Source organism: Macaca thibetana, chromosome 5, assembly GCF_024542745.1.
Source record: "Macaca thibetana thibetana isolate TM-01 chromosome 5, ASM2454274v1, whole genome shotgun sequence".
NCBI lineage: Eukaryota > Metazoa > Chordata > Mammalia > Primates > Cercopithecidae > Macaca > Macaca thibetana.
This window is the reverse complement of record NC_065582.1, coordinates 129944648-130066543: the sequence shown is the minus strand read 5'-3', so window position 1 is coordinate 130066543 and position 121896 is coordinate 129944648. Positions and strand designations below refer to the sequence as shown.

Below are 121896 nucleotides of genomic sequence, written 5' to 3'. Positions count from 1 at the left end.
ACATGAGATAATATCTCATTGTAGTTTTGATTTGCATTTCTCTAATGACCAGTGATGATGAGCTTTTTTTCATCTGTTTCTTGGCCACATAAATGTCTTGTTTTGGGAAGTGTCTGTTCATATCCTTTGCCCACTTTTTGATGGTTTGTTTTTCTTCTACATTTGTTTAGGTTTCTTGTAGATTCTGGATATTAGTCCTTTGTCAGATGGATAGATTGCAAAAACGTTCTCCCGTTCTGTAGGTTGCCTGTTCACTCTGACAATCGTTTCTTTTGTTGTGCAGAAGCTCTTTGTTTAATTACATCTCTTCTGTCAATTTTGGCTTTTGTTGCCATTGCTTTTGATGTTTTAGTCATGATATCTCTGCCCATGCCTATGTCCTGAATGGTATTGCCTAGGTTTTCTTCTAAGGTTTTTATAATTTTAAGTCTTACATTTAAGCCTTTAATCCATCTTGAGTTAATTTTTGTATAAGGTGTAAGGAAGGGGTCCAGTTTCAGTTTTCTGCATATGGCTAGCCAGTTTTCCCAACACCATTTATTAAATAAGGAATCCTTTCCCCATTGCTTGTGTATGTCAGATTTGTCAAAGATCATATGGTTGCAGATGTGTGGCATTATTTCTGCAGCCTCTCTTCTGTTCCATTGATCTATATATCTGTTTGGGTACCAGTACCATGCTGTTTTGATTACTGTAGCCTTGTAGTACAGTTTGGAGTCAGGTAGCATGATGTCTCCAGCTTTGTTCTTTTTGCTTAGGATTGTCTTGACTATGCGGTCTCTTTTTTAGTTCCATATGAAATTTAAAGTAGTTTTTTTCTAATCCAGTGAAGAAAGTCAGTGGTAGTTTGATGGGGATAGCATTGAATCTGTGAATTACCTTTATGATATTGATTCTTCTTATCCATGAGAATGGAATTTTTTCCATTTGTTTGTATCCTCTGTTACATCCTTGAGCAGTGGTTTGTAGTTCTCCTTGAAGAGGTCCTTCACATCCCTTGTAAGTTGTATTCCTAGGTATTTTATTCTCTTTGTAGCAATTGTGAATGGGAGTTCACTCATGATTTGGCTCTCTGTTTGTCTACTATTGATGTATAGGAATGCTTGTGATTTTTGCACTTTGATTTTATATGCTGAGACTTTGCTGAAGTTGCTTATCAGCTTAAGGAGATTTTGGGCTGAGACAATGGGGTTTTCTAAATATACAATCATGGTCGTCTGCAAACAGAGACAATTTGACTTCCTCTCTTTCTATTTGAATACCTTTTATTTCTTTCTCTTGCCTGATGGACCTGGCCGGAACTTACAATATTATATTGAATAGGAGTGGTGAGAAGGGGCATCCTTGTCTTTTGCCGGTTTTCAAAGGGAATGTTTCCAGCTTTTTCCCATTCAGTATGATATTGGCTGTGGGTTTGTCATAAATAGCTCTTATTATTTTAAGATACTATTATTTTAAGATATAATATTATTTAAGATATAATATTAAGATAATATTATATTAAGATACTATTATTTTAAGATATTATTTTAAGATCAATTCCTAGTTTATTGAGAGTTTTTAGCATGAAGTGGTGTTGAATTTTATCAAAGGCCTTTTCTGCATCTATGAGATAATCATGTGGTTTTTGTCATTGGTTTTGTTTATGTGATGGATTATGTTTATTGATTTGCATACATTGAACCAGCCCTGCATCCCAGGGATGGAGCTGGCTTGATTGTGGTGGATAAGCTTTTTGATGTGCTGCTGGATTCAGTTTGCCAGCACTTTATTGAGGATTTTCGCATCATTGTTCATCAGGGATATTGGCCTGAAATTTTCTTTTTTGTTGTTGTTGTGTCTCTGCCAGGTTTTGGTATCAGGATGATGCTGCCTTCATCAAATGAGCTAGGGAGGAGTCCCTCTTTTTCTATTCTTTGAAATAGTTTCAGAAGACATGGTACTAGCTCCTCTTTGTACCTCTGGTAGAATTCGGCTGTGAATCCGTCTGGTCCTGGGCTTTTTTTGGTTGGTAGGCTACTAATTACTGCCTCAATTTCAGAACCTGTTATTGGACTATTCAGGGGTTCAACTTCTTCCTGGTTTAGTCTTGGGAGGGTGTGTGTGTCCAGGAATTTATCCATTTCTTCTAGATTTTCTAGTTTATTTGCAGAGAGGTGTTTATAATATTCTCTAAATGGATTTTTATTTTTAAGTCATTCTTTCTTTTTTTAATTTTATTTTTAAGTTCCAGGGTACATGTGCAGGATGAGAAGCTTTGTGTGTTATGGTGGTTTGCTCCACCTATCAACCCATCACCTAAGAATTAAACCCAGCATGTATTAACTATTTTTCCAGATGCCGCCCCTCCCTCTTGCCCCCCACCCCCAGACAGGCCCCAAGTGAGTGTTGTTTCCCTTTCTGTGTCCATGTGTTCTCATTGTTCACTCCCACTATAAGTGAGAACATGTGGTATTTGGCCATCTGTTCCTGCGTTAGGAAAACCCAGTTTTCAATAAGGGAGAAGGATTTGAATAGACACTTTACAAAAGGAGATAAAAGAATAGCTATTATGCCTGAAAAAAATGTTCAACATCATTAGTCATCAGGGAAATGCAAATTAAAACCACAATAATATACCACTATATACCCACCAGAATAGCTAAAATAAAAAAGATGAAAAATTCCAACTGTTCCTGAAGATCTGGAGCAATTTCAACTTTTATATGTTGTCGGTAGGAGTATAAAATGGTATGACCACTTTTGAAACCTATTTGGTTGTTTCTTATGAAATTGAACATATACCTACCCAGTGGTTCCACTCATATTTAAGAAAAATGAAAGCAAATGTCCACAAAAAGGTTAGTACATGTTCACAGAAGTTTTATTTATAATAGCTGAAAGCTGGAAATAACACAAATACCCATCAACAGGTGAATGGATAAATATGTTTGGTATATCCATACAATGAAATATTTCTCAGCAATAAAGAACAAATGACCTATTGAAACAATCAAAAACATAGATGAATTTCAAAAACATTACTCTAAACAAAAGAAGCCAGACATAAAACATATGCATTACACTATATATGATCCATTTGTATGAAATTATAGAGCAGGAAGAAGCACAGTAACAGGAAGAAAACCTATTGTTGCCTTAGGCTGAGGGCAAGAATCACTGCAAAGTACACAAGTGAACTTCTCGGGGTGATGGAAATGTTCTGCATCTTGATTTCATGGTTCACATGGACATAAACTTTTGCCTTACTCTGAACTATATAGTCAGTTCTACTATAAAACTTGTTTTTGAGAATGCAAATTTGTTACAACATGATAGGTAACAATTTTAACACAGCCTGAATTTTAATCTTGTTTATGCATGATTTTGTCCACTAAAAACACTAGATGAATGCAGAAAACTGCACTCACCTGAACCAAGCCATAAACATATACCCTGCCATTCTTTGTCCTGCTGTTGTCATACATTATAATTCAAACTCTTATAAACCCCACCATACACTGTTAGTACATTTGCTCTTCAAAGGTTTTTTGTTGTTGTTGTTTTTGTTTTTTGTTTGTTTGTTTGTTTGTTTTAGAAATGGTAAAAATGAGAAAAACACATTTTGTGTTTTCCCACATATTACCATTTCTGGCACTCTTCATTCATGTGCATAGAAATGAGTTTGTACCTGGTATAATTTTTCTCTTCTAGAGTAACTTTAACATTTCTTGTACTTCAGGTCTGTTTAACTTATAGTCCGTATTTTCTTTTGTTCAAAAGGCTTTATTTTGCTCTCATTTTTAAAGGAGATTTTCACTCAACAAAGAATCCTAAATTAGCTTTTGTAAAAGCACGTTAAAGTTTTCATCCTATTGCTTTCTTTAGACTTAGGCTTGCATTATTTCAAACACAAAGTTCTTGCATCGTGGCTTGCATTATATCTAACACAAAATCAGTATGAATTCTTATCATGGTACCCTTGTATTTAATGTTTGTTTTCTCTGGCTGCTTTTAAGAATTTCACTTTGTCACTGGTTCTCAATAATTTCAATATGATGTGCCTTAGAATGCATTTCCTTTCAGTTATTCTGCTTGGAGTCTGTTGAGTTTCTTTGATTTAAGAATCAGTTTTCATCTTATTTGAAAAATATAAGTCATTATTCCTTCAAATACATATTCCAGCTCCTCTCCTCTGATCTTTTCAGGAACTCCAATTACACATATGTTGGATCACTTGGAATGTTCCTCAGGTTACTGAGGATGTGTTCTTCTTCTTCTTATTTTCTTTCTGTAACTCAGTTTGGATAGTTTCTATTACAGTATCTTCAAGTTTGCTCTTCTTTTCATCTGCCATACCTAATCAGCTGATAATTTTATCAGGTGAATTTTCATGCAGATATGACATCTTTCAGCTCTAGAAGTTTCCTTGTTTGTTTTTAATACCATCGATTTCTGTCCTCATTATGCTCAAGTTTTCCTTTAAATATTTGGACACATTTATAATTGTTCTGATGCATCTATTTCATTCATCTCTGTAATTTGACTCACTTTCTGCTGATGGATTTTCTTATTTGCATTTTCCTGCTTCTTCGCATGTCTTACTTGTATTAGATGCCATACACTATAAACACTACGTTCTTAAGATTTTTGAATTTTGTTTTCTTCACTTAGATAGGTGAATTTGGCTAGCAGGTAAGTTTTTTGCCAATCATCTTGATCCTTTTGGGGTTGTTTTTGAACTTTGTTAGTAGTATTCTAAGGAGTTTTACTCTACAACTTGTTAAGCTTATTTTAAGGCACAACCCTGGGGTACATACTGGATTCCCAGGATTTTCAGTGAGGTCCTGTGACTCTGGTGATTGAAACTCAAATGTCTCTCAGCTACATTTAAGCTGTAGGAGTTGTTCAACTTACCATCCTCCAGTAATTGCCATTTGTCTGGCCTTGTGGCATTTCACGGTTTGCGCGTGCACCTTAGTATACAGCAAAACACTCAATGAAACTCCTGTGCAGATTCCTAGAGCTTCTCTGAATGGCTCCTCCAACCCTGGAGCTGTGCCCCATAAACTGAAGCAGCTACAGCTTTCCCAAAGTCTGCTCTCAGTCTCTTCCATAAAGAGACTGCCATGCTTTCCTTGGTTTCTGATTCCTGTGCTGTTCTGGAAAGGGACTCCAGGCAGAATACTAGGGCTTTTGTGGAACTCACCTCATTTGTTTCTATTCATTGAGACTGCACTCCTGCACTGCATGTTTTCCAATATCAGAAAATAGTTGTTTCACATGCATTGTCCAGTTTTCTACTTGTTCACAGGTAAAGGACAAGTTCGGTATAAGTTACTCCATTACAGACAGAAGTAGAAGCCAGAATATTTTTTAAAATCTAATTTGAGCTTATTATGTGTTGAGGCTCTTATAATTGCCATAGTATTTATGATACTACATTCATTTAATTAATATAAAGCTATTTCATTTACATTACCTGATTTAGTCCTTAAAACACAGTGAGCCAAAGGTGACCTTTCTTATGATCATTTTATAGTCAAAAAGATTGAGGTTCACAGAGGCAAGTGAATGCTCAAGTGAGGCTCAGAGAGGCAAGTGAATGCCTTACACACCTTGTAAGGCTTGGAGTTAGGAGTATGACGTTCAGCATAAACTACTAATGCTAAAACTTGTCTCCTGGCTTCCTTTTCCTTAGATCTCTGGTTTCGTCCACTACTGCCAAACTCTTATCTATCCATCCTTCCTTTCTGTTTCTCCCTCAGGTTTTAATTATCTTTTGCCTTAGATTTTAATAATCATCTTTGTTGTCTTAGCATGGCCAAACATTTTTAAAGAAGTAACTCATTCTTTAACTTTATTCTTTGAAAACCCCTATCTTTAATTCACTGACATATTTTTTAATATGAATTTCAAGCAACATGCTATTATCAATCTATATCATACCATAACCAACACATTCCAGAACCTTATAGACCTCTAAAGCTACACACTCTCCAGCCAGCCCCTACATTGTCAGGATTCATGCTTTTTTTTTTTTTTTTTTTTTGGAAACACAGTCTCACCCTGTCGTCCAGGCTGGAGTGTAACAGCATGATCTTGGCTCACTGCAACCTCCACCTTCCGTGTTCAAACAATTCTCCTGCCTCAGCCTCCAGAGTAGCTGGGATTACAGGTGCCTGCCACCATGCCCAATTATTTTTTGTATTTTTAGTAAAGATGGGGTTTCACCATGTTGGCCAGGCTGGTCTCGAACTCCTGACCTCAAGTGATCTGCCTGCCTTGGCCTCCCAAAGTGCTGGGATTACAGGCGTGAGCCACTGCACCTGGCCTGGTTATGCTTAATCCATTTGTATCATCTTTCCTCCTTTGTCACCCACTTCCCCTAAATTACTTTGACCTATGAAGCTACAGCAATCTTCTCAGAATTTTCCCTAGTCCAAATGAAAATTAAAGATTAAAAAATTAAAATATAAAGGAAGAGGAAAATTTTAAAACTAAACAGAATTAAACTTAAACTGAAAGTAAACCAGCTCCTCAGTTAGTATGACAACATAATAGATTTAAATTATAGCTTTTTTTTTTTTTTTTTTTTTTTTTTTTTGAGATGGAGTTTCACTCTTGTTGCCCAGGCTAGAGTAAAATGGTGTGATCTCGGCTCACTGCAACCTCTGCCTCCCAGGTTCAAGCAATTCTGCCTCCGCCTCCCAAGTAGCTGTGATTACAGGCATGCGCCATCATGTCTGGCTAATTTTGTATTTTTAGTAGAGATGGGGTTTCTCCATGTTGATCAGGCTGTTCTTGAACTCCCGACCTCAGGTGACCCGCCCGCCTTGGCCTCCCAAATTTCAATCAGTCTCATACAGGGACAACCAACAATAACTTGGGAAGATTGTAAGATTCAGCAAATTACCTTGTACCTTAAGGTACAGGAGGCAAAAGTGTTTGAATCTTCCATGACACTTCTGACCAACAGTGTGATTGTGTGGAGCATTATACTGAGGAAAAAACAACCCTGAGACCTCATAGAAATCAGTGGGAAAGGCTTCTGTGATTCACATCGTCTGTCATGTGCCTGATGGAGATGGGGAATGGTAAGAATCTGTGCCATAAATTTGCAGACTGTATTCTAGCTAAGAGCAGTAATATTTAAATTGCATAATGTGTCAGAAATAACATATTAAAACCTTATAGACTGGACTTTACCAAATACTGGGATTTAAATATAAAGAGGAGGTAGGGTAAAAATCAGCTGAGTATCCTAACCAACCTGACGGGATTCTTCATTACATTGGATAATGCAAACGGAATTAATCCCTCCCCCGGGAAGACAGTAACTTGTTGGGAGTCAGAAAGCAACAGATTTCTTTCATCTCTAAGTCTTTTTATTTTTAAGAAGTTATTTTATGAATCTCATAAAACTCTAGATCACCATATTACAACTTTAATCAATGTAGAGTGATATTCTAACTTCTGTCTCCTCCTCTCACAGGATTTTTAAATTCCTCAAAAATTACTGGACAATGTCACATTTAGCAAAATGATTAAAGTGAAAAAAATAATGAACCAAGTATTGGCAAGAATATGGAGCAGCTGAAAATCTTCCACACTTTTGGGAATGTATATTGGTACAACTACTTAGGAAAAGTGTTGAGCATTGTAATGGAGCATGTTACCATCCCGCAAGTTCATGCTTAGGTATATATACAACAGGAATGTTTATGTATATATCTTGTGCACTTCTTTTGGTGAATATATATATATGTTCGCCAAACTATATATGTACTCATCTTCCTCATGTATATATGTTCATCTTATTTATATATATGATCATCCCCCTTGTATATATATATATGCTCACCAAAAGTGAACAAGATATAAATATGTGTGCATAAACTTGATGCAAAAGTAATTGCTGTTTTTAACGGCAAAAACAGCAATTACTTTTGTACCAACCTCATACATACATATATGTGTATATATAAGCATTTCTGTTAATAAGTAGGGTTATTGTAATAGCCCTAAAACTTCACCAGAAGAAATGTACAAAAATGTTCATAATAATATTATTTGTAATACCCCAAACTGTAAAACTCCACATGTCCATCAACAGTAGAATGGATATTTGTGATACATTTAAGCAATGGAATATTATATAACAATGAGAACGAACAAACTACAAATACATACTGGATGAATGTCATAAATATAATGTTGAATGAATGAACCCAGACCTCCCCCAAAATCACATATGATAATTATTCAATTTAAGGTAATTTTCAAAATCAGGCAAAACAAATATATGGCCATGGAAGTCATAATAGTGATTACCTTGAGTGAAAGTGCTTTCTAAGTGGTTTCTAGGGTGCTGAAATTACCCTCTTTCTTGATCTGTGTGCTAGGTACACGTTTATTTTGAGACAGTTCATCAAGTTATACCCCCATACTGTACGAAGCAAGGTTAGTTCCTACTGAAATTACCACCAGAACAGGGCTATCGAAAGACACATTTAGTAGTGTGTTAACTGTACAAAAAAAGACACTGTACAGTTTAAAAACAAATCTTACACAAACATACATTTCAATTTTTTTCTTTAAAAGGAGTGAATTGTGCACAGAGGTTAAATGCTTTATAGACAAGAAAAACAAACCTGTGCTAACATTAACTTATTCATCATCATCTTCTTCATCATCTTCTTGTCCTCCTCTTTCTCCTTTTCCTGCTTTTCTCAGCCTTGACAGCTCCCTTTTGGCTGCATCTGGCTTTCCTTTAGCTTGGTACGCAGCAGTATCCTTTTCACATTTTTCCTTGAGCTTCGCAGCATTCTGTTTATAGGGCTGCTAGTCATCTGCAGCAGCGCCATTCCACATCTCTCCCAGCATCCTGGCAACATCACCAATGTTTAGGCCAGGATGTTCTCCTTTGATTTTTGGATGATACTCAGAACAGAACAAGAAAAAGGCTGAAGAAGTCCTCTTGGGTGTATTGGGATCCTTGAACTTTTTTGTCTCCCTTTTAGGAGAGATGTAAGTTTTCATTTCTCTTTCATAATGGGCTTTACCCACCTTTGTCATGTCTTCCAATTTTCCTTTTGCTTTAGCAGAAGTAGTCTTTCACCTCTTTGAGCACTTCTCAGAAAACTCTGAGGAGCTGACTGAGGCTTCTGGGTGCTCCTTCTTGTGCTCCTCCTGACAAGTTGGCACAAAGAACACATATGATGACATTTTGCCTCTTGGCTTCTTAGGATCTACTTTGCCCATGTTAGTTATCTTTCTTCAACAAGGCACAGAGTTGCCCAGTGCCCATATGGCTCTCACTTGCCCCAGCACTCTCTCTATGGAGCTCAGTGTACTGCAATCAATTGAATATTTTTACCATAGAAATCTGTTCATATGTAATTATATATGTGTTTGTATTTATATTTAATAAAATGAAATTGCCATCTCTCCCCTCTAAAAAACCAATTAGTAATTTTTTTGCAAAGAATATTTGCTATGTATGTAAAAACACTTTCAGGGTAATGAAGTTAGTATTTTGAATTCAATACAATGTAGTTATTGATTTCATAGAACTGTAGGAGTAGACATTTAATAAAAATTCAAGTAATGAATGGGTCTTAAGAGAGTTTTGGTGCCTCCTCCTATCACTGCTACTAATTCCTCCTAAATACCCATCAAAAGTAGTGACCTAGTGTAGTGGCATCTGTTTATTTTGCCTGCCCAGCACCCAGTAGCCCATTTTTTTGGTAAAGTCACTTCAATATTTCTTTGGGGAATTTCTTCTACCCTACCACATGCGCTTTGGTGAGATTATCAATTCTGCCTTCTTCTGACCAAGAAGTGGGCATGTAAACTAAACTAGGCCAAGCAGATTCTCTCCCCTTAGAATTTAAATCTTGAGTGACACAAGGTCAGAAAACGGAACTAATTCACCTTGACAGTAGCTCTCTGAGGAGGCTGTTCATTGGCTTCTGTGACATAGATCTCTTACGCTGCCCTGTTGCTTCCTATCCTTTCCAAGTGCCAGTTGCGTGGCTTTTCCTTTGATTCCGTGACCCACTCTATATCCTTAAAATACATGACTTTCATTAAGTTGGTCAATTTCTGTTGACTGTAGTTGACGAACACTGATACAGCTGGATATAAATACATTCACTACTATTACGCAAGAGAGTCCATGCATTTAAGTTTTGCCTTACTTTGTGCCAGAATTTGCTTCTTTATAAAGTCTATGTTAGTCCTGCCTAGCTCTACTTCTGAAGCTTCATTGTATACATATACTCTATCCTTTAAATGGCACATGTTTGAAAACTACTATCATTTTTCCCCATATGCTTTCTCAGCAAAATAACTCATTTTCTCAATTAAAACATATATGACTACTACACACCCACTAAAATAGCTAAAAGAACACACAGTTCCAAGTGTCAACAAGGATGTGGAGAATCTGGAACACTCACGCTTTGCTGGAGGGAATATAAATGACATAGCCGCTTTGGAAAATAGTTTGACAGTTTATATAATTTATAAACTTAATATTTTTAATGGGTTTTAAAAATAAATGTAATTACCTATTGTAATGTCATCTTAGGAAACAATTTCATGAAATCATGGTCTTTATGTTAGTTATCTTATCCTACAATGCATTAAATATATACTTAATTATTAATTTAAAATGTGATTTACTTATAAGCTAAATTAATTCCTTGTACCATGACTGGTACAACTCCTCAGAGTTTTCTGAATACAGGTATTGATTGCCCTTTGGGAAACACCAGGTTGTTGTCTTTAACTTAGAATTTTGAATAAAATAATTTTCATTAAAGCAATAATCAACGGCCGGGCGCGGTGGCTCATGCCTGTAATCCCAGCACTTTGGGAGGCTGAGACGGGCGGATCAAGAGGTCAGGAGATCGACACCATCCTGGCTAACACGGTGAAACCCCGTCTCTACTAAAAATACATTTAAAAAAATTAGCCGGGCGCAGTGGCGGACGCCTGTAGTCCCAGCTACACGGGAGGCTGAGGCAGGAGAATGGTGTGAACCCAGGAAGAGGAGCTTGCAGTGAGTGGAGATCACGCCACTGCACTCCAGCCTGGGTGACAGAGCAAGACTCCGTCTCAAAAAAAAAAAAAAAAAAAAAAAAAAAAAGCAATAATCAACTTTGGAAGCAGTATTAAAAAGTTTTATAGGCCAAGCCATCAGAGAAATGCAAATCAAAACCACAATGAGATACCATCTCACACCAGTTAGAATGGTGATCATTAAAAAGTCAGAAAAAACAGGTGCTGGAGAGGATGTGGAGAAATAGGAACACTTTTACACTGTTAGTAGGAGTGTAAACTACTTCAACCATTGTGGAAGACAGTGTGACGATTCCTCAAGGATCTAGAACTAGAAATACCATTTGACCCAGTGATCCCATTACTGGGTATATACACAAAGGATTATAAATCATGCTGCTGTAAAGACACGTGCGCACGTATGTTTATTGCAGCGCTATTCACAATAGCAAAGACTTGGAACCAACCCAAATGCCCATCAATGACAGACTGGATTAAGAAAATGTGGCACATATACACCATGGAATACTATGCAGCCATAAAAAGGATGAGTTCATATCCTTTGCAGGGACATGGATGAAGCTGGAAACCATCATTCTGAGCAAACTATCGCAAGGACAGAAAATCAAACACCACATGTTCTCCCTCATAGGTGGGAATTGAACAATGAGAACACTTGGACACAGGATGGGCAACATCACACACTGGGGCCTGTCGTAGGGTTGGGGGAGGGAGAAGGGATAGCATCAGGAGATACACCTAAAGTAAATGACGAGTTAATGGGTGCAGCACACCAACATGGCACATGTATACGTATGTAACAAATCTGCATGTTGTGCACACGTACCCTAAAGCTTAAAGTATAATAAAAAAATAAAAAAGTTTTACAGGCCAAGTACAGTGTTTCACATCTGCAATCCCAGTACTTTGGGAGGCCAAGGCAGGAGGATTGCCTGAGGCCAGGAATTTTAGACCAGCCTGGACAACATAGCGAGACCCTACCTCTACAAAAAAAAAAAAAAAAAATTAATTGGCCAATCATGGTGGCATGCTCCTGTAGTCCCAGCTACTCAGGAGGCTGAGGTGGAATGATTGCTAGAGCCCAGGAGTTCGAGGCTGCAGTGAACTGTGATCATACTACCACATTCCAGCCTAAGCAACAGAGTAAAACTCTATCCCTAAAAAAAAAAAAAAAAAAAAAAAAAAAAAAAAGAAGAAGAAGAAGAAAAGAAAAAAGAAAGTTTTAGATAGCACATAATGAGATATAGAAAGTGTTAGGCCTTTTATTCATTTAGCAAATACTTCGAATTTTTTTTTTTTTTTTGGTTGGCTTTTTATCAGTGGAAAGTGACTGAAGAGTCAGAGATGTGGAAAACCTCCAGAGCCAGGATGTCCCCCTTCTACTCTATGTCCAACATAAGCATGCAATTTCAGGGAAGAGGGAGACCTCCACATAGGAAGGAGAAAAAAGAAATATAACAAAATGTTAAGGGGTTGTTTTAGGAATTATGGGTCATTGAGTTCTTTCTTTAAATTCTTAATTATGTTCATTTCTCTACTTGCCAAAATTTAATATGCTTCCATTTTTTTAGATAAAAACCATACAGTAAAACTTTTTGTTCTTTTGGATACCTTGGATAAAAAGATATACATATATACCTTCTATTATTGATAAGAATAAATTTCTAATTGTATATTTTTATTCAAAAATAAAAATTCAACCAAGCACCAGAGTGTGTGCCTGTAATTCCAGCACTTTGGGAGGTTGATGTGGGCAGTTTGCTTGAGCCTAGGAATTCGAGACCAGCCTGGGCAACATAGTGAGACCCCATCTGTACAAAAAATAAAACAGTTAGCCAGGCATGGTGAGAACCATGGCATGTACCTGTGGTCTCAGCTACTCAGAAGGCTGAGGTGAGAGGATCACTTGAGCCCAGGAGGCCAAGGCTGCAGGGAGCTGTGATTGCACCACTGCACTCCAGCCTGGGTGACAGCGAGACCTTGTCTCAAAAAAATAATAAAATTTTAAAAGTAAAAAACAAAAATTTAATTGAAGATATCAATTTTTTATTTTAAAAATATTGATATTTACACACAACCTTTTGTGGCTAATCATGCTGCCACCTACTTCCAGTTCTCAAAGCACTAGTAGTAGGTGTTTGGTTCATTATTATGTGAAAAATATAATCCAAACAAAACAAACAAACAGAAACTAATGGTACTCAATTGGTAGAGTAAAACAAACAATGGGTTCTGAAATAATGCACCTAAAATCTAGTAATTATAGCTTGACAATTTTTAAAGCTCTATAGGTTCAGTGATGTGATATGTGGGATTTGCTTGTAAGTGCTGTAGAAGGGATGACGACAAGCTGGGGGCTGGGAAGATGGAAGGGACAGGTAAAATGGGAACAATAGCAGAATATTGATCATTGCTGACGCTGGGTGGGTAATCATTATTGTATTTTCTTCATATTTGAAAAATTCTATAATAAAAGTTTAAAAAATAATTTTTACAAACCTCTAAATATGCATGATCACAGAAACCTAAAGCAACCTCTGTTATATTCCCAAAATAGAATAAAATAAACAAACAAAAAACTTACTCAGAAATAAAGCTCCAGGTGGCCTATAAAGTGTTTTGTGCTTTCTATTTGTACAGGCAAGTGAGAAAACAATTACTGACCAGTAAGTACACAACTATTTTCAAGTTGTATGAAAGGCTATTATCGCCACCTACTGGACACTGTTATTGACTACTTGCTGTAAAAAATTAAGATATTTTTAAAACCAACAATCATTATTTAATAGGTCCCCCATCCCATCTTAAGCATCTAGTTAACAAAACAGTACAAATAAAATCATCAAATTTATATCTTTATTTGTTTTTATATTAGTAATGCTAATTAATGTTACATTTCATCACTTCTTAGTGTGAAATGCTCCCTGCTAAAAAGGTATATATAAAATTTTGGTTTGCAAGTACGTTCATGATCATCCTATGATGTTCTTGTTTTACAGAAAATCACAGAACTTGAGTTGTTTGCTCATAGGGTAAGAACCCAGAATTTAAATTATTTACACATAGCGATAGTCCAGAAAATTATAAACTAGTCCTGGCTCTTAAGTTCAGTGCATTATCTTTTTAAAATCTTGACTTATATTGCAAATTTTCTATCTTTCATAACTTGGCTAATTTCACACACCAGTGATTCTCCACTCTGGTGCATCAGAATGACTTGTGAAATTTTGAAAATAAAGCTGGCACCAAAGCCAGAGATTTTTACATCCAGCCAGGGTTAAAATAACTATTAATAGATACCAGTGGTTCTCGAAGTGTGGTCCCTAGACAAGCATCATCATCATCATCATCATCGCCATCACCTGGATAGAAATGCAAATGTTCAAGGTCCATCCCAGAGTACTGGGTTGGGTGCTGTAATTTGTGTTTTGCAAGCCTTCAAGTGATTTGGATACAAGCTAAAGTTTGAGAATCACTATTATTTACAACAAAACCAGTAAATTCCTACTCTTTTACATAAAAGAATTAATTTAGCTGTAGTAGCCATTTAATTTGGCTGTGCGTGTCTGAGGATCAGCCGCTGGGGGCTGGACAGTTTGCTGAGTCCCTTATTATCCCCTGGTGCCTGGTGCTGAGACTCACACAGCGGTCATATCCAGCTACCTGTGTCCCCCAAGGTGCCTCTGTTTATCAGGAATGGAGCCAATAACAGCAGGTTCAAAGATTTATGGCATGAATTTGGTCGTTATGATCCTATAGTTGATGTGTATGTTCCACTTGATTTCTACACTCACTGTCCAAGAGGAGTTGCTTATGTTCAACTGGAGGATGTTCGTGATGCTGAAGATGCTTTACCTAATTTGGACAGAAAGTGGATTTGTGGATGTCAAATGGAAATAGTTTGCACAGGAGGATTGGAAGACCCCCAAATCAGATGAAAGCAAAGGAAGGTAGGAGTGTGTACAGTTCTTCACGCTATGATTCTAGAAGCCAACGTTATGAAAGAAGATCAAGAAGTCGAACTTTTATTTACATCTATAGAAGATCTAATAGTCCTAGAAAGGGTGGATGGACTGGAAGACCATCATGTAGCAGAAGCCATTCCAACAATGACAGAGTTAAACACCGAAATCGCTCTTTTGCAAGATCTAAATCCAATTCAAGATCAAGGTCCAAGTCCCAGCCCAAGAAATAAATGAAGGCTAAAATCATGTTCTAGGCCTGCATTGCATGTCAAAACTAGAGGCACCTCTTAAACAGATTCCAAAACACATTACAAGTCTTGCTCAAGACATAAAAAGGAATCAAGGAAGAAAGAACTGCCTTGCTCCAAATCCCAGTCAAGGTCACAGTCTAGGTCTAGGTCAAAATCTAGATCAAGATCTTGGACTAGTCCTAAATCCAGTGGCCACTGATAGTATAAACCATGATCATTTTTAGGCACATATCATTCATTTGTTCATAGATTCGTTGACTTAAATTATCAGGAATACAATGTTGCAATGATGTTTAACAAACACTTGTTAGTTTTCCCTGTACCAGGCAATGGTTATATTAAAATGACATGCTGTTGAGAAGCCACTCTTAAAGAGTCCAGTTTGTTTAATGATATGGGCAGCTACCAATTTGTTATGTCTGTGTATATTTTTGTAAAGATTCTCATTTTTATGCTTGAAGTATTTGGTGAAAGATGTTGGTTGACCATAATTTGCAACATTCTTACTAAAAATAAACTTTCGTATTCATATTTCATAGAACTGTTAACCTAGAAAGGAGTAAGATAGAATGTTACAAAAGTGAAGTTGTAGCCACAGTACAACACTGATTGCTCAGACACATTTAGGTTCAGCGTGGACCTTTCTGTCTTATCAAGATGTCTAGGCTCTTGATAATAGTTTATTTATGATGCAATGTGGATTAGTTCTTTTGTTAACTCCACTGTCTTGGGGAATAATGCCAACTGAGTCATGTAGTATTTTCAGGGAGATTAAGTTTTTGACTGAAACATGGAGCCTTTACTTTTTTCTGGTTTCTACAGATTTGGAACAAGAAAACATCAGAAAAACTCACCTTAAAATTTGTGGAGGTCAATAATGGTAGAAACAATTTTAAGGGGAAAAGAGTGTTCTTATGTAGTTTTTCTAAAATTTAAGGAGTACTGTTGACCATAATATTGCTTAGTTTTCTTACTGTCCTTAGAAGCAAGTGAATTGTTTCAAAGTAGGCTGTGTGTGTGTGTTGGGGGGGTGGTGTATAGTGTAAAAGAACTGAAATGTTGACGCTTACAGCATTTGGCCTATACATTTGCATCAAAATTTGCCTGTTTCTTTATGTAGGAGGCTTGCATTTCACACCTCAGTTTATTTAACGTGAGGCAAGTTCAAAAACAGCACGCTCATTCTAGGTGATTCTGTGGTGCCATGAAATTTAAAATGATTTTGGAAAAAAAGATTAGTCAGTTTTAAGAAAGAGTCACATCTTTTGAATTTTTGACTACCAGTGTAGTACTTGACTAAAAATAAAGAAATAATACCCTTTACCATTTAATTTCTAGTATTTCTCTGAAAGATTGTTTTGGGGACAAAACTGACTTGACATATCCAATCTCATTTTGGATAAAAAGCTAGCATCTTTTAAAATCTCAGATTGCTTGCTTACAGATATAAGTAAGAATTATGGAGAAGCAACCCTTTAAGAGGATTACTTATTTCAATTGTTTTTAGTAACCTAGGCTTTGTCTGTAGAGAACAAAACAATGGCAGTAAGCTGAGATAGCTCTATTGGGAGAGCATTAGACTGAGAACAAAACGATGGTTTTTAAATACTATTTGTGGGAAGTGCTTAAGGGGTTGATTGTAGGACCTTTGTATATTTGATAGTATTTCTTTCATTTCTCTAGTGTTTGCAGTCATATTCTGTTCTGCTATGCAATCATTTATATGCATGTTTCTTTACTTTTTTAAGACTTTCCTGGATATATAAACAACAAAAAGTGTATTTAAAACTGTAGCAGTAGTTTGCAGTTCTAGCGGAGAGGAAAGCTGTAGGGCTAAACTTTCTACTTTTCTTATAGAAGCTTCTAAAAAGGCATTTCATAGTTCTCTTTAACAAATATTGTGTACCGCTTTTAAAACATCAATACTGGATCAAAGCAAGACCCAGCTTATTTTCTGCTTGTTGTAAGTTAAGCAAACAGAAATAAACTTTATTTTATGAAGGAAAATTTTTCCCTTCATTTTGCTATAATAAAAACAAAATGAAGAAAAAAAATTTGATTTACTGTTCTCTAAGAAAAAAAATATAAAGATTTAAATTGAGTAATATAGTGTAATTTTACTCTTTTTCCAGAAGCATACATTCAACAAAGCTCTAGTTAGCCAACAGGAAAAGCACTCTAATGGAAGAGTGGAGAGTAATTTATTCAGACCCTGGAATGTTCCTGCCTAGAGCAAATTTTCGAATCATATTTCCTTATTCTGGCTTGTTCTGCTCAATAAGTTACCTTTCTAAGACACAATAAGGCCTTTTAGTCACATCAGACCTTTTGACCCAGGAATGCCACTTCTAAAACTTAGAAAATAAATTGCACTCCAATGATTTCTCCAAAGCACTGCAAATAATGGGGGGAAGGGGATCCTGGAGTTAGTTAAATGTACAACAATTGAGGAATGATTCCATAAAATAAAACATCAACAGGATGGACTATTGTTCAACCATTAAAATGATGCTTTTCATATGGCTTTTTTGTTTGTTTGAGACGGAGTCTCGCTCTGTCGCCCAAGCTGGAGTGCAGTGGCACGATCTTGACTCACCGCAAGCTCTGCCTCCCGGGTTCACGCCATTCTCCTGCCTCAGCCTCCCAAGTAGCTGGGACTACAGGCGCCCGCCACCACGCCTGGCTAATTTTTTGTATTTTTAGTAGAGATGGTGTTTCACTGTGTTAGCCAGGATGGTCTCAATCTCCTGACCTTGTGATCCGCCCGCCTTGGCCTCCCAAAGTGCTGGGATTACAGGCGTGAGCCACCACACGCAGCCTCATATGGCATTTTAAATATACGAAATGCTTACTTTATAACATGTGCACACACGGATACATACACACTCACAACTGAAGACAACAAAGTACTAAAATATTAATGCTGGTTATCCTTCAGTAGCAGATTATGAATTTTAAAATATCTAATCAGTATTTTTAATTTTTTCAATAACGACTATACTTATCCATTAATTAAAAGAAAATCTACAAATAGCAGAGCTTCTACTTTGTAAATTGAGATCTTCAAATAATGATTAATCTGTAAGCTTTCAAAAGATGGTAACTGTGGAAAACAGGTAGGTATCTTTTCCTCTCCATCCTGTGTTACTCTTTCCTCATCCCACTCTAACTCTTCTACTTCTACTTTCTTCACATCAGCCCTGCCATAATTCATTAACTAGAAATACCAAGAAACCGAAGGCAATTATTCAATATTTTAAAATTTTAAAGCTGCTCAATTAAATGGTTTATCTTAGAATATATATTTAAAAAGAGGTAAAATAGCCCAATGGCTAAAAGAGACTAAGGTCTTTAAAATTAAACAGATCTGGGTTTAAATCTTAGTTTGCCACTTACGACACGTCACAGAAGTTTCATTTTCCTTACCTGTGAAATGGGAGTACCACTCTGCTTAGTGAATTGCTGTGAGGATGAAATGAGAGGATGCATCTAAAGTATAAGAAGGCAGTACGCATTTGTTAGTCTGTTTTGTGTTGTTATAGCAGAATACCTGAGAAGGTAATTTATAAAGCATAGAGATTAATTTCTTGCAGTCTGCAGGCTGGAAGACCATGATGAAGGAGCTGGCTTCTAGTGGTAACCTTCTTGCTGTAGTCATACCATGGCAGAAGGCAGAAGGGCAAGAAAGGGCAAGAGGAAGCGAGCCAGGGAGGAAGAGAGAGCAAGCAAGCATGCAAGGTATGCCCCAGAGTTCCTTGCAGTCTTAAACCCTTTTATTATTATTTTTACAATTTGTATAAATTTAAGAGGTACAAGTATAGTTGTGTTACAGGATATATTGCTTAGTGGTGGCCTGGGCCTTTTAATGTAACTATCACCCAAATAGTGTACATTGTACTTATTCATTTCTCAACCCTCACCATCCTCCTCCCACCCTCCCTCTCTTCGGAATCTCCAATGACTATACTCAGCATTAATTCATTCATGAGGGCAGAGCTGTCACGACTTGTACCTCCCATGAGGCTTCATCTCCCAACACTGTTGCATTGGGGATTAAGTTTCCAACACATACTTTTTGAGGGACACATTCAAACCATAGCAGCACTCAATAAAAGGTAACTGCCATTATTGTTTTCTAGTAATGTTATTGCTGTTTTGGGTAAGCAAACCCTAAGTTTTAATTTTCCTGTGGGGAAAAAAAAGCTTAGTGGGGTACTGTGGCTATTCAGTCATTTGGAATTCTCAGATCACTAACATCTCAAAAAGAATTTGGGAGACCTATATGGAGCTGTCAAAATTTTCTTTACAAAGTAGGTATTAATCCATTTTCCCTCAAATGTCTTGTATAGCTGATGTTTTCAAACTACACTCTAATCACTAACCCACATTAATTGTTACGTCTGAATTCTCTTTAATGGTTTCTCCTTCTGCTTGTTTCTATGAGGCTGGGAGGGTTGAACTGCATCACATCCCACATTCTGAATTGGCCTAATTATTCCCACTTGAGGTCAGTTGATTTGTACCTCCATCTCTTGTATCTTCTGTAAACTAAGATGTAGGTCTATAAGCTTGATTAGATTTAAGCAGAACAGCCTTGGCAAGAATAAATACTTCATTGGTAGTGATGAATTTCATCTTGAAACATGTCTATTCCTTGGCCAAGTTGAGTGTGCTAATTCTCTGTGCTCTAGGCAGATTTATGGTTCCCAAGTAGATCAATGCAAAATGAATCAAAATAATTTGTGTTATTAGAAATCTAATTGTTTTAAAATAATACATTTTGTAATTGTGAGAATTGTGTTACCCAGCTCTTCTTCAAAAAAGATTTTACCTTGAAAAGCTAGAGCTGGTGAGTCAACACCAAAACTAAAATAAAATGAGACTCATTAATGAGAAAAAAATAATAACAAAACAAAAACAAACTAGGTATTTAAACCCCACCAACAAATTCACCATCACTATTATTTCATAAAAGAAAATTCATTCAAATAACCCCTAAAAAGGTGGAAGATACTTCAAGTAATCATTCCCAAGAAAGGACAGCTGGCAATTGCATGCCAAAATAATCCTTATTTTTTTTTCATTTTGTCATAAATCAGTAAGCACTTAAGGATTAATATCGGTCTGCAAACTGGTACCTGATGCAAGATGCTTTACTTCTTGTCCTGATTTTTAATCCATGAATGAAGTTGTTCTAGCTACTTCATGGGAATGTTCATTCGACAAACACTAACCAAACACTTGTTATACTATTAAGCAGAGAAATTCAGGAGCAAATGAGGTCACGTATATGAAAACACTGTATACAGTGCCTTGTAGATTGCAAAGCATCATAAAAATATGTGGTATTTTACAAATGTATATATTATCATATATAATTATATAATATATATTACATATACTACATAATTACATAATATATAACTATATATTACATATACATATTATATATATAATTACAAACCGATTCCTAAAAAGAGATAACCCAACACACGTTTTAGTGACTTAGCAATTTTCTATATTCATGCTATCAAAAATAGTACTCAGAATTCTTTGGAATGCATATTTTCCTTACTTTTTTTTTTTTTAAAGAAAATAGTTATATTTGTGATGTACCTCATGATTCTGCCATTTTCTGCTTTATGGGAACTGAGGATGATACCATTCCCTCAGATGGTTATGACTCCCAAGGGAAAGTTATCAAGCTAGAAACTGCTGCTATAATTACCAATATGTAGACTCTGGATTCTAAAAAAGAAAATGTCACAGGGTCTAAAAGGCAGGTTCAGACAAAGAGAAAATTTTATTTTCTTATTCTTGAAATGACTAAGATTTTTCAGTGTTAAAGTTCACTTTCAAGTATGATCAATAACGAGACATCAAATGTAAAAATTATGCAGTTTTATAATTTTCTCCATTGCTTCTTAAACCACTTAATTTCACAATTCAACACATTTAGATGTCTTTTTTACTTTCTTCATTTTTTACTTCTTTAGGCAACAATGGATCAATCTTCAGTAATAAACCTTCACTTGTTGAACTACGAAGGAAAGCACGTATCACAAAGGGACCTGGAAACAAAAACGAGAATCAACTTTGATTTTATATCACAATACCACCTCATGAGCAAATACAGTAAACCCTCACTAAATACTGTCACTAGGTTCTTGGAAACTGCAACTTTAAGCAAAACAACTTATAGAGAAATCAATTGTACCATAGGCTAATTAATAAGAGTTAAGTTTCGAAGACAAATTTCTAGTCACAAAAATATCACCAAGCTTCTAAATAAAGAGCTCAAACACTTCTAATATTAACCACTGAAATAAATTTGAACTATAAATACATTTAAGATTAATAAAAGCAATAATTATTTACCCAACTGTTGGTAAATCACAGTGACAGGAGTCATAGTGGTGGTGACTTAAATCAAAGACTAAGTGTTTGCAAAATGAAAACCGTAAGAAGCGCCATCTGCCACCATGCAGTTCAAAAACAAACTAACAAATATGATTGGCTCCCTGAGTGCTTTCATACCACATCATTTATTGTCCTGCATTTGTATGATCATCATATACTTTGCACATTTTTATTTTACAATAGTTTGCATTCATTCATTCATCTTCCAACTCCCTTATTCCAGTCCAGGGTTGCGGGAGGCCAAAGCCTATCCCGGCAGGTCAGAGCATAGGTGGGAATGATCTCCAGATAAGCAGCATCTCATTGCAGGGCACACGTACACACCCCCCACACTCATTCACACCAGGACCACGTAGACATACCAATTAACCTAATATGCCCATCTTTGGGATGTGGGAGAAAACCGAAGTACCCAGAGAACCCATGCAGACATGAGAACATGCGAACTCCACACAGACAGTGGCTCTGGCCAGGAATCTATTTTTTTCTTATGAATGTTATAATGAAATAACATTGGACAAAAGGATATTATTCAAGGACATGCTGTACAAATATGCAACAAGGAAACTTACAGAACTCATGTCATATTTTCACATGAAGAGTACTGTATTACTAAACTTTTTGTATTACTGTATAACATTTTGAATTATAAGAAGAGGAAGATAGTTTCATTTCTAGAATATAAGACAAACTAGTTGTACTCTAGAATATTAGAGATTTATCCTTGAAACTACATATACTCACTAATAATTCATTTCTCTCTTCCAGAAGATGATCACCTACAATTTATTTTATTGCAAAGTCAACAGTGAAGGGAACAGGTGGTGATATTTACATTTGATGGAAATATTATAAATATTTATTTAAAACAGTCAGCACAGATGCTACCTTTGTGTTACCACACAGTTGGTAAAGTTCCCTAAAAACTAAAATGCTTTTCATAAGAACAATGTTAAGGGGCTTCATTTAAAATAGCAAAAAGACAGCCAGACACCATGGCTCACACCTGTAATCCCAGCACTTTGGGAGGCCAAGGTGGGTGGATCACCTGAGGTCAGGAGTTCGAGACCAGCCTGGCCAACATGATGAAACCCCATCTCTACTAAAAATACAAAAATTAGCTGACATGGTGGCAGGCGCCTATAATCCCAGCTACTTGGGAGGCTGAGGCAGGAGAATTGCTTGAACCTGGGAGGCAGAGGTTGCAGTGAGCTGACATCAAGCCACTGCACTCTAGCATGGGCAACAGAGTGAGACCCTGTCTCAAAAAATAAAATAAAGTTGCAAAAAGAGAATCACAACATTTAAACATGCTAAGGGGGCTTCATATGAAATAGCAAAAAGAGAATAACAACATTTTGAGGATTTGCTGTCCATCATCTACTCCTACTATGGTCTCAGAGGATCCTGTACTGAAATCAAAGTTCTCTGTGGACTATAAGAATCCATACACATCCAATTACTTAGTAGTATGGCCATATTTAGGACAAGAGAATTAACAAGGGTGATATTTATTCACCAGTATGGTTAACTCCCAAAGAAGGTGAAAAATAGCTTAAGATTGTGTTTTAATTATAAACTTGGTTATAAAAGTAAACCTGACAAATTCTTATCATGGTAAGCCTACAAATGAATAATCAATCGAGTATAATGGACCCTTGCTTGGCTTCAACCATCCACAAGTGAAATTTGTCTGAGGAAGGAATTTGAACAGCACACAACACGATGATAAAGAAACTGGACACCTGTGTTCCAGCCTACAACACTGTTTTCGCATCTCAACTGAGTTGAGTGATTCTCTATGAATCACCTCATTTATAAATGACTCTCATGACACAATAAAATGATCTTCTTTCTTTCCTGTAATAAATAAATAAGATTAAGAAAACCAACTGCTAGTGCCAATGACAAAGTTAATGATCTGGCTTCAAAATGTCATTTTAGAAATAATTTTAGTCCCTAACATCACTGTAAGTTTAAAGCAATCAGTTACGGTTTTCTTTCAAACTTTGCTACATTTATTAGTAGTCATAATGTGGGAATCTACAAAGGTTTCAGGATGCATTCCTCATTAATGCTAGAGAAATCCTTTGGAGAATTAAATTTATTTATCTAATCCCTGGAAATATAATATTTGCATGTTAACTTGATATTTTATTTAATATTTTACATTTTGCTATTATACTTGCATGTTAACTTGACTTTTTTCTTCATATTTTACATTTTAAAGTATCGCGGGGTCATAGGGGAGTCTACCCTCAGCAAACCACTTACCCAAATTCAGTGGTCTGTGCCTACAAACTTCATTAATAACTGCTTGTAGATTGGCAGCTATCTGGTCACTTGACATATCCAACTGAAAGAAAGTAATATATACAACATTAATGATGAGAAAGTAAGAAGATAATACAATTATTCTAGACTATTTTTCAAATATTCAATCAATGCAAATTATCTAGTAAGTGACCCTACTGTGAAAGGGGAAAACCTCTACAGCTCTTTGTTTCGAATGCCACATTTACATGTCTTCACTTGTCAAGATTTAATAGATTTATAGAACATGTTATAACAAATTGAAGTTGAAGTTTTTCTACTTGAGAGTCCTTGACTTCCAAGTAATTTCCCCAAAGCATATCTTGGAGCAGAATACATCATTTCCTACACCCACCCTGCAAGGAAACAGTGATATTTTCTCATGAAGTTTGTTGATTTAAAGGAAACTAAGAAAATGTTTAGAAATTAATGTTTTCATGAGTCCAAAATAAAACTGCTTGCCACATGCATTCAGACAATACATATCTACACAGAGACAATTTCAGGATGTTGTGCTAACATTCTAATTTTTCAAACGCTCTATGCAATAACAATTATCTTGTCATTTAGCAGTGAGTAAACATACAGTGAATGAGTCCTATTCATAAAACTCCTAAACTCAAATTACACCCTTGAAAAGTCTTTGTGTTTATTATTCAAATTCAATGACTCTTATTCTTCCTAAATATTCTAGTTAAAATCCGCTATATTACATTCAAATGTTTACAGGATTTTGCACCGTGCCAAATAAACCAATTTTTAAAAAATTCATGGTTGGGCACGGTGGCTCACGCCTGTAATACCAGAACTTTGGGAGGCCAAGGCAGGCGGATCACCTGAGGTCAGGAGTTTGAGACCTGCCTGGCCAACACGGTGAAACCTCGTCTCTACTAAAAATACAAAAATTAGTCAGGTGTGGTGGCAGATGCCTGTAATCCCAGCTATTCAGGAGGCTGAGGCAGGAGAATTGCTTGATCCCAGGAGGTGGACGTTGCAGTCAGCTAAGATTGCATCATTGCACTCCAGCCTGGGTGACGAGAGTGAAACTCTGTCTCAAAAAAAAAAAAAAGAAGATTCATATAAAATTATAGTAGCTTAACAGGCAAAATTTATACAGTACAACAGTTGAAGTTCAAACAAGATTTCTGTTTTCCAAAGACTCTGAGAGCCCTGTGAGAACTGTGCCCCACATAAACATAAAGAGAATTCATCCTAAAAAAATTATTTTATCTTCATCAAACAGCATTTATTCAACACCCACTTGGGCACGATGCAGTACCAAATCCTAAGTGAGAAAGGTTGGACAATACTGGAGGAATTCTCACTTTATGCCAATCCTTAAGTAGAAGTTCTGAGAGGATAAAAAAGCAATGTTTAGTTCACCTTATTAAGTCCATACACCATACAGACTTTAATTTGCATTGAAGCAGGTAGCTCACTGGCAGAGAAGGCACCTTACATATTTATGTTGAAAAATAAAAAAGAAAAGGCTAAAGGCATCAGCATGTGTCCCTGCCTTCAATTCCTCTCTTAACTCTGCACAATATATGTTTCAAAAATATAAAACAATTATGTCCCCTGCAACTTTCATTATTAGGATACCTTCAATGATTTTATCAATTTAAGTTTAAAAAAAACACAAAAATGTTTTAAAACATAGTTTACACTTTTATTCAAATTTTAGCATATTTAATATATGGTACTGTGCCCTCTACTGAATTTTAAAATATATGTATAGCTATACTTTTTATTTTAGATATTGTGCAAAATTATGGAAATGTTACATATCTCATAGGCATTACTGTGATTATTGGCTAATGACAAGACCGATAGTTGTGTACAAAAACAAAATATAAATGTGGATGAGTTTTATCAAAACTTGCTAAGGAAATTCATTTGGGGTGACAATGACCTAAAGAGAACTCAGAAAAGCAAACTTACAAGGTTTTCTGCCTACTTCTCAGTTAGTCTGCACTCCAATAGTGCTTTCCCATGTGATAACATTTTGTGGTCTTAAGGAGGCAGGATGACTATTTTGAGGAGAGAATATTATCTATTATATTAACAAAAGCACAGTATATGACTTGGTACAGCAAGGGAAAAACAAACAGGGATGGGGTTGATCTTGAAGGGGATATAGGACTATGTTAAGCACCATATTTGTATGTGTGCATATGTGTGTATTTGAATATATAACAGTCACAACACTATATATGTTTAACTAAAGTGATTATCCACTGCAAGACAAAACAGTTATTCCTTATTCTGGAGCATACATGTTTTCAAAAAAAAAAAAAAGGCCACTTTACTTTCTGCTTAGCATCCCTTATTATGTCAGAAACCATTCCCTAAGCAGACAGAAGGCTTCTACAAAAGATGTCAGGGCAGTGGCTCAGTGGACACAAGTGAACTTTATGTCTCTATCTGTGTTTTAACTCTCAGATTTCCCCCTTTTTGTGTAATTCCTAACCATTTTATTCAATAACTTTCTTATCATTATGATAAAACTAAAAATCAGTGGTTCTTAACCCTTTTTTTTTTTTGTCCCGTTGAGATGCATATGTCATAATTCATCTCAGGGCAAAATGTAATCACAAGCATGTCCAAGCCAGTAATCCTTAAACATTTTTAGGTCATTGAGTCTTGCTACAGAAAAATTCACAAAAAGAACTTAGTCTACACGACCAGGGTCTTCATAGATTCTCTGATTTAAAAGAAAGGGGATAAAAGAAGAAAGATTCCTGGGGAAAGTGTCTGAGTTAAAAAGGATCCCTGGGCCACATTTTGAGAACCACTACTACAGAGGTTAGTCTGTCCAGATATTTTGAAGAACTAAGGATTACAGTGTGAATAAAGGATTTTTACAATCTTACAGAAGACAGACCAAAAAAAGAAGAAAAAAAAAAGCACCCCATACATGATTTTTAAACAATCACATGTTCCTTCTAAAGTGGCAACTTATATTACTATAAATGCTCTGACAGTCTCTAGATGACTAATCACCTTTGACTGAAAACTGCAGAGAGGACTGCTGCTTTGGATAAGCACCTGTTAGATCACTTGGCCTCCAAAATCCCTTCCAAATGTAATATTCTAAGACTATATAAAGTGTGGACTGGCAGACGGCTTTTAAAGATGGGCCAAAACTCTTAATTTCCATGACTCCTAACAGTCTAAACTAAGAAAAGAAAGGTTATCCGTATGTCTCCTACATAACATAAAGTAGTAATAATAATTGATGGTGCAGCTCTGTTTATTGGGTACTTACTTTGGGCCAAGCTCTAAGTGTTCACATAGATATTCTTATTCATTTCTCCCAAGAACCCTATGAGGTAGGTGCTATTATTATCCTTTATTTACACTTATAAACAGACTCAGAAAACTCTGTAACTTATTCATGGGGACACACATGGTAAGGAGTGGCCAAGTAGCTACGTGTCTGAGCACTTAAGGCAGACAAACCTCACTTCCACCACCTTACTAGCTTATGACTCTGGACACAGCTATGTCAAGTTGGTGATCTTTATATAAGGAAAATGAAGTATCAGTTGTCTGAGAAACACAAATGAGTGTGTTGTATACTAAGGGGAGAAAAAAGAGAAACTAAGTGAAACACCAAAAGAATATACATTTAAGATGGAAAAATAAGAATTTTTCTCTTTGCCCAATGAATCCTTTACTACCTTCCTACTTTTTAGATGTTAACACCATACAACTTAGCAACATTTACTTAACCCCCACTCTGTCAAGCAACACACAGAACCAGGAACAGAAAGATGAATAAGATACAAACCTTGCCCTTGAGATTACAATATAGACACTAAAACACACCATAAGAAATACCACTTTAACTATATGAACAAAGTGCCACAAGGGCACAGAGGAAGAAGTAATTGACACGGAGGCTTTACTCATCACCAAAGAAGGTGATATCTAAGCTGAATCTTAAAGGATGACGAATTTTGAAGGACAAAGAGGATCTTCTAGGCAGAGGCACCAGCATAAGGTAATGTGAGACAAAGGTGGATCAGGAGAACCCACAGACCCTTGAAGGAAGCAGATTGCTCCGGCAGGCCCCAGAGACAGCAGAAAACTGTGCTGCTATCCATGGCTGAGAGACCTGAAGACAGTTTGCATCACAGTACTCTGTGCAGACATGCCCCACTACCAGTCTGGAGCCTGGTAACTCTGCTGGGTGGCCAGATCCAGAAGAGAAATAACAATCATTACAGTTTGGCTCTCAGGAAGCCCCATCCCTAGGGGAAGAAGGGGAGCACTACATCAAGGGAACAACTGGTGGGACAAAAGAATCTGAACAGCAGCCCTTGAGCCTCAGAACTTCCCTCTGACATTGTCTGCCCAAATAAGGAACCAGAAAAACAATTGTGGTAATATGACAAAACCAAAGTTCTTAAATACCCCCCTCCCCCAAAAGATAACACTAGCTTATCAGCAATGGATCGCAATGGATTGAAACCAAGAAGAAATCCCTGAATTGCCAGGAAAAGAATTCAGAAGGTTGATTATTAAGCTAATCAAGGAGGCAGCAGAGAAAGGTGAAGTCCAACTTAATGAAATAAAAAAAGTGATACAAGATATGAAGGGAAAAATCTTCAGTGAACTAGATAGCATAAATAAAAAATAATCACAACTTCTGGAAATGAAGGACACACTTACAGAAATGCAAAATGCACTGGAAAGTCTCAGCAATAGAATCCAATAAGCAGAATAAAGAATTTCAGAGCTCAAAGACAAGTTTTTGAATTAACTCAATCCACAAAGAGAAAGAAAAGACAATCAAAATAAATAAACAAACAAAGCCTCCAAGAAGTTGGGATTATGTTAAATGATCAAAACTATGAATATGGTGTTCCTGAGGAAGAAATCAACAAGTTTGAAAAACATATTTGAGGGAATAATCAAGGAAAACTTCCCAACCTTGCTAGAGATCTAAATACAAAGCAGCTCAAAGAACACCTGGGAAATTTATCGCAAAAAGATCATTGCCTAGGCACATAGTCATCAGGTTATCTAAAGTCAAGATGAAGGAAAGAATCTTAAAAGCTGTCAGGAAAAAGCACCAGGTAACCTAAAAAGGAAAACCTATCAGGTTAACAGCAAATTTCTCCGCAGAAACCCTACAAGCTAGAAGGGATTAGGGCTCCATCTTCAGCCTCCTTAAAAAAAAAAAAAAAAATTATTGGCCAAGATTTTCATATCCCGTGAAACTAAACTTCATAAATGAAGGAAAGATACAGTCTTTTTCAGACAAATGCTGAGAGAATTTGCCACTACCAAACCAGCACCACATTTAGCAGTTCTGTTAGAACTGCTAACAGAAGCTCTAAATCTTAAAACACATCCTTGAAATACACCAAAATAGGACCTCGTTAAAACATAAATCTCACAGGACCTATAAAACAAAGATATAATAAATTTAAGAAAAAAAAAGGTATCAGGCAACAAATAGCACAATGAATAGAACAGTACCTCACATCTCAATACTAATGTTGAATGTAAGTGGCCTAAATGCTCTACTTAAAAGATACAGAATAGCAGAATGGATAAGAATTAACCAACCAAGTATCTGCTGTCTTCAAGAGACTGCCTAACACATAAGGACTCAAATCGACTTAAGGTAAAGAGGTGGGAAAAAATTTAATCCATACAAATGGACACCAAAAGTGAGCAGGAGTAGCTATTCTTAGACAAAACAAACATTAAAGCAACAGCAGTTAAAAAAGACAAAGACATTATATTTTGACATTATATAATGATAAAAGAACTTGTCCAACAGGAAAATATCACAATCCTAAATATATATGCACTAACACTGGAACTCCCAAATTTATAAAACAACTACTACTAGACCTAAGAAATGAGATAGATAGCAACACAATAATAGTGGGAGATTTCAATACTCCACTGACAGCACTAGACAGGTCATCAAGACAGAAAGTCAACAAAGAAACAATGGATTTAAAATATACCCTAGATCAAATGAGCGTTAAGAGATATTTACACAACATTCTACCCAACAACTGCAGAATATACATTCCTTTCATCAGCACATGGAACATTCTCCAAGATAGACCATATGATAGACCACAAAACAAGTCTCAATAAATTTAAGAAAACTGAAATTATATCAAGTACTCTCTCAGACCACAGTAGAATAAAAGTGGAAATTAACTCCAAAAGGAACCCTCAAAAACCATAGAAATTAAACAACCTGCTCTTGAACGATCACAGGGTTAACAATAAAATCAAGATGGAAATTAAAAAATTCTTTGAACTGAATGATAATAGTGACACAATCTATTAAAACCTTTGGGATTCAGTAAAGGGAGTGCTAAGAGGAAAGTTCATAGACTTAAATGCCACATCAAAAAATCTGAAAGAGCAAAAATAGACAATCTAAAGTAACACCTCAGAGAACTAGAGAAACAAGAACAAACCAAACCCAAACCCAGCAGAAGAAAAGAAATAGCCAAGATCAGAGCAGAACTAAATGCAATGGAAACAAACAAACAAACAAACACAAAACAATACAAAAAATAAATGAAACAAATGGCTGGTTCTTTGAAAAGATAAATTAAATCGATAGATGATTAGCGAGATTAAGGAAGAAAAAGAGAAAATCCAAATATGCTCAATTAGAAGTGAAACAGGAGATATTACAACTGATACCACAGAAATACAAAAGATCATTAAAGGCTACTCTGACACCTTTATGCGCATAGAAAACCTCTATGCACACAGAAAACCTAGAAGAGATGGATAAATTCCTCGAAATAGACAACCATCCTAGATTAAACCAGGAAGAAATAGAAACTCTGAACAGACCAATAACAAGCAGTGAGATTGAAGTGGTAATTAAAAACAAAACAAAACAAAAAAACTGCCAACAAAAAAATTCCAGGACCACAGAATCACAGCTGAATTCTATCAGACATTCAAAGAAGAATTGGTACCGATCCTACTGACCCTATTCCACAAGATATAGAAATAGGGAATCTTCCCTAAATTGTTCTATGAAGCCAATAGCACTCTAATACCAAAACCAGGAAAGAACATAACAAAAAAAGAAAACTACAGATCAATATCTCTGACAAATATAGATGCAAAACTCCTTTTTTTTTTTTTTTTTTTTTTTTTTGAGACAGAGTTTTGCTCTTTTTGCCCAGGCTGGAGTGCAATGGCATGATCTCGGCTCACAGCAACCTCTGCCTCCCAGATTCAAGTGATTCTCCTGTTAACCTCCCAAGTAGCCAGGATTACAGGCATATGCCACCACGCCCGGCTAATTTTGTATTTTTAGTAGACATGGGGTTTCACAATGCTGTCCAGGGTGGTCTTGAACTCCTGACTTCAGGTGATCCAACCACCTCAGCCTCCTAAAGTGCTGGGATTACAAGCATGAGCCACCGCACGCAGCCTATAGATGCAAAAATCCTTAACAAAATGCTAGCTAACCAAATCCAACAGCATATCAAAAAGATAACCCACTATGACCTGGGTTTCATACCAGGATGCAGGGATGGTTTAACATATGCAAGTCAATAAATGTGATACATCACATAAGCAGAATTAAAAACAAAAATCACATGATCATTTCAATAGATGCAGAAAAAAGCATTTGACAAAAGTCAGCATCCCTTAAAGATTAAAACCCTCAGCAAAATCAGCAGAAATGGGACATACCTTAATGTAATAAAAGCCATGATTACAAACCCACAGCCAACATAATACTGAATGGGGAAAAGTTGAAAACTTGAACCCTGAGAACTGAAACAAGACAAGGAGGATGCCCACTCTCACCACTTCTATTCAACATTGTACTAGAAGTCCTAGCCAGAGCAATCAGACAAGAGAAAGAAATAAAGGGCATCCAAATCAATAAAGAGGAGTCAAATTGTCGCTGTTTGCTGACGACATGATCATATACCTAGAAAAGCCTAAAGACTCCTTCAAAAAGCTCCTATAACTGATAAATGAATTCAGCAAAGTTTCAAGATACAAAATTAACAGAAACAAATCAGTAGCTCTGTTATACACCAACAGCAACCAAGTTGAGAATCAAGTCAAGAACTCAACCCCCTTTACAATAGCTACAAAAAGTAAAATAAAATACTTAGGAGTATACCTAACCAAAGAGGCAAAAGACCTCTATACAAAGAAAACTACAAAACACTGCTGAAAGAAATCATAGACAACACACACAAATGGAAACATACCCCATGCTCATGGATGGGCAGAATCAATATTGTGAAAATGACCATACTGTCAAAAGCAATATACAAATTCAGTGGAATTCCTATCAAAATACCAACATCATTCTTCACAGAACTAGAAAAAAAAAATCCTAAAATGTATATGGAACCAAAATGATCCCACACAGCCAAAGCAAGACTAAGCAAAAAGAAAAACTCTGGAGGCATCATATTACCTGACTTCAAACTATACTATAAGGCCATAGTCACTAAAATAGCATGGTACTGGTATAGAAATAGACACAGAGACCAATGGAACAGAACAGAGAACCCAGAAATAAACCCAGGTACTTACAGACCATCTTTGACAAAGCAAACAAAAACATAAAGTGGGGAAAGGGCACCCTATTCAACAAATAGTGCTGGGATAATTGCCAAGCCACATGTAGAAGAATTAAACTGGATCCTCATCTTTCACCTTATACAAAAATCAACTCAAGATGGATCAAGGACTTAAATGTAAGACCTGAAACTGTAAAAATTCTAGAAGATAACATCAGAAAAACCCTTTAAGACATTGGCTTAGGCAATGACTTCATGTCCAAAAACCCAAAGCAAATGCAACAAAAACAAAGATAAGTAGATGGGACTTCATAAAACTAAAAAGCTTCTGCACAGCAAAAGAAACAATCAGCAGAGTAAAGAGACAACCCAAAGAGTGGGAGAAAATCTTTACAATCTATACATTAGACAAAGGACTAATATCCAGAATCTACAAGAAACACAAAGAAATCAGGAAGAAAAAAAACAATCCCATCGAAAAGTGGGCTAAGGACATGGGGAGACGATCTCAAAAGAAGATACACAAATGCCCAACAAATATATGAAAAATGCTCCACATCACTAATGATCAGGGAAACGCACATCAAAACCACAATGCGATAGATACCACCTTACCCCTGCAAGAATGGCCATAATCAAAAAATAAAAAAATAATAGATGTTGGCGTGGATGTGGTGAAAAAGGGACTCTTACACTGCTGGTGGGAATGTAAACTATTAGTAGTACAATCACTGTGGAAAACAGTGTGGAGATTCCTAAAAGAATTAAAGTAGAACTATCATTTGATCTAGCAATCCCAGTACTGGGTATCTACTCAGAGGAAAAGCAGTCATACGAAAAAGATACTTGCACACGCGTGTCTTTAGCAGCACAATTCACAATTGCAAAAATATGGAACCAGTCCAAATGCCCATCAATCAATGAATGGATAAAGAAATTGTGGTATATATATACAGCATGGAATACAACTCAGCCATAAAAAGGATTGAAATAATGGCATGCACAGCAACCTGGATGGAATTGGAGACCATTATTCTAAGTGAAGTAACTCAGGAATGGAAAACCAAACATTGTATGTTCTCACTCATAAGAGGGAGCTAAGCTATAGGAGGCAAAGGCATAAGAATGATATAGTGGACTTTGGGGAATCAGGGGAAAGGGTGGCAGGGGAGTGAGGGAGAAAAGACTACGCTTTGGGTACAGTGTACACTGCTTGGATGATGGGTGTACCAAAATCTCAGAAATCACCACTAAAGAACTTACTCATGTAACCAAACACTACCTGTTCCCCAAAAACTTATTGAAATAAAAAAATAAATTTTTTTAAAAACGTGGATCAGGGGACCATGAGGTAGTTCATTATATCTAGCTCCAGGGTTACAAACTCAAATGTCTACAGTGGCCAAAGTGGGAAACATGTATAAGTGAGGAGGACTGGGTTTACATGCATATGCTTATACCATGTGTGTGATACAGGTTGTGCTGAGGTGGACGGCAACCACTAGGGATGGAGGCGGCAGAGTTGTTACACTAAGGGTTAACAGACTGAGGGCTGTGGGGCCAATGTCATCAGAACTCCTGATTTGTCAAGAACAGCTAAAAATCTGGATTTCTATGTGATACTCTCCAGTTTTTAAATCCTGATTCAATAGACAAACCGCCACCACTATTTGGGACCAACAAAGTAAGACTAGAGGCCAAATTCGGCCTGCAAGCTGCTATTTGTAACTTTGGTCTTCCAGTTGCACAACTGAAAACAGCGGGAAAGACTGAATTTGAACCTGAGGTAGTGATCTGCAACTAGGTCGCAAAGCGATTTAAAGGTAAAGATCTTAGAAAATACCCTGTCAGCAGTGAGAGGCCATTTAATGTTTCTAAGCATATAAATGGTATATCTGATCTATGGTTTAGAAAGAATTCTAGAAGAGTATGAAACAGGAGTTGGCGTACTTTCTTTGTAAATGGTAAGGCAGTAAATATTTTAGGCTCTGCGGGCCAAATGGCCTCTGTCAGAATTCTTCCATTTCTGCCGTTCTGGTGCAAAACAAATCATACACAATACATAAATGAGCACAGTTGTATTCTAACAAAGCTTTATCTACAAAAACAGGTGGAGAGCTGGATTTGGTTTGCTGACTCCTGGTACAGAAGACAGACTGAAGGATGTCTGAGGAAATGAATGAGTAAAAGTCACCATTTTTGTTTTGTAAGTTTTTGCTATAGCAGAAGCATTTTTTGTTTTGTTTTGTTTTAAAAGAAAGCTTTGTTGGGTCCTGATAGGCTTCTGGTTTCCTACTATGTATCTACTATGCAGTTGTCTGGCTAAGAAATGCATTGTTATTTAAAATTTAAAAAATGCTTAGCAATGGTTTCAGTAGCTGATAAAAACTTTATATATGCATTTGAAACAAATTTCTTCAAGATTCACAATGAAGACTCAAATTTGAAAGGAAAAAAGGCATTTAGTACCCTATATTCTAAAGAAAGATGCCAACAATTAAGGCCACCAAAAAGGTCCTACCATAATCAACACCCAACCCAAGAAGCAGCAGAAGCCAAGTGAGGAGGCAAGACTCCAAGACGTTCATCTGGAAAGACTGGACGGTACCTGCAGGAAGGAGAGACTGACTGAACATGAGAAGCAGCAGAAGCCAAGTGAGAAGGAAAGACTCCAAGACGTTCCTCTGGAAAGACCGGGCGGTACCTGCAGGAAGGAGACTGACTGAACATGCACTAAATGGAAGCAGTCAAACCACCCAAAACGGGGACCACATATACGGATGAGGAAGTAGAGGCATTTGGGTTTTCCCCCTTAATCTCCTCTTCAGGCATCTACCCCAGAGCAGTTAGGCCTGGAAAAGGCACTGGGAGCCACGTACTTAGAACTGAGTATTCTAAGATCAAACCTGGGAGGCTGAAATCGTAATAAGCACACCCCACTTCAGGTCACACAAGTCATCAAAGCCTGGCTCCAAATTAGGCAAGGGAAATCTTTGGATATGAGATTAGAGTTTTGAACTGGAACACAGTCACTTGAACTATGAGATCTGTCTAGTATGTGTGCATCTAACAGAGAAGGGAAGTAGTACAGGGCACAGTTGAAAGAGAATGAAGAAAACGATGTCATGTTTATACTCCACTAAATTCACTTTTCTTCTTTTTTTTTTTGAGACAGCATTTTGCTTTGTCACCCAGACTGGAATGCAATGACACAAACACACCTCGTGACAGCCTTGGCCTCCTGGCCTCAAGCAATCTTCCCATCTCAGCCTCTCAAGTAGCCAGGACCACAGGCATGCACCATCATGCTTGGCTAATTTTTAAAATTTTTGTAGAGATGGGGTCTCACCTTGCTGCCCAGGCCACTCTTGAACTCCTTGGCTCAGACGATTCTCCCACCTTGGCCTCCCAAAGTGCTGGGATTACAGGCATGAGTCATCATGCCTGGTCTAAATTCAGATTTCTTAATAAACAACTACATATTTATACATAGACACAGAATGTATTCTGTGTGTATGAGAGCCTTGAATTTATGTTCATTAGAATTATATTTATAATAATGAGATATTAAAAACAATCTAAATGCTCCAAAAAAAGAAATAAAGTTGAATAAATAATTATGTGTCTACATAATAGGCTATGAAACAGCTAATAAAATGATACTTTGCAAGGATTTTAATGACATGGGAAAGTAAGATACAGCGTTAAAGGGAAAAGAATACAAAACTCAATATAAAATAGCAATTACTTAAAGAAAAAATATGTGCATACAGAAAGAGCAGTAATAAAAAGTACTAAAATGGTGAAAGATTACAGGAATTTGGAAAGATTTCTGCATTCTTACCTAGGTGATTCAGTATTTTCTAAATATTTCATTATGTGCATTTATTACCTCTTAATAAAAAATTAGTTTTAGTTTAGCATTTAAAGTTATTAAAACCAGCCCTTTAAGATGCTATAAAATGCAAGACATAGTTTACTTTTTTTTTTTTTTAATGAGACGGAGTCTTGCTCTGTCGCCCAGGCTGGAGTGCAGTGGCACAATCTCGGCTCACTGCAACCTCTGCCTCCTAGATTCAAACGATTCTCCTGCCTCAGCCTCCTGAGTAGCTGGCACTACAGGTGTGTACCACCATGTCTGGCTAATTTTTTGTATTTTTACTAGAGACGGGTTTCACCATATTGGTCAGGCTGGTCTTGAACTCCTGACCTTGTGATCTGCCTGCCTTGGCCTCCCAAAGTGCTGGGATTACAGGTGTGAGCCACTGTGCCCGGCCCATAGTTTACTTCTTAATGAAGATATAAAGCAATATAAGAATTATTCTTGGCCGGGCACGGTGGCTCACGCCTGTAATTCCAGCACTTTCGGAGGCCGGGGCGGGTGGATAAGCTGAGGTAAGGAGTTTGAGACAAGCCTGCCCAACATGGCAAAACCCATCTCTACTAAAAATACAAAAAGTTAGCCAGGCATGGTGGCGGGCACCTGTAATCCCAGCTACTCATGAGGCCAAGGACAGGAGAATCGCTTGAACCCAGGAGGCAGAAACTGCAGTGAGCCAAGATGCGCCACTGCACTCCAGCCTGGGCAACAAGAGCGAAACTCCATCTCAAAAAGGGGAGGAAAAAAAAGAATTATTCTCACTGTTGATACAGGGGCATAGACCCAAAGCCTGCCCGACCACCACTACAGCTCCTATCAAGCTAATTATGTTGTTATATGTTTATATATTTTTAAATTACATTTTTAAAATTGAAAGGTAGTAAAATTAACTTTTTGTGGGGTGTATCTTTTGAAACTCATGTATACATTCAAGTAATGACCACTCCAATATAGGATACAGAATCCAAAAAATTCCCTCATGTGATTTCTCTCAGGCACAAACACCATCCACTCCTGACTCCTGGTAACCACTGATTTACTAGTGTTCTTTTTAAAAATGTCACTTAAACAAAACAACAGTATATAACTCATTAAACAATAACTCCCCACTGCCCCCTTCCTCCAGCCCCTGGTAACCACCATTCTACTTTCTATCTCTACGAATTTCACTGTTATAGGTACCTTATACAAGTGGCAGGATAAAATATTTGTCCTTTTGTGACTGGCTTATTTCACATAACAAAATGTTCTCAAGGTTCATGCATGTTGTAGGATGTGTCAATTTCCTTCCTTTTAAAGGCTGATAATATTGCAGTCAATGTGTGTGCTGCACTTTATCCATTCATCTGTTAATTGTTACATGGGTTGCTTGTACCTTCTGTCTCCTTTGAATAATGCTACTGTGAACATGGGTATGCCATCATCTATTCAAGTTCCTGCTTTGAATTCTTTTGAGTATGTATCTAGAAGTGGATTTGGTGGATCACGTAATTCTATGTTTAATTTTTTGAGGAAGTGCCATATTGTTTTTCATAACGGCTATAGTATTTTACATTCCCACCAGCAATAAATAAGAGTTCCAATTCCCCTATATCCTTGCCAACACTTCTTATTTTTTTAAATAATAGCCATCCTACAGAGTATGAAGGGGTATCTCATTGTGATTTTAATTTGCATTTTCCTGATAGCTATTAATGTTATGTGTTTATTGTCCATTTGTATTTCATCTTTGGAGAGATATGTATTCAGGCTCTGTGATGATTTTAAAATTGGGTTATCTTTTTATCATTGAATTGTAAAAGTTCTTTATGTACTCTCGATTCAAGTCTCATATCATATATATGATTTCCAGATATTTTCTCCCATTCAGTGGGTTGCCTTTGTGCTCTAATGATACCGTCATTTAATGCGCAAAAGTTTTAAATTTGGATGAAGTCCAATTTATCTAGTTCTTTTGTTGTCTGTGCTTTTGGTGTCAGTATGTAACCACTTCAGATTGGCTTTTTTCACTTAGGTTACAGTACAAAACCTTTTGAGATTCTAAGTTGCTGTGTCTACACAACAGCTCATACCTTTTTTATTGTTGAGTGACATTCCACTGTGTGATGCACCAGAGATTTTTTCACACGTAGGAAAACATCCATGTACACAACTGGGTTTTTTTCAGCTTTTGATAATTATCAATAGAGTTACTGTAAACATTTGTGTTCAGATATCTCTGTGAATGTAGGTTTCCATTTCACTTTAAATTTTTCATTGTGTGGAGTTAAAAACCCACAGAATTGCTAGGACATACGGTAAATGTATGATGAGCTTTATAAAATACAACTGTTTTCCACAGTAGCTGCACCATTCTGCATTCCTACTTGAAACGTATGAGAGGTGCAATTTCTCTGCAATCCTGCCATTATTTCTTTAAGTAATTTTCTGTACCACGCTTCTCCTTTCCTTCTGGAACTCCACTGACATGAAAGTTAGATCTTTTGTTACTGTCCCACAGGACCCTCAGGCTCTCTTCATTTTTTTCCAGTCTTTTGACTCTCTGCTTTTCAGATTGAAAAATTTCTATGATCTTAGAGTTCCCTGACTCTCCTCTGTCATCTCCATTTATTTCATCTCCAAGAGTTTATAGTTTTATGAGGTCATTTTTCCAAGTTCCACACGCTGCTTGATCTCCCCAGTACTTCCGGGTTCCCTGGGGCTCACCTTTTCAGCTCTGCAATGAAAGATGGGGCTTTATTTACCCAGTTCTGACACATTTTGCAACCAACTGTTTCTCCACTGAGGGCCAACTAGCCCTCAAAGGACAAAGGCAGAGAAAAAAAGCAAGGGTGGTATGTCCCACCGTAACTACAGCTCCTCTAAACAGAAAGAAAGGTTCTAGCTGGGTGTGGTGGCTCACACCTGTTATCCCAGCATGCTGGACAGCTGAGGCTGGAGGATCACTTGAGAACAGGAGTTCGAGGCCAGTCCGAGCAACATAGCAAGACCCCATCTCTTAAAAAAAAATTAAAAATTAGCCACGTGTGGTGGAGCACATGTAGTCCTAGCTACCTGAGAGGCTGAAACAGGAGGATCCCTAGACTCCAAGTTTGAAGTTACAGTGAGCTATGCTTACATCACTGCACTCCAACCTTGGCAACATACAGCAACGCCTGTCTCAAAAAAAAATTCTTTTTTTTTTTTTTTTTTTTAAAAAGGAAAGTTCCCTTCTCTTACAGTTTTAGATACCTGTGTCTTACCCTACACAAGTGGTCCCAACCTTTTTAGTACCAGGGACCGGTTTTGTAGAAAAGTTTTTCCAATGGGGTGGGGGTGGGAGGTTCAGGATGATTTAAGCACATACTTATTGTGTATTCTATTTCTATTATTATTACACTGTAATATATAATGAAATAATTATACAACTCACCATGATGTAGAATCAGTGGGGGCCCTGAGTTTGTTTCCCTGAAACTAGATGTCCCATCTGGGGAGGATGGGAGACAGTGACACCCGAAGTGTGTTGCTTATGTGCAGTCTACTCTGTAATTTCGTTTTGGTTGCTGTCACTGAGGAAAACCCTGCTTCACAAAGAGGATGATGGAAATGGAAGCAGGCTTTCCAGAGCTTTTGTGGCAATCTCAGGATATTCCACACTGACTTTAATACAGAACATATGGAGATTTGAAGCTGTCTCAAACATACTTTCAAGGCCACTGTCATTTGTGATCTCACAAATGGGCCAAGGATCCATTCCTTCCTAATTCAGGGGCCTTTTGTGGTTGGGAAGTAATGCCCAAACTCTGAAAGCTGAGAGAAGTGATCGTGCACCAGCTGGGAGAAAGGAGGCCCTGGCTCAGTCTCTTTCAAAACCTCTGCTAATGTTTAAAAAGTGTTAGAAATCCCAATGTTCACTCGTCACCCCCATAATTCCAGTTTGACTTTGAATGCAGCCCCTTTATCTGCCAATTTGAACACAGTTATTGTTTTCCCCAGAAGTGGCAGATTGAGTTTGTTGAGGAGGCTGAATATGTCAAACAAGTAAGCAAGTTTTGTGACCCATTCTGTATCACTGAATGTGCTGCCAGTGATGACTGTTTTTCCAAAAGAAATCTCTGGAGCAGCTCTTGGAACTGAAAAACTCTGGCCAGTGACCTATCTTTATAAAGTCATCTCACTTCTGTGTATAAGAGAAGATGTGTGTGCTCTGTGTCCATCTCCTTGCAGAACTGCATGAACAGACAAGAGTTAAGAGCATGTACTTTAATGTAGCTGATAATTTTAATCATGTCCTACAAAACGTTTTTAAGTTTGGGTGACATTTTTCAGCTAGCCAGCACCTCTTTATGGATGACACAGAGCGCAGACTCTCATTCAGAAGTGACCTCTCTCACCCAAGTAGTGAAAGCAGAAAGCCGTCCAGTCACGGTAGCCACTCTGTCCATGTATATACCAACACGAGACGAATAATTCAGTTTTCCTGACATGTAATCATTCAAAGACTTGAAGAGTTCTGCAGCTGTGGTGTTGGTTGGCAACAAAAGTACACATAACATATCCTCATATATATCCTCCTGAAAAATATATCGCACAAAAACAAGCACTGTTGCCTTGTTAACATCAGTAGAATCGTCAACCTGGATTGTGTGTCACAGTGATTCGTTAATCCTAACAATTGTGCTTCAATATCCTCTGTTATTTCATTAATTCATCTAGTTACAGTGCTAGCTAAAAGAAGAAGACGTGCCACCTTTAGAATGCAGCTTCTCCTAAAAGTTCACAACAAATGTCCTTAGCAGGAGGCAGGATCAACCCCTCGCCAGTAAAGGACTTTTTAGCTTTAGCAATGTGGTTAGCCACTAAGAATGATGCTGTCAGTGCAGACACATTTGATGAAGTGGTGGCCTTCAATTGCTTCTGTTCTTCGTGTTCACGCTCTTTTCTTTTGAAATACTCCAAAGGCTTGTCTTTTAATGGAGGGTACGTGGTCTCCATGTGACAAAGCAGTTTTAAAGGTTTCATGGCTTCATTGGATAGCCACTTGCCACACATTATACAAAGTGGGCTTGGAGAATGTGAATCATCCGTTTCAACAAACCCATAATTTCAGAAGGAATCTTGCTCTTGGTATTTCTTTTAAATGCAGCTTTCTTTTTGCTGGCAGTCTCAGAGTCTTCTGTTGTCTCGTCATTGAGTCTTTCCCCCTTTTCAAAGAAGCTCTCCAGTGGCATTTGTTTTTTCCTCATTTTGGCTAGGGTTAGCCTGCGGGCTTACCAAAACTGTGACTGAGACAATTGCGCAGTGCGGGAAAGAGGTGCAGATGCAAGTGGTAAATCAAATAATGGGCAGGCCATACACAGACTAAAATAAGGGTTGGATTCTGACTTAAAGCCTGCCACCAAATGCAGCTGCACAATTGAAGTATATCAGCTTACCTGCCACTATAAAGCCTGCCACCAGATGCAGCTTAATTGTCACCTGCCACTCACTGATAGGGTTCTGATATGAGACTGCAGCAATTGATTAATTATGGCCTCTGTGTAGTCAAACATCTTTGCTAATGTTAATCTGTATTTGCAGTGGCTCCCCAGCACTAGTATCACTATCTCGGCTCCACCTCAGATCCTGAGGCATTAGATTCCCATAAGGAGCATGCAACCTAGACAGAGCTTGGACGGTAATGTGAGCCATGGGGAGCCGCTGTAAATACAGATGAAGCTTTGCTTGCTCACCCACCGCTCACCTCCTGCTGAGAGGCCCAGTTCATAATAGGACCCAGACCATTACCAGTCCATAGCCCAGGGATTGGGGACCCCTGCCCTATACCTACTGTTGCTACAAGGAGATATGATTTCCACTTCTCAAGCCTGTAACTGGAAGGTTTCTCCTGCAGCTCTTTCTGCCTACACTTAGGTCTGCTGCCTGGTTTCAGGCTGTATTGAGACCAGGCCAGGTGACAACAGAAGGGGACAAATGGCAAACTTGCCACCAGTTTGATGGTACTTCAAAATCTGGTCTTCTTTCCCAACCTGCTATTATTTACTTTTCAGAATCCTCAAGTAGCTATTCCACGTATTCTGTCCAGGGTTTTTAACAGCTGCATTCAGTGAGAGAGAGAGGGTTTCATGTGATTATGCCGTCTCACCTGGAACTGAAACCTCCCACGTTTATACATTATGTATTTATATTTTAAGCTTGGTAAACATTTTCTGTAAAGAGACAGATGGTAAACATTTTAGACTTTAAGGGCTACTTATGATTTCTGTTTCATATTATTCTTGTTTTTTTTTTTAATAAAACCTTTTAAAGGGGTTCTAAGCTCATAGGCCACACAAAAACAGGCCACAGAGCCATCATTTGCCACCCTCTGTTTTAGAAAACATTATTATCTACAAATACATGAAAATTCATATAAAGACAGGCTGTGGTATAAGCTATGCTTTACACCACTTTAACAAATTAGTATTTGCCAAAATCTGTAATGGGAGAAGGGTGCTCTGAGGCAAAAGCAGCTTTTATCATTATTTATGATAAAGCTGTTTAGAAAATGCTTAACTTTGCATTTATATTTAATAATTCATAACATTTTTATTGTTTACTGTAAATACTGTTAATAAATGTTATTAATGTTTACTGTAAATACTATATTAATAAATGTTACTTTTTTAGATGTAATACTAATGACACTCATAAGGAATTATCTTTCAGATCCATTTAATTTCTTCTCCAGGCATTTGGATAAAGACAGAATTCAGTAAAAGCTATCATATTTATCCACTGGTTTTAAATTTGTTTTTATTTTTATTTTTATTTAGAGATGTGGGATCTTGCTATGTTGCCCGGATTGATCTTGAACTCATAGGCTCAAGAGATCCTCTTGCTCAGCCTCCTGAGTAGCTGAGACTACAGACATGAGCCACCATGCCCAGCTTATCACTGCTTTTTAAATAAAGCCAACAAAAGAAAGTTGTCTCTGCAGCAAAGTGGCTGGCAAGGGAAAGCAGATCAGTTTACTCCCTTTTTACACATTATGCAACATTTGTATTTTTCATCATGTGTCATTTTATTATCCATGATCACTACATTGCAAATACAATGGATTAATGAGAAAAGTTAGCTATTTCTTTCAAACGGTATGGTTTTTCTTCTGCTATTATTCAAATCTGTTAGGAGGGGAGAGTCACACTTTCAAATTCCAAAAGTTCTGGGAAATTAAAATCTGATTGCATGATAATATAGGTAAGACCACTAGAAATGATAAATTATTTTTTGATCAAAAATAGTTTTTGATCAAAATTAATTCAAAAGATGTAACGTAAAATACTGCAAGGATGACTCATCCCAACTAAATATACTTCTCTTATGATAAAGCAACAAAGACAGAGCTGACACAGAATGGATTCTGGATAAATATTAGTTTTTCTTCCTTCTTAGCTCCATATCCTTGGAGATCTAAGATCTATTGCCAGCCTACTTCCTCTACTTTACATTCTAAAGTTTATTTTCCTCTCTTTATAATTCCCTTATTTATGACACAGTACACTCTACTACACCAAAAATAATGCAACAAAAGAAAAGTTAATTATTAACTAGAAGGAATAAGGGAAAAGGAGGAGGGGAAGTGGCAGTGAGCCATGAGCCAAGGGGTTGCTTCCTTTTATCCAGTTATTGTTTATAGATTTAAGCAAGATTCCTGGCTAGCTACTATTTCAACCTATGGACCCAGTTGCTTCAAAATAAGCATTTAATTTCCATGTCTTACACTATCCACATCTCACTGTTTGGCTGAACTCCAGAACATTCACTTTTCCTGTTCTAACATGTTCACTAAAACCAAAGGCTCTCTAATTTCAACATAAGATTTTACTATTGTTTATAGTCCCTTGTCCTGAACTTGTTTATTTTCGTTACAATATGCTTCAGCTTTTATCAGCTGCCAGGTTGACAACATGCTTGCCACAAAACTATTCGCTATTACACAAGCACAGAAAATGATACTCACCTATAATTGGACCATGTCTACAACTTTAAAAAGAAGAAAAACAAAGAGCATATCAAAGGCATTGCTTTTATATTAAGTATGTCAAAGCTCCAAATATATTTGAAACCCAGACAAGAAATACTTGTTAAATCAGGTCTTGACATGATTTGGTATAAATATAACTCTGAGTTGTCCTACTCTTTTCTTCTCTCTAGAAAACAAGCTTAGATTTGATTTGCCAATAGCATTATTATTTACATGTTCTCAAGATCTGGATATTTACATGATTGTAATAGAGCTGTAGTTTTTTTCTTTAATGTTATAACTTAATGCCTAATCTCCTAGACTATCATATAAATGCATTTATATATTGTACTTTAAAGAGGTTTTTCATCATTTCAATTTTATTTAGTGAAATTTTTATCATTTTTCCTCATTCCAAATAGTCAAGATTTTATATTTAAATTACATATTGTTAAAATAATATAGTATTAGTTTTTAAACTGAAACAGAACAAGTAACATCCATATTTTTAAATTATGTAGTTTATTTACAGTACTTTGCTTTTATTGACTTAACTCGATTTATAGCATACTAATGGTTAGAATCTGTCCCGTGATATATAAAAATAGAGTAGAACTCTTCTCACTCACAGAAGGAACTGATGCTTCATAATAAACTTACTGATGTCACTAACTTGGAATTAACAATTCAGAAACTGTGCCAAATATGTTTTAAAAACATAAATAATGTAAATAAGATTATAAGAAAACATTTAAACATCTTTAGAAAACAAACTTTTAAAACAACCATTTGTTAATTATAGAGCATTAATTCAGGCAACATCTACCAGGCAATATTTTTTATCAGACACTCTGTAATCAAAATTAATTAGGTTGCATGTCATTGAAAAACTATTCTGAGAGACACACTTCCCACTAATTCACACTAATTTTCTCATAGATTTCATTCTATCTTTCATATCTTTCTGACATGTAAGTAGATGACCAAGGAGGGAGGGAAAAGTATAAAAGAGGGGGTAAAAAAGTAATGAGAGAAAGGGACGAAGAAAACAGAAACGAAAAACTTCAAGGAGCTATTAAAAGAAAAAAAAGGTAGAGAACATGGGAGAGAGGAAGACAGAAGAAAAACCTGAAAACAAGTATCAAAAACAAATTATAGGCTGGATGTGGCAGCTCACGCCCAAAATCCCGACACTTTGGGAGGCCAAGGCAAGCGGATCACTTGAGGCCAGGAGTTCAAGACCAGACTGGGCAACATGACAAAACCCCACCTCCACTAAAAATACAAAAATTAGCTGGGCGTGGTGGCGCGCGCCTGTAGTCCCAGGTACACAGGAGACTGAGGCAAGAGAATCACTTGAACCCAGGAGGCAGAGGCTGTGGTGAGCCAAGATCGCACCACTGCACTCCAGCCTGAGCGACAGAGTGAGACTCTGTCTCAAAAAAAAAAAAAAAAAAAAAAAGAAGAAAGAAAAAAAGAAAAAAACTATAACAATGATTCCTAAATCATGTCAAATAGTTCTCATAAAGTACCAGAAATGATCAAGTATCTCTTCATCCAGAGAAGGAAAGAGAGAGCAAAGCCACCATGAATGTTCAAAATGCGAAGGAAAAAATTGTAAAGCTGGGTCAAATGCTTTACTATCATTACATCCTTGAACTAAACCTCTTCTTATCTCCTGCCTAGAGGGTGAGGCCTGGCAGCCCAGAGTTCGGGGAGCTAAATCAAGGAAGAGAAATGCTGGTGGAGGGTAAGGGGAGCTTCTCAGCATTCAATATCAATATATTCACTTAATCTCCCTATTTTCAGTTTCAACTCCAGTTGATCTCCCCCAGTCTACAGACCCTATGTTTTAATCTCTCCAGTCATCTGCTGGCAAGGAAAGGGCAGTTACCCAGCATGATAAAGTAAGGATTTTCCTCAATAGTTTTTAATCAACCCTCCCTTTTTCAGATTCCTCCTGTCCCATCCCCATGCTCACTATTAACATGCAGTTCCAGAGGTATCCAGAGCCCCATTCTAAGCCTTTTAAAGATACTAAGGTTTAGACTGTGTTTGGCTTTTGCCATTGCTGATTTAAGAGTGGGAATTTTCTAATAAGTTACCACTGTGGTGTTCAAACCACTATCTTTACCTAGAATTCTCAGAACACATGCTATTTTCAAGTGTCCATGAAATGCCTGAAAAAATATTAAACCTACACTATATGCCAGAATGAAAGTCTCAAGAAATTAAAAGAAAATAGAAACTACAAAGGATGCATTATTCAACCATAAAACAAAAATATTAAGAAACTTAAGCCAAAAAAGGTTGCAAAGTATAAAATACTCTCACAAGTAAGAAGAAATAAAAAGTACCATTGCAGACTACTTAGAAAATAATAACAAGAAAACTAAAAACCAAAACATGGTGATGCAGTCAAAATTGTAATTAGAGGCAAATTCACACACTTAAACTCTTTCATCATTTAAAAAAAAAACAAAACCTCACAAATCTCATATATAACTTAAATAATTACAAAGCCAATAACAAATCTCAGAAAAACAGGATAAGGGAAAAAAAGCAGCAATAAACTATAAATGAAAAAACTACCAATAATTAAATTTTAAAAACTGTTCTTAAAAAGACTTAGCCGGGCAAGGTGGCGGGCGCCTGTACTCGGGAGGCTGAGGCAGGAGAATGGTGTGAACCTGGGCGGCAGAGCTTGCAGTGAGCCGAGATCACGCCACTGCACTCCAGCCTGGGTGACAGAGCAAGACTCTGTCTCAAATAAAAAAAAGAGAAAAGCACTTAATTATATCTCTATAAATCTATTCATAGTTAAATACATACACACATATATATCTAATTAGTTTAATATATATTAAACATATATTTCATTATTTTTCATACATATATGAAAATATCCCTATCCTTCAGCTATGCATGCTAAAATGTTTACGGGTGAAGCACTACAATGCTTCAACTTAATTTCAAGTGTTTTAAAAAATTCACAAAAGAATACCTACTAGTTTCTGTAAATAATCTAGTTTTACTAGTTTTGGTAAGTAGATGTGACAAAATTGGTGAATCTAGGTGATGAGTAGTATACGGGTGTTCTTTGTGCTGCTCTTTCAACTTTTCTACTCACTTGAAAATTTTTGAAATAAAAAAGTGGGAGAAAACATATGCAGATACTGAGGGCATCTACAAATAAGATTCTAAGTATAAAGTTATGCTAGTAAATTTGGATGGTTTTCTTAGGTATATAACTACCAAAATTCACTTAAGAAATTAAAAGAAAAACCAGACTATTAGCCATGAAAGATGAAAAAGGTTATTAATTTATTCTACAAATACTGAGTACCGATATATACCATAATTTTTTCTTGATGTAGAGTAAAATGAGTAGACCATGAGTAAAAATGATAGGCCATGTTCTTACCTTCATGAAGCTAACACTCTAGTAGGAAGGAGAGAACATGACAACCATGACAAATAAACATACACATAAATAACATGCCAGTAGCAATAAGCACTGTGAAAAAGATAAATGGAATCAAAGGAATGAAAGGCATGAGGATTGCCATGTGAGAAGGGGTTTCAAAGTGGGGGCTTCTCTAAAGTGTGATATTTGAAGGGAGGAGGCAAGATTCAGAACTATCCAGGGAAAGATGGGTCCAAGCATAAGAAACAGCAATTATCAAAGAATTATGACCTTCCTCAAAAAATAAGCTCTTGGACAAGCTGCTTTTATTAATTTTTTCAAATTTGAAAGACAAAGATAATTCCCGTGTAATATAAACTGCTCTTGAGCACAGAAAAAGATGGGAAGCTTTTAAGTTCATAATCCTGACATCAAATCCAGATAAAAATAGCACAAAACACACACATCACTTATTAACAGTACCAATAACTATAGACGCAAAAATCTAACCACCATCAAACTAAATTCAAAGGCATTTAAAAGATTCTTGTATATTTTCCAAGGTTTATGATTTCCAGCTGAGTCAAACCAGTGGTGGTCTACAATCAACATGAAAGACAGAAAGAATAGGGAAAAAAATCTCACTACATTGCATATAATAAGTATAGTATCATGAAACTTTTTTTTTTTTTTGAGACAGAGTCTTGCCCTGTCTCCCAGGCTAGAGTGCAGTGATGCAATCTCGACTCACTGCAACCTCCGCCTCCCAGGTTCAAGCGATTCTCCTGCCTCAGCTTCCCAAGTAGCTGGGACTACAAGTGCATACCACCACGTCTGGTTAATTTTTTAAATTTTTGGTAGAGATGGGATTTCACCATGTTGGCCAGGCTGGTCTTGAACTCCTAGCCTCAAGTAATCCACCTGCCTTGGCCTCCCAAAGTGCTGGGATTACAGGTGTGAACCACCACATCCAGCCCTCCTGAAACTTTTTTCTCACAGATACACATAAGTTTGATTGGGTCATGATATAAAAATTATTTTTTACTATGATAGTGGCCAGAAATATTTGGAAAACAATAATATACAATAGGGTTTATCCTTGGAATATAAGAATAGTTGGATATAAGGTAGTATGTCATGTCAATAGACTATAGAAAATAATCATCTCAACAGATTGTTTCAAAAGCTATTCAGTAAATTGCAACGTATATCCACAATTAAAAGGACAAACCAGGATTGGGCAAGGTGGCTCACACCTGTAATCCCAGCACTTTAGGAGGCTGAGGTGGGCAGATCACCTGAGGTTAGGAGTTTAAGTCCAGCCTGGCCAACATGGGGAAACCCTGTCTCTACTAAAACTACAAAAATTAGTCAGTTGTGGTGGTGCACATCTATAATCCCAGCTACTCAGGAGGCTGAGGCAGGAGAATCGCTTGAACCTGGGACGCAGAGGTTGCAGTGAGCCGAGATCACGCCACTGCACTCCAGCCTGGGCGACAGAGCGAGACTCCATCTCAAAAATAAATAAATAGATAAATAAAAATACCAGCTCCTCTCTTAAATATCAAACCTCTTTTAAAAACTATTCATTTACATAATAAAGAATATTTATATTAAACAAACAGCAAATATCATACTTACTGAGGAAAATCAAAGTTTATGAACTATCTATATGCAGATGACTTCCTAATTTGATCCCTATCCCAGTCCTTTTCTCTGAATCAGACTTGAATATCCAACAACCTACTACACAGTTCCCTTTGGACATCTAAAAGGCATCTCAAACTGAACATGTCCAAATCTAGGCTTCTGATAATAACCCTTCCGCCTATTCATTTACTCCGCTTTGTAATCTTTGTTATCAGTTAGAGGCAACTTCATTACTCCGGTTTCGTCACCAAAAAATCTTGCAACCATTCTTTGCTCTCTTCACTTTCTATCATACCTCATATCCATTCAATCAGTAAATTCCATAAACTATATCTTTAAAATATATCCTGAATCCAATCAGTGTCATCACTTTCACTGTTAATAACCAGGTCCAAGCTACTCTCATCTCTAGCCAAGATTATTGCGAAAGACCCTTAACTGGACTCTGCTTCCATCCATGCTCCCTTCAGTCTCCTGTCAATACAGCAGTGAGACTGAGCCTTTCAGAAGTCAGATCATGTTAGTCTGCTCAATCCCTCCAAAGGGTCTGCATCTCACTCTAACTAAAAGACAGTATCTTTACTATGACCTAATCACCTACAACCCCTGCTCTCTGCTCTAGCCATACTAGCTATGCTAGTCCTCAACCATGCCAGATATACTGTCACGGCCTTGCATTTGCTGTTCCTTCTGCATGTAATGCCCTTCCTTCAGTTACTTTCTTTGGATCATGATTCAAAAGTCATGTTTTTTTTTTTTTTTTTTTTTTTTTTTTTTTTTTGAGACAGAGTCTTGCTGTGTCGCCCAGGCTGGAGTGCAGTGGCCGGATCTCAGCTCATTGCAAGCTCCGCCTCCCGGGTTTTTACGCCATTCTCCTGCCTCAGCCTCCCGAGTAGCTGGGACTACAGGCGCCCACCACCTCGCCCGGCTAGTTTTTTGTATTTTTTAGTAGAGACGGGGTTTCACCGTGTTAGCCAGGATGGTCTCGAACTCCTGATGTCGTGATCCGCCCGTCTCGGCCTCCCAAAGTGCTGGGATTACAGGCTTGAGCCACCACGCCCGGCCCAAAAGTCATGTTTTTAGAGAAGTTCACATGAGATATCCTATCTAAAATTTCAGTATGCTAACTCTATTACTTACATACACTTCCTTCTTCCAACTTGTTTTTCCCTCCTTAGCACTTTCATCTGAAATACTTTTTTTGTTTTGTTTTTGTTTTTTACTTATTTTCTACCATTTATCTTCTATCACCAGATGTCTACCTTTATACCATCTACATGTCTATACCATGAAGGCAAGGATTGTTGTCTACTTTGTTGATGTATAGAACCCTATTATCCAGAGTAGTGCCCAGCATATAGTAGGTACCTGATAACTATTTGCTCAACAAATGAGTCATGAATTCCTGATAGAAAACACAACCACTCGCCCAAGAAAAATGTACACATGCACGTACACATAGTACTCTGCATAAAATTTCAGGAAGTTCACAGAATCTTGAAGTCTATTGTTAGCCTCATAAAGGTTTCCTGATGTGAAAAAAACTCTGCACGAAAGGCTTTTCTATTCAAATAAAAGCAAGTTAAGATTGCTATTATGTAAAGATACTCAGGAATGTATTGTCAGTAAAATATGTAATTCTATGTCCTCCTATATCAAAGTAGTTTCCTTTGTGAATTTAATACTTTTCTCAGAACTTTTTGAGCATATATTTCTTCAAAGATATTTTAGCCTTTTCTAACACCCAGAAGAAATACCTCTTGTTCCTGTAAAAGCTCAATCCCCTCTTTTCCTCAGAGCCTTTGTACTTGCTGCCTCCTGTCTCAAGAATACTTTTCTCTCAGATATCTTCATAACTTGTTTTCTTATTTCATTCAGTCTCTATTCAAATGTCACCTCCAATTTAGAGAGGCAGGCCTTCCCTGACCGACCTATCTAAAATAGCTACACATACACACACTCCACCAGCACTCTGTCTCCTTACCTAAGTACATATATATTTATTTGTATATTATCTATATTCTCAACTAGAAAGTAATCTGAGGGCAAGAACATCTGGACAACAATATATCCCCATAGTTAGCAACAGTTTTTGCCACTCAGCAGGCATTCAGAATGTGTGTACATGTGTACTTTGTGAGAGAAAATAGTAAGAAAATAGATAGATAGAAAATAGTAAGGAGGTGCCAGCCCATGTAGAAATAAGGTGCCAGCCCATGTAGAACCATTGAAAAGTTTTTTAACTTTTGCTAGATTTGGTGTAATATGCTGAATTACTAAGTCAAGGAATCAATGGGGCTGGGTGCAGTGGCTCATGCCTGTAATCCTAACTCTTTGGGAGGCCATGGTGGGCAGATCACTTGAAGCCAGGAGTTCAAGACTAGCGTGGCCAACCTGGCGGAAACCCATCTCTACTAAAAATACAAAAAATTAACTGGGTGTGGTGCCAGGTGCCTGTAGTCCCTATCTACTCAGGAGGCTGAGACACAAGAATCAGTTGAACCCAGGAGGTGAAGGTCGCAGTGAGTCAAGTTCATGCCACTTGCACTCCAGTGTGGGGGACAGAGTAAGTAAGACACTGTCTCAAAAAAAAGGATGAATGGCAGGCAGACGGGTACTATAGAGGGAATAAAAGGAAAATAACCCTTCTTCCTTTAGAAGAAGAGAATTTGTTCTGGACATAGAAGTATGTGCTAATTAGCAGAAGCCAGACTTCCTGTGTTTGTATTTCAACTTTTGCCACTCCAGAATCAAACCTCATGTGATCCCACACGCAGGTTCCTATAGTCTCTCTGCTCAGCAGTTTTCCCTTTTTCGGGAAAGAGCTTACTAGAGCTACAGCTGTATGAAGCAACAGACCTCAAGACAATGTGTGATGTTTCATTTCCTTACTTTCTTACCTGAAATGTTATGAATATGGATTAATTTCTCTTTAGATTTTCTTTTGAAAAATGCTATGAACTCAAGGAGTCTGCAATGTTCTAAGATAAAATATCAAAATTCCTTATTTTATGACTTGTCAAAAAAATTATAGTAAAAAGTCATTTTAAAAAGCTTCATTTGTATATACATGTACACTTGAAAGGAATTACTTTGAAATGAAAAAAAAGCACAAGTTGATTGAAAATATAGCAATCCTTAACTAAACATACTTTTGAAGACCAAACATTTTTTATAAAATGTGGCAAATTCTACCAAGTTGCTACACGGATAGCAAAGCACTTATAAAGAAACCAAAATTATTTTAAAAAGATAAAAAACTAAGTCACTTTCATAGTGCATTGCACTTCTTTAAAGGTCCAGTGTGCATTACCAATGCTAGTTTGTTTTTATTTCCAACTATTATTTAACTTGACTAATCCCCAAAGATTTTTTAGTTAGAATTGATTTTAAAATCTAAAACCTATGAAAACTACATTAAGTGTTCTATATTTATGAAACTCTACCCAACTGGATTCAGCCAAAAAAGTCTGCTAATTACTACTAGAAAACATACATATATATAACATGGATCTGATTTTATAGGTTCTTGAATATATATAATATATTTTATAGGTTCTTGAATATATATAAGTCATGAGAGTTATGTAATTTATTATGGTACTAAATGTTATGAAAGGCTAAAAAAAGCAAATAATAGCCATGCCCTATTTTGTTGATAAATACTTCTTACCACAAGTCCTAATATACCATATTTTACAACTCAAGTAATTTTTTCCTAGTGGAAAGTTCCATTCTTTGATTACCACTCTCAGCAAATGAAAGAAACCTCAACAACAATGCTATCACATTTCTTTGTTTTTGAAATATGTGAGGTAATCAATATTAACAAAAGTGAAAGGAAAGAACATTTTAGTTTTTGACAAAGTTATTATATATGCCTCTGTAAAATGGGACAGTCAACATTTATAGAAAAATAGAAAGAACTTTTATCTTATAATGAAGGACAAGTGAAGAAAACCAGGCAACAATGTAAGTGACCTTCAATTACACTTAGAAGTGTTCTGGAGAAGCCGACTGAAGGCCAAGTATTTCAAATCATGTAAGAAATCTATCAATGAAAAAAAAAAACAAAGCAAGTTCTGAAAAAAAAACAAAGCAAGTTCTGAGAGCCTCAGAGCTAATACAAAATGGATTTGTGGTATGTTATAAAATACTAACAGTCGCCCTTTGAAAATTACTTCAAAGTCTCCATTCTGACAGGTTAATGCTACAATATTTGGACATGTTTTAACTTTCTTGAGTAACATCAATCTATACACCTGGCTAAACATTTTTATAAAAAATAGAGGACAAGACAGTTAATTCTGTCATTTTGTGAAATTCCAACAATTAATTCCAGCAATATTATTCCACTGTTAAAAGTTTAGTGTCTCGTTGGTTAATTTTATAGACTAAAACTTTCCTACTGATTCATTATATAATTTGAAACGTAGTTTTAATCATTTCTAATTGATCTCAAATTAGAAAATTTTATTTATTCATACATATATATATTCATCCAACAATTATTTATTGAGTACCTGCTATATGTCAGGCAATCTTCTAGGAGTTGGGGATATAACAATAAATAAATAAAAAAAAATTGCCTTCAATTTTCTTATTCTTTTAGGATTCCTGGTTCTTCCTCAGCTATGGTAAAACCTTAATTTCTCCCCAAATCTCTCCCCTCTTCTTTTAATCAGGTTTAGCCAGGTACATGATCACATGATCACCCACCTAGCTGCTATAAAACACAGACCTTGAGCTAAGCCATATGACTAAGCTCTGGACCACGGGATGGGGCAAAAGTGATGAGGGCAATAGCTCACATGCTTGTAAGAAACTGCTTATTCTCTACCTCCTCTTGCCTCTTTCATACAGGCTACAATTCAGACATGGTAGTCAGCAAGCTTCAATCACATAGAAAAGAAAACCCTAGAAGACTGCAACAATGAAAAAGAGGTGAGGTGGAAACCTTGATCCCTGGATAACCCTGTGGAGCAAAGAAGCCCTGAGCTGAAAACCAATTTAAACTTGGGAGAAAATTAACTTTCTATCAAAGTTAAATCACCGTTATTTGGTTTCTTTAAAACAGTTGAATCAATAATTTGTGCTCCATTGATCATTATGCGTGTTATTTTGAAATACGAATGACCCTTTTCTACCTGGTATATATTTTCAAATTCCTCCTAGAACCCACCCTTGACCTACTTGTTCCACTGCTACTCTAAACAATCATTGCTACTTTTCTGTAACTTCTATATCATATATATATGTATATGTATTTTTATATATATATATATACACACACACATGCACGCATAATTTTTTTTTTTGTGATGAAGTCTCGCTCTGTCACCCAGGCTGGAGTGCAGTGGCACATCTCGGCTCACTGAAACCTCCGCCCTCCGGGTTCAAGCAATACTCCTGCCACAGCCTCCCGGGTAGCTGGGACTACAGGCATGCACCACCATGCCTGGCTAATTTTTGTATTTTTAATAGAGAAGGGGTTTCACCATGCTGGCCAGGCTGGTTTCAAACTCCTGACCTCAGGTGATCTGCCCGCCTTGGCTTCCCAAAGTGCTGGGATCACAGGTGTGAACCACTGCGCCCAGCCCTATATATACATTTCTATTATTATACTTACCACATTTTCCTGTACTTTATTTACATATCTATCTCCCCTACGAGAAGTATTTTTCTTGAGAAAAAAAGGTCATTATCTTTTTGTATCACCAGCATTGTGTCTGCATCAGAGTCAGTATTTTTACATATTTGTTAAATAGAACTTACACATTAAGTTGACCGTTTTCTGTTTTTTCTATGGTTAGATTCTAAATGAGCTAACAGTAATTTTACCTGATCAGTGAATAAAGCTTAAGAAAAGTCAAAAAATAAGCGTAATTTTTTAAATACATAGGATCCATCAAAAATCCCTACTATATCATGGGTCAGAAAAACCAGTCCCCTTTTCTACTGGGTAGAAAAGGCTTTCTTTTCAGTAGTTAGCAAATGCCAGGCAATCTCAGTGTTTGTGAACACTTCAAGTTTACAAGCACTCAACTTTCAGTGATCATGGCTCTTGTCAATTTTATTTACCACACACTTGTAAACAGAGCAGGTGATGGTAGGGGTGAATCAGAAAGAGTTCACGGTAAAAGGAGTCAATAGGAGACTGCATACACAAAAAAGAGAGTTGTGGAGAATAAGAGTGGGGCTAGGAACGTGAAAGAAATAAGAATGGTGGACAGATGAGGAGATTCAGAATCTTAAGGAGTAAAAGAGAACAACACTGTAACCAAAGAAAATGATGGTAATGTTCACACTGAAATTTTTAAGCTGTTAAAAGTACACATGTGCTCACACTCACACCTATAATGTATCAACTTTCAAACTGACAAAATGTTTAAGTGTGATAATACCCAATGCTGGTGAGGGCATAAAGACACAAGTACTTTAATACACTGTTGGATAATGATAAATTAGTATAAACATTTTAGAAAGTAATTTGGGAATTCATATAATAAAATTTTCAACACACACTCTATTTCTATAAATTTACCTCATGGATATACTTGGAGAATTTTGGCAATATTTCTTTGTGAAATTTTCATTAAGTATCATTTACAATAGTAAAAATCGGGACACAAACTAACGGCCTATCAATAAGGAACTGATTATGGTATATGATAAAATATAACTCTATGCAGGCATTAAAAAGAATGTGGCAGATCTCTTTGCATCTTTGATGACATTCATACTATATCTTTGAAGACATCCATGCTACACTTTTATCCACAGAAAAGAAAGCTACAGAATAGTATATGTGGCATAATATAAATAAATGAATTTTACGAAGGTGCCTATGTTTATGCCTTAATATTTCTGGAAGAACAAAAATAAAACTGTAAATAGAAATCTCGCAAGAAAACAATTGCAGGGAAAGGGGCTCTGGTGCTTCTTTACATGCATTTGTAAATTAACTTAACCATGTACATATATTAATTAAAAGCTTTTTAAGTTCCACAAGAAAACTATTTCAGGGAAAGGGGTTCTAGTGTTTCTTTATATGCTTTTGTGAATTATTTGAATTTAACCATGTATGTATATTAATTTGACATTTTTCAAATGTCAAACGTTATCTGGATAGCAGAATTATGACTATATTATTTTCTATATAGCAAACTCAGATAAATCTTTTTAAAATTAATTACTATCTGAAATTAAATTGCTATTTAGAATATAAATAGTGGCCAGGTACATATGTCTCAACTTCATCTTTTGAGAATCTGCCTTAGTTTCATTTCTGTTTCATGGAAAGAGCCATTGGGGGAAAAAGGTTGAAGAAATGTACTTTTTCTCCTCTGTAGCTCTTTATTTTCAGTTTTATACTCTAAGACTTTTCCCCTTTATCTGATCCTTTGGCAACTTGCTTTTATCCCATCCAATTATGCTTCATGCTATGACAGAAAATAAACGGTGTCTATGTGATAGCAATATAACTGATTAAAAAATAACATATTCCAATAACTTGTTCTGTCTTCATGATGTTCAACATATCATCTTAATGACATTTTCACTGATATGAGCATTTGATAGCATAAAGACATAACCAGTTTCATGACTATGTAAGTTACAGGTACAAATGGTAGGAAATACTAAGAACAAAACTAAGGCCAAGCACAGTGGCTTGTGCCTGTAATCCCATAACTTTGCAAGGCTGAGGTGGGCAGATCACTTGAGCCCAGGAGTTCGAGACCAGCCTAGGCAACATGGCAAAACCCCATCTCTACAAAAAATACAAAAATTAGCTAGGCATGGTGGCACACACCTGTAGTCCCAGCTACTGGGTGAAGGAGCTGAGATCAGAGGATCACTTGAACCTGGCAGGGAGCTAAGATCATGCCACTACACTCCAGCCTGGGTGATAGAGTAAGACTCTGTCTAAAAAACAAGAAAAGAGAAGGGAAAAAAACTAATTTACCTGAAAGTACTGCTGACAAATGTTAGAGACTGTAAGAGCATTAGTATACAGTTTTGATATACAAAAGCATTAGTGGCTGAGTTCTAACATCTAAGATACTAATCCTCAAGTTAAATAATTAAGAAAGATCATTCAACTGATTATATTTAGCACATTGATAAAGAAGGAAAACTATAAACTACTTAAGATCAATTCCGTATTACATCAATACTAGAAATGGATCTTGAAGCGCAGAATCATAACACAGGACATCAAGATGATTTAACTACAGTGAGAGTCTCTCCTGTACAGGTAGTAGACACACAAAACTAATCTATTTCACTCTCCCAAAAAACATCTTTCTAGATCAGAAGTCAGCAAATCTTTTCTGTAAAGAGCCAGATAGTGAATGATTTAGGCTTTGCAGGCCATATGCAGGCTCTGTAGCATATGCTTTATTTTTTACAACCTTTAAAACTGTAAAGACCATTGTCAGCTCACAGGCTATACAAAAACAGGCCACAGCCATAACCAGATTTGGCCCCTGGTTGTCATTTATTGACCTCTGTTCTAGATATCTTCCTTTTATCCAAGTAAGGATACTTGTTAGGCATGTGATACCGTCAGTGCCCTTTTATCTGCTGCACTCATTCTATATCAATTTATCATATCATATTGGCTACAAATACACACACACACACACACACACACAAATATCACATCTTCAATATTTTCAACTGCATAAGAAGAATAATTTCACTCAAGGAAACCTCATTAAATTGCTGTAAAATCGTTTCTAAATTTTTAACTATCAGATAGTTCTAACAAAATTTATGGAACAATTATTTTGCATAATACAATGGTACAGCTTTTTACTACTTTGTAAAAGTAAAACTTTGTTTTACTTTTGTAAAACTTGACATACTGCACATTTTTAATTAATGTTATTGAGGCATACTTTGCATATACTATTTACCATTTTCTTATGTAAAATTCAATGTTTCTTAGTAAGTTGATTGAGTTGTGCAACCATCACCATAAATCAGTTTGAAAACATTATCACCCCAATACGAACATGCACACTTAGCATTAATATCTGTTTCCTCCTACCCTTCCTACGCAACTACTAATCTTTTTGTCTTTATACTTTGATTTTTCTGAATATTTTATATAAATGGTATCATACAGCAAGTAGTTTCTGTGTCTGGCTTCTTTGCCTAAGCACAATATTCTTGAGGTTTATCCATGTTGTAACATGTATTCACAGTTTATTCTTTTATGTTGTTACATAGTATTCCATTGGATATGCTCCACATTCTTAATGTGTACAATTCACTAAGCCTTGACTTATGTATACACACATGCAACAATCACCAGTCAGAATAACATAACAATCACTCCCAAAATTTACTGTGTGCCTTTGTAATTCTTCCTTCCTGCCCCTCTTCATCCACCTCTGTCCCCAAGGCAACCACTGGTCTGCTTTCTATCACCATACATTAGTTTGCATTTGCCAGAATTTTATACAAAAGGAATCATATAGGATGTGCTCCCTTTTTTCTAACTTCTTTCACTCAGCACAATTATTTTGAAATCCATCAATATTGTAGAATGTATCAAGTTAATTTCTTTTTATTATTGAAGAGTATTTTTTTTATATTCAACTGCCGTGAACATTTGGAAATTTTCCAGTTTGGGGCTATCACAAATAAATCTGATATGAACCCTTGCTTACAAGTCTTTGTATGGATACATGTTTTCATTTCTCCTGAGTAAATTATCTAAAAGTGGAATGGCAGGATCATATAGTAGGTAGATGTTCAATTTTAAGAAACTGCCAAACTGTTTGCCAAAGAGGTTGCATCATTTAACATACTCACAAACGCTGTAAGAGTGCTCAAGTCCCACCACATCCTTACAACAGTTGGTATGGCCAGTCTTTTTAACTTTATTCATTCCAAATAGATGTGTGTTATCCCATCGTGGTTTTCATTTACATTTACATTTCCTAACAATTAAAGATGCTGAGCATCTTTCCAAGTGTTTGTCATCTATGTATCTCCATAGTAAGGTGTGTTCAAATCTTTTCTGATTTTTAAAATTGGGTAATTTTATTATTGAGTTTTTGACAGTTCTTTATATATTTGGAATTTATTAGACACATGATTTTCAAATATTTTTCCCAGTCTGTAATTTGTCTTTTCATTCCCTAACAGTGTCTTTTAAAGAGCAGAAGTTTTAAATTTTTACGGAGTGATTTATCAATTTCTTCTTTTATGGATCATACTTTTCGTGTCTTATCTAAGAAATCATTCCCTAACCCAACTTTATTTCTCAAAGTTTTATCACTTTAGGCTTTACATTTAGGTCTTTGATTCATTTTTACTTAATTATTATATATGTCTTGAAGTATTGGTCAGATTTCATTTTATGACATACAGATATCCAACTGTTTCAGTACTGTTTGTTGAAAGAACTATCCTTTCTCCAGAAAAAATGCCATTGTACCTTGTGGAAAATCAGTTGTTCATATGTTTCATCTTTCTTTTTGGACTCTCTATTCTATTCCATTAACTGTTTTCTTTTGATGTGAATACCACATTGTCTTAATTACTGCAGCTTTATAAATCCTGAAATCAGGTAGACTTCCAACTTTGTTCTTTTTCAAAGAAGTTGTCTTAACTATTCTAGACACTTTGCATTTTTCTATGAATTTTAGACTCAGCTAGTCAGTTTCTACAAAAATGTTGACTGGTACTTTGACTGAGAAAGCTATGAATCTATAGATTACCTTGGAGAAAATTGACATTTTTAACAATATTGAGTCTACTGATCCATAAATAAGGCATATAGTCACCATTTATTTAATTTTTTTATTTTTCTTAACTGTGTTTTAAAGTTTTCAGTGTATGGATCTTCAACATCTTTGTCATATTTACCCCTAAGTATTTAATATATTCGCTATTACTACAAATGGCATTTGTTGCTTTTTCATTTCAGTTTCTAATTGTTCCTTGCTGTTATACAGAAACAATTTATTTTTGTACATTGAGCTTCTACCTTCAACCTTAGTTAACTCACTTCGTTCTTCTAGTAGTTAGAACATGTAATCTGTGAATAATGACAGTTTCACTTCTTCCATTCTAATCTAGTTGACTTTTTACCTCTGTTTCTTGCCTGATTGCGCTGCCTAGAAGCCCCAGATCAATGTTGAAAAGAGGTAGCAGTGAGAGGGATGTCCTTGTCTTGTTCCTGATCTTAGGAGAAATGCAATATTTAGTGTTTCACCACTAAATATGATGTCAGCTTTGGCTTTTCTTAGACATTTTTTTACAGGTTAAGGACATGGACTTCTATCCCAGTTTGCTGAGACTTTTTAATCAAAAACAGATGTTGGATTCTGTCAAATGCTTTCTCTGCATCCACTGAGATGCTCATATGGTTTTTGTTTTTTACTTTCTTAATATGGTGAACTGTAATGATTAATTGTTGAATGTTAAACTAACCTTGCATTCCTAGAATAAACCCTACTTGACCTTTTTATATATTGCTGGATTCTATTTGCTAATATTTAGTTTACAATTGTTACATCTATGTTCACGAATGATACTGCATTGTCGTTTTCTTTGTCTGGTTTTCATATCAAATAATGTTGATTGTTTTAAGTAGGAGGGTAAATTAGGTCCTTGTTACTCTCCCTTAGCCAGAAGTACTCTGCTAAATGGTAATTATGTTATTATCTCATCTATTCCTTCCTAGTTTAGAAGGTACATATTATTACCATCATTTTATATACAGGAGAAATAGGAAACGGGGAAAAATTGAGGCTCAGAGAGCAAGGGGGTACAGCTCTTTCTAGCTGGAACAAAGGTTTGAATCAAGACAGTAGGAATCTAAAACCCACTCTCAACCTTCTACTATACTGCAATACTTAAACAGTGTTCAAAAAACATCTCTTTAAACACATAATTTTTTATTAAGAAATTATATCTCCAAAAAATCCAAGTAGTCTGATCTACTACTTAGTGATCTACTACTTAGTGATTAAGACCTATGTCTTAATCGCTATGGTATTTGTTGAAAAAAATGAACGTGACATCATGGTTTCTTATATTTCGAGTCAGGATCTACATAAACTATTAACTACTGAATATACTGAAAACCTTACTTAAGACAGATTTAATCCAGCCACAAAGAGCCTTATAAGGATATTCCACAGTACCAAAAGGCCAACCAAAACAAACCAATAGATGTTACTATTTTAAAATTTTATGTAATCTTCAAAACCACACAATGAAATAATTACTATTATACATATTTTATAGATGGGGAAATTTGAGACACAACAACTTGCTTAAAGTCTGCCATCTCTGAAGTAGCTGAACAGGTATTCAAACTCAAGTCTCTACAACTTCAGGATAGATTCTTAAAATTTGTATTTTATGTTTCATTTGTTTGGTTTTTCAATTACAATGTTGTCAACCCTAAGAAACAAGAAGTGCTACCAAAGGCCTTTTGGGGAACAAGGAAATTCCAACATTAGACTGGAGCGAAGCTCAGTGCCAAATAAACTGGAGCTGAGCTTTGATGGTAATGATGGCAAGCTGGGGTTTCCCAATCTCCAACTAGATTAAACCTGCTTTGCTCCATTTCTTTTTTTCTTTTTTTTTTTTTTTGAGATGGAGTCTCCCTCTGTCGCCCAGGCTGGAGTGCAGTGGCACGATCTCGGCTCACTGCAAGCTCCGCCTCCCGGGTTCACGCCATTCTCCTGCCTCAGCCTCCTGAGTAGCTGGGACTACAGGCACCGGCCACCACGCCTGGCTTATTTTTTGTATTTTTAGTAGAGACGGGGTTTCACCGTGTTAGCCAGGATGGTCTTGATCTCCCGACCTCGTGATCCGCCTGCCTCGGCCTCTGAAAGTGCTGGGATTACAGGCGTGAGCCACCACGCCTGGCCACTTTGCTCCATTTCTAAAGCAAGTTTTCTTGTTTTTTTTGACCATAAAACTAGCTGAGAAGCCTCACATGGTGGCATACATTTGTAGTCCCATCTACCCAGAAGGCTAACGGAGGATTGAGCACAGGAGTTTGAGGCCAGAATGGGCAATATAGCACCCAGCTTTTTCTTTACCTTCTGGTCTGTTTTGTTTGAGACGGTCTCACTCTGTAACCTTGGTGATCCCAGGGATCACCTCAGCCTCCCAAGTAGCTGGACTACAAGTGCATGCCACCACATTCAACTAATTTTTTTGTATTTTTTATAGAGACGGGGTTTCGCCATGTTGCCTAGGCTGTGTCACTCAGGTTTTTCTATATTTCTGATGACCTGCGTGGGCATAGCTCAATGAGTTTGGACTACTAGCTACTGGCTATAATGCAGAACTCCCCTTAAAAGTAAGATGGGAAGGCAAAGAGAAAGAATAATAGCTATTCAAATAATTCCAGTCACGAGGCAAGATGGTATAGGGATAAACAGCCTGGACTCAAGGAAAGTGCCAAGATTCAAATGCTTATTCTGCCTCATAGTAGCTGTGAGACCTTGGAAAACTTATTTAACTTCTCTGGGCTTTCATGCCTTCATCTATGAGATAGGGTAATCATTTTACCTCTCATATGGCTAACAATTAAAAGACAGAATATATAAAAATTGTTTAGAATAGCACCTGACACTTGGTAGGTCCTGTTTAAATTTTGCTATCAACTTATAAATGACTGTTATTCTTATAGTAAATGAACAAGAAAAAAATTACATATGTTGGATAGGCACTTTAGAGATTCTTTAGTATAAATAACTTGAATGCTTGTAATGACAATATATTTTAAAATACAGTCCTAGAAATGTGGCATATCTATATTAGTGTCCTAAAAATGGCTTTGGAAACTGATTTCCAGCATCTTCTAAAAACAGGCAAACAATTTTAAAAACATTAGCAGATAAAATTGGACATAAAGCAAATTACTCAATTCCACTAAAGTAGTATTGAACACCTACTATGCGCTCAGCATTATGCAATCTTGATTAGGGGGACATACAAAATCTAAACCCTATTCTCAATAAGCTTAAAATACAATACATAAATACAAAAGTATACACATAAAACAGATAAATAAGGCAAAGGACAAGTAAATGTGACAGTAGCACATAACTCTGCAAGAAATTCTCAAGTACCATTAAAATTTATGAGTTTAACTTATAGAATTAAAAAAGTATCTATGTGTATGTTTAATGCCATTCTTAATGCTAGTGCCAAGAACAAGTCCAAATGATTGGTATTTTATAATATTAAAAATTATTAAGGAATTACTTGAACAACAAAAAAAAGAGGGTTATTCGATAATTTTCATTGTAACTTACTCTTGCTATTTTGGTCTGCAGAAAATTCTCCCTTTCTTCATCTACCTTAATTTCATGTCCATTTTTGAAGAATTCAAGCATTTTGGGGATGTCACGGCCAATGGAATCTAGTTAGAAAAAATAAAATCCACAATTATCACTCCAAATAAGTAGTAAAAATTACTGAATAAAAGAAACACATATCTCACGTGAAGATACAGCAAACAAATAGTGGCAGATAAACTTTAGTTCCAAAGAGCTCTGTTTCCCAGTGTTCATGCTCTTGTGTGATCTCCTCTCATTGCGTGTGAATGAAACTTGCAACTTGCTTCAAACCAAGAGACAGAATAATCATGTGTACATAATTATATTACATAAAGCTATAATGCCTGTCTTGGAAAAGACTCTCTTCCTTATTGGCTTTGAAGAAACAAGCTGCAATGCTGTGAGCTGCCATATGGAGAGGGCCACAGGGCAACAAGCTGAGAGCAGTCTCAAGCTAACAGCCAGTAAGAAACTGAAGCCCTGTGCCCAGTAGCCTACAGGAACTGAATTCTGCCAACTGTGTAAGTCTGGAAGCAAATCCATCGCCCATTGAGTCTAAGATGAAACCACCTCTCTGGCCAACACCTTGAGTGGAGCTCTGTGAGACCCTTAAGCAAAGAACCCCACTCAGCTACACATACATTCCTGACACATAGAAATGGTGAGATAATAAATGTGTGTTGTTCCAAGCAACTGTTTGTGGTAATATTGTTGCACCACTATGGATAACTAACACATAAGTATATGCAATAATAATATATAGCATACATTAAAAACACAGATGACATAATGAAATCAAATCTATAAAATAAACTACGGCAAAAGATAACAGCGGCCAGGCATGATGGCTCACGCCTGTAATCCCAGCACTTTGAGAGGCCGAGGCAGGCAGATCACCTGAGGTCAGGAGTTCAAGACCAGCCTGGCCAACAAGGTGAAATCCTGTTTCTACTAAAAATACAAAAACTAGCTGGATATGGTGGCGCACACCTGTAATCCCAGCTACTTGGGAGGCTGAGGTAGGAGAATTGCTTGAACTCAAGAGGCAGAGGTAGCAGTGAGCCGAGACTGTGCCACTTGCACTCCAGCCTAGGCGGCAGAGTGAGACTCTGTCAAAAAATAATAATAATAATAACAGTACAGTCTTGAAATCTTTTAAGAACCTTCTACCTACCATAAAGAAGTGGAAAAAAAAAAAAAACTAAAAAGCAGAAACATTTAGCAGTGGAAACAATATCATAATGAATGATACAGTGTAGAGGTAGCTCATTATTACGCAAATGGTTATAGAAACTGGCATGAGTTTCTATAGTCAGACATGGTGGCAGGTACCTGTAATCCCAGCTACTCAGGAAGCTGAGACAGGAGAATCACTTGAACCTGGGAGGCAGAGGTTGCAGTGAGCTGAGACTGAGCCACTGCACTCCAGCCTGGCAGCCTGGGCAACAGAGCAAGATTCTGTCTCAAAAAAAAGAAAAGAAAAGAAAGAAACCAGCCTGAGAGGCCAGGCATGGTGGCTCATGCCTGTAATCTCAGCACTTTGGGAGGCTGAGGCGGGCAGATTACTTGAGGCTGGGAGTTCGAGACCAGTCTGGCCAACATGGCGAAATCTCATCTCTACTAAAAATACAAAAATTGGACGGGCGCGGTGGCTCAAGCCTGTAATCCCAGCACTTTGGGAGGCCGAGACGGGCGGATCACGAGGTCAGGAGACTGAGACCATCCTGGCTAACACAGTGAAACCCCGTCTCTACTAAAAAATACAAAAAAAAAACAAGCCGGGCGAGGTGGCGGGCGCCTGTATTCCCAGCTACTCGGGAGGCTGAGGCAAGAGAATGGCATAAACCCGGGAGGCAGAGCTTGCAGAGAGCTGAGATCCGGCCACTGCACTCCAGCCTGGGCGCCAGAGCGAGACTCCGTCTCAAAAAAAAAAAAAAAAAAGAATTTTCAAAGGATCATACAAGAGACTATAAAATAAACTATTACTCTCCTAAGATTTGGTCATTATCATTTTAACACAAATTTAATAAACAAAAATACAGTATATTCCACTATACCATAACTTAACTTGAAAATTTAATTCTATGCACAGAAACATGTGAATTATTTAAAGGGTAAGATATAGAATGAAGACTGTGCCACTGAAGAGACACCACTCCCACCATGCTCAAGCAAGTCTTCCATAGGTGAGTCAATGTGAGGAACTCATTACATAGAGAGCACGGCATACCCTCAGCATACATTACTCCTAGGATTATCTCAGTAGTTGTTCATTTGGCTCAGGAGCACTACAGCTATAAGTGAAAGCAACTACCCATGGGCAATTTATAGTCTAATTGGGAGATAATGGATATACAAATGAATAATTACTAAAAAATACGAGGTTTTTTCAGTATCACAGTCTGATGTAACTGAGTACTAAACAGTATGATAAAATTGTATACTAGTAAACAGTAAGATGCTAATGGTGGTACACAAAAAACAGATACCTGGTTAAACCATCTATATTTAAATTTATTTACTTAAATATATTTTTTAAGTTTGTTTTCATAAGAACAGTGCCTTGTACATAATAAAAGCTCAAGAATTATTTAGTGACTGACCTAAATCTAAGCCCACAACACTGCCTGCCTTCCTGTCACTATGGGTGAACTGTCTATGCCCCTAACAAAGGCCGTTCCTCTTCATTTCTGTGCTCACCCCCACTTGTACTCACCCATAAAAGGACACTGCTCCTCCCTTCTTTCCTCTACATTGTCGATTTTTCCCTGCTTCCCTAGACAATCTTCATTAGCTTACAAACTTGCTATAAAATCTTCCTTTTCAAAATAAAATAAACAAGTCTCCTATGTTGCCTTCCAGTTACCACCCAACATTCCTCTTAATGTAAGTTCTCAAAAAAAAAGCCATCTCTATTTCCTCTCCTTCTATTTTCTCTTATACCTACTTCAGTAACCTTCACATTGGCAAATCCACTAGTCATTTCTCAGTGTTCCTCTGACTTGACCTACTAGCAGCAGTTCACAGTGTAATCTGTCCTCTTCCTACAGTATCTTGACTTGTCCTCTGAAACACGATTCTCACTGGCTATTTCATCTCATTTTAAGGGCTGAACCACCCACCCTCACTTACCTGCCTTCCAAAGGTTGAACTACCTGAGGCATCAGTCATGTTACTTCTCTTATCCTATCCATGCACACCTCCCTAACTGATCTCATGCAGACACATGGCTTTAAATACCATCTAACAACTGATAATTTCTAAATTTTTATCTCCAGCCACAATCTCCCTTATGATTTCCAACCACCAACTTGATATCTCTACCTAGATGCAGGCAAATTATTAGTAAGGAGTAAATAGGACAAATGTCTCCTGGAAGAATAAACAAATAAAGGACTTCATAATTTTGAGCCTGATATCGTATTGATGATGTAATGGTAATAAAGAGAGAAAGAACTGGACTCAAGAAGAAAAGAGAAATAGTTCTGCATTAAAACATACTGAAGTGAAGGTCTGATGGAATATCAAAAAATATATACATTTGTATAGTTAGAAAAAAGGAACCAGAAAAAAGGTGATAGATTGAAGATGATACAGATTTCAGTTTTTAAGGTAGTTCCACCCTAAAACATAAATAAAAATTCCTTCCTTTGACCTTATTCTTTCTTCTTTGTCTAATTTGCATTTCTCCAATGACCAAAATGTTTAGTATTATTTCATCTGTTTAATGGCCAATTACATATATAGTTTTTTTTTTTTTTTTTTTTTTTTTTTTTTTTTTTTTTTTTTTTTTTTTGAGATGGAGTCTCACTCTGTCGCCCAGGCTGGAGTACAGTGGTGCGATCTCAGTTCCCTGCAACCTCTGCCTCCTGGGTTCAGGCAATTCTCCTGCCTCAGCCTCCCAAGTAGCTAGGATTACAGGTGTGCGCCACTGCATCCGGCTAATTTTTGTATTTTTAGTAGAAACAGGGTTTCACCATGTTGGCCAGGCTGGTCTTGAACTCCTGACCTCAGGTGATACGCCTGCCTCAGCCCCCCAAAGTGTTGGGATTACAGGCATGAGCCATTGTGCCTGGCCACATATGTTCTTTTCTACAATACCTACTCAACTCTTTTGCCCCTTTTTAAAAAAATTAGGTTGACAGTCTTACTGAGTTATGAGTTCTTTATATATTATGGATACAGGTTCTTGGTCAGAGCTATGTGTGGCAAATATTTTCCCCTCATCTATCACTTGCCTTTTCATTTTCTTAGGGGTACCTATCCATGAGCAAAAATTTTTAATTTTGATTAAGTCCAAATTAGCAATTTTTTCTTCTATAGCTCATGCTTTTTGTGTCCTAAGAAATATTTACTTAATCCAACACCATGAAGATTTTCTCCTAGAAAATTTTCTTCTAGAATTTCATGACTTTATCTTTTACGTTTAGGTCTATGATTCATTTTGGGTTAATTTCTGTGTTTGATGTGAGGAAAGACTTATCCAGTTATTTCAGCAAAATTCATTGAAAAAATTATTATTTTTCTACATAACCTTGACACCTTTGCTGAAAATCAGTTGACCATGTAAGTTTTGGTTCATTTCTGAACCTCAGTGTTTGAACTATATTCATTTATCCTTTATACCATACCACACTGTCTTGATTACTGTAGCTCTATGATAAAGTCTTACATCTCAAACTGTGTTCTTCCTTTTAAAAATCATTTTCTCTTTTAAAATTTTTTTTTTTTTTTTTGAGACAGAGTCTTACTCCATCACCCAGGCTAGAGTGCAGTGGTGCGATCCCGGCTCACTGCAACTGCCACCTCCTGGGTTCAAGTGATTCTCCTGCCTCAACCTCCCAAGTAGCTGGGATTATAAGCATGTGTCACCACATTCAGCTAATTTTTGTATTTTTAGTAGAGATGGGGTTTCACCATGTTGGCCATGCTGTTCTCAAACTCCCAACCTCAAGTGATTCACTTGCCTCAGCCTCCCATACTGCTGGGATTACAAGTGTGAACCAGCACACCCGGACAATTTTTTTTTTTTTTTTTTAAGACACAGTCTTGCTTTGTCACAGGATGGACTGCAGTGGCATGATCTCAGCTCACTGCAGCCTCAATCTCCTGGGCTCGAGTAGTCCTCTCACCTCAGCCTCCCAAGTAGCTGGGACTGCAGGCACATGCCACCACACCCAGTTGATTTTTTTTTTTTTTTTTTTTTTTAAGTAGAGATTTGGTCTTGCTGTTTTGCCCAGGTTCGTCTTGAATTCCCGAACTCATGAAATCCTCCTGCCTCGGCCTCCCAAAGTGCTGGGATTACAGGTGTGAGTGTGCCACAGTGCCCAGCCTAAAATCATTTTTTCCATTCTAGGTTCGCTGTATTTCCATTTAAACATGAGAATGAAGTTTTTTTTGTTGTTGTTTTGTTTTGTTTTTTAAGCTTTCTGGGAGTGTGGCTGGGATTACATTCAATCTATAGAAAAAATAAGCTTATCTTAATAATGTGCTTTCAAATCCACCACTATGGTATATCTCTCTTTTTTTTTTTTTTTTTTTGAGACTGAGTCTGGCTCTGTCGCCCAGGCTGGAGTGCAGTGGCCGGATCTCAGCTCACTGCAAGCTCTGCCTCCCGGGTTTACGCCATTCTCCTGCCTCAGCCTCCGGAGTAGCTGGGACCACAGGCGCCCGCCACCTCGCCCGGCTAGTTTTTTGTATTTTTTAGTAGAGACGGGGTTTCACCGTGTTAGCCAGGATGGTCTCGATCTCCTGACCTTGTGATCCGCCCGTCTCAGCCTCCCAAAGTGCTGGGATTACAGGCTTGAGCCACCGCGCCCGGCTGGTATATCCCTCTATTAACTTGCAGCAACATTTACCAGTTTTCTATGAAAGGTCTTACACAGCTTCTGTTAAATTTCCTCTTAAATATTTTTATTTCTTTATGCTCATGTAAATGGAACTGTTTTAGAAATTTCAGTTTGATTGTAGGTTGGTTACATATAGAAATACTGTTGATTTTCATGCATGGACCTTCTATCTTATAACCTCATTAAATTCACTAATTAGAATTCACTTACTAAAATAGCTTAGTATCATCTGGGAATAAAAAAAGATTTATTTTTTCCTTTCCCTTATGTATGCCCTTTATTTCACTGACCTCCAGTACAATGTTGAAAATAAGCATTGACAGCAGAGATCTTTGCCTTGTTCCTGATCTTAGGTAGAAAGCATTCCTTCTCAGTGATCTCACCATTAAGAATATTGCTTTTTCATAGATGTGCTGTGTCAAGTTGGGGAATTTCACTTACATTTCTAGTATTCTGAGAGTTATTATTGCCAAAATGTTTTCTTTCTTTTTTTTTTTTAGAAAGCGGGTCTCATTATGTTGCCCTGGCTAGAGTGCAGTGGCTACGCACAGGTACAATCATAATGCACTGCTACCCTGAACTCCTAGCCACAAGGGATCCTCCCATCTCAGTCTCTCAAGTGGCTGGAATGACAGGCATATGCCACTGTGCCCAGCTAATTTAGCCTTTAAAACTATAAATTTCCTTTTAAATACTGCTTCAGCTGCATCCCACAAGTTCTGACTCATTGAGTTTTCAGTATCATTCAGTTTAAGACAGCCTTTGATTTCTTTTTTGATCAATGAGTTATTCAGTAGTGGGCTTTTTCATTTTAATGTATTTGGAGATTTTTCATGGTTACTGATTTCTAATTTAACTCAGTTGCAATCAGAACACATATGTATGTGACTTCAATTCTTTTACATTCATAAATTTAAGACTTAATATACTAAGACTTGCCTTATAACTCAGCAAATGGTCTACCATGGTGAATGTTCAACACCAAACAACATTTGCTGTTGTTGGGTGTTTTATAGATATCAGCTAGGCTAAGATGACTAAGAGTGTTGTTCAAATCTTTTACATCCTTACTAATTTTCTGTGTATATGTTCTATCAGTTACTGAGAAGAATATTAAAATCTCCAACTGTACTTGATTAGTCTATTTCTCCTTTGAATTCTGTTAGGTTTTGCTTCATGTATTTTGAAGCTTTATTTTAAGATGAGTCATTATTATTATAGAATATCCGTATTTTTCTCTAATAATAATCGTAGTCTTAAAAGTCTATTTTGTCTCATATTAATATACAATCCAACTCTCTAATGCTTACAGTTTTTATGGTATATCTTTATCCACCATTTTACTTTCAGCCTATTTGTGTGTTTGAAATCTCTGCCTTTTGGAGTGTATGGTCCATTTCCAATTATCATAACTATTTATATGGCTGAATTTAGGTCTTTAATTTGATATAAGTTTTCTATTTGTTTCATCTTATTTGTTCTTCTGTTCCTCCTTTACAGGTTTATTAAATAAAAAAATTTGGCATATCATTTTTATTCCCCTATTTATAGTTTTAAGCTATATTTATTTGTGTGAGTACGTTTTACTTGCTCTAGGGAGTACAATGTGCATACTTACCACAACCTACTTCCTATTAATACTGTTAATGCTTCATGTTAATACAAAATAAAGTTGCGCCAGCTTATCTACCTCCTTGACTCCTTCACCTTGTAGTACTATTGTCATACCCAAACCTGCTTTACTTCCTGTGCATTCATATTTAAAATAGTATTTACTAGGCTACTCAAGACCAAAATTAGGAAATCATTCTAGATTCCTCCCCCTCCCTTACCCCCTACATTTAATCAGTAACTCCTGTTAATTCTAATTCTTAATATCCAACAACATCCTTCCTCATCTGTCTTCACTGCCACCACCAGACTCTTTCCTTCTTCATCTTTTACCCGGATGACTGCAATCAACTCCTCCCTGGTCTCTGTTCTTAAAGTTTCACCATCCTCATATGGCTACCCTGCCATTTATACAGTTCCCACAATACTCATTCTGATAAGCAAATCTTACATCATTCTTCTGACCTAAAGTTTTCAATGGCTCCTATTTGCAAAGAGGATAAAATCTAATCTCCATGGTATAGCACACAAAGCCCACTGTGACCTGGCCCACTGTCTATCACTGTCTAACCCCATTGACCACCAGTATCAGATAACATTTTATATATCAAATGATAGAAAGCTGCTTATGGCCGGGCGCGGTGGCTCAAGCCTGTAATCTCAGCACTTTGGGAGGCTGAGACGGGCGGATCACGAGGTCAGGAGATCGAGACCATCCTGGCCAACACGGTGAAACCCCGTCTCTACTAAAAATACAAAAAAAATTAGCCAGGCGAGGTGGCGGGCGCCTGTACTCCCAGCTACTCGGGAGGCTGAGGCAGGAGAATGGCGTGAACCCGGGAGGCGGGGCTTGCAGTGAGCTGAGATCCGGCCACTGCACTCCAGCCTGGGCAACAGAGCCAGACTCCGTCTCAAAAAAAAAAAAAAAAAAAAAGCTGCTTATAATTTCCTGAACACAACTGGCTCTCTCATACTTTTGTATATGTAAAATGGCCATTTCCTCTGCCTGATTCATGTAAGGAAAGCAAATGCCTATTCATGCTTACCTCTCAACTGCAATCTTCTTTATATAATCTCATTCTACAAAGCAGTCCCTCATTCCTCTACATACTTCGTATATTTTCTACCAATAAACTTATTGCATTTTAGTGTAGCAGTTTGCTCTCATCTCTGTCCCCTCAGTGTTTACCTTCTTAAAGACAGAAAATGTCTTTTCACTTTATTTTTCAATCCTCAGTACTAAGTAGGCATGCCAATAATTATCTGCCTATTCAACAAATAAGTTATGAAGGTGATACATAAATACATGAAAAAGAATAGCTTCTCCTAAAGTAATTGTGGAGAATGAATAGTTATTTTAGGAATGATAGGGAGCTAATGATAATCATAATGGCCCACATATCGTATGTTATGTACCCAGCTTGTGTTTCATACATTATCACAAAAACAGTATGGGATGCATGTTATAATGAAACTCATTTTGTAGATGAATAAATAAAGGCACAAAATGTTAAAAAGTTTGCTCAAGGTCACAGTAAGTGACAAACTCAAGACAAAGAGAGATCTATGCTAACCGCTATTCTACTCTGCTTTTCAATACAGCCAAATGTTAAATCATCACTGCTATTTCTAGGGCTTTGCTATCCCTTACTGCTGTGTAACTGCCTTCCTCTTTCTCCACTTTCATTTTTCTCCGTGTTTTTAGGCTCTTCTATCTTCATTTTCTTTCTTCCTTTTACTTTCTTTTCCTTTAATTCTCTATTCAATTTCCATAATGAACATAATCTATACTATACAATCAAGTATTTCCTCCTAATATACGTTCTCTTTTCTTTTTTTTAATCAAGGAAAACAAAGTTAAGAAATAGTTAGAAAAGAGCTGAGTTAGGATTGCATATGTTACCTCCTGAAAGAAGTTTCAAGAAACTGAGAAAACTAAGAACAGACCTTTGAATATGGCAAAAGATAAACCTGTGATAATTGAGAGAGCAGTATTTTAGCTAAATTATGGAAGAAAAAGCTGTAAGGAATACTAATGCTTAGTAAGAAAATGAAGCCAATTTCTGAAGACCATTATTTGAAAAACTTAATATAAAACAACATAAAAAACTAAGATTGCAGCTAGAAAGGATAGTTGAATCAAATGAAGGTGCAGGGGTGAGGGGGGTTGTGATTTGCTTTTTTTTTGTTTAAAGAAATCTGAGCACAAGTGGCCAGGCACAGTGGCTCATGCCTGTAATCCCAGCACTTTAGGAGACCACAGCAGGCGGATCACTTGAGCTCATGAGTTCAAGACCAGCCTGGCCAACATGGCAAAATCTCGTCTCTACCAAAAATACAAAAAAAAAAAAAAAAAAAAATTAGCCAGGTGTGGCGGTACATGCCTATAGTCCCAGCTACTCTGGTGGCTGAGGCAGGAGAATCACTTGAACCCAGGAGGCAGAGGTTGCAGTGAGCCAAGATCGTGCCTCTGCACTCCAGCCTGGGTGACACAGTAAGAAACTGTTAAAAGTTAAACCAGTTTCTCTACTGCAGAAAACAAAACTGTTAGTTCTATGACCACAAGAACTTTGTCTGTCTTGTTCACTGCTATCACACCCAAGGCTTGGCACCTAGTAGATACTAACTACTATAAATACTATTATTCTAATAAAAAAAAATCTATAAATTGTATATAGTCCAAGCTGGGTGTGGTGGCTCACACATGTAATCCCAGCACTTTGGGAAGCTGAGGGAGGTGGATCATTTGAGGTCAGGAGTTCGAGACCAGCCTGGCCAACATGGTGAAACCCCATCTCTACTAAAAATACAAAAAAAATTACCTGGGCATGGTAGCGCACACCTGTAATCTCAGCTACTCGGGAGGCTGAGGCAGGAGAATTGTATGAACCCAGGAGGGGGAAGCTGCAGTGAGCTAAAATGCACCACTGTGCTCCAGCCTAGGTGACAGAGTGAAACTCTGTCTTTTAAAAAAAAAAAAAACAACATTTTATACTGTATTTTTAAATTACAGTTTAATCCTATATCTTCTACCAACTGAATGAGTGCTGTATTAAATGTTCATTCATTCATTCAAATATTTGTAGAGTATGTACTATTTTCCAGATACTATATTCTAGGCAATGGGAATGTAGCAATGGACAAAACAAAACCATCCTTGCTCTAATGAGAGGAACTGAACACACATCACACACACACACAAAGATGCTAAGAGTGATATGCCCTAAAATGAATATAAAAGCATAATAATGACATTTAGTGATAATAGGAAGTGGGAGTAATATTTTATATAGGATGGTCATGCAAGGTCTCTCTGTTTAGATGATGTCCAAATGAGAAAGTGAGCAAGGCAAGTAACCAAACAGTACTACTACAGACCCATGCAACAGTAAATCCAAAGACCTGAGGAGGGAGAGCACTAAGTGTATATGAGAAGATCAAGGAGGCCACCATGGCTGAAGTAAAGGAAGCAAAGGAAAGCATAACAGAACCAGCTGCAATAGATCCATAATTCATCTATAACAATTGTAACAGTACCTAATCATTAATGGAGTATTTCATACATGGATAATTTTTAAACTAATATGTGAAGGGGTAGAAATTTAGAAAAAAATCGAATTCATTACCTTGCAAAAATTCTCTGTTTTGGTATTTTCCCTTATATAACCAAAACTTCTGATTGTTCCAATAATGCAAACAAAACCCTGAAGTACAAGGTATTATTCTACAAGTTAAAAATACTACACATTACAAGAACTTTAATATCCATGAGTCTCATGTATGATACAACACCAACTTCCTTACAGAAAGCAGTGTCCTGCTCAGAAGATGTGAATATCTTTTGGACAAGTCTGCTGAGATATCCTTTGGACAAGACATCGAATGGAGCACTAGTGTTCAATTCTAAGAGTTACAAGTTAAGAGGAATGCAAACAAGTGTAATTCTAATTTTCTAATCACGTCCCTTTCTCTCTTATCTGACAATAACTTAGTGCAGTATAAAAGAATTTAACTGCTCCCATATATGCCACAGTACCTATCACAGGTTAAGTCAAGACTTTTTTTTGGCTGGGCACAGTGGCTCACGCTGTAATCCCAGCACTTTGGGAGGCCAAGCACTTTAGGAGGCTAAGGCAGGCAGATTACCTGAGGTCAGGAGTTCAGGACCAGCCTGGCCAACATGTCTCTACTAAAAATACAAAAATTAGCTGGGCATGGTGGCAAGTGCCTGTAATCGCAGCTACTTGGGAGGTTGAGGCAGAATCACTTGAACCCAGGAGGCGGAGGTTACAGTTAGCCAAGACTGCGCCCCTACACTCCAGCCTGGCCAACAGAGGGAAACTCTGTCTCAAAAAAAAAAAAAGATATTTTTCACACTAGTGTTTTTGGTTTCTAAATGCTAATTTATAAATAAGAATAGAAATAAAAAAGTTTCAATTAATAAAACATATCTATATTAGAGATGAAAGAATTACAGAGGGTTCTTATATTGGGGAGAAAGCCAGACGATAAGCAAAATAAAACCAAATTTCTTAGAAGGAATTTTAAAAAACAGGTTTTAATTTTTTTTAATAAAACAAAAAAGAAATATTGAGAAAACAAGTCTTAAAAAAAATTTTATACTCTATTTTTTTAATGTGCGTTTGAAAAATAAAGAACTTGCCTACAGTTATGTAAGCAATTAAAATAAAATGAATAAAACTGCAGCATTAAGCAAGCTGCATGTACACACGCCCACTCCTATTAGTAAAACTGGAAATGGGAAACTAATGAGCTCAGCTGCAGGAGCTTGTTTTTTAATTTTCTCCACTTGCTCAAAATGTAATTTCTATTTTACACTGAAGACTTTTGTTGGATATAGGAGGAATCAAATGTTCTTAAACAAGAATCTGAATGAGCTTTGAAAATGCATAATAGAAGCTTCATTTGTTCTAATGCACATCTCATGTATTCTGTTTAACATTTTTGACAGGTTGATCATTCGTCTTCATGTTTAAAGAACACAAATGTTTTACCAGTGCCATTAAACAGATCATGTTGGGGTGAAAAGAAGGTGTCAGAGAAGGGAAAAGGTCCATCTCTTCTCTCAAGGTGCCTAAGCAAATGGGAGGGGAAAAACATACTTAGGTACTTGACCATGATATGTGAAGTTGTAATTCATTATGAAAGGAGAAATAAAGTAAAGCTCACTAATAGACATTTTATTAGGAAAGTTATTATTTGGAATAAAGAAATAAGTTATTTGAAAACTAAAAAAGGTTCCAAATATTGAGATGACTATGGGAAAAAAAAAACAAAAAACCCTCAAGGCTTAAAAAAAAAGAAGTTAAAAGGGTTATACAGAGAATGGATAAAGTAGCAAAGGTGACAAAATTAATGTCTCTTAAAAATCAGTTCATCATGCAAAGCAAGGAGCTAGATATCTAGAATACAAATATATTAGTATTCATTTTTGGTTTTGACTATATTTAGTACTGTTTGTTTTGCTCTGATTTGAGCTTGAATTTAATTAAACACAAAAAATTTATGAGAAATATTTTCATCAAATTCAACTGCAATTCTGGTTTAATTTTTAAAATATGTTCAGTTGTAGGTCTTACTTAAGAAAGAATATAAACTGGATTCCATGATAACAAATACTGCTGTAAGGGAAATCGCTAATAAAAAGTGCCAGACACCAGTTCAAAATCTAATAAATATTTATGACTTAATGCATGCTATCAAAAATAATCAAACAAAACTCTAACACAACAAAAGAACTAGAAAGTCCATTTGAATTTAATTTACAGGTCATGATCTAGAATTCAGACAAGTTGTTAGTGGCTAGGATATATAAACATTTTAGCAGGATTTTTTTAGCTCAACTAGAGTTAAAATTTGGAGACAAACCTACTAACACAATTTTAAAATATTTGTTCTGTTTACACTACAAATTTTTATTTGAAATAATAATATACCAGACATCCAGCACTACCTAAAACAAACTGTGTCAGCAAGTGAACTTGTTTTTCCTCTCAAATGCACTCCATTTCCATTAATGATGGCACTTATTAGGAGAGGTCTTTAGTCTTAAAAAACCTCAGTATCATTCGACTCTTCCTTTTCTCCCCCTCAACCTGTCCATTCCTAATTAATTGCTAAGTCCTAATATCCTTGACGTTTATACACTTCACTCCAGTCTTGTTATGAAGACCTTAGCTTCAACATTACACTTATTAGTCTCTTGCCATTGCACCCAAACTGGTTTCCCTGTCTCTCATTTCAATTATCTTAAAACCTCTTGCCAGATTAAAGCTCTAAAGAACAGATTATGTCACTCCCATCTCAAAAACTTCTAAGGTAGTCCTGCTGAATATAGAATGCAGATGTTCATGCTCATTAGCCCATCATTCAAAGTTCTTCTCAATACGGCATCAATCTACCTTTCCAACATCATATCCCATTATTCTCTTCTATGTCAATGTAAGGGCACCATTCCCCACAGTCAAAGAGAGCTAATTAATATTTCTTGTACCTGGCCTATGATTTCTGACTTAGTGTTTATGATTAATTCACTCCTTCTTCTTAAAATAATATTCTCCTCAATCAATTCATCCAATTACTGTTACTTTATGTTTAAATGTTACCTCTTTTATGATGCCTTCCCTGATTCCCCACCTACGTGTAAACTCCACCTCCACTGAACATCCCTAGCACTTTTTAAATTTATTATATAATACCTTACACTTTATAACATAGCTCCTTATTTAGTGATCTTAACTTTCTTATTCGATTTCTTAAGGAGAAAATATCCATAAGCAGAAAACTTCTTAAGAGAAATTACCTCGAGAGCCATGCATATGGTCAACATTCATACATACGTTTAACACTTTTAAATAAATGGGCATACATATTATATTGATAAACAGGGATGAAAGCCAATAAAACAGTATGATGATAATATACTGAGTGGATAATACATTTCACTAATTGGGAGCTAGACTTTGATCTAAATTTTAAAAACTGGTATTATAAAGTAACTAGGTTTTCAAATCATATTAGATTACCAGTATTAATGCCAAAGCGGGAAAAAAAAAAAAAATCAAACTCATAGGTTCTTGTAACTCAAACTCAAATACCAGGACATACTATTTATTCCACATATATATGAACAATTTTGTTTCCTAACTAAGCAAAGTTCACAAGAAAGTTGTCGACAGGATATTGAAATAATAGGAATTCTCTTACTTCGAGAAACCCTTGGAAATCTTTTACCCAGCTTCTTCCTTAATCGATTAAGTTCAGGCATTATTTCTGGAACAGCTACATAAAAGTCTACAACAATTTCATCATCCCAAATCTGAAAATAAAAAAAAAGAAAGGTGACCTCAGATGAGATGAAAAGCTTTATCGTTCTGAAAAAGTACAACATAGTCATTTCCTTTATAATTCAGAAAACAGACATTAAGCACAATTATTTTCTTCAAACACAAGGATCATACAAATACACCTGCCAATTATAAAAACCATCAGAAGCAAAACATTTTCCTTTACTTTAAAAACAGTCACATCCATTAAAAAAAAAAAAATTAATGGTTTCTTCCTTTGGGTTGTGTTAGGCAAAAGTGTCACAAGTTAAAACACAGCAATGAATGTGTGCATGGCTCACAGAATCCCACAAAGTTAAATTCATATATTTATTAAAACTGAAGAAACCTACAAAAGCTGAAAATTTTGCAACAGATCACATGTAAAATTAATAACCACTAACTGCCAAACTCACTAGCAACCACTAGCTTCCTAAATTTAGAGCATCAGAGAACTGAATTTATAATTATTTTCACAAAGAAACTGAAACCTTACCACCAATAACTAAGAATAAAAGAAGAGGGGGTGATCTAAGACGAGTTCATTTATAGTTTATTATCCATACTCTATATCCATTCTCAGAACAAAGGAATTAATATTCAATTTTTAGAAAACATTTTTGTTAATTCAGGCAAGCGCCTAAAATAACTATTATACTAGTACAATATACTCCACTTAAACTCCACTTAATATACTTCACTTAAATATACAATATACTCCACTTAAACTCCACACCTGTAATCCCAGCACTTTGGGAGGTCAAGGCAGGCAAATCAATTGAGCTCAGGAGTTTGAAATTAGCCTGGGCAATAAGGCGAAACCCCGTCTCTACAAAAAATACAAAAATTAGCCGGGCGTGGTAGCACACGTCTGTAGTCCCAGGTAACCGGAAGCTGAGGTGAGAGGATAGCTTGAAGCCAGGAAGGCAGAGGTTGCAGTAAGCCAAGATCGTGCCACCGCCTGAGCAAGAAATATTTTATCAATGATTCTCTTTGTATGAAATCTTACCACAATATGCCATTCAAAGCCTTGATTTAGGGGTACACAGTGAATTAAAAACTTGAATTCTGACAAAATTAAGCAATGACTATGGAATTTTATCCTTCTGTTACTATTCTTTGTACAAATTTTTAGTCCTTAATTAACATACTCTCCTCTCCTTAACAGTAACTTACATTAAATGGGCACTTCTCATGTGCCAAGCATTCTGCTAAACGTTTAATATAATTTAGAACATCCAGTCTTCACCACAACCCTTAAGACAGGTACCAATATTGACCACACATTCCAGATTAAAAAAACTGAGGGCTCAGGGGAGGATGAGTCAGTCTGTATACACCTAAGAGGCAGAGCTAGAACTGAAATACAGGCAGTGTGGGTCCAGAACCAGGGCTCTCATCACTGGAAATAGGAAAGCAGAGGTAATTTCTAAATGTCAAAGAACTGTATGTGAGATTTCTATTCCAAGACTTTCCAATCCTAATTCTATGACATGTTCCTTTAAATTAAAATTATGTTTGGAAGTTATGCTGTAAGTAAGATTATATCTTGGAATATTAAAAAATGGTGGCTGGAAATCATGCTCTTAGAGACGAGTAAAAATATGAATTACTTTAAAATCACTCAGAACCAGGCATATCTGTGATGTTTCAAAATAAAGTAAAATAAATTTAATAAATGAATGTATTATCTAAGAAATTACTATGTGGCACGGTGGCTCACACCTGTAATCCCAGCACTTCGGGAGGCTGAGGCAGGTTGGATCGCCTGAGGTCAGGAGTTCGAGACCAGTGAGCCGAGACTGCGCCATTGCACTCCAGCCTGGGCAACAAGAGTGAAACTCCATCTCAAAAAGAAAAAAGAAAAGAAAAGAAAAGAAAAGAAATGACTATGTATATTTATCCTACTTGGCATTTTACAGAGCTATGTAAAATGATACTTTAAAAACACAGGAATGTATAAAAAATTGCAGCCATAGTATTATTTACAAAACTGTATTAAATTTACTTCATAACCTGAATACCTTCTAAAAATAACATGGACTAGCTTTAAAAAGTCACCATGGGGTAACTTGCAAACTTATTCTATGATGCCGTACACAGGTGGCATGCTCTCTCTATTAACAGACCCTCTACTGGGGCCCTAAAGAGAAATTCTGTACCTGTTAATATTTTCTATACTACAGAATTTTAAAATGTCTTTGTCTTCCTTATTTGGGTTACTTTAAAAAATGTGTTTCATTTACTGAACTTACAGCTTCATCACTTTCTGCTCCATTACCATTTCTTTCTTGAGAAGTAACTCCTTGCTTAACATTTAAGAACCAAAGGCCAGGTGTGGTGGCTTGGCTGGGAGCAGTGGCTCACGCCTATAATCCCAACACTTTGGGAGGCTGGGGTGGGCAGATCAGTTGAGGCCAGGAGTTCGAGACCAGCCTGGCCAATGTGGCAAAACTCCGTCTCTACTAAAAATACAAACATTAGCTGGGCATGGTGGCAGGCACCTGTAATCTCAGCTACTAGGGAGGCTGAGGCAGGAGAATCACTTGAACTCAGGAGGCAGAGGTTGCAGTGAGCCAAGATCACCCCACTGCACTCCAGCCTGGGTGATGAAACGACACTCTGTCTCAAAAAAAAAAAAAAAAAAAGAACCAGAGGAGTGGCTATGACAGTTCTACAAGGTAACTTTTGTGGTTGCAAGAAGAAAATAGAAAGCTGTATACAAACTCAAGATTAGTTCTCTGATTCTAGACACCCAGCTCTATTCTCAAATTCCCAAACATTTGTGATTATTATTTTTTAATAATTAAAAAAGTTTTAATAATTTTTTAATTAAAATTAATAACACATCAGAAAGAACTAGGTACCACAGACTTTGGCCTAGAACCTGTATTAAAGCATACTCTTCCTACTTTCCACTAGTTCTGTAACCAAAAATCACTCTGAAGACCCTCTTTAAAAATCCAGAATCCTCACCAAATTTAGAGTACTTTTAGGGGAGGAAAAAAAAAACTATGAGCACTGCTGTATATCTCAAAGGATGTGTCCAGTTAAAAGTTCCCCAAATGAAAATTTGAATATGAGACAAAGGATAAATTTTCAAGTCACTATTTCCTATCTACTTCCTCCTCCCCAGAAAAAATTCCATAACATATAGGAATGCTTCTGATTTTTGCACATTGATTTTGTATCCTGAGACTGCTGAAGTTGCTTATCAGCTTAAGGAGATTCCGGGCTGAGACGATGGGGTTTTCTAAATACACAATCATGTCATCTGCAAACAGGGACAATTTAACTTCCTCTTCTCCTAATTGAATACCCTTTATTTCTTTATCCTGCCTGATTGCCCTGGCCAGAACTTCCAACACTACGTTGAATAGGAGTGGTGAGACAGCACATCCCTGTTTTGTGCCAGTTTTCAAAGGGAATGCTTCCAGGTTTTGCCCATTCAGTATGATATTGGCTGTAGGTTTGTCATAAATAGCTCTTATTATTTTGAGATACATCCCATGAATACCTAGTTTATTGAGAGATTTTAGCATGAAGCGCTGTTGAATTTTGTCAAAGGCCTTTTCTGCATCTATTGAGATAATCATGTGGTTTTTGTCTTTGGTTCTCTTTATATGCTGGATTACGTTTATTGATTTGCGTATGTTGAACCAGCCTTGCATCCCAGGGATGAAGCCCACTAGATCATGGTGGATAAGCTTTTTGATGTGCTGCTGGATTCGGTTTGCCAGTATTTTATTGGATTTTTGCATCGATGTTCATCAGGGATACTGGTCTACAGTTCTCTTTTTTTGTGGTGTCTCTGCCAGGCTTTGGTATCAGGATGATGCTGGCCTCATAAAATGAGTTAGGGAGGATTCCCTCTTTTTCTATTGATTGGAATAGTTTCAGAAGGAATGGTACCAGCCCCTTTGTACCTCTGGCAGAATTCGGCTGTGAATTCGTCTGGTCCTGGACTCTTTTTGGTTGACAGGCTATTAATTATTGCCTCAATTTCAGAGCCTATTATTGGTCTATTCAGGGATTCAATTTCTTCCTGGTTTAGTCTTGGGAGGGTGTGTCTAGGAATTTATCCATTTCTTCCAGATTTTCTAGTTTATTTGTGTACAGGTGTTTATAGTATTCTCTGATGGTAGTCTGTATTTCTGTGGGATTGGTGGCGATATCCTCTTTATCATTTTTTATTGTGTCTATTTGATTCTTCTCTCTTTTCTTCTTTATTAGTCTTGCTAGAGGTCTATCAATTTTGTTTATTTTTTCAAAAAACCAGTTCCTGGATTCACTGATTTTTTTGAACGGTTTTTTGTGTCTCCATCTCCTTCAGTTCTGCTCTGATCTTAGTTATTTCTTGCCGTCTGCTAGCTTTCGAATGTGTTTTGCTCTTGCTTCTCTAGTTCTTTTAATTATGATGTTAGGGTGTCAATTTTAGATCTGTCCTGCTTTCTCTTGTGGGCATTTAGTGCTATAAATTTCCTCCTACACACTGCTTTAAATGTGTCCCAGAGATTCTGGTATGTTGTGTCTTTGTTGTCATAGGTTTCGAAGAACATCTTTATTTCTGCCTTCATTTCGTTAGGTACCCAGTAGTCATTCAGGAGCAGGTTGTTCAATTTCCATGTAGTTGAGCGGTTTTGAGTGAGTATCTCAATCCTGAGTTCTAGTTTGATTGCACTGTGGTCTGAGAGACAGTTTGTTATAATTTCTGTTCTTGTACATTTGCTGAGGAGTGCTTTACTTCCAACTATGTGGTCAATTTTGGAATAAGTGTGATGTGGTGCTGAGAAGAATATATATTCTGTTGATTTGGGGTGGAGAGTTCTGTAGATGTCTATTAGGTCCACTTGCTGCAGAGCTGAGTTCAACTCCTGGATATTCTTGCTAACTTTCTGTCTCGTTGATCTGTCTAATGTTAACAGTGGGTTGTTAAAGTCTCCCATTATTATTGTGTGGGAGTCTAAGTCTCTTTGTAGGTCTCTAAGGACTTGCTTTATGAACCTGGGTGCTCCTGTATTGGGTACATATATATTTAGGATAGTTGGCTCTTCTTGTTGAATTGATAGGGTGGGGAACATCACACACCAGGGCCTGTCGTGGGGTTGGGGGAGGAGGGAGGGATAGCATCAGGAGATATACGAGTTAATGGGTGCAGCACACCAACATGGCACATATATACATACGTAACAAACCTGAATGTTGTGCACATGTACCCTAGAACTTAAAGTATAATAATTTAAAAAAAAAAATCCATAACATAAATGATTTTATTTAGAGGAGAAACTTTCAGAGAGAACACTAAGAAAAATCTTTTGTATTTTCAGAAATAACTCCATGCCTCTTCTTCCTACCTCTTAAAAAGGAAAAAAAAAAAGACCTTGGTTTCAAAGCGGCTCCCCAAGCTCCATTATTTTCTTATTTATTTATTTGTTTATTTATTTTATTTATTAATTTTTTGGAGACAGAGTCTCATTCTGTTGCCTAGGCTGGAGTGTAGGCGCAATCTCAGCTCACTACAAACTCCTCAAGAGATTCCCATGCCTCAGCCTCCCAAGCAGCTGGGATTACAGGCATGTGCCACCACGCCTGGCTAATTTTTGTATTTTTAGGAGAGGTGGGGATTCACCGTGTTGGCCAGGATGGTCCCAAACTCCTGGCCTCAAGTGATCTGCCCACCTCAGCCTCCCAAAGTGCTGAGATTACAGGCATGAGCCACGGCACCCAGCAAAGCTGTGTTACTTTTTAAAGGCAGGCTATATAATCATTTGTTGCTACCATACTGAGCCTATGCCACTCTGAAAGGATTAGGAGCTAAAAATTAACAGGAACCAAAAGCACCAACATTATAGAGGGCAGATACCATACTTTATGATCTACTAAGTGAATTACACCTTCACTCCAAAAAAACCCCACAAATATTTGATCTTCAAAACATGAACAGAGGTGTCCATGGGTATCAATGAAATCCACGCAAGCTTTTGGATTTCATTTTAAACCTTACATTCAAAACCAGAGTCACATTGCCCTTTCCTATCTATCCACAAAACTCTCGTAGACAAAAAAGAAGCAAGCAAAAAATAGTATTAATAATAATAATCACCATCATCACAATAATGTAAGTCAAATATAATCAATATTAGAATATCTGAGGTTGGGTGTGGTGGCTCACACCTGTAATCCCAGTACTTTGGGAGGCCAAGGCAGGAGGATTTCTTGATGACAAGAGTTCAAGACCAGCCTGGGCAACAAGCAAGAACCCCATCTCTACAAAAAAATTAGCCGAGTGTAGTGGCATGCACCTTTAGTCCCAGCTACTCAGAAGGCTGAAGCAGGAGGATTGCTTGAGCTCAGGAGCTCAGGAGTTCAAGGCTGCAGTGAGCCATAATTGCACCACCATATTCTAGTCTAGGCAACAGAGAGAGACCTTGTTTCAAACACACACACACACACACAGACACACATACACACACAAAATAAGACTGTCTGGATCATTTTCTCCTAGCTTCATTTTGAAACTGAAAAAGGTTGGAAATTTTTTTCCTGCTCTTATAAAGACCTACTAACTATTTATTGTAAGATATGAGACTAGTGTTCTACATATAATAAATCAAAGAATGGCAAAGAGAAGAGAATCATCTCTATACCTAATGAACATGAAAACAACACTGTACCTTCTGTATCAGACTAGTGCCTCCTGCAAATGCAGCTCCATTTTCTTCTGCTATTTTGACCTCTGATGCATTCTACCAAAACACACAGTTTGAACATGAGTCATTAATTTTAAATACATTCAGTCTGCTTTGAAGTATGTTGTATCACAGTTCAAAGTACAAATTGTAGCTTTTGTTTTTAATTGAAAATGTGGGCCGGGCGCGGTGGCTCAAGCCTGTAATCCCAGCACTTTGGGAGGCCGAGACGGGTGGATCACGAGGTCAGGAGATCGAGACCATCCTGGCTAACATGGTGAAACCCCGTCTCTACTAAAAAATACAAAAAACTAGCTGGGCGAGGTGGCGGGCGCCTGTAGTCCCAGCTACTCGGGAGGCTGAGGCAGGAGAATGGCGTAAACCCGAGAGGCGGAGCTTGCAGTGAGCTGAGATCCGGCCACTGCACTCCAGCCTGGGCAACAGAGCGAGACTCCGTCTCAAAAAAAAAAAAAAAGAAAAAAAAGAAAACGTGGCTGGATCACACTGGTAATTCCAGAAGTTTGGGAGACTGAGGTGGGTAGCTCCCCTGAGGTCAGGAGTTCAAGACTAGCCTGGCCAACATGGCAAAACTCTGTCTCTACTAAAAATACAAAAATTGGCCGGACATGGTGGCACACACCTGTAGTCCCAGCTACTCAGGAGGCTGAGGCAGGAGAATCCTTGGACCCAGGATGGGGAGGATGTAGTGAGCCAAGATTGCACCACTGCACTCCAGCCTCAGTGGCAGAGTGAGACTCCATCTCAAAAAAAAAAAAAAGAAAAAGAAAAGAAAATGCAAACCAGGTGCAGTGAGTCACACCTGTAATCCCAACACTTTGGCAGGCTGAGTCAAGAGGATCGCTTGAAGCCAGGAGTTCCAGACCAGCCTGAGCAACAAAGTGAGATCCCCATCTCTACAAAAAAAAACTTAAAAATTAGCCCGCCATGGTAGGCATGGTGGCTCATGCCCATAATCTCAACACTTTGAGGCCAAGGCAGGCGGATCACCTAAGGTCAGGAGTTGGAGACCAGCCTGACCAATATGGAGAAATACTGTCTGTACTAAAAATACAAAATTAGCCAGGTGTGGTGGTGTATGCCTATAATCACAGCTACTTGGGAGGCTGAGGCAAGAGAGTCGCTTGAACCCGGGAGGCAGAGGTTGCGGTAAGCCGAGATTGTGCCATTGCACTCCAGCCTGGGCAACAAGAGCAAGACTCCATCTCAAAAAAGAAAAAACATTAGCCTGCCATATAGTGGCTAGCACCTGTAGTTCCAGCTACTCAGTAGGCTAAGGCAGGCAGGAGAGTTGCTTGAGCCCAGGAGTCTGAGGCTATAGTGAGTATGACTGCACCACTGTACTCCAGCCTGGACAACAGACCAAGACCCTGTCTCAAAAAAGAACTGAATGCATCACTTTTCAATTAAAAGAATCAGGGATATTACATTCAGAACATTTATGGTTTGTGGATGATTAAAAAAGAAATTCATAAACACATTAGAAACAAACATTTATAAATACAGGACAGTTTTATAAAGACTAGATACTTTCGGCTAGGAGTGCAGTGGCTCACGCCTATAATCTCAGCACTTTGGGAGGCCAAGGCGGGCAGATCACGAGCTCAGGAAATCAAGACCATCCTGGCTAACACGGTGAAACCACTTCTGTACTAAAAATACAAAAAAAATTCGCCAGGTGTGGTGGCAGGCGCCTGTAGTCCCAGCTACTCGGGAAGCTGAGGCAGGACAATGGCATGAACCTGGGAGGTGGAGCTTGCAGTAAGCCAAGATTGCGCCACTGCACTCCAGGCTGGGCGACTGAGCAAGATTCCGTCTCAAAAAAAAAAAAAAAAAAAAAGACTAGATTCTTTTAAAAGTTGTGGTTTCTAAGGCACCACAGCACTAAATGGTTCCACTGATTTAAAATCATCTTATTGTTATTTGGGGAGGGAAGTTTGAACACAAAGCAGGAGTTAGTAGGATAAATTGATAAATTCCACTCTTTTCTTCAGTTTCTTGTAAGAAACATAATGTAGCATTCTGGTAATGATGGAACTAATGTTCTAATCTAGCTCTTTCTCAAGCTAATAACATAACCTCAAACAAATTATCTAACTGTTTTGAGCTCCAAAAGGGGAAAATAGGACTAGGTGAATGTTAGGATTTTCTCTAACTCCATTTATTCAGGGTGCTAATCATTGGTTAATAATTAAGTGATCTCTAAATAATAATAATTAAGTGATCTCTAAAAAAAATTAAATGATATAAATAGTTGATGGAAGTTACTTACCTCTGTAAATACAGCAACTTTATTGATTTCCGAAGCAAATGGGTATGGCAAACTAAGAACACTGGTAAATGGCGCCACGTTTTTCTAAACACGCAACAAGGAAAAATAATTATGTAAAGTTAATCTTTTCTGTCTCTCACATACTCTATATAAAACAAGAACGGACATGTTTTGTTTTCAGTGTTCTGATTCTACTCTATGTTCTTCCATTAATTCAGAACTATTCATTGATTACTATTCATGAATTACTATTCATCGATTACAATTTAAAACACAAGAGATTATATTTCTTTTTCAAGAAACTTTTTCAAGATTATATTTTTTTGAGAATAAAAAACTAAAATCTTTTTCCAGCTTCATAATCCCATGCCACTTGGCTTCTATCTCTACATCATTCATCACAGTCTCTCAAATATTATGAAATGTGTTTGCATAACATCTTCCCCAGCACTAGTACAATGCTTTCCATCTGATGAATAATAAATGTTTGCTACCTTCAATTAAATTTGTTTTAAACCCATGTAATCTTCTGACACCATCAGGAAGACATGAATACAGCTATACATGCTGAACAATAGACAATATCCAGCTGATCTGCCCAGTAGGTCACCCCCAACTGCCATCACTGGCTTGAAACTATCAGGAATTGTAAACCCTAAACCCAAGACAAAATGTCAAGCCTAAAGGGATCTTCTGAGTTGACTCTATTTTTGAAACAACCTAGACCATCACCACTTTCAGATTTATTTAGAAAGTCAATTGGAAAATCCTAAATAAACAATGGCATGCATTTGAGGCACGCTAATATAGGTGGAGATTTTACAGGACCTCTAAACTAATCTGTCCAGTCATTTTGACCAGAAACTATAGAGGCCTGAGGCCTAGATCTCTTAGGGAGACTTTACAGAGAAACAAGTTCTAGGCCCTCCAAAGTTTTGTTGCAGCCTTAAGGTTTGGAAGAAAAGGTGGTTGTTCCCGTAATAAAACTGATTGAAAGATCAATATTTTTAGAAAAACCTTATTTTGAGTAGAAACATCCTCCTGGGGATTTCTTTGCAGACAAGGAGGAACAAACTCTTTCTTTCTTTTTTTTTTTGAGTCGGAGTCTTGCTCTGTCGCCTAGGCTGGAGTGCAGTGGTGTGATCTCAGCTCACTGCAAGCTCCGCCTCCCAGGTTCACGCCATTCTCCTGGCTCAGCCTCCCGAGTAGCTGGGACTATAGGCACCCGCCACCATGCCTGGCTAATTTTTTTTTTGTATTTTTAGTAGAGATGGGGTTTCATTGTGTTAGGCAGGATGGTCTCGATCTCCTGACCTGATGATCTGCCCGCCTCAGCCTTTCAAAGTGCTAGGATTACAGGTGTGAGCCACTGCACTGGCCTGGAGGGACAAATTCTTAAGTATACTTTATATCAGTCATACAGCTTAGTTTTACGGACTGGCATTCCTTTGCCATTAACATGTCACAACTGGTTTCAGCAAATTTCTCAGTGGTAAGCAGTCGCAATAATAGCATCCCCTGTGGAATACTGGCTTATTGTATAAGCACTCTATGAAGAACAAAAAAAAAAAAAAAGCCTTAGGAAGGCAATAGTATCTTTTCAATGTCACTAGTTTACAAGCAGCTTCCATGTATGAAATGAAGCCTGTGGTGCTACAAAACATCATTTTGAACTACACTAATGGTTGACTGAGAAAGTGATCATCTTGAACAGTACAAAATTTTCAAAATAAAAGAACAGTAACACTCTGATACAAAATAAAAAATTGTAACATGGCTATTATAAACTGTTTCTAATAAATGAGAACAAAGAAATGAGACAGGCCTTGCTTCAAATCTTACCTTTGCCCCCTATTCTATGACCTTTGGCAAGTTATTTCACTTTCTATGCCTCAACTTCCTCTTACGAGATTATTATAGAATTAAATGAGAAAACACATGCAAAACATTTAGCATTGTATCTGGTATACAGGAAATTTTTCAGTAAAAGTTGACTATTATTATTAAGCACATACTAAGTCCTTTACAGGTATTACCTTGTTTAATCCTTGACCTTTTATTCCCTTTTAGAAAGAGATGAAAAAACTGAGATTTGAAGAGGTTAAGCATTAAACCCAAAGTCATGAAGTAAAGAAACCCAAACTCAAAAAGCAATGAATCAGGTTTCCGGTCTGTACTGCAGGCGGACTCCAGAGCCTGTGCTCTTAAGACTGCGTTGTATTGCCTCTTCCTAGGTGCTCTAGCATTGCTGTTGTTGAGCTTGTTAAATTACATTTAAAAACTTACACATTCTAGTTTGTCAAAAAAAGAGACATCTTTAGAATAAAAATTAAAATCATTTCTAGAAAAATTAGAACTCTTAAGCAAGAAGCTTATAAAATTTAGGGATTTAGGGCTATATAATAGATCTTAATATTAAGCTAGTGTCTTTCCTGCTTCTAATTTAGAGTTTTATAATCAATAGTACTCTGTTGAATTTCAGTATATAAACAAATAAAGCAGAGAAGCTTCGGTTGAAGCAAGAGTGAGGAGCTTGGAATCCCACCTATGAAAACTTAAGTCTCAAACCAGGACCCCAAGGAACACATCTGAAGGACACTGAGCTAATTCAGAGCTCTCATTTACAGAGAAGAAACATGTCACCTAGACAGTTTAAGTCACTTTTCAAAGTTACAGTGATACCTCAATTAATTTTAACACTACTCTTGTTGAAATTTATACTAGTGACTCTTAGGGGAAACAGGAAATCTATGTTAACTCTCTAGAGTGTTTTCAACAAATTTTATATTTGGAAAATTTTTAAATGAACAAACATATTTTTCATGCTAAAGTACAGAAAGAGCATGAAGTTTTCGAAAAATTATGAGAGGCAGTAATTTTTAAAATTAAGAGGCCAGGCGCAGTAGCTCATGCATGTAATCCCAGCACTTTGGGAAGCCAAGGAGGGCAGAGTGCTTGAGCCCAAGAGTTCAAAACCAGCTTGGGCAAAATGGGGAAATCTCATCTCTACTAAAAGTACAAAAATTAGCTTGGCATGGTAGAACACACCTGTAGTCCCAGCTACTCAGGAAGCTGAGGTGGCAGGATCACCTGAGCCCGGGAGGTGGAGTCTGCAGTAAGCTGAGATCATACCACCACACTCCAGCCTGGGCAACACAGCAAGACGCTGTCTCAAAAATAATAGTAACAATAAAATAAAATAAGATAAAATAAAATAAAATAAAGAAACACCAATTCATAGAGCCACTGTTCACAAGTAAACTTATTTTCATAGACTCTACATACCTTCCTTCCCTGTGTCATATCCAGTGTCAAATCAAGATAAACACTTTGCTTTGGACCCGTAAAGTCAAGAACTTGAAATTTCTTAAGTAAGTGAACAGCTTTCTCCACATCATATATCTGCCTCGGGTATAACCGTTTTAAATAGACATCATCCTCAGGTTCGCCTTCCATATAGGGATACGCTTTTATTTTTTCTATTTCATTTTTTTTCTCATCTGGTGTTTTTTCTTTAGCAACATTTTTTGTTTTCTTTGCAGACCTTAAAAGAAAATAAAGTTGAGTTAGGTCAATATACATTCTAAGAGACTTTTTTTTAAAAAGCCAATGAACATGAGAGAAAAAAAGGATGAATTATATTTTAATTCAAAAGCATAGATTGCTTTACAGTTTTTCTAATTCAACAAACATGAAGTGAACTTTTCTAATGTCTGAAGTTATGAATAAGTTGAATTATGGCACTGACGCTGCTCTCCAGAAACTTACAGAAGAGTAGAGCAGAGAGACATACTAATAGGTCATTTCAATATTATGTAGTAATACAAGAGCATCATCAGAGCCTGACAGAAAAGACATTCAATCCAGCCTAGGAGGCTAGGGAAAAGTTATAGAGGAAATGACCCCAAAGTCAATTCTTAATGGATAAGGAAGTGTCAGCAACCCAAAGAAGTGAAAACATATGACACAAAATCTAGTACACAAATGCTCTTAGCAGCATTATTCATAACAGCCAAAAAGTAGAAACAACCCAAATATCTATCAACTGATGAATGGATACATAAAATGTGATATGTCCATATAACAGAACATTAATCAGCAATTAATAAAAGAATGAAATACTGATCAATGCTACAACATGCATGAACCCTAAAAACATTAAGCTAAGTGAAAGAAGCCAGTCACAAAAGCCCACATATTATTCCATTTACACCAAATATCAAGAATGGGCAAACCTAAGAGACTGAAAAGTAGATGTGGTGACTGTCTAGTGCTAGAATAGGAGGTTAGGGCACAAGAAGTGAATGCTCACGGGCATGGGGTTTTTTGGGAGAGCAATGAAAATGCTCTAAAACTGATTACAGTGATGGCTGCACAACTGTAAGCGTACTAAAAACCAATGAACTGCACGCTTCAAATCGGTGAACTGTATGATATGTAATTATATTATAGCTTAATAAAGCTGTTATTTAAAAAATAAGAGTCAGGTAAAGAAACAACATAATAAAAAGTACTGAGGCATAAAATAAAATAGTGTAAGAAGGAAGCTATTATAAGTTCTACATGACTAGAGCAGGGTTGGCAAACTTTTTCTGTAAAGGACAGAGAGTAAACGTTTTAGCTTTGTAAGCCATATGTTCTCTGCTGCAATGACTCAACGCTGCCACTGTAGTGCAAATATAGTCGGTAAACAAGATTGGCTCACTCGCCAAAGTTTGCTGACTTCTGAACTAAAACGGTAAAAGAGAAGGCAGGCAAGAGTGGAAGATGAGATTAGAAAAGACAGCAGAGGGGGCATCCTCTAGAGGTAATAAGAAGTCACTAAATAGGAGTGACATCTGTATTTTAGGCAGAGTATTCCGGCTGCAACATAAGAGATAGATCTGAAGGAAGTAGGATTGAAAACAATTGAGAGTCTGTTCCCTCTCTTTCTTTTCAGAGATATGAGAACCTGAACCAGAGTAGCAACAGTAATAAGACTGGAAAAGATGGCAGATTAGAGAATAATTGTCAAGCTAAATACTGGGCCAAGCACGAGGGCTCACGCCTGTAATTCCAGCACCTTGGGAGGCCAAGGCAGGAGGACTGTTTGAGGCCAGGAGTTCAACACCAGCCTGGGCAATATAGCAAGACCCTGCCTCTACCAAACTAAAAACACTAGCTGGGCATGGTGGTACACACCTGTGGTCCCAGCTACTTAGGAGGCTGATTTGGAAGGATCACTTGGGCTCAGGAGTCTGAGACTGCAGTAAGCTATAATTATGCCAGTGCATTCCAGCTAGGTGACAAAGTGAGACCCTGTCTCAAAAAAATAAACAAATAAATATTGAAGATGGGAAAAGGAGAAAACGAAGACTCCAAAATACTTCCTAGGTATCTGGCTTGGGTGACTAGGCATAGAATAGAATCATTAACTAAGATCATAAATAAAGAAGGCAAAACAGGTTTCTGGTGAAGGAGGTAGTCACAGAGATTAGTTCAGTTTGGGGGATACAAAGTTTGAGTATGGGGTCAATTGTATCATTGGTCCCAATTCTTTACCTCCTTTCCATTCAAGCTCCTTGCTAAATGACTTTGCTGTTCCTCCCACTAAAGAGGAGGAGTATATTTCCCAGCCCCTTTATTTGGCCATGTGACTATTTTTGGCTGACAGAATAAAGCAAAGATGACAGTTTCCCTGCTCTATGCTTAAGCCAAAAGAAGTTTCACATGTTTCTACTTTCATGTTTGCATTTCTGCCATTTTCATTAGAAGAACATGCCTAGGCTAGCTCAAAGGTAGGAGGATGAGAAACATGTGTAACAGAGCTGCCTCCACAGAGCCCCAGGCTACATTAGACAATTCTCAGCTGACCTGCAAACTTACAGATGCACTGCAAGTCCAGCCAAGGTCATCAGAGACATCCATCAAACCCAGCCTATGTCAGCTGACCCATAGATATGTGGGCAATGATAAATAACTGGTTTGTTACATAGCAAAAGCTAACAAGGTGCTTACAAAATATCTAAGAAAATATATTCAACAGGTAATGGCAGATAAGAGTTTGAAGAAATTTCTCAGCATTAATTCAAATCATGCCTATACTCTTCTAACCATAAAAGTTTTAAATTAGTGTAATAGTATTCTGGAAAGATGTTCGGGTTCTGTGGTAGTCAGAATAATAATGCCTCAAAGAGACCCATATCCTAATTCCCAAATCTTGTAAATATATTACCTTACATGGCAAAAAAAGCAAAAACAAAAACAAAAAACCACGACCTTGCAGACAAGATAAGGTTAAAGACCTTGAGATGGAGAGTTATCCTAGATTATCTATGTGGGCCCAATCTAATCACATGAGTTCTTAAAAGTGAGAGTCTTTTCCCTTTCCCAACTGCATCACACAGAGATGGGAAAATGACACCAGAGAAATTCAAGCAACCAACCATTGCTTTGAAGATGAAGGATGGTGAGGGCCATAAGTTAAAGAATGTGGGTGGCCTCTTGAAGCTGGGGATTGCAAGGAAATGGATTATCCCCTAGAGGCTCCAGAAAAAAAAACTGCCAACACCTTGACTTTAGCCCAGTGAGATCCATGCCAGACTGCTCACCTACTGAACTGTGAAATGAAAAACTTGTGTAGTTTTAAGCCTCAAAGTTTCTGGTAATTTGTTGTGGCAGAGATGGTAATTTGTTATGGAAGAAAATGAATATGAGGTCCTATAAAATTGATGTGAAAGAAATGGATGACAATAAAACAATTTTTTTTAAAAAGACCTCAAAAACCAATTCAACGTATAATTCCATTCTCACTTTTAGTACTCAATAAATCCTTACTAACACCACTAATAATAGTACCCTCCCAGCTAATGAGCAATTCAACAGAATATTAGATAATGACAATGCTTATTTGTAATGGGGCACAGGTGTCCTTCTGGACTGATGACAAGTCTAAGCAAGTGCCCAAGTAAATGGATACAACACATCTCAATAGCTACCTTGGAAGTACTCCACAAAATCCTGAAACCTTCCAAACTGGAGAAACCATATTTTTACTTTATATTTAGCAAAGCAGCAGAGAAGCCAACAGAAGGATTTTGGAGAGCCTGTTTTAGGAATAAATTCTCCTATTTAAAATAAACAAAATGTTCTAGCTGTAGCCTCCAGGCTTACTTTACATAAATGCAGAATTCGCCACTAAATTTTCAATCATAGTTGAACCTATACATTTAATTTACAATTAATCTGATATTCCCCAAGGCTGAAATGTGACTTTTTAAATTAATAAGTATTTGCAAAACTCAATGAAAGTCTGCTGCATAAAGAGACTGAGTTGGGTATATTGCAATTTATTTATACTTTGGACCTTGTTTCACAAAATATTTAAAGTGGTTGAGTGAAAATATTTGTAAACACAAAAAAAGTGTAACATTGTAACATTGATCAAATAGGACTCTCAGGAAAAATGCATTCTTAAAAAAAGAACTGCAATTTAACAAATTCCTTCCACAATAATCTAACAGACCTGTCGCCTGTTTTCCATGGCCTTCCAAAATGTAGCTATCTTTATTCGTAAGAATCACATTCAGAAGAACTTTTTTGTTCATGCAATTATATAAAGCTCTATCAGGAACACTTAAATACTGTGATTCTCAGAGAATACAATAAATCCTACTAGAAAGGTTTTTGGGAAGGTAGAGGACAAACACCTGGCAGTCTGAATCAAAGAGAATAGAACTTAGCTGTAGTTACCTAGGTAACTAAACCACACAGATTAAAAGAGTAATAAGAGACTGCACACAAGCAATAACTTTTTCCCTGCCTCATCTGTCTCCTAACTCCAAAAACATGAAATTCCACGGTTATGCCCATAAAATATGATTTTTTTTTTTTTTTTTTAAGATGGAGTCTCGTTCTGTTGCCAGGCTGGAGTGCAGTGGTGCCATCTGGGCTCACTGCAACGTCCACTTCCCGGGTTCAAGCATTTCTCCTGCCTCAGCCTCCCAAGTAGCTGGGACTACAGGTGCCTGCCACCACACCCAGCTCAGTTTTTCTATTTTTAGTAGAGACAGGGTTTCACCATGTTGGCCAGGATGGTCTCGAACCCCAGACCTTGTGATCTGCTCACCTCGGCCTCCCAAAGTGCTGGGCCTAAAATATGATTTTTAAAAATCAGAGATATAATAAAGTTCACTTTAAGGCCTTTGAAAATCTGTAACCCCAACAGACCCATCCAAGTCTTTCCAAGGCTGAAGAATCCTTTACATTGAGACATTAGTGGGGGGAAATTCGTACAACCTCTGTCAAACTAAAATGAACTAAACAGAACTAAAGAGAAAATGCCTAAGGCATATTAATGGAATGGAAATACTTGGAATTCTTATTTCTTAGTGTAATCACATAAATAAATGCACTAACATCTCTGATGCTGGTTTACTCATTACCTTTTAAACTAAATGCAGAAGTTCTGTTTCCACTTAAAATGTAAAAGCTGGAAAGACCATTAACAATGAGAAAGAGCTTGATAAAATCACAACTTTTCTTGAACCCATGACAGAGTGAGACTGAATGCAAATAACCTGAAATCCAAGCAGAGTCAGTCCCACATTCCAGTTCCCACCACAGTCTCTCTTGTGCCAGAGCACAAAAGGCAAGCAGGTAAGAAACAATCAGCTAAAATTTTAGGACTAGTGTGACAGTATAAACCTCTTGGGAGACCCAGGCATACAGGGAGTTCACACTCAATTCACAGGCCATTTTCCACATACCTCCCACCAGGTGGTCCCAGGAAAGACTGGAGCAAAGCAGAAGATTAGAAGCGTGCCCCCACCCCCACCCCCCGAGGGTTGCAGGCACACAGGAAAAGGCACAGGTAAATATGCACTGTGTCTCACGGTGGAAGGGAGAAAGATAAAAACCTACAACACTTCTACCCACTGGGAGCAGGGCAGGAAATAGTCCTGAGCCCAGTATCCTGTACCAATCCAGCTAGAGAATGGTTAAGAAACTTCCCCATAAGACATGCAACAGATTAGTCGTGCCACGAAGAGAAGGAACAGAAATGCTGAGAAAACCCCAACCCCAAGGTCCAGCTGCACTGGGCCTACTTAAGAGTAGGGCTAGATTTACTATAAAAAGAAAAAAAAAATTCCCTCCCACTACCCATCACCAGGAATAGAAGTCCACTGCTAGGGAAGGGGGCAAAAGAGTGACCCACCCCACCCCACCCCACCCCACCCCCGCCACTGAGGCACAGCTGCACAGGGAATGCAGAAAACTGAGCATGGAACAGGAACGGTTGAGAAAAACCCTCCAGCAACCCAGCCCCCACCCTAAGAACAAGGAAACTATATAAATTTGAAGCTGGTAACCATGGCAACAACAAAACCAAAACCTAGCTCAGCTTCTGACGAGATTGACCCAATGCTCTGACAGATGAAGGGGCATGCCTGTTTGCAGGCGTAAATATTATTTACTTCAGTCCCTACACGACATATCTGGCATTCAGACCTCTGACATAAGCAAGAAAAAAACCCACTGTCAGGCCAGGTGCGGTGGCTCATGCCTGTAATCCCAGCACTTTGGGAGGCCAAGGCAAGCGGATCACCTGAGGTCAGGAGTTCGAGACCAGCCTGGCCAACAGGGTAAAACCCCATCTCTACAAAAATTAGCTGGGCGTTGTGGTGCACGCCTGTAATCCCACTTACTCGGGAGGCTGAGGCAGGAGAATCGCTTGAACCCGGGAGGCAGACGTTGCAGTGAGCCAAGATCACGCCATTGCATTCCAGCCTGGGCAAAAAGAGCAAAACTCCCCTCAAAAAAAAAAAAAGAAAGAAAGAAAAGAAAAAGAAAAAAACCCACTGTCAAGAAAGAAACAAAACCAGACTCAACCTAGTGGCCTTTTTAAAAATCAGGATCTGCTACTGGCAAATAGAGGATATATGCTTGCACACACACAGGGGAGAGGGGAGAGCCAGAAGGACAGAGGCAAGAGAAGCTAGCACATACCCCTCTACTCCATTCAGATCCTGATAAAAAACAAAATCTAGCCACGAAAAAAAAAACATTTTTTAGTATATTATAGAGTCAGTACATGAAACAATAAAGCTACAACTAAAATTATGAATACTATGATTCTCATCAAACTACTAAGTAACTTTTATTGTCAGACATGCAAAAAACCATCTGCTTATAAATTTTCATGGTTTTTTAAGAGTAGGCATGTTTCTTGTTCTATGCTTTCTAGGTTTTTGAAGAGCACATTTAAAACCATACTGGAATAGAACTTGGGGTAGACAAAATGAAACATTTCTAAGGTATAAAGGAAAACATTTAAAGATACAATAGTCTTGAAATAATTAGTATCCCTAATAAACAACTATGTTTACAGAGAAGAGAGAAAAAGACGAAGCCCAACAGAAAAAGAGGCAAAAGGCATAAGCCAGAAATACAGTAAAGAGGCTGGGCTTGGTGGCTCACACCTATAATCCCAGCACTTTGGGAGGCCAAGGCGGGCAGATCACTTGAGGTCAGGAGTTCGAGACCAGCCTGGTCAACATGGTAAAACCCCATCTCTGCTAAAACCATAAAAATTAGCAAGGTGTGGTGGTGCACACCTGTAATTCCAGCTACTCGGGAGGCTGAGGCAGGAGAATCGCCTGGACCTGGGAAGTGAAGGCTGCAATGAGCCGAGATCATGCCACTGCACTCTAGCCTGGGCAACAGAGCAGACTCCATCTCAAAAAAAAAAGAAAGAAATACAGTGAAGAAACACAAATGAAGATTGATGGGATCCAAGGTTGTTAGGCATGTACTCCTCACTAATTATTAAGTGGAGATGTAAACTGGTACAAGCGGTACTCCAGCAACTTAACAACAAAAAGAAGCCAGGCACTATTCACACTCAAAGGAAGCCTCCTTTCTTGCTACATTTCTGTTACCTCCCTATTCATCTTATTTTCAAACCAAATCAGTTATGTTTTTATCTGTATCACTCACTTTCCTGTCTCTGCACTATCAAAATACCTTTCAACCAATTCCCCTGCAAAATTCCTTTTTTTTTTTTTAAGACAGTCTCAATTTGTTGCCCAGGCTGGAGGGCAGTGGTGCGATCTTGGCTCACTGCAACCTCCACCTCCCAGGTTGAAGCGATGCTTGTGCCTCAGTCTCTTGAGTAGCCGGGACTACAGGCATGCGCCACCAAGCCCAGCTAATTTTTTGATACTTTTAGTAGAGATAGGGTTTCACCAAGCTGTCTTAAACCTCTGACCTCAAGTGGTCCACCCGCCTCGGCTTCCCAAAGTGCTGGGCCATCGCACTCTGCCCCCTGCAAAATTCTATCTTTCAAGACCTAGATCAAATACTTCTTGCCCTACTCTTTCCTGTATAGAATTGACATTTCATCTGTGATCACACGGTACTTGATCCAATCCTCTAATATGACAGTTAAAACAGTCATACTAATCGCAAGTTATATCACAGACATGTTAGTTCATAACATGTATCATATTTGTATATAACAATATATAGAGAAGCTTCTACATATCAATAACAACAAAAAATTAGAATAGGACATGAACAGAAAATTCACAGTAAAGAAAATATAAATGGGCCAGGTGTGGTGGCTCACGCCTGTAATCCCAGCACTCTGGGAGTCCGAGGCAGGCAGATCACCTGAGGTCAGGAGTTCAAGACCAGCCTGATCAACATGGTGAAACCCCATCTCTACTAAAAACACAAAGAAAAAAATTAGCCGGGCCTTGTGGCACATGCCTGTAATGCCAGCTACTAGGGAGGCTGAGGCAGGAGAATCGCTTGAACCTGGGAGGCAGAGGTTGCGATGAGCCGAGATTGCACCACTGCACTCCAGCCTGGGTGACAAGAGCAAAACTTCATCTCAAAAAAAAAAAAGTGGCTCTTAAACATATGAAGAGGTATACAACCTCATTAATAATAAAAGAAATATAAATATAATGATGCTATTTATTACCTATCAAATTGTCAAAGATAAAAAAATTTGACTATACTATACATGGGAAAATTGGCAGTCCAATAATACTTGCTGGTAAAAACACTGGCAAGATTTCTATGAAGGCAATTTGGTATTACCTATCCAAATTATAAATACACACATCTTTTGACCCAACGATTCTATTTCTCAGAGTTAATGCTACAGACATATTCATTATATTTGACACGATCTATATGCATGATTATTCACTTGCATAATCACTTGTAATAGAAAAAGATTGGAAAGAAAAATGTGCATCAATAGGGGAATAGTTACATAAATTATGCACTACTACATTTCACACAATGAAATGCAGTTAAAATGACTAGACAGCTCCACATGAAACTATTTCCATGATATATTGCTAACTTAAATGCAGGAGGCCCGGGTGCGATGGCTCACACCTGTAATCCTAGCACTTTGGGAGGCCAAGGCAGGTGGATCACGAGGTCAGGAGTTTGAGACCAGCCTGGCCAACAGAGTGAAACCCTGTCTCTACTAAAAGTACAAAAACTTAGCTTGGTGTGGTGGCAGGCGCCTATAATCCCAGCTACTTAGGAGGCTGAGGCAGGAGAATCGCTTGAACCCGGGAGGTGGAGGTTGCAGTCAGCCAAGATCGCACCACTGCACTCCAGCCCAGGCAACAATGTGAGAATCCGTCTCAAAAAAAAAAAAAAAGCAGGCAATATGCAAAACAGGGTGTATAGTACACTACCATTTATGTAAAAAACAAATAATATATTCATGTACTTATATATGCACAGACCATTACAAATGGCTAAAGGACGGGGTGGGAAGACGACCAACTTTTCATACATACTATGCTTACCATGAATATCTTCTATCTTTTACCATGAATCATCTTTTATCTACTCAGAGTTAACTAACTCATTTTAATTAATTCATTTAAAACAAAAAGCAATTGTTTATGTTGCTGTCAGTTCACTGTGAAAATCTCAAAGACAGAGAAACGGAATGTGTGCCTTGTTCATCTTCATATCATCACTTTGCACAGTGCCAGGCCTACGGCAGATGATCAACAAAGTATGCTAAATAAGAGGCAACTGAGGCACAGTTGCCTGATATTAAGTTTACAGAAATAAGAATATATTAAGCAAAAATTTACAGTCAGCAAAAACTTTCCACCCTTTAGTTTTCATTTTGGGTATCCCATAACCTAAGGACTGTATTCTAACAAATTTCATCATAAAGTAAGATCTTTGTACATGGAACTCTATTTGCTTTGCAGACCCTATCCTCCAGAGCCAATGATTCTATTATTATATACTAATCATGAAGAGTGTGATAGTTCTAAAGTCAGAAAATTTAGGCAGAAATCCTTCCTCAAACACATTCCAGTTGTGTAACTTTCAACGTATTACTTAAGCTCTGGGCTTCCATTCCTTCATCCGTGAAACACTTACAATAGTATCTACGCTTCACAGGGTGTTGTGAAATTTAAATGAATATATGCTATGTGCTCTGTATAGTGCCTAGCACAAAGGAAGCATTCTATAAATTTTAACTATTATTATCTAGAGCTTTTTGTAAAGAAACCAGTTCCTGCTCTTAGAAATACAAAGTTGAGAGAACACATTTCATTCCTTTACATATATCTTATCTTATTTTATTTCTGAGACAGAGTCTCCTCTGTTGCCCAGACTAGAGTGCGGTAGTGCGATCTCAGCTCACTACAACCTCTGCCTCCCAGGTTCAAGTGATTCTCCTATCTCAGCCTCCCAAGTAGCAGGGATTACAGGCACACACCACTATGTGCAGCTAATTTTGTTTTTTGTTTTTTGTTTTGAGATGGAGTCTCACTCTGTCGCCCAGGCTGGAGCACAGTGGTGCGATCTCGGCTCACCGCAACCTCTGCTGCCTAGGTTCAAGCGATTCTCCCACCTCAGCCTCCCGAGTAGCTGGGATTACAGGTGCCTGCCAACTCACCTGGCCAATTTTTGTAGTTTTAGCAGAGATAGGGTTTCACCATCTTGGTCTGGCTGGTCTTGAACTCCCAACCTTGTGATCCACCCGCCTCGGCCTCCCAAAGTGCCGGGATTACAGGCGTGAGCCACAGTGCCTGTTAATTTTGTATTTTTAGTAGAGACGGGGTTTCACCATGTTGGCTAGGCTGGTCTCGAACTCCTGAGCTCAAGTGATCTGCCTGCCTTGGCCTACCAAAGTGCTGGGATTATAGATGTGAGCCACCGTGCCAAGTCAAAATAATATAAATTTATACCCAATATATATACTACGCAAATCTGAAATCTTACTATGTAATCATAGTACGGATAATCCTCTAATACATGATGTATAAAAAGTGCCTAAAAGGAAAAAATGTAATTTAAAGAACAGAAAGAAACAGACACAGAGAGAACACCTTAACTAAAATTCATTAATTGCAACAGACAGTGGGTTCTGTTCTAAAAAGGCAGTGAAAGCATACAGGAAAAAGCTTTGGTTCTGGAATAAACTCCATGGATTCAAATCCTAGCTCTAAAATTTAGTAGCTCTCTGACCTTGGGCTAGTTATATAACCTACCAGTGCCTCGATTTTCTTCTCTGTAAAATGTGCATAATAACAATAGCTTCCTCATAAGGTTGCTGTTGGGAATAAGTTAGTTATTGAACATCAGTGTTCAATAAATGTTAAGTATTATTATGTCTTATCTTTCCTTCAGGACTATAAGGTTGACAAAGCAGAAATAATAAACTTTTACGACTATATGTCCTCGTAAATCTTTATGGAACTAAACATGCTTTTTAAAAAAATTTAAATAACAAATGAAATAATAACTAAAAAAAATACTTACTTTGTAGCAGCAGCAAAATGTCTGTTGGGCACTTGAATGTTTACAGAACAAGAACAAACTGATGTCTGATAAACCATCTTGGAAAGGCTATGCCTTTGATGATGTATCAAGGCTTGAAAGGAAAAACACATAAAATATTAACATTAAACAATAATTATATTCATAATTTTTTAATTTTAAAAATCAGTATTTTAAAAATGAAAACATTCAATATTTTGTGATTCTTAATCCTTCTTTTAAAAGTATAATAATAGCCAGGCGCGGTGGCTCATGCCTGTAATCCCAGCACTTTAGGAGGCTGAGGCAGGTGGACCACGCGGTTAGGAGATCAAGACCATCCTTGCTAACACGGTGAAACTCCATCTCTACTAAAAATACAAATGATTAGCCGGTGTGGTGGCATGCACCTGCAGTCCCAGCTACTTGGGAGGCTGAGGCAGGAGAATCGTTTGAACCCAGGAGGCAGAGGTTGCAGTGAGCCAATATCGTGCCACTGCACTTCAGCCTGGGCGACAGAGCGATACTCCATCTCAAAAAAAAAAAAAAAAAAAAAAAAAAAGTGTAATAGAAACCACAGTTCTTAAAACTAAAAGCAGGTAAATACATCTAATATTTGAACTGTGTTATCTTTTTTTTTTTCTTTTAAAGACAGGGTTTCATTCTGTCACCCAGGCTGGAGTACATTGGCATGAACATAGCTCACTATAACCTTGAACTCCTGGGTTCAAGTGGGCCTCCCTCCTCAGCCTCTCAAGGCTCTGGGGTTTTCATTTATTTTTAACTTAATCAATTTCATATTCATCAGAGTATGTTAGCTCTATTATTAGCGAATATGTATATGTATCCCGAAATTTCTTAAATAATTTATTTTATTTATTCATTTTTACAATAGATAAGACATTAACACAGTTGCCCAAGTACTTCTGAAAATAAGAACAAAGTGGGGCATTTGAGCTGTGAGAAATAAGAAAAAGGTACACAGGTCTTTGAAGGTATTGGTAACGTTCTATTTTTTTTAAAGCTTAATAGCGAGTATTTAGAATTTCAAGCTATTATTATTCTTTATATCTTACCTATTTTTTTTGCATGTGTAAATACTACAAATATGTTTTTATTTAAAGATTACAAAAGTAAAGTCTTCCTCCTATACCTGGCCCCTAGCTTCTCTCCCATGTTAGCAATACCTTATGTATCTTTTTAGAAACATTAGATACATATATTAACATATAGGTACCAATATATTTTCCTCCTCTTATAAAATGGTAGCATACTCTAATCACTACTCCATCTTGCTTTTTCACCTAAAGGTATTACAGCCTATTTTCACAAACATACACACACATATACATGAGATGTAGATGAGATTTTATGTGTGCCTTTCATAAAGGTGTGTGTACATGCATATATTTGAGAGATCATTTCATATCAGTTTATAAAGATTTTATTGCCGAGTGTGGTGGCTCATGCCTGGAATCCCAGCGCTTTGGGAGGTCAACGTGGGCAAATCTCTTGACTCCAGGAATTTGAGACCAGCCAGGGCAACATGGTAAAACCCTGTCTCTAAAAAAAAAAAAATACAAAAAATTGGGCCGGGCGTGGTGGCGCATACCTGTAATCCCAGCTCTTTGGGAGGCCAAGGCAGGCAGATCACCTGAACTCAGAGTTTGAGACCAGCCTGACCAACATGGAGAAACCCCGTCTCTACTAAAAATACAATATTAGCTGGGCGTGGTGGCTACTCAGGAGGCTGAGGCAGGAGAATTGCTTGAACCCAGGAGGCAGAGATTGCAGTGAGCTGAGATCACACTATTGCACTCCAGCCTGAGTGAAACTCTGTCTCAAAAAAAAAAAAAAAAAACAAAAAATTTGCCAGGCATGGTGGTGGCACACACCTGCAGGCCCAGCTACTTGGGAGATGGAGGTGGGAGGATCACCTGAGCCCAGGAGGTTGAGGCTACAGTGAGCTGAGCTGTGGTTGCCCCACTGCATTCCAGCCTGAGGGACAGTGAAAATCTGTCTCAAAAAAAAAAAAAAAAAAGATTTTATCTTTTAAGGTTGCAAAGTACTCCACTGTGTGGCTATATAATTTACTTAATCAGTGACCAACCATTAGGTCATTTGTAATGTTTTACTATTACAAACAGTGCAAAGTAAATAACCTTATACAAACATCATTTTGCACAAGTATATTTATAGAATTTCTAGAGGTGAATTTGCTGACAAAGGATATAAACATTTGTAATTTTGATACATACTGCTCATTTAGTAACAGTACTATATACATTTCCCACCAGCAATGAAAAGATCACTTGTTTCCACACACTCGTGCCAATATAGTATTTTTGCATTTATTGCTATATTTGTCTGGGATGCACCATCTCCAAATCTTTCCAAGGCCTACTCCTCTTTTTCTTTTTCAGACAGGGTATTGCTCCTTCACCCAGGCTACAGTCCAGTGACATGATCACAGCTCACTGCAGCCTTGACCTCTACGGCTCAAGCAATCCTCCCGCCTCAGCCTGCTGGGTAGCCAGGACTACAGGTGTGTATCACAAGCCCAGCTAATTTTTGAGTTTTTTGTAGAGACTGGGTCCCACCCTATTGCCCAGGCTGGTCTCAAACTCCTGAGCTCAAGGGTTCCTCCAGCCATGGCCTCCCAAAGTGCTGGGATTATAGGCATGAGCCACTACGCCCAGCCTACTCCTTTTTATATCAGCTCAAATGTCATTAAAGCTATATGCCAATTTCATCTCTAATCTTCCAAGCTGAAGTACAAGATAACCACCAAAACTGTGAATTCTGTGAACATATAGGAGTGACACCTGAAGCAGTGTAGGAGACCTATCTGCCACTGAGAATTCTTTGCAGCAATGCCACAAAGGGCTACAATGGCTAGGAAGAAAAACTGAAACAGACTAACAGGTCCAGTTCCTGTCCTCGAGAATCTCAAATTAAGCAGGCTAGACTGTTATACAACAGTCTAAAAGATGCTCCACATTTTTGAAGAAGCCAGTTATCTTGAAAAATCACATATGGTAAATGAAGGAACAAGCAATTATCCATTCAAAGCTTGGCAAACACTTTCAAACAATTCTAGTTGTACTAAACAAGAACCTAACAACCTTGGAAGATCCCAAAATAATAATTCTCTTGGGGAAACAAAAAAATACCTTGAACATATCAATTGCAATCTGCTATTTTAAAAAATCAAGGACAGTCATGGTGGCTCATGTTTGTAATCCCAGCACTTTGGGAGGCCAAGGCAGGAGGAACCCTTGAGCCGAGGAGCTTGAGCCCAGCCTGGGCAATAGAGTGGAACCTCGTCACTATAAAAAATTTAAAAATTAGCCAGGTGTGGTGGTGCACGGTTGTCGTCCCAGCTACTCAGGAAGCTGAGGTGGGAGGATTGCTTGAGGTGGCAGGATCACCTGAGCCAGGAAAGTTGAGGTTGCAGTGAGTTCTGATCTCACTACTCCACTCCAGCCTGGGTGACAGGTACCCTGTCTCAAAAATACAAAACAGGTTGGGTGCAGTGGCTCACACCTGTAATCCCAGCACTTTGGGAAGCTGAGGCGGGTGGATCACCTGAGGTCAGGAGTTTGAGACCAGCCTGACCAAGATGATGAAACTCTGTCTCTACTAAAAATGCAAAAAAAAATTAGCCGAGGGTGCTGGTGCATGCCTGTAATCCCAGCTACTTGAGAGGTTGAGGCACAAGAATCGCCTGAACCTGGGTGGCGGAGGTTGCAGTGAGCCGCACCATTGCACTCCAGCCTGGGCAACAAGAGCAAAACTCTGTCTCAAAAAGAAAAAAAAAAACCAAACAACAAAAAGCAAGCAAGCAAAACTACTACTATCAGTCACAACAACCAGAAATTACAATTTTCAACAGAAATCAAACGCTATAGACCAAAAGAAACTAAATACCACTATTTAAGCAGCACAGTTAGATCATGATATCTCTATTTTCCATCCTTTTGTAGTCGATTTGTCTAAGTGTATTATTTTATCTCCTTTATTAATACATTTCTCTTCCCCTCATTCTTAGCATATAACCTCACTTGCTACTTCAGAGAAAATGACCCTCAGAACTTCCTGAACTACTGAGCCTCCCTGATCCAGCACTCATTCTCAAAATCTCTCCCACCCCGTGGCGATGAGATAGAAACAACTCCCCCTCCTTATTCTCTTTTAATTGATAGTGAAAGGTTAGAGTTCCCTTGGGGTCAGTCCTAAACTGCCTTCTCACCTGACTCTATAATCCTCACTCTCCCTAGGGAATTGTATCTATCTATTCTTGCCTTTCTGCTACAACCATCACAGTCCAGGCCACCAACACCTACCATTTGGATTACTGCAACAGCCTCTAAACTGTTCTGTCTTCTACACTTGGCCCTCTCCATTTCTTTTCCACCTATTAGTAAGAGGGATCATTTTAAAATGAAAATTTCATCATGTCCTTAAAACAATTGGATGGCTTCACTTGGCTCTTTGAACAAAGGAAATTGTTTTTTCTTTTTTTTTTTTATTATACTTTAAGTTCTAGGGTACATGTGCACAACGTGCAGGTTTGTTACATATGTATACATGTGCCATGTTGGTGTGCTGCACCCATTAACTCGTCATTTACATTAGGTATATCTCCTAATGCTATCCCTCCCCCCCCCCCACAATAGGACCCGGTGTGTGATGTTCCCCTTCCTGTGTCCAAGTGATCTCACTGTTCAATTCCCATCTACGAGTGAGAACTTGCAGTATTTGGTTTTCTGTTCTTGAGATAGTTGGCTGAGAATGATGGTTTCCAGCTGCATCCATGTCCCTACAAAGGACACAAACTCATCTTTTTTTATGGCTGCATAGTATTCCATGGTGTATATGTGCCATATTTTCTTAATCCAGTCTGTCACTGATGGACATTTGGGTTGATTCCAAGTCTTTGTTATTGTGAATAGTGCCACAATAAACATACGTGTGCATGTGTCTTTATTTTTTTTATTTTTATTTATTTATTTTTTTTGAGACGGAGTCTCGCTCTGTCGCCCAGGCTGGAGTGCAGTGGTGCAATCTTGGCTCGCTGCAAGCTCCACCTCCCGGGTTCACGCCATTCTCCTGCCTCAGCCTCCCGTGTAGCTGGGACTACAGGCGCCCGCCACCGCACCCGGCTAATTTTCTTTGTTAGCCAGGATGGTCTCGATTTCCTGACCTCGTGATCCACCCGTCTCGGCCTCCCAAAGTGCTGGGATTACAGGCATGAGTCACCGCACCTGGCACATGTGTCTTTATAGCAGCATGACTTATAATCCTTTGGGTATATCCCCAGTAATGGGATGGCTGGGTCAAATAGTATTTCTAGTTCTAGATCCTTGAGGAATCGCCACACTGTTTTCCACAATGGTTGAACTAGTTTACAGTCCCACCAACAGTGTACAAGTGTTCCTATTTCTCCACATTCTCTCCAGCATCTGTTGTTTCTGGATTTTTTTAATGATTCTCATTCTAACTGTTGTGGGATGGTATCTCATTTACCAAGGTACTCCATGAGCCACTACTAAACCATCTAGTGAGCATCCTCTAGCATCACTCTTCCTCACGTTCGCCACGCTTCAAATACACTCATCTTCTTTCAGTTACTTGACCCTGTTCTTTACCACCTAAAAATTTTCATAATCTTCCATCTATGACATTTTCTCCTACTGCTTTCCACTCCACTTGTTCACAGTAAAACAGTCATCTTTCAGGGACTCTACTTAACATTATTTCTTCAGAAGAGTCTCCCCTGAATAGATTAGGTCTCTTATATACATTTGTATAGCATCTTATACTTTTCCTTCAAAGCACTTAGGACAATTTTAACTAAAGAAATAATTATCCAGGTCGGGCATGGTGGCTCATGCCTGTAATCCCAGCACTTTGGGAGGTTGAGGAGGGTGGATCACAAGATCAGGAGTTCAAGACCAGCCTGCCAACATGGTGAAACCCTGTCTCTACTAAAAATACAAAAAAAAATTAGCCGGGTGTGGTGGCATGCTCCTGTAATCCCAGCTACTAGTGAGGCTGAGGCAGGATAACTGCTTGAACCCCAGAGACAGAGGTTGCAGTGAGCCAGGATTGCACCACTGCACTCCAGCCTAGGCAACAGAGCAAGACTCCATCTCCGGAAAAAAACAAAACACACACACACAAGTCAGCTGGGCATGGTGACATGTGCCTGTAGTCCCAGCTACTCAGGAGGCTGAAGCAGGAAAATCACTTGAACCTGGGAAGTGGAGGTTGCAGTGGGCCAAGATCGTGCCATTGCACTCTAGCCTGGGCAACACCATGAGACTCCATCTCAAAAAGGAAAAAAAAAAAACAAAGAAATAACAATCCAAGGCTGGTGTTGTGGCTCACGCCTGTAATCCCAATACTTTGGGAAGCCAAGGCGGGTGGATCGCTCACGTCTATAATGCCAGCACTTCAGGAGACTGAGGTGGGAGGATAATTTGAGCCCAGGAGTTCAAGACCAGCCTGGGCAACATAATGAGACCCCGTCTCAAAAAAAGAAAAGAAAAGAAAAGAAAAAAAAAAAAAAAAAAGAAAAGAAAAGAAAGAAAGAATTATCCAATTCCTGCTCCTCAATAGATGGTAAGCATCATGGGCAAGAAACGCATATAGCCTGTTCAGCACTGTATACCTAGTACCTAGCACAGTGTTTGTAAAGTGAAGACTCTAAATAAACATTCGTTGACTGAAGGAAATTTGAATAAATGAGAGCAAAAATTGGACTCAAATATTATGCATTACAGTACATGAAAGGGGTCATTTTTCTGATGATCCATTTATTCATTCATTCATTCATTCAACAAATATGCCAATGAAACATATGCTAGCACTGCTTGAAGCATTTAGGATACATCAGTGAATAAAACATAAAAATCCCTATCCTCATAGGGCTTATGTCTAGAGGGGGAATACCAATAAAAATAATTGGGGGATGGAAGCACTGCAGGATAAAAGAGAGTGTATCGGAGAAAGTGGTTTGCAATTTTAAGTATAGTGGTTAAGACAAGCCTCATTAAAAGGGTGACATTTGAAGCATGGTGGCTCATGCCTGTAATCCCAGCACTTTGGGAGGCTTAGGTGGGAGGATCACGAGGTCAGGAGTTCGAGGCCAGCCTGGCCAACATGTTGAAACCCCGTCTCTACTAAAAATGCAAAAAGTAGCTGGCCGTTGTGACAGGCACCTGTAATCCCAGCTATTCAGGAGGCTGAGGCAGAAGAATCGTCTGAATCTGGGAGGCGGAGGCTGCAGTGAGCCGAGATCGCGCCATTGCACTCCAGCCTGGGCAACAAGAGCGAAACTCCATCTCAAAAAAAAAAAAAAAAAAAAAAAAAAAAGAGTGACATTTCAGCAAAGACTTGAAAGATATGGGAAAGTTAGCCACTCAAACACCAAGAAAAGTGTTCTAGGCCAAAGATCCTAAGGCAGAAGTGTTGTTAATGTGTTTAAGAAACCAGAAGGCCAGTTGGTTACAGCAGAGTAAGTATGAGAGAGGATAGTTGGAGAAGAGGTCAGAGAGGTCAGCTGGGTGAGGTAGGGGTAGGAGAAGGCAGGCACAAGGTAATATGGAAGACTTGTACACCAGTGCTACTCAACAGAAGAATAACGTAAACTACATGTACAATTTTAAATTTTTTTTTTTTTTTTTTTTTTGAGACGGAGTCTTGCTCTGTCGCCCAGGCTGGAGTGCAGTGGCCGGATCTCAGCTCACTGCAAGCTCTGCCTCCTGGGTTTACGCCGTTCTCCTGCCTCAGCCTCCCGAGCAGCTGGGACTACAGGCGCCCGCCACCTCGCCCGGCTAGTTTTTTGTATTTTGTTAGTAGAGACGGGGTTTCACCATGTTAGCCAGGATGGTCTCAATCTCCTGACCTCGTGATCCATCCGTCTTGGCCTCCCAAAGTGCTGGGATTACAGGCTTGAGCCACCGCGCCCGGCCAATTTTAAATTTTCTAATAAGTACAATATATAAGGTAAAAAGACACAGTAAGTTAATAATATATTTTATTACCACTAATACCCCAAAGTATTATTAAATTATCAATGTAAAAAAATTGGGCTGGGCACGGCAGCTCGTGCCTGTAATCTCAGCACTATGGGACGCCGAGGTGGGTGGATCACCTGAGGTCGGGAGCTCAACACCAGCCTGGTCAACAGGGCAAAACCTCGTCTCTACTGAAAATACAAAAATTAGCAGGACACAGTGGCATGTGCCTGTAATCCCAGCTCCTCAGGAGGCTGAGACTACATAATCACTTGAACCCGGGAAGCACAGATTACAGTGAGCCGAGATCATGCCACTGCACTCCAGCCTGGACAACAGAGCAAGACTCTGTCTCGGGAAAAAAAAAAAAAAAAGAAAAAATTACTGAGGTGTTTTATAGGTTTTTTTTTTTTTAATGCTAAGCCCTCAAAATCTAATGTATATTTGACAAATTCAATTCAGATTAGCCACATTTTAATTGCTCAATCAATAGTGGCTAACAAAAAGAACAGCACAACTGTAGGCCATTCTAAGGGCTTTGGATTTAGAAAAATGGAAAGGCTTTGCAGAGTTCTGAGCACAGGAGTAACATGACTGAGGTCCTTAAAGGACAAATTTCACTACTTATTGAGAGTAGACTGTAGAGAAATCCAAAGTGAGAGATGGTAGCAGGTTTGGAACAACGTAGCTACAGTGGGGGCAGTGAGAAGTCAGAGTCTGAATTTATTTTAAGCGTAAAGCCAACAGGATTTGGCAACTATTTAATGTAAAGTGTGAGATACAGAGAGGAGTCAGCCAGGTGCAGTGGCTCAGAGCCTGTAATGCCAGCACTTCAGGACACTGAACTGGGAGGATCACTTGAGCCCAAGAGCTCAAGAGCAGCCTGGGCAACATAGTGAGATCTCATCTCTACCCAAAAAAAAAAAAAAAATTGGCTGGTCATAGTGGGCCCCAGAGGTCAAGGCTGCAGTGAGCTGTGACCGGGCCACTGCACTCTAGCCTGGCCAACACAGTGAGATCCTGTCTCAAAAAAAAAAAAAAGAGTCAAGGATATTCTGAGGTTTTGGCCTGGACAAATGAAGCATAGAACTGCCTTCAAACGAGAAGAAAAAGACTGCAGGCTATGACAATGAGTTTGATTTTAAACAACTGCAAGGTGCTGATATGCTATCAAAGTGGAGATGTAGAATACTCAGATGAGTATAAGAATCTAAAGTTCAGAAGAGTGATCCCAACTGTAGATATAAATCTGATAACCATTAAAATATAGATAATAATCGGCTGGGCACAGTGGCTCATGCCTGTAATCCCACCACTTTGGGAGGCAGAGGTGAATGGATCACTTGAGGTCAGGAGTTCAAGACCAGCCCGGTCAACATGGTGAAACCTCACCTCTACTAAAAATACAAAAATTAGCTGGGCGTGGTGGCTAATTAGCCAGGCGGGGTGGTTCAAAAAAAAAAAAAAGATATAGACAATAATTGATCATCCATTTCTCCAACAGCCAGGAAGAATGCTGGTATTGAGGCTGATACCTAACAAGAACAGTAGCTACCATGGCTTCCAGTGCTTTAACGAACCTCAGATGCGTGGCCTTCTGGCAAAGCATTTGCAATTTCATATTGTTGAAGCATTGATTGTATCCATGGGGGTTTTAGCTATGTTTGCTGTGGCTGAGCCAAGAAAGAAGGTATACGTAGATTTCTACAGAAATGATGATTCCATAAAAGATTTTGAGGAGATAAGGAAAGCTGGTATATTTCAGAGCACAAAATGATTTTGCAATATAAAGAATTTCTTTGGGTTGAATTACCTAGAAGTTTGTCACTGACCTGTGTTCTTGAACTATGAAATGTGAATATGTGGGCTAGACAGTTTCTCTTGATAAGTAAACAATTAAAAAAATAAAAAAGACAGACAATAATCAAAGCCACAAAATTTGGATGAGCTAACAAAGGAGTGAATTTAGATACAGAAGAGATGAGAATGAAGGAGGGAACCCTGGCTTCCAGAACACTCCAAGTAAAGAGACTGGGGAGAGGAAGAGGAACCAGCCAAGTAATGTGAGAAAACAATGACACAAGAAATAGGAAGAAATTTAACAGAGAGATACCCTAGAAGCCAAGAAAAGAAAATGTGACAAGAAAATTATAATATTCAGGTATTTTTGGTTTCTTTGGATTTGTCTAACATAACGATTTCTGTCATACATGAAGATAATGCCTTTAACCTCCTTTCAGAAATAATATACATTTTGGTTTGCTCACATAGTAGACATCAGGGTCTGTTATCTCTTGTCACCCTTAATTTTTGAGCAATAACTCTCTTGACACAGTTTTCCTGCAAAGAAACTCAAAAAAAAAAAAAAAAAACAACCCCGTGATGCAGTGTTAAATGTATATATATATCACTGACCTAGCATTGCAAGCTTCAGTACTTCCTCTGCCATTTACCAGTTATATGAACTTGGCCATATATCTAATAAGATCAGTTTCTTCCTCTGTAAAATGGGGGTAATGCTGGCTACTGCTTCTAACTAAAGACCTACCTAAATTAATATATATATTAATCACCGGACTTCATATATATATGAATACATATATCATATATATATGATATCACTGGATTTCAAAAACACAAAATGAAAACAAAAAGCATTGCACAGGCCGGGCGCGGTGGCTCACACCTGTAATCCCAGCACTTTGAGAGGCCAAGGAGGGCGGATTACCTGAGATTAGGGGTTCAAGACTAGTCTGGTCAACATGGTGAAACCCTGTCTCTACTAAAAATACAAAAATTAGCCGGGCGTGGTGGCACACGCCTGTAGTCTCAGCTACTCGGGAGGCCGAGGCAGAAGAATCGCTTGAACCTGGGAGACGGAGGTTGCAGTGAGCTGAGATCGCGCCACGGCACACCCAGCCTGGGAAACAGAGCGAGACACCTGTCTCAAAAAAAAAAAAAAGATTTAAATTAAAAAAAAAAAAAATATATATATATATATATATATATATATATAAAAAACACCGCCACGCCGGCAGCAAGGCTTTGGATTTGTCTAACATACCGATTTCTGTCATACAGGAAGATAATGCCTTCACCTTCCTTTCAGAAATAATATACATTTAGTATATATATGCTATATAGTATATATACTATATACTAAATGTATATATATACAATGTAGTGTATATATATAGTTGCACCAAAAAAGGGCTGTTATCGTAGCTAAAAAGTTGAAATTATTAAGATGAAAATAGGCGCTACCAAGAGGTACTACAGAATTAGCCTTCAAATTATAAACGTTGATCCAAATTAAACTACCTGTGGAAGTTTAAGAACTGGAATCGCCTATAACGATTAATTCGGAAAGCACCGAAAAGCACTTTGAAAATTGCTCTAGTTTACAGACTTAAGCCACTCAAATACATCATCTTTCCCTTACCAGAACTCACCTCACTTATCACACTCCACTATCCGCAGCCCCCACCCCAGTATCAGAGACAGAACCTAGTCCTTGCCTTCCCTATAGGTGGTTGGAGAGCGCTCGATGTACATCCCGCTCCCACTCCCTCCCTCAAGGTGGACGTCTCCAGAATGGAGTGAAACCCTTCATAAGGTCACTTTTAAGTAGTAATGACCCACTCTTTGAAGAACCTAGAGACCAGAAACAGCAGGAGGCATTTTCAACACCCAAAGCAGAATCCGCCCTGCACTCTGCTGCAACCAGAGACTCGGTGCCTGAGCCATTTCCCCTGCAAGACAACCCCCTGCCTTACCTCTACCCATGCACCTTACGGCCGCCGCCATGTTGGGCACTCCGGATTGCGTTCACGAAATTGTTCCTACGTTTCTATTGGGAAGAATTAAAAAAGGGTTCCGTTCTAGAATGGGCAAAGGGGGAAGGAGTTAAAAGAAGCAAGAGGAACGGGGCGGGGACCAAAATGAACTTTGCTGCTGGCGTGGCGGTGTTACTGTTAGTCCTCCGTGCTGCACAGGACCCTGTGTTTCGTGGTTCCGGTATGGCTGGTTAACCACCTTCGGAAAAGTACGATCCTGTTGGCGATGCCGTGATTATTTTAATCCTTTCTTCTTCCTCTTTTTCTTTTTTGGTCGTGCACGTGTACTCAGAGCGACAGTTTTAACAGGCTGTGAGAGTACTTAATACCCAACGTAAAATCTTGAAAAACAGAAACTCTGAAGCCCACTAGCTTCCTCCGCCACTTTTCCGGCCTTGGAAAGACTTCTTTAAAAATTTCTCTAGGCGTTTCGCCGCTACCCAGGGGAGGTGTCCAACTCTTTGACAAACTTTATTTGTTAATTGTCAAACTTTCTCTCAGCGCAAGATCAACCTTAGCTTTAAAATCTTACATTAATCTTTACATTTACCCCCTGCTGGCAAGCGAGTAGACTTGCCATTAGGATCAATTGAATAATAATACTTGACATTTATAAAACATTTCTAGTTTTAAAATGGCAGCTCCAAGACCCACGCACAAGTCATTCTGATGGGAAAAAAAAAAAAAAAACAGAATGAGTGTACTTTCCATTACGTCACAGCTGTCAGTGTGGTTTATCTAAAACAAATCTGATTACGGATTTTATCACTTCCCAGCTTACCTCCCCCACAACACACACACGTTTCTCACCTCCATAACTTGGTTCATTCTATCTTCTCCGCTTGGTGTGTACAGTACCCTAAATCACCTAGATAACTTTTTAAAGATTTCGCCTCAGGCTGTTTGTTTGTTTTAAACAGTTTTGAGATACAATTTACATACCATACAACCTAACAATTTAAATTGTACAATTAAATGGTTTTTAGTATACTCAAAAAGTTGTGCAGCCATGACCACAATATATCAGTTCTTGTCACCAGTCTGAGCTTTTTATGGGTAGAAACCGTCTTACTCATTTTTGTAACCTCAGCACATACTTCAGTGCCAGGCCCATAGGAGGCTCTCAGTAAATGTTTGCTGAATAAATGAATATATGCATACATGAATTAGTGACTCAGTTAGAATGGCAAGCCTGCAAAATTAACTTGCTTCAGTGAAGTTGCCCACAGGAAGATAGACTGGATCAAAGGCATTTCCCAGATGCCTTATGTCATAATTATACATAGTACTCATCTACATAAAAAATAAGATTTCTAATGTATTGCCTTGTCTTGTTAACACCTACGCAGTTACTTCAAAGATTCTTCAACAATTTGTGACTTATGCAAAAAAATTCGAAGAACTTAAATCTATCTTTGTAACCTTTTTCCTTCTCTCCCTCGCTCCCTCTCATCCTCCCTTTTTTCACAAATAAATGAGTGCCTGCCATGTGTCAAGCAGTGTACTTGGCTATGCATAAATGAAAAAAACTAATTCAATTTGAGAGTAAATACCAGAATTGGAGCAAGCTTACCTAGTCAATTTCAGACAAAAACAAACACTCAGATTAGAGGTGCTGGTCCTTAGACCATATATCTGTTTCCTTTCCACAGTCCACAGCTGGGATCAGTTGGCCCCCATCTGTGGACTTCTTTATTTCTCTCAAGACAGGATCTCTCTGTCACCCAAGCTGGAGTGCACTGACAAGATCATAGCTCATTGCAGCCTTCACTTGCTGGGCTCAGGTGATCCTCATGTTTCAGCCTCCCAAGGGGCTGGGACTACAGGCACACACCACCACACCTGGCTAACTTATTTTTATTTTTATTTTTATTTATAGACAGCGGGGAGTGTGGGGTGTCTTGCTTTTTTGCCCAGGCTGCTCTCAAACTCCCGGCTTCAAGCAATCCCAAAGTGCTGGGATTACAGGTGTGAACCAACATAGCAGGCCTCGTTTATAGACTTCTTTATGTCTGCTGTTATAACAAGAGAGTTTAAACATCCTATATTGAAACTATTACCATATAGTATGCTTACATACCATATAGTATGCTTATAGTGGTAGCCTAATTAAAGTAATGTCCTGTACAGGTACAGCTTACCTGTTGCCCACTCTGGTCACCAGAACTCAATGGCATTAGGTAGGATCCAGATTCCAGTTTTGTATATAACAATACGTAAGGAGATTCCTTAGCCTGAGACTTTATTTTTATTTTTATTTTTTTGAGACGGAGTCTCGCTGTTTCGCCCAGGCTGAAGTGCAGTGGCGTGATCTCGGCTCACTGCAAGTTCTGCTTCCCGGGTTCATGCCTTTCTCCTGCCTTAGGCTCCCGAGTAGCTGGGACTACAGGCGCCCGCCACCACGCCCAGCTAATTTTTTATAGTTTTAGTATAGATGGGGTATCACCGTGTTAGCCAGGATGGTCTCGATCTCCTGACCTCGTGATCCACCCGCCTCCACCTCGCAAAGTGCTGGGATTACAGGCGTGAGCCACCGCGCCCGTCCTTAGCCTGAGACTTTATAAAAACAACAAAAGGACTTTATAAAGACTACAAAAATCCATACTCTGAAATGGGAACTCCAAGCCTGTAAATATTTAGTACATAATGAGTTTCTTCTCACTAAAAAGAGGTAATAGAGCAGGAATGTCCAGTCTTTTGGCTTCCCTGGGCCACATTGGAAGAAGAATTATCTTGGGCCACACATAAAATACTCTAATAATAACTGATGAGCTTGAAAAAAAATCAAAAAATCTCATAATGTTTTAAGAAAGTTTACAAATTTGTGTTGGGCCGCATTCAAAGTCATGCTGGGCCGCATGTGGCTGGCAGGCTGTGGGTTGGATAAGCTTGTAATAAAGCATTTTGGTTAAGCAGCTGTGCTCTGGAGCCAAACTGCCTAGGTTTGAATTACAGTATTATCACTTAGTAGTTGTGTGACCTGGGGCAAATTTATATACCTCTCTGGGCCTTGGTTTCCCTGATATAGGGCTAAAAATATAATTTACTGAGGTGCTTACTGAAGTACTTGGCACAGAGTAAGCACTCAAAAAATATTAAGTGTCATTATTAAAGAACCAATGAGAGCTCTGAACCAGAAAAGCAAAATGAATAAGCTGTTCTAGTACTCCTTCTTCCAATATCTGCTTATTTCTTAACAAGATCCATGCTGTTCTTATTCCCATATGTACAAGGATGTATTTGCAGAAGGCCTTTAGACTGTACTATGCATTTAAAATTCACTTTAAAATGCAACTTTTGATTTCTAGGAAGGTTTATACTTTCCAGGAGTCTTGGCAAAATGCCAGCTGCCAGCCTGCTTGGCTAATTTCCCTGGGAAAAGCTAATAAATATTTATCTAGCCCTGTAACTTTCTTGATCTGTGTTCTCTGCCTTCTTCAGCCATCTTCCAGTTGAGCTGGAAACTTCTTTGCAAGAAGTGTCACTTCCCTTTGGGGTTCAAGTTGAAAATGGATTCTCCTATAGACAAAAATAAGGAACTCCAAGACATGTCCTATTTCAGTAATGTGCATCAGAATCACTCAGAAGGCTTGTTAAACTCAGGTTACTGGGCCCCACCCCCGGAGCTTCTGATCCAGCAGGTCTGAGGTGGGGGCCTGTGAGTATAATAAATTCTCAGGAGATATGATTTACTGGCCCAGTGACCATACTTTGAAAACTACTCCCTATGTAATACCATGAAATATTTGCATTTATACCTAATGTTAACTTGGGGAGGAGCTGTTGTTTTGTTTAAAATTTTTATGGTCAATATAATATAGACTATAAACATTCCTCATGGGATATGTCTCCAGAACCAGAATCCACCCACTCTTATTTTCTTCCTCTCTACATACAAACTGCTATTCTATGCCTGGGTTTCAACTCCAAACTGTCCACCTGCCAGCTGAGAAAATTTCCAATGCCTGTCTGTCTGCCTATCTGGGTCTTAAGTATTACCAGCTCCTAGATTCCCTTTCCCCCTTGTGCTTACTTCAGAATCAGATCTTTTTTTCCCATAAAGAAATGACTATCTAGGAAAATGTTTTTTTAGTCAAAAGGCTGAAAGTTCAGTAAATGGAAGACTGGAACTCATTTTGTCTTGTTCCCCATACATGGCAGTTTTTATGTCCAAAAGCCCCTAGAAGATTTGTTTAATAGCAGATTGAGTTAGGAGATTTAGAACTGTCCAGTGGTATGTTGGTAACAGTTTAACAACTGGTTCTCCAGTATAAAAGAAATGAATTTGTACAATTTATCAATTTCCATGGTGTAAATACTCCCACATTAGGTGACTTCAAGCCACCAAACATAAAATTAACCAACTCAAAATTTCTGACAATTTATCAATTGGTTCTTGCATAGCTACAATCTACTACTAGAAGATTTCAAGTGCAAGTCTTCAGTAACTTTTAGGAGGCCTAAACCAAACCAATTCATCCTAGAGCCATAATTAAACTTTAATGTGAATTCAAATCACCTGGAAATCTTATTAAACTGTAGATTCTGATTTGGTAGGCCTAGGATGGGGCTTGAGATTCTGATTTCTTTTTTTTTTTTTTTTTTGAGATGAAGTCTCTCGCTCTTGTCCCTGAGGCTGGAGTGCGGTGGCGCGATCTTGGCTCACTGCAACCTCTGCCTCCCGGATTCAAGTGATTCTCCTACCTCAGCCTCCCAAGGAGCTGGGATTACAGGCGCCTGCCACCAAGCCTGGCTAATTTTTGTATTTTTAGTAGAGACGGGGCTTCACCATGTTGGCCAGGCTGGTCTCGAACTCCTGACGTCAGACAATCCACCCGCCGCAGCCTCCCAAAGTGCTGGGATTACAGGTGTGAGCCACCGCCACCGCGCCCGGCCTCTGATTTCTAAGAGGCTTTTAACAGTGACGTTGATGCTGCTAGTTCACAGACCACCCTTTGAGTAGCAGGGTCCTAGAGTATATTTGAGAGCAAAACTCACATCTCTATCATTAATCCCAAACCAGAACCTTTTAAATAGGCTCCTTCTAATACAGGGAATAGAATAAGTTTAAGTAGATTCACAAATTTCTGGGAGTAAACTCCATTGCCTCCATCTTTCAGCATCTTTCAATGGAGATACTAAAAATACCAATAGCTTCCTGCCCCACCCACATCTGCTTCTGGTAGAAACCTCCTCCTCTCACATAAATAAAATTCCCCAGCCCAGGATATTTGGATCAGTGGAAGCCATCTGACCCAAGGAAAGTCCACCCATACATGGCCAGTGACCTGCCTTGAAAAGAAAAACTAGATCAATTGTTCCTCTCACAAAACCAAAGTTGGGAAAATGAAAGACTGAAACACTCAGGTGGGAGAATTCAAGCTCCAGGGTCATAGAATAAATTCCATGCCAGAATAGCCTTGAAAGGCAAGCTGAAACTATTAGGGAACAGAAATGGTGAGTGAGTGAAGTTACAGGAGGCCAGTAAGTTGCAATAATATAAGGGAATAAGGATGCCAAGAAAAGCAGAGATATTGCAAGAAAGAAAGAAGTCAAGCAGCCTATGAGAGAAAGATAGCAAATGCTGCCTCAGTTCCTGTTACAGTTTCCAACAAGCCTGCTGTATCACTGTCCCTCTCCCTGCATTCTTGTGAGATCCCTATCTACCATATATATATATATCTACAATATCCCTGTTTTCTTGAGCTAGCACCGGTTACTTTCTATATCTTCTTTTTAAAAAATGAATTAAAACTGTAGGACTCTAGTTGTTCTGATTGTAATGTTGTATTGGCAGCTCTATTCCAGAATTAGTGGCAAAACCTTAATCATGGAATCTCAGAGTTTGAAAAGCTTTTGGAAGTCTTCCATCTACCTACCTCCCTATAATTCTGTTTAAATTTCTGGTGATACAGTCTGGAATATTCTGTAAGGTAGTTCATTCCGTTTGGGGGCAACTCTAATTGTTAAAAAGTTGTTATATGTATTGAAAGCTCAAATAGTCCCTGTAACCTGGACTAAATGAACCATTCAGGTCAATTCCATTTCCACATGACAACTTTTCTGGTGTTTGAGAATAGCTATCATGTCTCCCTTTAAGTCTTCTCCTCACTTGGCTGAATATGTCCCTATTTTTAACCACTCACAGTTCCTCCCTTTCATGGTGTGGTGATAAGAACCTCTCATCTTACTAGGAGACTTACGAAGGATATACTCTAGATGCCTATGTCTCTCTTAAAATGTAATCCCACAGCTGAACAAAACACTCCAGAGGAGAAAAGAACACTGGGTTCTGGAAAAATTAATGCAACCTAAAATTGTATTAACTTCTTTAGCAGTTCTAATGGCTTCACTTACTACTTTGTAATTCCCTTGCTTATCCTAAATGTTTTATGACAAAAAGTGTGCCACGAATATCCCACATTTTGAACTAAACCAAAAGCTAAGGTTCTTTTGGATGAACTTTTTGCTTTAAGATTTCTATATTCTAAAAAACAACACTGTCCAATATAAATATAATGCAAGCCACACATGTACTTTTTAATTTTCTAGTAGCTATATTAAAATGGAAACAAGTAAAATTAATTATAGTAATTTATTTAACTCAATATATCGTAAGTTTAACTATAGTTGGTATAAAAATTATTAAAATATTTTACATTCTTTTTTATATTAAGTATTTAAATTTGATGTGTATTCTATACTTGGAGCATAACAAGGTTAGGACTGACTACATTTCAAAAATTCAATAGCCACATATGGCTACCACATTGGACAGCACAATTTTAGAATAATAATAGCTAATGCTTATTGAACACTTACTGTGTGCCAGGGCTTTATTATTTTAACTCTTTAAATCTTCACATCAAACCTATGAGATAGGCACTATAATTATTCACAGTTTACAGATCAAAGAACAGAGTCAGGCCGGGCGCAGTGGCTCACGCCTGTAATCCCAGCACTTTGGGAGACTGAGACGGGCGGATCGCCTGAGGTTGGGAGTTTGAGACCAGCCTGACCAACATGGAGAAACCCTGTCTCTACTAAAAATACAAAATTAGCCAGGCATGGTGATGCATGCCTGGAACCCCAGCTCCTTGGGAGGCTGAGGCAGGAAAATTGCTTGAACCCGGGAGGCGGAGCTTGTGGTGAACCAAGATGGTGTCATTGGACTCCAGCGTGGGCAACAAGAGTGAAACTCTGTCTCAAAAAAAAAAAAAAAAAAAAAAAACAGAAAGAAAGAAGAGAATCATGGAGAAGTAACTTAACTTACCCAGTTAGTAAGTAGTTGGTTGGGATCTGAACCCAGGATGCCTGCCTACAGAGTCTGGGATCTTAACAGCTATTTTACATGTATCACACACATATTGCATGCTGGACACGGTGCTAGTAACTTTGTGTATAGTGTTATGCTTAATTCCCATTTATGGATGAAAAAACTGAGGCCCTAAGAAATTAGTGACCTGCCAAAGTCCACAAACTAGTGTTAGATTCTGACACCAAAGCCAATGCATCTGACCACCGCACCCTCTTCCTGCTTCACTGCTATCCAGAAACTCTGGTATTTCCACATATATACAGCCATGACTCAATATTTTGGTGCTGATGTTTTAAATTAGAGAATGACCATATAA

General features: G+C 37.9%; 1 protein-coding gene and 2 pseudogenes across 1 annotated transcript; 1 reads left to right on the top strand and 2 right to left on the bottom strand.

Annotated features, from left to right (window-relative positions):
• Positions 1–8276: 8276 nt before the first annotated feature.
• Positions 8277–10460, bottom strand: LOC126954483 (high mobility group protein B1-like; annotated as a pseudogene).
• Positions 10461–13406: 2946 nt separating this feature from the next.
• Positions 13407–15482, top strand: LOC126954440 (serine/arginine-rich splicing factor 10-like; annotated as a pseudogene).
• A 5585-nt stretch (positions 15483–21067) lies between these two features.
• MRPL1 (mitochondrial ribosomal protein L1) lies at positions 21068–114264 on the bottom strand. Its single transcript, XM_050790886.1, has 9 exons — positions 114203–114264; positions 102406–102517; positions 90889–91147; positions 87604–87687; positions 85299–85370; positions 78506–78617; positions 63795–63901; positions 23978–24059; positions 21068–21354 (listed from the first exon to the last, which is right to left on the bottom strand). The coding sequence occupies exons 1-9, from the start codon at positions 114231–114233 to the stop codon at positions 21239–21241; spliced, it is 975 nt and encodes a 324-aa protein (XP_050646843.1). The 5' UTR covers positions 114234–114264; the 3' UTR covers positions 21068–21238.
• Positions 114265–121896: the final 7632 nt, after the last annotated feature.

Bases quoted from the DNA above. Each gene is read 5' to 3' on its own strand.
- MRPL1 (XM_050790886.1), bottom strand. From the start codon at position 114,233: ATGGCGGCGGCCGTAAGGTGCATGGGTAGAG. The intron at 102,518-114,202 runs GTAAGGCAGGGG...TTTCCTTTCAAG, and splicing joins CGTAAGGTGCATGGGTAGAG to CCTTGATACATCATCAAAGG. The intron at 24,060-63,794 runs GTAAGTTACAAT...ACTTTCTTTCAG, and splicing joins TGCAGACCAAAATAGCAAGA to TTGGATATGTCAAGTGACCA.